This window comes from Balaenoptera physalus (assembly GCF_965194825.1).
Source record: "Balaenoptera physalus genome assembly, chromosome: 10".
Taxonomy (NCBI): Eukaryota; Metazoa; Chordata; class Mammalia; order Artiodactyla; family Balaenopteridae; genus Balaenoptera; species Balaenoptera physalus.
In genome coordinates this window covers 40,071,288-40,215,466 of record NC_138889.1, presented here as the reverse complement: position 1 = coordinate 40,215,466, position 144,179 = coordinate 40,071,288, and the positions used below count along the sequence as shown (strand labels likewise).

Here is a 144,179-nt window from a genome sequence, read left to right as displayed (position 1 = left end):
GTTTCCCTTGATTACACTCCTTTAACAGCTCTTCACTTTTACATGATAAAGCTCAAATTCCTTTTCTTAGCATGCAACACCCTACAAGATCTGGCACCTGCTTACCTCAACTCCCCAACTAACTCATCCTCTCTCTGTGTACCTTTTGTTTGGGTCATACTAAATTACTACAAATTCAGTAATATGTCAAGCTGTTTCTCATCTCCATTCCTTTTGAACATGTTTTTCCTTTTGTCCACAATTCTCCAACTCATTCTTCAAATCTTAGCTCACTTCCAACCCTCTTGAAAACCTAACACCACACTTGCATTTAAGTGTCTTCCTTTTATCCATTAACATCACACCCTGTGTAAATCGGTAGCACTACCTTTTCCACAGCTCCTACTGAGAATGGTCATCGGCCTTCTCTGGCTCCACCATAAGAAAGTACACTCCTTGAGGCTGGAGGATGACCATCACTGACATTGTATACCTAGTATCCACCACAGTGTCTGGCACCCATCAGTACCACAAGTATATTTTAATATATATATGTATACATGAATGAATTGTCCTTTATTCATTGCTTATTAAGAGCTGACCATATTTGAAAAATGATACCAACACAAAAATATTATTTTTGCCAGCCTGGTAATAATAATAATAGCTAACATTTACTATGGGCAGGGTACTATGCCACTTTACCTTTGTGATTTCATTTGCACCTTGAACATATTACATAAGAGATGTAAATACCATAGTCATCCTATATTTTAGGTGAGGAAACTGAGGCATAGGGAAGTCAAGTAATTTGCTCAAAATATATGAAACCAGGATTCAAAACCAGACCTCTCTGACCCTACTACACTAAACTGCCGACCATATAGTGAGCTGTATAAATGGCCTAGATTTTGAAATACTCTTTCCCATTGTCAGACAATGTACCAAATTCAAATTTTAGTTCAGAAAATTCAGTCACTGTATCTGTATACGGTGAATATATGAAAATGAAGCCATAATAAAAAATGAAGTCAATATTTTTTCTTTCTTTTTTTCCCCCCCAAAATTGATGTGCACACCTGGTCAAGTAAGCAAGTAGCTATCCTCATAGCTATTCTAACACATGTGTGTGTTCAAATAACTCACCATAAAGTAAGTTTCAGACTGACTATACGTATTTTGAAAAGTAGTCGTTTCTTTTAATCACACTTGGACTTATAAAATATTTTTAACTTTTTATTTTACGTTGGAGTATAGTTGATTAACAATGCTGTGATAGTTTCAGGTGTACAGCAAAGTGATTCAGTTATACATATACATGTATCTATTCTTTTTCAAATTCTTTTCCCATTTAGGTTGTTACATAATATTGAGCAGAGTTCCCTGTAGTATACAGTAGTGGACTCCTTTTTTTTTTTTATTTTATTTTATTTATTTATTTATGGCTGTGTTGGGTCTTCGTTTCTCTGTGAGGGCTTTCTCTAGTTGCGGCAAGTGGGGACCACTCTTCATCGCGGTGCGTGGGCCTCTCACTATCGTGGCCTCTCTTGTTGCGGAGCACAGGCTCCAGACGCACAGGCTCAGCAATTGTGGCTCACGGGTCTAGTCGCTCCAAGGCATGTGGGATCTTCCCAGACCAGGGCTCGAACCCGTGTCTCCTGCATTGGCAAGCAGATTCTCAACCACTGCGCCACCAGGGAAGCCCAAGTAGTGGACTTCTTATAAATTTTATAGCAGAATGTAACAAAACTCCTGGTACATAGAAGGGGTAGGATGAATTTGTCAAATGCTCTACAGAGCCCCATCTGTTCCTCAGTGATACAATGCAGGTGAAAGGAGGGGGGTTGGGAGGGGTGCTGAAGATTGATGAGCATTTAAGACTGAGATAATGCAAACTTTGCAGCTTCGCTTTCATTTATCTTGCTTAATAGACTTGTAAGACTTCATTTGGGAAAAAAAAATTTTACTTTAAATAAAGTTTGAAAAACATTCAGTTTATGAAAGTAAATTTTCTGTGACTCTGTGTTAGCGAATTTCCCCAGGAAACTTTCCTTTTGGGGAATTTCCTTTTGGATGCTGTTTGCACATCTTCTACTTGAAACAAATATTCCTCCTTTTGGTCAACAGATTCTCCTCTATCTTTGTTGAAGACTATAAGCCTGAAATATAAAATAGACTTATTCAGTTTGATTGTAATACAACAGTTTGAATTTAGGCACAAAAGTTACATTTGAATTGTACAAATAAGAGTCTCAGGTGTAATTCTCAGTTGCACTCCCTGGGTTCACATCCTAGTTCTGCTGCTTTCTAATTACATGACCTTAGACAAATCACTGAACTTCTCTGCACACCCATCTCCCTATCTGTAAAATGAAGTTAATAATAGGAGCTACTTCATAGTGCTGTGGTAAGGAATAAATGAGTTAACATATGTAAAGCTCCTCAAAGAGCCTGGTATATAGTATGAGCTCAATAATTGATCATTGTTATACTATTCTTATTATTTGAACTTGAGTATCTCAGTCCTTGAATACCCCATCATTTCCCATAAGGGCCAGCACTAATCTTGGCCAGATCCATAAAAATAAGGGCACTATGCTTTTCTCTTCAAGGAAGCCTAAAACAACACAGCGTCTATCTAGTTTTTTCCCCTATGAAGATGCATTGACAAGATTGCAAATTCTCACCTGACCAACCAATCAACAGAGGACCCAATTGCTTAGGAACCCAGAAGCTTACAGAATGATGCTCATTCATCTTCTCCACCATATGTGTGATACTCCCTGCTTGGGGGTATGAAATTGTAATACTTTATTGTCCTGTGAGATCTCCCCTGTCTTCCCCAGTGAACCAGGGATGGCTTGGAGATGTTCCTAAACCTTGCTTTTGTTTTATTTATATTAGAATGCAAAGTTGAATAAGACATATCCCCATGGTAGACTTTTAGTGTCAAATGAAAGACAGACCAGTGAACTTGTGATTACAGTACAATATAGGTGTTTGTGTAGCAGTAGATAATATTTCTGTAATATACTGATGGTTTCCTCTTTCACTCTTCCTTGCATGAGACTGTCCTCTACCAAACCAGATGCATAGTTACCTCTGGGAAGATTTTTTGTTATAACTAGAATGCAAAGAAAGAGCCACTGTTCAGCTTTTTGATTTGTAAGAGAGGATCTTGAAGTCCATGGCAAAATTGTAGTAATATAAGCCAGAGTTCGCTGAAAAATAAAGGTATTTCTAAAGTTCAATAGCTTGCCTTTTCGTAACAGGAACAAAAATTGGAAATGTTAAATATATAGTAGTATTATAAGCTCTAGATAAAGATAAATTTAGGGTTATAACTTAAGGGAAGTTACCATCCACCTAAGGAGTAGGAAGGGAAAAGAAAGAAAGCCTGACTTGAGGGACAGATGTCAGACAGGGAGATACAAAGGAGGTCAGAGGACAGAGAGGATGATCGTGGGTCCCGGAGTATATCCCTGGAACAGGGCCTACATATGCATGGAGACAGGAGGATTTTGTGACAGTAGAGTTTGCCACAAAAACCCCAGACATGTTGAGGGAGAAACTAAGAGCATCCATGCTAGTGCTCTGTTTTCCTAGGCTGTCCAAGCTGGCCTTGGAGTAGCAAAGCAACAAAGAGTGGAGGGGGTGTTTGCAGAGATGGGCCTGGTATGGCACACCTGACTCTCCCTTGGTGCTTATAGGATGTGGAAGGAATCCAGAAGCTCGTGGATGCCTCATGGAATGTGAACCATGCATGCTGGCTGTGACCTTGCTAGAGGCAAAGATAGGCCAAGCAGGATATGAGATGGAGTCACTGGGAATCTGAAGCGCCATGTGGCACCTGATCGGCAGGAGGTGATGGCTGAGCTCTTTGGGAGCAATCACCATGCATTGCCCATCTTGGAAGAACACACACTGAGTTCAAACAATCAGATGCTTGGTAGCAGCTTTAATGTGCGTGGAGGCTGCCTCCCAAATACCAGGTGAGATGAGCTTAACAGAGGTTCAGAAGGAAGCAAAGAAGGACAACATAGAAATCATTCACCTCTTCCTGGACACATCAGTCCATGCAAACATTGCCCTACTCAGATTCAAACTCCCTTGAGAAGGTGGTTAGAACATTTGCAGTGTCTGATTATCCAAAAGAGACAGAGTTACTTTGCAATGAGCAAGTTTAAAGATTCTGACATTCCAGAAATGAGAACTCTTGAGCAAGATAAAGTCAGTTACCACAAAATTAAAAAGTGTATACTTTTGCCCATCTGAGTTGTGGGTCTTCACTTTTGACCGCTCTGTACTATGTTTGAGTATGCATCGTGCTATGGAAACCTAGGAGGTCAATGTTTTCAGACTGTGAAATTAGAAAACTATTCGCAGAAGAGTAACATTTGAGGTGAATTTTGAAGGTCAAGCAGGAATTATCCAGCTATGAGGAGGCAGAAGTGTATTTCAGGAAATGCAAAAAACATGAGTCAGGGTACTTTGGTCAAACTAAGTACAGCATGTTCAAGGAAAGCAAAGTTGTCTGAGCTCAGGAGCAAAGGGAAATCAGGTTGAACAGGTAAACTGCAGGGCGGTTCTGTCAATGGTTGTGGAGGTTGTGACCTGCAAGGACCTTGGAGAGGTTGGGAGTTGAAAAACAGCGTGTGGTCTACTCTCCAAGGTCACTGTGTACCCTACAGCAGAGGGCATGCTCCCCGAGGATGTGACCACCCTTCATCCGGTGTTCACACAAAGGCTTGCTTCTCTTTGTAAGACTTATATCACCAGGCTTTCTGTGCCTCCAGGGGGTGCCTTCTCAATTTTGCACAAAGGCATCATGTAAATGAGCAGGGATCCTTTAAATTTGGTCAGATTATGGAACACCATGCAAGCTACTTTAAAGAATTTGGATTTTAAGGAAGAACAGTGAGGAGCCCCTGAAGGTTTTTGGACAGCGGTGTGATATGACAAAAAAATTATTCCACAGCAGCTGCATGCAGGGTAGATTGGAGCCAAGAGACTCAGGAAGTTACTGTAGTTGTCCAGGCATGAAGCAAAAAGGGAGATTCGATGGTATCCATGGTAACAGAAAGGGAAAGATATGGAAATTATTTTGAAGGCAGAAACAACAGGACTTGATTACTGATTGGATATGAGTGTATGAGAGAGGCAGCAATAATAAATGACTCAGGGATTTTGAGCTAAGGAAGGTATGAGAATAAATCTGAAATGGAGACGCTAATCAGGAGGGCTGCTTTGAGAGGGAAGACAGAGAGTTTGGCTTAAGGCGTGTTGAATTTCACATCATGATGGAATGTGTAAGTGGAAATGCTCTCCATAGATTTAAAAGGGCAAGACTAGGGCATACTTCCTTTTCTTTTCCCCTTCTTCCTCTTCCCCTTCCCCTTCCTCTTCTTCTTCTTCTTCTTCATCTTCATCTTCTTCTTCCTCTTCTTCCTATTTTTGTTCAGTCTCCATGATTTTGAGTGTATCTGAGGCTCTTTTTCCAAAGACTTTTGGGAATAAATTTACCACTTTCTTTACTTTTAGTAAACTGTGAAGAAGTTTGTCATCACTATCATCATCAACTTTGTCTTCAAGTTAACACAAAGTGTTATTCAACACAGTGTTTGTCACTTTTGTAGACACAATTCACAATAACAGATTCCATGCCCTTGAGACATTTCCACTCTATGACAGCCAATACTGATGGGATCAATACATAGAGAACACACAGGATAGAATAATAATCACTGAACAATACCTACGTAAGATTAAAAGTAGTACTGTATTTATGCTCTACAGGAGGAAATAAGGGAAGAGGAAGGGCACTGAGGTAGATAAGACCAGGTGGGAAACTGGTGGGGAGGTAAAAAAGAAAACTGGCTAGAATTTCTTTTCTGGACAAGGCTAATGTAAGTCATCATCTCCTTAGGGAATTAAGATGGATTTAGGATGCTGCTTTAGATGACACTTTAGATGATAATAATCATTATTTTCATTAATGCTTTGTACCCATTATTTCTTCCTCTCCATGGATTCCAGGACTCGTGCAAGACCAGCTCTTCCACAGGAAGCTGGGTCTCAAACTCAACAAATTTCCAGCCCAGCAGGTTGAACCACTTTAAGGATGATGAGAAAGACCACAGTATTTCATGAGGAAATTCAGCTACTTTCTAAAAATATCAGAATGTAAGAACCCAAAAACATTGCTGTTAAGGGCAGGTCCTTTGGCAAGCTCTCCTTCTCTGCCTTTTACAAACTGAGGCCCTTCTGCATGAAAGGTCCCGAGAGTTGGCTGCTCGTCTCTGGACCATTGGACCAGCACATCCCCTTCACTCAGACATCTCTGTTTGCCTCTGCTGCTATTCCTTGCCTGGAGCAGCTCCCTGCCATATTTTCTCCACTATCTTAGAGAGGAGGATCAACTTTAAACAAAAAGAAAGAGAAAAAAAGACATGTTTTCTCCCTTGTTTTTCTATTTTATTAGTTTCCATTACAGTTTAACACTGTGGGTCAAAATCTGGGCTTGGAGACAGGTGACTCGGTTCATGTTTTTGGTCCACTGATGGGCAAGTTATTTAACCTTTGTGCCAGTGTTTCTTCTGCTGTGAAAGAGATTTAGCAAAGCCATGGATGGCTGTTGAGAAGATTAAGAAGCTCAGTCAAAATGGTACCTTACAGACATAGGCACCCTTCAAAATCAAAGTCTGTTGGTGCTGGTGGAGTTCACATTCCCACCTTTAGAGAACTCTGGATTAATTTAAGTTTCTCTGTAAGTTATAACCATCAAACATTCACCTTTAACTTACATAACATGTTTTCTTCAAGTTTCCCTTAGATTTTTCACTCTACCAAAGTGAGGGACTTTCTAAAAAAGTATCTTTATCTTTCGCAGCAAGTTCAATATATGAAAGCTTGATTTCTTTGCTACCCACACAGTTTCCTCTGGGGCCTTAGCCGGTAAGGCTAAGTCATCATTCTATGACTCACAGCTTTACTTTTCATAAATAGATGCTAAATACTGTCCCTGATTCTATTGGAAATGGCAGATAAAAATACTCAAAGAAAAAGCTTAACTAATGCAGTTAGATTTGAAATATACAATAGACCCCCTCCCTCTCTCCTCTTTCCTCTGCTTCTCTTTCTCTTGTGTTTCTGCTCACCAGTCTGCTTGTCATAAACAGTGGTTATCAATCTCTGTCAGATAATTCTACTCTCTTTACTTCTCATTCCTCAAAATTCATAACCCTTTTATTGGGATGGGGTGGGGGGAGTCTTTAGTCCTCCTCCTTCTTTCTCTCTTATCTTTCATTTGTCCCTTCTCCCCTTCACTGTGTTTTCTCCTCTCCTATTCATTTTCTCCTCCTTCCCCATGCCTAGGCCAAGCAGGTGTCAGCACTGGTCCCAGAAAAAGTTCCTTCCTCCTGCCAGAGACCTAGTTGATTTGTCATCTTTCTTGATTGCAAAGATCCCCGGGAAACCTCAAGTGTTCAGAGTCAGCGAAAATAAAAATACCCGGCATAATTCCAAGCCCAGTTTGAGAGCAAAAACTGGAGGCAGTGAGAACCACTACATTCTGGGTAACATAATGGCTTAAAGATAGCAATGGAAAAGGGATGGAGAACCCACAATGGGCATAGACACCACGTTTTTTCAAGACAGTTTCTGCACTGGACTCTCATTTTTCTGCACATCTCATGAGCAGAGGCACTGACTTCCTTTGTTTTGGAGTAGCTTTTCAAGGATGCTTGCATGAAAAGCAGTCATGGAAGACAGAGCATTTCCCTCCGGAGCAAAGGGCAGGCCTACTCATTGATCATTGTAATGGATTTGGGTTCCCCAGCTGAGGGTTGAGCTCCTGTCATGCAACCCACTGCATGTGCAGGTGTCACCTGGACCTCTTTGCATCACCCTGTGGGAATTAGGACTCAAGGCATTGCCACAAGAAAATTCTGAGACCCTGTCTACTGCCATGTCTCTGAGTAATAGAGCCTTTTGTCTCTGACCCAGGATTCTTGTGTCTTCTGCCAGTATCTATGAAACTGTAGCAGACTCATGTTTTAAATTACAGGTAAGGTAAAACCTCAACCCTTTATAGTTCTTAATAATGTTCAGACTTTATATGATACTTTAGGCTGTCGGTAAGAATAGAAAGCAGGTAAAAATTTAGATGCTAATTTTTTCTCTATCAATATCTTGAAATAGTTAAATATACTTCCCCACCCCCTTTGGCTCCCACCTCCATCTAGTCTAATGTACCTTCTTAACGTTGATAATGATGGGCTTTAATGGACCATTTATTCAGTAGAGTGGATTTCTAAAAGCCATTTCCAGATTACAGTTCGTGTGCCAGGATTACATTTGTTTTCATTAATAGAGAGAGGAGTCGAGCAGCAGATTAGAGTTGACTTTACAATCACTTAATCAACAAATGCATCCTGAGTACCTTCTTACTACTGTGTTGAGAACTGCATAAAGCAGCCTCAGTTCTCAAAGCATGTTAACTTCCTTCACTCCAATAAAGAAACACTTCCCCATAAAAAGAATCCAAATGTTTAAGCCACTCATTCAACCAGGAGAAGCATTTTTATAAGAGGGCTTTTAAAAGTATTCTCCCTTGTCTATCCTGCTCCCAAACAGAAAAGCAATTTGAGGACTCAGGCTCCATACCCTTCTGATGTTGAAGAACCTCTGACCTTCAAGGAACTCAGACTAAAGAGTCCAGATCTATTAAGCCAACATTTTTCTGGTACTACTGATTTATAGTAATCATAAAATCAAACATTGGTATCTGTCATTTCCAGTTAATTCAATCCATAATGATGATTATTTGTTGGGGGAAAGAAAGCAGTGAGTCATGGTAAGGCTTTAAAAGTTGGGAAAGGAGCCATGTGAATAAACACACACACGCACACACGCACACACACAATTTTCAACTTTCACATCAGCTTGAATCGTAACATTTTCTAAACAATGGTGCTCAAATGATAAATGCATTTTACAGTTCAACAAAGACTTAAAGTCTATCCATTGAGAACAGACATGTGATTGCCCAGGTAGAGGGGAGGTGGGGGAGGAATGAAGTGGGAGTCTGGGATTAGTAGCTACAAACTATTATATATGGGGAATGGGTAAAGAAGAGGGTCCCACTGTACAGCACAGAGAACTATATTCAATATCCTGTGATAAACCATAATTGAAAAGAATATGAAAATATGTATAATTGAATCATTTTGCTATACAGCAGAAATTAACACAACATTGTAAATCAACTATACTTCAATAAAATAAATTTTTAAAAAACTTACAGTCTATCACCTGTCCTCAATCCTTCTCAGTCTCTGTGATCCCCAGTTCAGTCCAGAATTTAACCTCCAAACCATACAGCACTGATCACTTAGGTTTCTGCCACTGTCTTGAGAGAGAGAACATAGGAAAACTGGGTGCAGCTTGGCTACTGAAAACTCACCAGGTTCTACAACCAGGGCACCCAGCAACCAGCCGTTAAGGTAGTGAAGGGTTTATAAGGATAGGAGAGCCTTAGGACTTGCATTTTTTCTGTGGGAGTGAAGGAACCCCAAAGCTGTCCTCCTTCCTATGACCTGCCCCACCATTCACAGCTTGTTGCTTTTAGTAACATGGCGTGTTTTCTTTGTATTGGTTTCCCTGTGGAAGAAGGCTGCAGACATTCAGCGAAGTGTGCCACAGCCTGCACTGCTTGCTGTCTTGGCCTCAAGACAAGGATGAGGATGAGAACCTAAGTACCAGAAAAGATCCTTTCCAGGTTTTCATAACTGAATGGGCAAAAAAATGGTTAAAGACCTCCATGTATACCAAATTGATGGGGGAAGCAGCCTAAAGTTAATGACACTTTTATAATAGTCAAGACTTTTAGGTAGTAGCTGACTTGGAAGCTGTTCTCTTTTCAATTAAAAGCCAGTTATTTCTACAACTACTCACACCTCTTTCACTAAATAAGAGGGCTGGAAAAAAAAAAAAAAGAAGTGAGGCATAGGAGAGAGTTAGGTCATATCCAGGTGACTAGCACCGTACGTTGTTGGGGAAAAAAAGGAAAATCTCAAGAAGTTCCAGCATTACACAGACCCAGGCAGTAGTACTTTGGAAGAGGAGCCATTAGATCTCAAGAAACACAGCTGATAGAAACTCAAAGTGTAGGTTATGAGCAGCTGCAGACAGAGAGCCTCAGAATTCTATAGTAGTATAAGGGCTCTGATTCAAGAAATAATCACTCCAACACAGACGTATGAGGGATAAGGAATAGCATGGCACATAGCAGATAACAAAATCACATCCTAGAATTAGATGAAAATGGGGAGGGGAGGTGAAGACCTATACATGGACCGGGCATAGACATTTCCCTTGGGCATTCCTGACCAAACATTTTACCAGTTCTCTAATGAGTTAAGATGGGAAATCTTGCTATTGCTTGAATGTATAAGATTGGTAGTCTCATGTGTACATGTTGTGTATGTATATTTGCTTGTTAACTACTTAGTAAGTTGGACCTAGTACATTCTTGGGTATGGGCTTAATTATTCTCATTTAATTATAAGACCCAATGTGAAACTCCCCAGCAAATATCATGATGAGTAATTACCTGGACCGGATATGCCCAATGGACAATCATATCAGATTCTGGTGATTAGTGTAAGCAAACATTAGCAACAACCCTTCCAGAACGTTGCTCCAGCAGGATTATTCCTATCTGGATATGCCACACCACATACTGGCAAGGCACAAGGCTGCAGAAGAAGGGTCCCAAGTGATTTGGTTATGATATATAACTCTTCTCATAGAAGGTCTGATTTGACAGAACTTAATGATCTGCCTACCCCCAAACCATCTCCTTCTTCAGCCTGACACGTGCCTGAAATTCTTCTCTCCCTTTGTTAAAGCAAGCATGATGTTAACATGCAGTTGAGGGAAAGGGGTGATTGACACGCTTAGCTTCTACTCAGGCATTGCTAAAGCCATTTCTTCAGATTAACTAGCAAGGGGTCTCAAATGCAGTAAGCATATTTTACAAATCTAAAACTGGGTCAAGCGGTTGCAAAAGTAAAAGTGTAATTATGAACTTTAAAAATTTTTGAAATCACAGCAGTACTAGAAGAACTGAGCTATTAAGTTATCACAGGCATGAAACAGGGTCATTTTAATCTAGGGAGAGGACAGGGCAACAGAGCCAGGTGGGATGGAAGAGTGTGGGACCATCAGTGCCAGAGAGCATTACAGCATACACAAGAGGAATGGGAAGACAGCAAAAGAATGAGAATTAGCTGGTTCTGAAGAACAAAATGTCACAAGGCTGCCCTGGGTGGCCCTAATGTTTTCACTTAGCCCTCAAAATTTTTGCTGTAGTCTTCAGGGAAAGAAGTAAAAGAAAAGTGGACAAAGATAAGAGATCCTACTTTCGTGAACATAAAATATGGATAGAGTGAGTGCTCAATTCACTGTTTCCCAAGTCCCTACTCTATGCCAAGCCCTGATCCCAGCTCTCCTTCCACTGGGCCAAGGACCGGGCGGTAGAGTGCATGTTCCCATAGCGACACACCAGCGAAGACACCTCATGCCCCACTTATATTGAGCTTTTTATTCTAAATATTTCCAAGGTTTATCTCAAGCAGAAATAGGCTTTTCTTCACGCTTCTGAGAAAGGGCTGTAATGATTGATTATTTCTTTATTGCCATAAAGCTTAACAATAATATGCAAAAATTAAGAACTAGGAAAGAAACAAAATAGACCCTCAATGGGCAAGCAAGTTGTTTTAGTTTAAAAGATCATCATCTACCCGACATCTGGGCAGAATATCAACAGCCCTTAATGCAGCTCTCAATTCCATTTGCCAAAATGAGCTTTAATAACGTCTTTAAGAAATAAATTTCCCAGACCCCCCCACCTCAAAATATCGTGAAAGAGCTAAATAGTTAAAATTAAAGTGATGAGGGATACACTAAGCAAGGAATGGTAATTCGTTTACTGAGTAGGACAGCGACTCACTTCAGACTTAGGGGAGGGTAGAGCCTCAGTCAGACTTTGGCTAGTCAGTGTGGGCTCTTCCTGCCTTGGTTGGAGAGCACCACCTAGTGTATCTACCCCACTACACTTCTCACAAAGTTCCTTGGTCAGTTCCACACATCCCAAATGCCCAAGGCTTTGAAAACTCAGGGCCAACACTAATATTTATAAGCATCAATTGGACATACACGTCTTGGACTGTGGGATAAAGAAAGAGGAAGGAAGGGCCAGCTCTGAAGCTTGGAGAAAGGAGGAGCTTTGGAAGAAGGATTTTAGATTTCTTCTTAGCACCCAGACACCTGGTCTGACCCACTCTACACGAGCCCACTTTCTCGGCCTTATCTGCCACCAGTCCTTTGATCCAAGTCTGCACCAAACTGGACTCCTCACCATCTCTTATATTGTTTCTCATGATTTTGTTCATTCCATTCCCATTGCCTCAGCCTCACCACTGAGTCAAAACCTCCATATCTTTCAATTATCAGTGAAGAATTTTTTTTTCTTTCATGCAAGCTTTCTTTCCAGCCTTCATGAGTCTTCATACCACCCACGGTCAAGAACAATTATTTTACAATTAAACTGCATAGTGACATCTCTTGGAGGTTTTATTATTTAATTTTTGCCTGGTTCTCTAGGTAGTCATGTGCTTTAGGGTAACATCCCGACAGGTTTTTAAGCTGCTGGAGGGCAGCGGTGATGTGAGATATTAATTCATATCACACAGCACCCAGAACAGGGCTTTGGACATGACAGGCCCTTCCTTTTGATCTCATCACTTCTTCTTCAGAACATCTTTCATTGTGCTCTGCGTAATTCCTCATAGGAGCTTATCTTTGTGAGAGAGCTCTGAATTCAAGCAGTTCATTAATTCAGCTGAAGAGTGAATAATTTTTCTTTGCTTCTAGGGGTTCCTCACAACCCAATAAGTCAAGGGGCTTAATTTTAATTACCCAGCCATGCTATGGAGATTCTTGAAATCCTTGTTTTCCTTAATATTCAGAAACAGGTTAATGCATATAGCCTGCTATAAAGCGTAGTAGCTAAGATCATAAATTTTAGAAAAAGACAGTAAACTAGGTTCAATTTCTAACTCTATCCATTGTATCCTATGTAACCTTGGACATATTTCCTAATACCATTAAACTTGCTCTCCCCATATGTAAAAGAAGATAACATTCTCCTAATGGGATTTTTATGAGAATTAAATGAGCGATATGTATAAACCACTTATTGCAGTGTCTAATAGTAAGTGTTGGTGGTGGTGGTGGTGTTTATATTCACAAGGCCTAGCAAGAGCCTGGCCCACAGGAAGTACTCAACATACCACACACACACACACACACACACACACACACACGTGTTAAAGTAAAATAGAGTAGAGAAGAATAGATTCATTCTATCCCAGTTGCTATGAACGGATCTAGCCTGATCAAGCACTGGGTGGTACAAATCTGTAAAGATTCACTCTCGGCCCCATTATCAGCATCCAACACTTGTTCAAGCAGTTTATTAATTACAGTCTTCTCTTTCTGCTCTCATCTTCTCTGAATCTCTGAACTCTTCTCCCAATTTCTACTTCTGGCCCCTTCTGTGCTGATGATCAGTGGGGCATCCCCCCATAATCTGACCCATGTGTTCTTAGACCCAGTTGAGCAGCATAGTCTGGGTCCACATACTCTCTACTCAGTAAAGGTTGTTTCTGCTTCCATCCTTCCAGGGAATCCCTTCTGTTCTCGTCAAGGGAGGGAGACGGGCCACAATTATCCAAATGAATAACTAACAAAAGCAAAAATATCAGTTATCTACTTGAAAGATGAATACACTCTCAATTTTTTGATCATATTTTGACTGGTTGCAGGAAAATAACATATTCCACATTTTAACATTGTACATTAGCCTGTCCACTGTTAGAGACGAATGCTTACCATTGTTGATTTTTACAATAACCTATAAATATGTGTCCTGTAAATGTGATGTGCCAAAACCTCTTGCAGTAGGATGATTATTAAACACAGGTGGAGGACCAAAAATGTGTGAACTTGACAAACTTTGTCCTTGGTTTGTTTTAGCACCATTTCCTGGCAAATTGTGAGATTCACTGTTTTTCCTGTTATTTTGCTTTCAGCTAGTTGTCAATGAGTATCCCTCAGGTGTAGATTGACATTGCCTTAAGGTGTTTTAAGTGCAAAAATGTATAAGGCTTAAAATACAATACCTCCCAATGGTATTTACGCTTTTATATGGAACTCTTGAAGAGAGTCCCAAAAGAATGTCTCTCTCACTGTAAGATTTCAGATATCTTGACAAAGGTTGAAATTACATCTGTCCTGAAATTACATCATTTGTAGGCTCAGTTACTCCATCGTCCACTAATGTTAGAGCCCAGACAGAGCAGACAGTAAGCAATAAAAAAGGTAGAGATGAATATGCAAAATATAAGGCTCTCTTCTTTCATTTGATTTCTGAGGTTAGAAGCAGTCATCGTCTCACAGCTGCTCCAAGAAGAGTTTTAGAACAATCAAGCCCAGCTGTGAAAAATCCTCTCCTGGTTGGGCTCCTGACAGACAGCAGCTTTTCTATGAAAAGTAACAGCTCCTTTCACCTCAGGTAAAACCTGAAATGGCTGTGCTCTCTGTGAAATCCAAATTGGTCAAAGATTTTGAACGAATATCATTTTGATACTGAAACCACCAACATGGAGAGAAAGTAGAAATGCTCTTTTTAGCAGGCATTATAAGTCATAAAGACTGAAGATAAAGCTGTAGAATTCAACCTACTTGACATTATTTCCAGAGGGCTCGAGACACCTAAATTCAATGAGCTCCATGGCCCTAACCCTCTAATGTATTGTCCCTATGCCCAGTTCAACATCACAAAACTCCCCACTTTATTTTGCTAATAAATTGAAAAAAATTAATGTCTGGAGGAAAGTGTGAAGAAAGTCCAAGGCAACCAGTAAAAAACACAACAGAATATTAAGTATGGATGTAACTTGGCCAACATAGCAGAGTACCATAGAGGAAGGGAGGGGATTGTGTGCGATGCAGTGCATGGCTGGGATCGAGAACCTCAAGGGAGACTAGAGAAAGAAAGGGCCCTGTGTGTAGGGGGATAGTGAAAGGAATTAAACACCAATCCTGGAAGCATGTTAGGGAGCATTTGAGCTGTGAGCATCAGAGTGAGCTTAGATGGAATGATTCCTGTTACATTAAGGCATCATAGGCAAGGTCAAAGACTCTCACTAGATGAGAAATATACAGATGTGACAAAGCAGAGATTTCCAGCTTCATATAATAACCTCTGAATTGATGGGTTTTTTTCCTAATTAAACCTTAATATAGCTGTATGTTAAGAGTTTCTCGCCCCATATATTCCAATATATACTTCTGGGAGAAGGAAATATGTTAACCCAGAAGTATTCCATGAAACTTATTGCCTGGTAAATTTGTGCAAAGAAAAATTAATACAGGGTTATTAAACAAGAGGTCTGGAAGAAGTTCTATTCTAAAGTCAATAGACTAAAATCAAATCATTATGGTATAGAGCATGAGACAATGCAGAGAGTGTCAATCGAGGTGTGTGGTAGGGAAGTAGAATTATCTCTGGCATCTTTTCCAAACTACACACATCTACCCACACATAGATCCTGATAGGATCTCAAGGGAAAACTCCTACCTTCCCAGCCCATAGAGGAAAACTGCTATTGATGGGCAGGAATCATCAGGTTTGTTGACTGAGAAAAGGTTGGGAGTCATCAGCAAAATGAGAAAACCACTGGTCTAGAGTCAGATGGAACGAGAATTGAATTTGGGTTCCCACACATACTAAATACTTGTTTGGGTACTTATTATTTAACTTCTCCCTGCATCTGTTCCCTTGTCTTCAAAAAGGGTGCTGGGGGATAGTAAGAGCTACCTTACCAGTTTAATGTAAACATTAAATAAGATAATATATGTGATAATGATATTAAATAAATATTAGTGGACTCTGAATTATATCGTGCCATTCATAACTATCTATGATAGTTTATCAAATAAATATGTCAGATTCTACCCACTGTTTTCATTTTACCTTATTTTCATTTATATCAATTTTCCCCAGTTTGTACTAAAAGGATTTCCTGGATTGTATATTTTTAATCAGTTTGTGGGAAAGGAAGTTCTCAAAGGAAAGACTCTTTGCTCTATATCCGATGAAATCACTGGCATAGTATTTAGAAAGTTAAGAAAAAATAACTTGTTTACAATTATTTGATTCAACATGGAAATTTCCTTAAGTTTGGATTTCTTTTTGTTGATATCATTGGCATAAATTCAAACTGCTGAATATGAAGATATGAATCTAGTGTTTATGGAACAAAGCTGTGAAATACTATCAACTAACCTAAATTTTATTCTCATTGGTGTTATCAATTAATGTGAAGTTGGACAAATAATTTTCCCAGATTACAAGTTAGTCTATCCAAAATCTAAGGAATGTCACCCACTTGTTGAAATAAAGAAATAAATATGGCATAATTCCATTGTAGAATACGACCACATAACTAGGCTCCTGTAAGTCTAAACACTTAAGGATAAAGTCTTATTTACCTGTTTGTATTTATGTATCACTAATATTTATATATTACTAATATGTATGTCAGTCAACATTGGTGTATATACTGGTAACTCCACAATATTTGCAGTTTGGTGGATCAGATGAGAAGATTATGGTTAGACTGACATGCTCCTTTCTCCACCTAATGGTTTATCCACTTAACTGAAGGATACTATGCTCATTGGGAATCTGTAAGTGTTCTTGGTGAAACTGACAAAATAATTCATTTTCTTAGAATTTTGTGATGCAGTTAATATTCAGGTTGGAACCTTCAGCATTCCAGAAAAGAGTCAAGTGTAGAAAGGAACTCCAAAGAGTATTTAAGAAGTAATGGGGAGGAATTTTCCCCTTCCTCCTCATCACAAACCTCTAACCTCAATCCACCTAAAATTCTGAGAAATCAATAAAGTTAAATGAATATGTGTGAGTTTATCATTGTCTCTCTAAAAAGAATTGGGCCCAGGCTTTACAAGGTGCATTTCTGTAGCTTCCGTGCTGTCATAAACTGCAGTTTCATTTAGCTGAGCTTGAGAATATTAGGCAGTCAAGGTGAACATCTAGCAAACAGATTTGGAAACACTCCAGGGAGAAAGCTGAAGCCATTTGTCACCGGAACAACAAATGAAGTGGATTGTTCTAGAGTTTGCTCCTTCACCTCCTTCCCCCACCTCCACTTTCACTTTGGTAGCCAGTATTAAATACTGGTTCTACACTGTTCATGAAATAATACCAAAGGGAACAGAAACTCAACATTCACCTCCTTTCATCAGAAACCTAATCAAGAAAATATGACAAAGTTTCTAACACTTCCCCTAAAAGACGTTTTAAAATTAGCTAAATAAGATATATGAGAGTTTCTAAAAATCAGATTAGCAATAAAAAAAATCATTGTTAGTCTCAGAAATTTTGCCTAAACAGCTTCCTTCTCTGGAGTTCTGATAAAGCAGAATAAATACTCGTCATAAATATTCAATTGCAAAGGGTCATTTATAAAGCAACCATTTTACAAATGAAGAAACTAAGATTCAGGAAGTGCAAATGATTTGTCCTGTCATGGACCTAACTAATAGAAGAGCAAGGTGTTTCCTACACGTACTATCTTACTTTTCTGTTCATTATTTATGCAGAATTCCTGAGTATCTATTATATCTACAGTGCTGTATAAGGGCTGTGCAGGATACAAACCCAAACAAGTAATGCTTCCTGCTTCCAAATATATTATAATTAGATACTTGACACAGAGCAAAATGATAACCACTATTTATCAAATATTCATCATGTGAGAGAAACTAGGTCAATGTCAGGGTCACAGATATTTTCTTTCTTTCTTTCTTTCCTTTTCTTTTCTTTCTTCCTTCCTTCCTTCCTTCCTTCCTTCCTTCCTTCCTTCCTTCCTTCCTTCCTTCCTTCCTTCCTTCCTTCCTTCCTTCCTTCCTTCCTTCCTTCCTTCCTTCCTTCCTTCTTTCTTTCTTTCTTTCTTTCTTTCTTTCTTTCTTTCTTTCTTTCTTTCTTTCTTTCTTTCTTTCTTTCTTTCTTTCTTTCTTTTCATTATCTTCTTGACCTGAGTATTATTTTCTTCAGTTTACAGATGGGAAAACCAGGATACAAAATGGTCATGTAATTGTCTCAAATCACATAATTCATCTGAAGTAGAGGTCATATTGAAGCCAAGATCTGCCTGATTCCAAGACCTTAGCTCTTAACTACATCATAAGCTATGCTACCACTGAAACTTCACACTTATCCTCAGAGGCAATAGGAGATACTTGAGTTAAATGTAAAAGGCATTTTTTTTAAACATCTTTATTGGAGTATAACTGCTTTACAATGGTGTGTTACTTTCTGCTGTATAACAAAGTGAATCAGCTACACATATACATATATCCCCATATCTCCTCCCTCTTGCGTCTCCCTCCCACCCTCCCTATCCCACCCCTCTAGGTGGACACAAAGCACTGAGCTGATCTCAAAAGGCATTTTTTAAAACAAGTTTATTTAATCTGGAATAATATACCAAAGGAAACTACAGAATTTCATCCTCTCTAAGTGACTTGAAAATGAGAGGTTTCATTTAAAAGTGGGCCTATGTGATTGCCTAATAGGAAATGAAACCAAATGACAGCTCAGGCTTTCTTCCATCCTCTGACTCTAAAGGAAAACAATGACAACCAGAAAACAAAAACATCTACAAACAATAATGTCTTTCTCCTGTATTTTCCCTTGTGTTCACATGAGCTGAAAAGTGATAAATATATTGCAAAGAAAGTAGTTGTGCAGTGCTCTTGGGAAAAGAAGCATGGGCTATGAAGCTTTAAGATGTTTTCAAGGAGATTTTGCAGAGTCTGTCATAGTAAAGCCTGGTACTGAAGTTTGGGCAAAGGTGTGTGTCTGTGTGCCGTGATGAAGCCTATGTGTGGAGGAGGCAAACGTTGCAGATGGCTGAAAAAGATGCTAATGCTGGAAGGCCAGTGTGATGGCTGGCATCCTGAAAGAGAGATAGATGTTTCCTCAAAAGAAGAATTTTAGAACAAGTGGCTTGCGGTCCTATTCAGGTTTGGTTCTTTAGCTGTGTCTCAGGGTCATATACACATCGGAACAACTGTGCTCCTCCCTCTGTATCCCAAGAAAGAGACAGAGCACCAGGAAAGAGCCAGCTAGTTAATCGCAAGGACTTGGATAATAGTACCTTTCATTCGAAATGCTTTTTTTAGTTTTCAAGATGTTTTCATGTTCTCTAACACTTGCTTTAGAAATTTTGCCTTTGTTCACGTACTGTGACCCCCTGCAGTGCTCCCATAACACTCTGTACCTTCTTTTTCACAAAAACCAGCCCTCTAGTATTCACTTTTTAATACAATATCTCTTCTCTGCGAAGCTATATGCTCATTTTTGGCAAGGGGCATGACTGCCTATTAACTACAAAATCCCAAGGACCTAACACAATGCCAGACACATAGGAGGTGTTCAAAAACATTTTTTCTCTGCACTCCTGAGAATATCTTTAGATATTCTCAGATATTCCAGAGAGGCAGAGGCTGGATTGGCTCTTTCATTAGGCTGCTTGGGCAAGATCATTCATTCATTCATTTATTCAACAAATATTTTTGAGTTCACACTATGTGTCAGGCACTGTGCTGAGTGATTGGGTTTCTACAATGAAAAGAAGAAAAGAGACAAAAACTTTGTCCCCATGGAACTTGCATGTCAGCATAACTACATTTGAGCAAGAAATTTAAAAATCCAACTATCTGACTACAAAATCCTTTAGTTTGCAGATTGCATATAAGGCAAAGGATCTCACAAATTTTCTATCTTGATCAGGTGGGGATATATCTCCATAAAACCAGTAGAGTTTTAATTTGAGAAACATAACTTAAAGGTGTAGAAATCTATTGTAATGAACATATCAAAGCCAGTCACGGCCACCCTTCCGTGTGTAACATTAGAAGTGGCTTTAGCACGAATACACATGTCCTATTGTTTCCTGCCACCTATCAGGGTTCTAAGTAATGGGCTCTAGGTTCTGATGGGAATAGAAACTTGTGGAGTGTGGGAATATTTATCCAGAAAAGGAAGTTGAAACTAACATGTACCAAGCTGTTTGCAGGGACTAAGTTATGATTGACATTTCACATACTACATTATCTCATTTAATCTGGACAATAAACAAACAATAAATTAAATCATATGGGCTCCTTTTTATTTCCTATCAAATGAGGAAATAGGGTCAAAAGTAGAGCTGTGACTTTACATATCAATAGAGAGATTATAGATTTTGCAATGGCCAGAGCTCCTAAATCACTTATTAACTTCCCAACTAACAGATTTACAGACTTGCCTAAAGAGTGAATAAATGAATGGTCTCACCAGATACTAAGAAAATTTGTTGTTCATGACTCTGTGCCAAAAAAGAAATTGGAAATCATCAGACCAGAGAGAATGGCCATCTACTTTCTATTCAGCCAGGCAAGATTTTGTAGAAAAGATGCAAACTGGCTACAGTTGATGCTATTTAAAGAAATCCTGACTTTTAAAATTCTCCACTCCCTTTCTTAATGGCATTTTTTTTCTGTCCTTAAGGTCACAGGCTTTTCTCTAGCTGAAAACACAGCTGTCTCGCAGAAACACTGCATAAGAAAATTAATAACAATAAAACCCAGAGGAATCAGGGAAGTAGTGATAGGCTGCTTGATGCTTTTCCTTTATTCAACTGGGAACTTCCTTTGGGCCTCACTTGCTGAGTGCTAAGAGGCCAGGGGAGAATGCTGGGCACATGGAGAGAGAAAGGAGAAGGGGGAGGAGCAAAGAGAAGAGGGAGCAGAGGGGGTTTTACAAAGGAGAAAAGTCTCCAGCTGGGACTGGTCCAAGGAAAAATCGAAGGTCAGCAGAGGGGCTTTAACACAATCCTCTCTCTCTCTCTCTCTCTCTCTCTGTTCTCTACCCTGTTCTGATCGCCTTCCGTTCCCATTCCCTTCCCAGCTGCTCTGCTTTCCATCCCCTCAAACACCTGAAACAACAAATGCTCCAAATCAGGAGTTAGCTTTGTGTGTGCAGCGGAGTCTCATTTTGTCCAAATTTAACTTCTATTCTGGCTTTAGAACCTAGACTTGCAACTAATTATTTTTAATCTTCAACCACAACAAACCTATTAGCATGTATTAAGGTTACAGTGGCTCAATAGTAAAAACCAAAATGGAATATACCCTGCAGGCAAGCTTTAGAATTGACACTTATCTCCTATTCTCCTCCAGAGAGTTAATAGGTGCTTCAAAGGCAGAATGTTGTGAAGGGTCAGATATCAGAATATGTGTATTCTTTTTATTCCATCCTTAGTCTAGATCAATGGTAAGCGAATTTCAATACGCATAAGAATTACTGAAAAGCAAAATACCTCAAAACCATTTATACCATACGTCATAGATTAGTTCAGGGCTTTTCAAGCAAAATTTTGTCTCTAGTTTTGACATTTGAACATGCTCAGCTGCAAAAGTCACTTCCACTGTATGTACTTTTTTCTGGGGAGAAGGTCTATAGAGCTTGAAATATTCTCTAAGGAATCCAAAACCACCTAAGTTGAGAATCACTGCTCTTCCCATATCAAATCTCACCTGTCTCACATCCTCTTCCCTCAGAAATATCCTGTTCCCTTACTAAGTTACTATGGCTTAACTGATAAGTTAAACCGAGTTAAATTTTTCATGGTTCCTGCACCTACATAGCACCTGTACTTTACGAAAGACTCTAGCACCCAAACCCAGGGGATTAGATGATTTGGGGAAATTCCAAGAACTCTGGCAGAATCAGAAAGGGAAATGCTTGAGCAAAGGAGTCAAAAAGGGTTTTTAGAGCCTCTGAAACCACACCTTATAAGTAAGCACTTCCTCCTCCTTCAGGAACTTTCTTCTTGGCACTCTCTACCAACCCTACTTCAGCTCTCACACCACTGCTGGTGTGTGGCAATATCAATGTGACCCTAAATTGCCTGGGTCTGAAGATCTCTAGGAAAATAAAAGAGAAAAGGAAGCTGAAGAGAAAGGACCTGAGAATTTTGAAGCAGAGTGAGGTTTTTAGAGGAGAGACTCTTGATGCTCCTACTACTCCAATCCTCCATCTGTTGAAAGAGAATAGAATAAAATCAGAAAACCTTGTGGCCAAGTTTCTGAGATCCATCTCATGTCTTCAGGTCAGACAAGTACACAGAAATTACAGATCCCAACATGATTCAACACAGTTGGCATACTTTGCCTCTAAGAAATGTTGCCCTTACGAGGAGGCTGGCACACAGGGCCACCCCCCCAGCCACTTCTGGGTAGAGAGAAATGACACTGGGAGCCCCCATTCCAACTGCCACACCAGGAAATTACTAATGTCGACTTGGTCACTCTAAAGAATCCACAAATTGTCTGCCTTTGGGGAACATTTCAGGTCATCCCTACTTGAACAGCAGCTCTCTTTCCCTCCACAAAGCAAAAATCCATACCTTGGTCATCACAACAGCACAGATCAGAACATGCATGTGCAGAGCAATATGGAAAGCTGAATCCAGTATCTTACAGAGCTTTGATTGTAGCTAAGCAACTACATGAAAAAGATGCCTAGAGATAATAAACACATTTGCACTCCAAACACTGCATCTGAACTTTGGGCAATTGCAAATAGAAATACAGAAAATTCTATGTAATTAGATGTAAAACCCATGACGAAAGTAATCTATCTGCACATAGAGTCTGGGATATGAGTATGAGGCACAGCAGAATAGCAAGGTAGGCCCTGGATAATGAACTAAGACAGAAATGTTTTCCTTGGTCATGTCTGGCAGAGGGTTTCACCAGTTCCTTGGGATGAAGGAACCAGAATTACTGCCAGAACAGGATTTTTAGTTTGTGATATATTATTATTTTGCTCATATTAACTGTATAGTAAAGTTCATATAATTTTCATTTCATAGTATAGACTCACTAACCATACATTAATTCTTTTATTTCCTTAATAAAATTTAAGATAAAGAATTTCTTCAAATATTGTTATGTCAATACTTCTGTACTGGAATGAAACTTCACTGAATTTTGCATTCAAGATTCTCATATCCAGACAAAAATGCTAGGTAAGCAGCATATGTTCCTATTCCATCTTTTTGTTTTACAAACAGCAAATATAAGGGATGGCAGTATATATTTCCCCTTCCAGTGTCCCATAGATTTGCTCTAATCCTTGTAGGTTTTTAAAAAGATGCAGTCTCAGAGTCAGGAAGTAGAATTGTTCTTAGTACAAAGCTAAAAGGATTAGATATTCAATGACTTTCCACCTCAGCCTCAGAAACATGGCCCCATATCATCTGAGCTCCCATAATGCCTGGCACCAGGGATCTGCTCAGGCTCACAGTTCCTGTCTCTGTTTCTGAAGTCTCATAATTTCCTTAAAAACATCTCTTGCCATGGTGACTTCTCCAAATTCTACCCAACAAACCTAGATCTGTTATTGTAAAAGAGCAATGGTGTCTTTTGGGGGTTTTTTGTTTTGTTTTGTTTTGTTTTTTGAAAATGGTCCCACTAATGGCCTTGTTGTGATTTCTGTTCTACCAAATGCCACTGGGACTTTGCAAAGTAACTGGTTCTCAATTTGCTGAGTTGTAAAACAAGGGTTTGGTCCAGAAGATAATCTGTAAATTGTACATGTACAGGAAACATGAGTGAATGGTACCCTTTCCTGTGAAAAATTCATCAATTTAACAGCAAAGAGATACCACTACACACCTATTCAAATGGCTAAAATCCAACATACTGACAATATTAAGTGCAGACAAGTACATGAAGCCATAGGAACTCTCATTCATTGCTGGTGAGAATGCAAAATGGTACATCCACTTTGGAAGACAGTTGTTTATAAAACTAATAGTCTTACCAGCAGTTGTGCTCACAGGTGTTTACCCAACTGATTTGAAAATATCTGTTCACACAAAAACCTGCACAAAAATGTTTATAGCAGCTCTATTCATAACTGCCAAAAACTGGAAGCAAGCAAAATACCCTTCAGTAGACCAATGGGTAAACAAACCTTGCTACATTCACACAATGAAATATCATTTAGTGGTTAAAAAAAATTACTGTGTACTTCCAATTATGTGACATTCTAGAAAAGGCAAAACTATGGAGATGGTAAACAGATCAGTGGTTGCCAGATGTTCAGGTGGGAGGTGAGTAGGTAGGGTTGAATAGGTGAAGTGCAGGAGATTTTTAGGGTGATGAAACTATTCTGTATGATACTGTAATAGTGGATACATGACACTACACATTTGTCAAAGCCCACAGAATATTGCAGCACAAAGTGAAACCTTAATGTATGCAAATATTTAAAAAATCATTTTGGAGGTCAGAGGATCTCAGGATTGAATTCAGTATGTGACAAAGGAATACAAATATATTACAGATGTATGAAATAATCTCGATGATTGGGGTAGGAAATTAGGGTGCTGACCCAAATAACTTTGGAAATCAATGGAGTCTGTCAGTCTAAAGGCAAAAGGGACTCTACATGTTCTCTAGTTGATAAAGTTGTCTCCCATGAATTATGAGTTAACAATTCTAAAACCACTAATGGATATTGGAATTGAACCAGTAAGTAAATGGATAGCAGATGGTGGAAACCAGGTTTCTCACTATTGGAATGGGAGGTTACAGATAAGCAATGGGAAGAGTCTAGAATGATCCATGCAGTAACAAGTTAGAGTTGGAGACATCAGTATAAACTAATGTTTAGCTTAATATAGATACAGATGGTTGCATATAGAAGTGTTTATAGATATGTGTATAAATACTGGTAAGAATACACACATATATCTCCTTGCTTTGTCATCTGAAAGGACTTAGAAGCAATGACACCCTGGTAGCAATGAGCATATCTAGTGCCAATATCTTGGTTTCTAATACCATTCTCCAATAAAAGGAACTAGAACTCCTTGGAGAAGTAGCTGATTCTAGGACTTGGACATAAAATATACAAAATGAGCTTGGAGCGTCTTGCAGTGCCAGAAAATAAGAAAGTGCTCAAAACAAAACAAAACCCTGCACTGATGGGGGGAAGCCTACTGAAGAGTTCCCAATGGCAAAATTTGAAATAATTATAGAAAACAAAATGATGTAGCATTGGATTCTAACCCAAAGCATGAAGTAAGTATCCACGAGTTCACTCTGATGTAAATGATTGAATAAATAAATAAATGGAGAAGAAGAAACAAATTTCCTGTGCAGAAAAATTCCAAATAATTTATGTAGACACTCCACCTTAAAAAAGATGGCTCATAATCCCCACTACTTAAGTGTGGGCTGCACACAGTGACTTTCTTCCAAAGAGTACAATGGAAGGGGAGGAAAAAAAAGAGTAACTTTAGAGTGGAGAAATCTGACAAACACTACCTCAAGCCAGGTGATCAACAGTGATAAGTCATATTGATAGTATGTACTCTTGATATGATGTAGTGAGAATGACACTCTACCTCTGTGGTCATCCTCCCCAAAACACATTACCCAGTCTAACCATGAGAAAAAAACATCAGACAAATCCCAACTGAGGGACATTCAACTAAATATATGGCTAGTGCTCCACAAAACTGTCAGGTCCTCAAAACAAGGATGTCTGAGAAATTGTCACAGCCAAAAAGAGACATGACTACTAAGTGTAATGTTGTATCCTAGATGGGATTCTGGAAATGAAAAATGACATTAGATAAAAAACTAAAGAATTCACAGGATATCTGAATAAATTATGGAGTTTAGTTAATAATAAGGTACCAATATTGGTTCACTTATTGTGACAAATATTCCACACTAATGTAAGACATTAATAATAGGGGAAACTGAATGTGGGGTATTTGGGAAGGCTGTACCAACTTCACAATAATTCTGTACATCTGAAACTGTTCTAAAAAGAAAGCTTATTTTTTAAATTATCCATAATTGGATAATTTTAAATTTATCCAAATGTTGCTATGCTCCTGCATTGTACTGGGGTGCACTGCCTATAAAGCTGTGAGCAAAACAAACCTGCTTCACGCCCTCAGGAACTTATGGTTTAATTTGAGGCAATGACATTCAGCAAATACTAAGTAGAGAGAGAGAGAGAGCGAGACTATGCTGTGAAGATTTTATAATGTCTAATGACTATAGTTCTGTAAAGATGTCCTGAGACTGATCCCAAAGGGAGAAGCATCATACTCTGGCCCCACAGTCACAGGATGACTTTGAGCCCAGCCATCAAGCACTTTCTGTTGATGACAAAGAAGACTCTATGGAAGGTGGGGGTAGGCAGGACATGAATGGATCCATTAGAATCAGAAGACCTGGAATCAAATTCCTCATCCTGTCCCTTACCAGTCATTTCAATTCCCTGAGCTACAATTTCTTCACCAACAAAATTTAGATAATAATACCTACCTTTCAGAGTTGGTATGAAGATTAAATGTGATTGTAAATGCAGCCAGGCACACTTAATGTCTACTTTCGGGGGCTCAGCTAAAGCCTCACACAAGTCTGCTCCCTTAGTCCAGACCATGTTCTGTCCCAACTTGCTGTCTTCCCTTCTCTCACATAGATCACAAACCATAGGCTTGCTAGGAGTGGTTTCCCCTTTCTCCCCAAATATGCCTCTTTCTCCTTGAGAACGCTTGTTCCTCCACACCCGACTGCCTTATCTATAAAAGCCTGCTGTGCAGTGACACTATAACTCAACAGAGCTGCCCAAAATGGAAAAAATTATTTTCTAGTTGCTTTGCTTTCACACAAGGAAACAATTTATCTTGCAGAGGGCGAAAGGAAGCTTCATCCAATTTATTTCTAAAAGCAGGGAATATGTTACAGAGAAAGAGAAAAAACTAGAAATACAATTACACTTAAAATCTAGGAGAAGTTATCTCATTAATTTATATGCCACTAATTCAGAATTTTTGATAATTAAAAGAATCCATGTGTTTCTATTGAATAAAAATAAAGGCTAGCAGCTACAGTGCAATATGTTTAGTAGTATATTCTATTTAAATTAACTGACTTGATAGAAGCAAACCCATGTTAAATTATATTAATGGTATAGGAGCACACTTTTTTAGTAATTTTTTTATGTATTAGATAATTTAGTCACAATCAGTATAGATATGTGATGTTGTATTGTGTTAGTAATTCCAAGGATGCTGAAACTGAACCTCAAGAAACATACAATAGCTCTGTGTAAAATAATGCTGAAAAGGGTGTTGTTAGGGAGTGAAAGGAGAAAGCAATTGTTGGAACTTCAAATAAGAGGATATTCTTGGGTGAACAATCATCAGAAGTCCCAAATCCATTGCCTGGCCAATATTAATTTTTAATCTAATTCAGGGGATGATGTTCAGCACCTACTGAAGAAGTGGGTACATTTATATCTTCATCAGCCCTGAAGTAAACATAGGATTAAACTTTATCCCTGCCTCCCTTTTCCCCATCCTAAAATCTGACTGAGTTAGCAACTGTTTAGGTAGGTTCATTATAATACATCTAGAGAAGAAGATACCACCTGTATCAAACACTAAAAAGACTACAAAAAGATTCTGACAGAAACACATATTTTTATCTCATTCTAATGAATTCATAAATATATATTGTATACTGCCAAAAATATTTATTCTTTCAAATACGTCATTATTTCTTTACTAATTTTAGCTTGAATTCTATTTGAAATATTTTTCTTTTAGTACTTCCAAAAGTATTATGAAAAACATTCAAATAGGAAAAGTTGTACACATCTTCTACAGAAAAACTGAGAAACCACTCTCAATGTCTTTTGTTTACTATTTCTATTATTAATACCCTACACTTTGCCTTTTCACAACAATGCCCTTTTCATAACATCTGTCATCTGTCTGTTTTAAAGATGATGAAATAATTTCAGGGATACTAAATGCCTGAATTAAAGTCATACAGCAAATAAATGATGGACCCAGGACCAAATTACAGGTCTCCCAGCTTATAGCCAAGACTTTACAATACCTTCATAAGTTTATACAATTTTCAGTACTGCTGCACTGAGAGTTTTTTATCAAAAGAACATTTTCCAATTTAACTGTTTGCAAAACATAAATATATTAATGAGGTTGAGAATGTTAAACTTTGTAATATCAGAGGAAAATGAAATTACCCAACAATCTGTTCTGTTCATGGATACTGACAACAAATCACATGAGAAAAATGAATGAAGCCCTCAACATTAATTAATCTGAGAGAGCCTTACCTTGTAGGATATAACTAGTAATGGAGAGTTTGGGGATAATCTTGGGAATTCTGAAGAACTGGAAGGATTCAGAACAGAAAAAGTAACCATGTTCAGAGACAAACAGACCACACCTTTCTTCCACACTTGTTTCAGTTGCGATTCTTTTTGTTGAAAGTAAGAGACACTAACTTAATCCTGCTTAAGCAAAACATGGACATTTTTATTACAAGGACATGGTGCTGCATCAGAATCCAAGATCATGTGTCTGGGCTCATGATTCCCAAGGCTCTATTTTTAAGCGTTCTTTGCATGGAGGGAAGAGACTGGAGTATAGAAAATCAAGTCTAGAGAGGACTCAGTGGGTAGAAACATCTGAGCAGACTTGTTTCTGTGTGTACAGAGATGTTCTCGGATTCCCACACTTAAGAGACTCAGGCACAGGTGGGGACTAGTAAGTTACTGCAGTTGTTTAATAAATGAGGGCAAAGGAGCGAACACATTCTGGACATTATGCTAATGTAGCTTTATTTCTACCCACAGAGGAGAAGCCTGAGGACATGAGTTACACACATGCTAGGAGTGTTACACAGAAGAAGGAGAGAGGGATTCTCCACAGACCGGTGGAGAAAACAGCATGAGATTTCTGCACCAAAGCTCTCCCCATCAGTGGCTTTGGCACAATGAAATAGCTTCAGTACTGAAAAAAGTGGGGGGCAGGAGGTAGGAGGGAGCCAAGGCAAGAATCCTTGGCAGTGGCATCTGCTCTTTGGCCCTGGGATATTGGCAGCAGACCCTACCCTAGGCAGCAAAACTGTGGCTGGATAAAAGTAAAGTGATTGGGCTTGAGCCTGTCTGCTATGGTGAAACACTCTCTAAGGATGACTCAAAAGTAATCAGTAACAGTTTCAAAGGAGTCGAGTGAATGAGGCAGAGCCAAAGAAATAATATACTTGTACTGTTATTCTGATCCTCTTATTTTTACCTTTTACTTAGTGTGGCTTGGGAAACATGGTGTATAATACGTCACCAGAAATATGTGACTCTTTCACTCTATATCTATAGAAATCTCTGATTATTACCTTGGAACCATACTATTTCATGGGACTTGATGGTAGAAAAGTTGTTTTGTACATTTGTCTGCCCTTGCCTGAACACTATCTGACACACTGTAGGAACTTAATAAACCATTGCCGTTTATGACAATCCTGATACCTCACATATATGGGCTCATTTCAGTGTCACTTTTATTCTCTGAAAAGGATTCTACCCATGATATTAGTCAAGATGTCAGGAAATAAAACATATGGAATATGGCAACAAAGTTTTTTTTAAAACCCAGAACATATCTATTACATTCATTTTAAAGGACATGCCTCATAATATGTAATACTTACATTCCTGAAAACTCTTTGCAGTGAATTGCATATAAAAGCAAATGGTGTAGATAGCCTCATCCACCAGGGGGCAGACAGCAGAATCAAGAAGAACTACAATCCTGCAGCCTGTGGAACAAAAACCACATTCACAGAAAAATACACAAGATGAAAAGGCAGAGGGCTATGTACCAGATGAAGTAACAAGATAAAACCCTAGAAAAACAACTAAATGAAGTGGAGATAGGAAACCTTCCATAGAAAGAATTCAGAATGATAGTGAAGATGATCCAGGACCTCGGAAAAAGAATGGAAGCAAAGATCGAGAAGATGCAAGAAATTTTTAAGAAAGACCTAGAAGAATAAAAGAACAAACACCTAGAAGAATTAAAGAACAAACAAACAGAGATGAACAATGCAGTAATTGAAATGAAAAATACACTAGAAGGATTCAATAGCAGAATAACTGAGGCAGAAGAACGGATAAGTGACCTGGAAGACAGAATGGCGGAATTCACAGCCACGGAACAGAATAAAGAAAAATGAATTAAAAGAAATGAAGACTGCCTAAGAGACTTCTGGGACAACATTAAATGCAAAAACATTCGCATACAGGGTTCCCAGAAGGAGAAGAGAGAGAGAAAGGACCCAAGAAAATATTTAAAGAGATTATAGTCGAAAACTTCCCTAACATGGGAAAGGAAATAGCCAATCAACCCCAGGAAGCACAGAGAGTCCCATACAGGATAAACCCAAGGAGGAACATGCCAAGACACATAGTAATCAAATTGGCGAAAATTAAAGACAAAGAAAAATTATTAAAAGCATCAAGGGAAAAATGACAAATAACAAACAAAGGAACTCCCATAAGGTTAACAGCTGATTTCTCAGCAGAAACTCTACAAGCCAGAAAGGAGTGGCATGATATATTTAAAGTGATGAAAGGGAAGAACTTACAACCAAGATTACTCTACCCAGCAAGGATCTCATTCAGATTCGATGGAGAAATCAAAAACTTTACAGACAAGCAAAAGCTAAGAGAATTCAGCGCCACCAAACCAGCTCTACAACAAATGCTAAAGGAACTTCTCTAAGTGGGAAACACAAGAGAAGAAAAGGACCTACAAAAACAAACCCATAACAATTAAGAAAATGGTAATAGGAACATACATATCACCATATCAATAATTACCTTAAACGTGAATGGATTAAATGCTCCAACCAAAAGACACAGGTTTGATGAATGGATACAAAAACAACACCCATATATATGCTGTCTACGAGAGACCCACTTCAGATCTAGGGACACATACAGACTGAAAGTGAGGGGATGGAAAAAGATATTCCATGCAAATGGAAGTCAAAAGAAAGCTGGAGTAGCAATTCTCATATCAGAGAAAATAGACTTTAAATTAAAGACTATTACAAGAGACAAGGAAGGATGCTACATAATGATCAAGGGATCAATCCAAGAAGAAGATATAACAATTATAAATATATATGCACCCAACATAGGAGCACCTCAATACATAAGGTAACTGCTAACAGCTATAAAACAGGAAATCAACAGTAACACAATAATAGTGGGGGATTTTAACACCTCACTTACACCAATGGACAGATCATCCAAGCAGAAAATTAGTAAGGGAACTCAAGCTTTAAATGACACAATAGACCAGATAGATTTAATTGATATTTATAGGACATTCCATCCAAAAACAGCAGATTACACTTTCTTCTCAAGTGCACATGGAACATTCTCCAGGATAAATCACATCTTGGGTCACAAATCAAGCCTCAGTATATTGAAGAAAATTGAAATCATATCAAGCATCTTTTCAGACCACAATGCTATGAGATTAGAAATCAATTACTGGGGAAAAAAATGTAAAAAACACAAACACATGGAGGCTAAACAATACATTACAAAATAACCAAGAGATCACTGAAGAAATCAAAGAGGAAATGAAAAAGTACCTAGAGACAAATTACAACAAAAACATGACAATCCAAAACCTATGGGATGCAGCAAAAGCAGTTATAAGAGGGAAGTTTATAGCAATACAAGCCCACCACAAGAAACAAGAAAAATCTCAAATAAACAATCTAACCTTACACCTAAAGGAAATAGAGAAAGAAGAACAAACAAAACCCAAGGTTAGTAGAAGGAAAGAAGTCATAAAGATCAGAGCAGAAATAAATGAAATAGAAACAAAGAAAACAATAGCAAAGATCAATAAAACTAAAAGCTGGTTCTTTGAAAAGCTAAACAAAATTGATAAACCATTAGCCAGACTCATCAAGAAAAAGAGGGAGAAGTCTCAAATCAATAAAATTAAATATGAAAAAGAAGTTACAACAGACACCGCAGAAATACAAAGCATCCTAAGAGACTACTACAAGCAACACTGTGCCAATAAAATGGACAACCTGGAAGAGATGGACAAATTCTTAGAAAGGTATAACCTTCAAAGACTGAACCAGGAAGAAATAGAAAATATGAACAGACTAATCACAAGTAATGAAATTGAAACTGTGGTTAAAAATCTTCCAACAAACAAAACTCCAGGACCAGATGGCTACACAGGTGAATCCTATCAAACATTTAGAGAAGAGCTAACACCCATCCTTCTCAAACTCTTCCAAAAAATTGTAGAGGAAGGAACATTCCCAAACACATTCTATGAGGCCACCATCACCCTGATACCAAAACCAGATAAAGATACTACAAAAAAAGAAAATTACAGACCAATATCACTAATGAATATAGATGCAAAAATCCTCAACAAAATACTAGCAAACAGAATCCAACAACACATTAAAAGGATCATACACCATGATCAAGTGGAATTTATCCCAGGGATGCAAGGATTCTTCAATATATGCAAATCAATGAATGTGATACACCATATTAACAAATTGAAGAATAAAAACCATATGATCATCTCAATAGATGCAGAAAAAGCTTGTGACAAAATTCAATACCCATTTATGACAAAAACTCTAAAGAAAGTGGGCATAGAGGGAACCTACCTCAACATAATAAAGGCCATATATGACAAACCCACAGCCATCATCAGTCTCAATGGTGAAAAACTGAAAGCATTTCCTCTAAGATAAGGAGCAAGACAAGGATGTCCACTCTCACCACTGTTATTCAACATAGTTTTGGAAGTCCTAGCCACGGCAATCAGAGAAGAAAAAGAAATAAAAGAAATACAAATTGGAAAAGAAGAAGTAAAACTGTCACTGTTTGCAGATGACATGATACTATACTTAGAGAATCCTAAAGATGCCACCAGAAAACTACTAGAGTTAATGAATGAATTTAGTAAAGTTGCAGGATACAAAATTAATGCACAGAAATGTCTTGCATTCCTATACACTAAGGATGAAAAATCTGAAAGAGAAATTAAGGAAACACTCCCATTTACCATTGCAACAAAAACAATAAAATACCTAGGAATAAACCTACCTAGGGAGACAAAAGACCTGTATGCAGAAAACTATAAGACACTGATGAAAGAAATTAAAGATGATATAAACAGATGGAGAGACATACCATGTTCTTGGATTGGAAGAATCAATATTGTGAAAATGACTATACTACCCAAAGCAATCTCCAGATTCAGTGCAATCCCTATCAAATTACCAATGGCATTTTCTGCAGAACTAGAACAAAAAATCTTAAAATTTGTATGGAGACACAAAAGACCCCAAATAGCCAAAGCAATCTTGAGGGAAAAAAACGGAGCTGGAAGAATCAGACTCCCTGACTTCAGACTATATTACAAAGCTACAGTAATCAAGACAATATGGTACTGGCACAAAAACAGAAATATAGATCAGTGGAACAGAATAGAAAGCCCAGAGATAAACCCACGTACCTATCATCAACTAATCTATGACAAAGGAGGCAAGGATATACAATGGAGAAAAGAGAGTCTCTTCAATAAGTGGTGCTGGGAAAACTGGACAACTACATGTAAAAGATTGAAATTAGAACACTCCCTAACACCATACACAAAAATAAACTCAAAATGGATTAAAGACCCAAATGTAAGACTGGACACTATAAAACTCTTAGAGGAAAACATAGGAAGAACACTTTTTGACATAAATCACAGAAAGATCCTTTTTGATCCACCTCGTAAAGGAAATAAAAACAAAAATAAACAAATGGGACCTAATGAAACTTAAAAGCTTTTGCAAAGCAAAGGAAACCATAAACAAGATGAAAAGACAACCCTCAGATTAGGAGAAAATATTTACAAATGAATCAGTAGACAAAGGATTAATCTCCAAAATATATAAACAGCTCATGCAGCTCAATATTCAAAAAACAAACTACCCAATCAAAAAAATGAGCAGAAGACCTAAATAGACATTTCTCCAAAGGAGACATAAAGTTGGCCAAGAAGCACATGAAAAGCTGCTCAACATTACTAATTATTAGAGAAATGCAAATCAAAACTACAATGAGGTATCACCTCACACCAGTTAGAATGGGCATCATCAGAAAATCTACAAACAACAAATGCTGGAGAGGGTGTGGAGTAAAGGGAAATCTCTTGCACTGTTGGTGGGAATGTAAATTGATACAGCCAATATGGAGAAGGTATGGAGGTTCCTTAAAAAACTAAAAATAGAATTACCATATGACCCAGCAATCCCACTACTGGGCATATACCCAGAGAAAACCATAATTCAAAAAGACACATGCACTCTGATGTTCATTGCAGCACTATTTACAATAGCCAGGTCATGGAAGCAACCTAAATGCCCATCAACAGATGAATGGATAAAGAAGATGTGGTGCACATATACAATGGAATATTACTCAGCCATAAAAAGGAACAAAACTGTGTCATTTGTAGAGACATGGATGGATCTAGAGACTGTCATACAGAGTGAAGTAAGTAGGAAAGAGAAAAACAGATATCGTATATTAAAGGATATATGTGGAACCTAGAAAAATGGTATAGATGAACCAGTTTGCAGGGCAGAAATAGAGACACAGATGTAGAGAACACACGTATGGACACCAAGGGGGGAACGTGGTTGGGGGGATGTTATGAACTGGGAGATTGGGATTGACATGTATACACTAATATGTATAAAATGGGTAACTAATATGAACCTGTTGTATAAACAAATAAATAAAATTAAATTTAAAAAAATTTTAATGCAGTGGTTTGTTATCAATCATGTAAATTTTTCTGGTGATTAGGAACCAATGTTTTAAACAGTTTATATCATGATATGATAGTGTTACTGTGTAGTAGTTTTATTTTAGGAAATTGGTTGAGGATTTTCAGTAAAGTATATTGCACTGTAATTTTTTCCCATTTAAAGAACTGGAAATATTGCAGTTATTTCCAATATTGCAGTTAAATATTCTTGGTTAGGTCTTTTGCACAGAATATCTGATTTTCAGATATGGATTACTGATGTTAAATAGAAGGTGATTGTATCTCTTCAATGTCATACTCCTATACACATCCAAATGTAACAATTTTGGGAAATTCAGTTCTTTTGTATTCAATGTCTGAATAACGAACGTGTCAATGTAACATATACTGATAATTGTTTCTTTTAAAATATACTTAGGATCTGGTACCCTTTGTTTCCAAACTTTTTGTTTTTTAGTTTTGTAATTTATCCTTATAAATGAATTGCTTTTTGAAATAAAGAAAAAAATGTAGTTATAAAAAAAAAAAAAGCAAATGGTATTTTAAACACCGATCATTGAAAAAAACTCTAGAGTGAATTCATTTGTAAAGGAAATAATCACCTCACATTCATTTCTTTTGTAGATTTGTCTTGCCTCCATAGTAGGATTGCAGAAAGGGGATGGCACAGCAGAGTGAAAGGAACATGGGATTAAAATCAAATAGGCTAAAAATCAGTCTTTATCTGCCATTAACTAGCTGCATGACCGTAAACAAGTTTCTAAGATTTGTTGAGCCTCAGTTTTCTCATCTGTAAGTAAAGCTATTACTAATCTCACAACTTACTGTGAGGAACCATGTAAGGAATTTGTTCATAGTAGATGCTCATATAGTTGTATGTGACATGTTTTATATTTCTCTCTCTCTCTCTCTCTCTATATATATATATATATATACACACACATATACATATATACACACATATATACATATATAAAAATCTATACATATATAATACATATCTATACATATATAATATATATAATACCCACATTTTTGTTTCCAAAGAAAATAGCATTTCTAGAATTTTTAAAGTATATATACAGCAATAAAAGTTTAAAAACTAAAAAAAAAAAAAAAAAAAAGGTTAAAAACTATGCAAGACAGGCAAACCATCACAACTCCTCAATATTCTGCATAATTAAATTTATAATTTTTAACCGTATCTAATTTTACTGAAATTAGCATCTTAGCCTACTTTTTATTACTACTTAGATAAAGTTGAAAAAATCTCAAACCTCAGTTCCTACTAAATGAAAAAATTAATGATTGAGATGCACTTTTCCTTCATTGGATCCCTCCATCTCTATTAAAATCTCAATCAAGTGATCAGTCCATACCTGCCAAGGACACAAGACTGTACTGAGCATATCAGATCAGATATTAATTAAGCACCTTTTTTTCCACTGAAATGATACACCCAGCTTCCCCAAAATCTTATTTCTGGTAATTTTATCTATCCTCTAAATTTTAGGAAAAAGTTTTACTCAAAATAGCAGTGAATCCAAGAGTAAATTTCAGATGGCTTTTCTTCTTTTATAACATAGTCACCCAGATGCCATGTTTTATATGTTTTATAATACAGTCACTCAGATACCATGACCATTAGTTGCTGCTCAAGTTTCAATATTTGTATATTTGCAGTTGCAAAATGGGCCTCAAATATGCTCAAAAACCAATGTTTCAATTGCAAGGTTTTTCCCAAGAGGAAAATTAGAATAAATTTTATATGGTAAAATCACTGATTTGCATTCTATGACCTTAGCTAATTTCTACACTAGTGTGGTAGAATTACAGGAATCATTTCTGGAACACATCCGTCATTAATTTTGCTAGAAGATAGCTGTTTACGGGCTTAAAGAGGCCAAAACATGAGTTGGAAGAATATGTTCCTCAATGTTGGGAACACTTTGTGTCAAACAAATCTGTCAGTGTGTTTACCTCCACATAGGACATTAGTTCTTATTTTTAGATTCTCATTAAACCCAGTAAAGCAAGTGTCTGCGTAAACTGAAATTTCATTGATATGCTTGCTATGCATATGGATAGAAATTACATTGCTCCTTATTATTGGTAATGCTTGCCTTAAAAGCAGAATCTTAAGAGTATTTTAGTAACTGGATTGAAAAACTCTTTAGTTTCATTCTTACTTGAGTGGTCAAATCCTGTTATCACAAACGTAGTTTCAAAGAAAAAAAATCACTGTTAGTAAAATATTGGTTTCACACTAGTCAATGTGCTACCACTGACCTCAGGTGCTTCAAATCAAAGGATGGAATTTGAGATTTGGAAATGACCTTGGAGATTATCATATTTTCCAACCTACTTCTTTTATAGGTGAGTGAATTAAAGCCCATCACTGTCTCTCTTGTAGATCTCATAGTATCAGACACTGACATGCCCCAGTTTTGTGAGTAGTCTCTCACAGGTTGTGAACATTAAAAGGTTTTTTCCCTAATAAGTGGCGCTAGCTGTGTTCTCACCCTGTAACTGAGCAGGACCCTAAGGGAACTTCCCATCACAGACCCCCCCCAATGTCCTCCACCTGCCTCTTGGCTGTAGAAAAACTTTACCCTCCTAGGCCTTCCCCGAGTTCCAAAGAGTAAATTTAATCAGAGAAGAGAGAAAATGCAAAAAGAAAGGAAAACAGTCAAGCAAGACAAAATAATAATAGTTTAACCATTAAAAAAAGTCAAGGACATTTAGTTCCTCCTTGAAGGCTATAGATAATATTCGGAGCCATATCCTTCAAGCTGTTTTGCAGACACTGAAAACCCCACCAGGTGAAAGAAGTTAACTGCATGCCCACAAGTACATGGACCCCAGAAGGTTGATGATGTTGATTCCCGATTAGCTCACCACCAACCAATCAGAAGACTATTCACGAGATGATCACACACCCCACAGCCCCCCTCCCTCACCCTGTCTTTACAGCCTTACCCTGAAAGCCTTCAGGGAGTTCAGGCCTTTTAAGCACTAGCTACCTGGACTCCTTGTTTTGCGCCCTGAAATAAACGCTGCACTTCCCTTCCCCACAAGCCGGTGTCAGTAGCTTAGCTTTACTGCGTGAAGGCAAGTGGACCCAAATTTGGTTTGGTCACAGCCCCACACTGTTTTCCAGCCTGGGGAGCAGGCTCCCTTCAGGTATCTCATTCTGGCTCCATAACTTTGTAGCCACTTTCAGTTATTAAAACAGTCACATTTTGGATGTTTAAAATCAAGTGCTGATCATTTGACTTTAATCTCAAATTTGATCCTAGGTCCTCTTTCTCTCTGCCCTGGCACAGACTAAACTCATGACTCTAGAAACTTGGAGGAGAATGAGGAGCACATTGGTTGACTTCCCCCCTTTTCACCCCTCCTCTTCCTGCTTCCTGTCCTCCTCAGATGTTGAGTTAGGGAGGAGGGAAAGGGACAAGAGACCAAGACTCTTTTTCTGATCTGCTCATCACGAGGTTTCCATCTTCTTCCTATTGGTGGATTCTCCTTTCCTGCCTTACATGGGCAGGCCAGAAATCCATTCAGTATGGCTGACATTCAAATACCCTTGGACCTCCCCTTTTATTTATTCACACTTGCTTCATTGGTGATCTCACCCAGTCTGGTAGCTTTTAATAACTTCTATACACTAAAAACTCCCAACATCCAACTGCCTGATCCTCATCTCTACTTGGATGCTCAGTAGGCATCTCGATCTGAACATGCCCACAAAGCCCGCTCCACCTGCCATCTCCCCATCTCAGCTCACAGCAACTCCATCTTTCTAGTTGCACAAGCCAAAATTTGGAGTCACTTTTATTCCTTTCTTCTTCTCTTTCCCCACATTCAATCTTTCCACAAATTCCATCATCTCTCCTTCAAAATTATATCCAGAATCCAAACTCCTCTTACCACCTTCCATGCTGCCATCCTCATCCCAGTCATCACTGGCTCTCACCCAGATTATTGCAATGGACTTTTAATGTATCTGCCTTGCTTTCAACAGTCTTTCTCAACAGCAACCAGAGCAATCTTGTTAAAACGTATATCAGATCATATCACGTATGTAGAATCTTAAATATGACACAAATGAACATATCTATGAAACAGAAACAGACTCAAAGACATAGAGAACAGACTTGTGGTTGCCAAGGGGGGCTGGTGGAAGGATTGGGAGTTTGGGATTAGCAGATGCAAACTAGTATATATAGGATGGATAAACAACAAGGTCCTACTGTATAGCACAGGGAACTATATTCAATATCCTGTGATAAACCATAATGGAAAAGAACATGAAAAAATATATATATATATATCTGTATATATAAATATATATTTATATATATACATATGTATAAATCTGTGACTCAAAGTGATCTGAGTCACTTTGCAGTACAGCAGAAATTAACACAGCATTGTAAATCAACTACACTTCATTAAAAATAATTTTTTTTAAGTATATCAAATCATTTCACACCTCTGCTCAAAATCCTGCAAAGAGTCCCTATTTCATCCAGAATAAAAGCCAGAGGCCTTATGACAGCCTACCAGACATTCCATGATTCACTTCATCCCCTATTATGCTTTTGGACTCATATTCAGCCACATTCCTCCTTGCTCACTGCACACCTGCTTGTCTTCAACAAACACTCCAGGCACATATTTTTTCTTAATTGAATGGATGAATGAATAAAGAAGATGTGGTATCTGGAAAACATGAAAACTCTAATTTGAAAAGATACATGCACCCCAATGTTCATTGCTGCACTATTTACAATAGCCAAGACATGGAAACAACCCAAGTGCCCATCAACAGATGAATGGATAAAGATGTGGTATACATATACAATGGAATATTACTCAGCCATAAAAAAATAAGATATTGCCATCTGCAGCAGCATGGATGGGCTTAGAGAATAGCATACTAACTGAAGTAAGTCAGACAAAGACAAATATTATATTGTATCACTTATATGTGGAATCTAAAAAATAGTATAAATGAATCTATATACAAAACAGAAACAGACTCACAGACATAGGAAACACACTTGTGGTTGCAAAAGGGAAAGGAAGGAAGGGAGGGATAAGTCAGGAGTATGGGATTAATAGATATAAACTTCTATACATAAAATAGATAAGCAACAAGGATTTACTGTATAGCACAGGGAAATATATTCAAATATCTTATAATAACTATAATGGAAAATCATCTGAAATATATATATACATATATATTTATACATATATATGTATATATATATATATCACTGAATCACTTTGCTGTACCCCTGAAACTAACACAATACTGTAAATCAACTATACTTCAGTTAAAAGAAAAAAAGATGTGGTATATATATATATGCAATGGAATACTACTCAACCCTATATAAGAATGCAGTCTTAACATTTGTGATAACATAGATGGACCTTGAGGGTATTATGCTAACTGAAATAAGTCATACAGAGAAAGGCAAATACCATATGATTTTACTCATATGTGGAATCTTAAAAATGTAATAATAATAAAAAGTTAAAACGAATGAACAAATAAAACAAAAACTCATAGATACCAAGAACAGATACATGGTTTCCAGAGGGGAAGGGGGATGGGGGTGAGCAAGATAAGTAAAAAGGATCGATCTTATGGTGATGGATGGTAACTAGATTTTGGTGGTAGTGTACACAGATGCCAAATTATATTGTTGTACACCTGAAACTTATATAATGTTCTATATCAATTTTACCTCCATAAAAAATAATAACACAGAAGCATGCTTCTGAATTGCAAATTGTAAATGTTGAATTTTTTAAATGACATTTTTGTTATATTTATTGACTGTTTTCTTTTGAAAGCGGGGTGGGGGGATGTTGTCTGTTTTATTTATTAATGTATCACCACTGCCTAGAATAGTGCCTAACACTTAAGTAGACACTCATAAATAATTGTTAAATGGAAGCAAGGAAAGAAGGAAGATGTCAGAAGCACGAGGACAATGTCTAAGGTGTCTCTCAAGATACCAAGTCATCTCTATTCTATGTGACTCCCCAGGCCCCCCAAGCTGCTGACGCAGCGCCCCATTGTCCCCAGGGAATTTCAGTCATGGGACTCTGTCCCATCTGCCCTCTTCATGGACTTCCCAATCTTTCTCTCCAGCACATGCCAGGTGTTCACTTATGCAAAAAACCTCTACATCTTGAGATGGAGTTGCTAAAATGTTTCACTCATCAAGTGTTAACCTGCTTGGCTTCCCCCTTGCTGTGTCTTGATGTATCTATGCATTCTCCCTCCTCACCCCCCACCCCCCAGCATACCCCACCTAATTGTGAGGGGAGTCTCCAACTTCCTTCCCCTCTCCCATAAGCAGCACCCAACCTCAGCCCCACCCCTTCCTCCATTTCCTCCAACCCAGAAGGCACTCATATACTCCATGCCCAGAATTCCTTCAGCTGAAGAGACTGCTGGCTTGTATTTCTCTTCAGGGCACTCATACATACAAGTAGCTATTATCTGCTACATTACCTGGTGGGAAATTCTAGAAAGCTACATTTGTTTTGCCCTCTCAGTATCAGCCCTCACAAATAGAACAACAGGACTAGGATTGCTATTCATTTATTACATCTTCTTCATTTGAGAAAATAAAAAATGAAATGATGAGCATGTATGGGGATGGGGGTTATGGGAACTCACTGTACTTGCTGCTCAATTTCACTGTGAACCTAAAACTTCTCAAAAAATTAAGCTTATTAATTAAAAATAAAAGGATAGCTCTGCCTTACAAATAACAGTGGATTTACGTAAAAATCACTGCCCATTCATCTTCCTGTTAGTCCAGTAAAGTGAATGTGAACTCATTCAGACTTTAAGCAAATTCCCTCAATGTTTATTAATATTATTATTTATTAATTATTTTTATTTATGTTTATTATTTATTAATATTACAATATAACAAAGTTGTTTGTCTCAGTAATCTTAAAGTGATTATCAATGCCTATTTTGGTCAGGGTGTAACCAGAAAAACACAATTCACTTAAAGTATTTACAACAGAAGATACATAATGTTGAAAGTTGGTTCCACAGATAATGAAAAAACCTAGAAGCCAAATGAAATGGTGAGAGGGAATCTAGATATTAGCAACATCAGGGAACCACTACTATCCCTAGGCTGGAAAGATAAAGGGAGGAAGCAAAGTTACCAGAACCCAGGTGCCAGGGTCACTCAGCAGAGGCTGGCTTCATGGCAAGCCTGGCAGACAGGAGCTAGTGCCACGGATAATATATAGCTCTGCCTGAGACACCCACCAGAAAGAGATGAACAAAGAGAAATACCCTTGTTACCGAATGCAAGTTCGTGTGCCTGACGCACAGCGGCCAAACAAACCGAAACATGAGTTTGGAGCAGAGAAAGGTTTATTGCAAGTCCATGCAAGGAGATGGCTAGCTCATGCCCGAAAGACCCCAAACTCCTTGAAGGGTTTCAGCAAAGCACTTTTTATTTTATTTTATTTTTATTTATTTATTTATTTATTGCTGTGTTGGGTCTTCGTTTCTGTGCGAGGGCTTTCTCCAGTTGCGGCAAGTGGGGGCCACTCTTCATCGCGGTGCGCGGGCCTCTCACTATCGCAGCCTCTCTTGTTGCAGAGCACAGGCTCCAGACGCGCAGGCTCAGCAGTTGTGGCTCACGGGCCTAGTCGCTCCGCGGCATGTGGGATCTTCCCAGACCAGGGCTCGAACCCATGTGCCCTGCATTGGCAGGCACATTCCCAACCACTGCGCCACCAGGGAAGCCCCCAGCAAAGCACTTTTAAAGGCAAGATGAGGGAGGGGCAAAGTTGGTTGCTGCAAACTTCTTGGTGTCGGAATCCTTTGTTCTTGCAGCTGTCCACGTATGTCAGGTCGTGATGTTCCTGTAAACCTCCCACAAGACAAATGTTATTCCCTGTTCCGCAACTTTTTATCTCTATATAAATGGACTCTTAAAGGGCAGAGCCTTGAGAATAGGTTATCTTGTATATTTCAGGCTCTAGGCAACATTCTTTTACAAACGGGTACAGAGCCAGTATGACTAAGCACAGGCAACAGAGCACAAAAGTAAAAGTAAAATGAACAGATCTAATGTGGAGTTAGATTTGTTCTTCCCTATTACACCCCGACATCTCCATTTCTCTCACCCTCCCATTTCCTGCAGGGCTTCCCATCTACCACACTGAGCCAGAAGCCAGGTGAGACATGAACCTGGGAAACAGCCTAGAGGGATCAGCCCACTCAAGCAGGGGCAGGGTAAGGATTAGATCTGAGGGCAGCAATCAGCACTGCACCAAAGCTAGAATAAATATATGTAGTAGAATTGGAAAAACGTTCAATAATTTCTATCAGAGTAGATGCTATTTCAGAACATTTCAAAATGTGTGTTTTAACATAAGCAAGAGTAAATGGCTTATGCTCCCTTAGTTTCAAAAAAAGAAAGGAAGGAAGGAAAGAAAGAAAGGAAAGAAAGGAAGGAAAGGAGGAAAGAAAGAAAAACTACCTAATGGTGAAACATTATTAGAATAGGGACTTCCCTGGTGGCGCAGTGGTTAAGAATCCGCCTGCCAATGCAGGGGACACGGGCTGGGGACACGGGTTCGAGCCCTGGTCTGGGAAGATCCCACATGCTGTGGAGAAACTAAGCCCATGTGCCACAACTACTGTCTGCGCTGTAGACCCTGCTCGCCACGACTAGAGAAAGCCTGCACGCAGCAACAAAGACCCAACGCAGCCAAAAATAAATAAATGTTTTTTAAAAAGCATTATTAGAATAAATAAATACTCAAGCAAAGCTTGAAAATAGGTTCCTGTTGGATCCCAGCACACAATAATCCTATTCTCTTGGTCTTTATGGCATAAGAGAAGGTTAGAAGTTTCCATGTTATTTCTGGCTACTCCAGTTTCAGCATAGGAAAAAAAAACAGTAATGGCTCAGATCTTATCTTGATATTAACCTCAAAGGTTTGTATTTTTAGAGAAGTGAAACCAGTAAATAATATTTGAAGATTAAGTTTCTTTTTCTTCTTCTTGATGTTGTAAAGTTATTTCAATGATTAAAAAAATATTTGTCTGAAAAAAGATTGTGCCATAAAGTTCAAGGGTCCATAATCTATAATTTGCCAGGCAGAATGTTATGAGAAGACTAACAATCAGGCCATTATTTCATGAAGACTATGATAACTTAGGAACAGCAGAGACTGCCCAGGGATTTGAGTTCCAACACATGGGTCTGAGTGTCACCTGGAGTACCATCCTAGCTGTGTATTTTTAGATAAAGAACTTGACAACTCTGAGCCTCGGGTCATTGCAAATAATAGTACACTCATGGCACCACTTAGGGTCATGGTGATGATTTAAAGAAATAAAGCTGCTGACCATTATTGCACAAATGTTTGCTACTGTTGTTTTCCTTTTTATTTCAGGGACCCAAGAATGAGCCTTCCTTTTACCGCATGAAAAAACACGGAACACAAACATTATGTAGTCAGAAGCAACCTAAAATAGCCACTATATAATTAACCCAGTCTCCAGAAGAGAAAACAATTACAGGATTAGAGAAGGAAAAACACAGACAATTCTCTATGCCTTCTCCACTGCAGCAGCTAAATGAAGATCTTCAAGCTCACTGATGGCCCCCATCTATTTTACTGAATCTTTACAGCCCTAAATAGTCCAGATGTGTGGGGCTCACCTGGGTCTGGTAAGCCATGAAACAAGTTAACCAATGATTTCCCACAAAACGGTGGACTAAGTAATCAGAAGAAGAAATGAAGATCACCTGGACATCTTTGTCTTAAAATAACTGACACAGAGTAGGAAAAATTTTCTTTTGTTAAGTCCAAGTTTCTTGCATCAATTTTCTTATTTAAATACCTCCTGGCAAGCAGTTTGTCTAACCAAATCACCAAATTGGTTTCCACTTCATTACTTTGTCTTCCTCTCTAGTTCAGACCCTGAGAATGATCTATTGCAACCCACTCACTCTTCTTTTCAAACGATCTTTTTTTTTTTTTTTCATAAAAGTACTTTTTCTTTTTTTTCATAAAATTACCTCCAGTTTAGTCCCTTGGAGAAATTTGGCAAAGAATTCATCATACAACAAATAGTTAAAGACCTACAGTTGCCATGCACTCATCTAGGCTCTTGGGATACATTAAGGCATCAACAAAGGTCCATGCCTTTGTGGAGCTTATATTCTAGTGGGGTAGTCAGACAATAAGAAATATAATAAAGAAGTAAGCTGTATAATGTGTTAGGTGATAACACATTAGGTGATAAGTGTTATGAACGGTAGAGCAAAGTCAGCAGGATCAAAACTGCTGAGTTGGGTTTGGGGAGAGGGGCAGAAAGTTATCCCCTGTCCTCTCAACCGTTAGCATTTAAAGAGTGAGGATTCCGTAAAGACACACAGCCTTTCCTCTGGAACAACGTTTCATACGGGCAAGTAATAGCTTTGTTCCCTTTCAGTTCAAGCAAGTAATGGAAATTTTACATAGCTGTTTTCACTCTTTTAATTTCCAGATCTGATTTTATGGGATGACATATTAGGATACCCTAGTTTCTACCTCCATTATATTTCATTAGGGCTAATTTAGCTTCTCCATCTCCAAGTCCTCAACTTTCCATCTTCTCTTCACAAATAGAATAATTACCAGTTCACGTCCTTTGAGGTCAGAACAGTCCAATCAGTCAGTGTTTTACCAATTCAATTCTAAGACTTTCCCGGGACCTCATTTGAACTTCCATGGGTACAAGCCCATCTTAATAAAAGACGTACTTTTATTATGTGGCAAAATTGTGGAGCAAGTGAAAACTGAAAGGGAGACCCTCCACAACTCGTTTCTGAGGCTCTTCACCCATTCGTTACTGTACTTTCCTTCTCCCCCTCCCTTCCAAAATATAGTGCTCTGATGGCAGTCCCACCCTGCACTACAAATCTCCCCCACCACGCACCCAAGTTTACCCCCTGTGTGGCACTTCCCTGAGGACTTTCCACTTAACCTGTACACCAGTGGTTTGTAATAAGTTCATTCAGATTTACTTAATCCAAGTAAAGTAAAAATTTTTTAAAGTGGGGAGGGGTTTTTGGCCTCATCTTATTCAGCCTTGTATCTCCAGGCCTCAATGCATGTTAGTACTCAATGTATGTTTGATGAATGAATGAATGAATGATTAACACCAATACATGAAAATGTAATCCTGTCAGAGGGAAGGAACAATGTGAATTTTAAGTGGTTGAAATGAGGACCACATCTCTCCTATAATCTTCTGCTTTATCCCCTACTCATACATACTTTTATTTCATAATGTTTCACTTGTTTGTTTGTCTGCCTGTCTCTTCCACTGTACTCTGAGCTCCTTGAGAGATTCTACGTGTTTAGCTGTTTTATCTCCTGTCAGCAACATCCAGGATGGGAGAACCCTTCTTTCCCCGCTACTTGTTTCCAGCCAGAGAGGAGCAGGAATGTCTGTCTTCCTTCTCAGAAGAGAAAAATACAAGGGGATCTTCTAATGTCTCTCACAGCCCTCCCTCACTCCTGTCCAGGCTGCTCCCTTCATCAGGAAATGCAGGGGAAGAAATCACACGTGCTCGACTCAGCCCCATCTACCTCCCCTTTTGGGTTGACCTGCCCTCAGAACATCCATATTCTCTGTCACGGCCATGGAGTAAGCATATGGGGTAGGCTGGAGAGTGGGGGGCTGGTACTGTTCTTCCAGGCCTGGGTGAGTAAGCTGGCTTAATCCAGGAGTTAAGTCTTAGGTGGCCGACTGGGGATGCCATTTCTAAACCATGGTCTCTAGTCAGCCTTACCAACAAAGCCAGTTTTATATCTCTGTTAAATTCCCGCAGCTATGCCTGAATCCTCTGAATACCACAGCTGACACTGGGTCTGGCTTATCATATGCACTCCAGAATCAGAGAGTTTAATGAAATAATATTGTCGGGGTCTTTGTGACGCTTGTCCAGAAATGTGAAGGATGAGCTAGATAAACACAAGGCAATTCCAATGCTCAGGAAAATGGGGAGTCAGCTCTGTTTCCAAAGTCCAGGACTCATTCATTTATTTGGTACTTAGAGGAATAGGAGCAGGCTAGGGTGAGGTAAAAAAATGTCTAAACTTGGCTCTGTGTTTCCTTATTATTATATCATTATATCATTAATGTCTTGAGCCTGAGCTGGGGCAGGTCCCAGCAATACCTGATGTCTTTATCCTGGGAATGTCCTTCTAAAAGTGTGTTCTGTGGGATTCTGCTTGAGCAAAATACTCTTTGGAAAAATTAAAAAGGAAGAAAATAGAGCATTGTGGTCAAGACTGTGGGTTCTGCTGCCAAACGCTTGGGTTCAAATCACAACAAAGCCACTCGCTCATAATGTCCTAGGCAGTTATTGAAGCATTCCAGGCCTCAGGACCATCATTCCAAAAAACAAGGACATGTCATACAATAGTTATATGGATTAAATGGGGTAACCTATGTAAAGCATTTAATGTGGTAAACAGTACAGTGGTGCTCAGTAAATGCTGGCTTCCTTGCATACGTTTGATAAATTTATTACCTCCCTCTGTTAGAGATTCACAATTAGAAGTACACTCAGGGCTCTGAAATACCCTGCAATATGCCTTGACTTCCTAAGTGTATTTCACCATGAACTCTTTTTTTGTGGGTTTAAATTTTTCTCTTAACATCCATGCAAAAACTTTACGCAACACTGCCATAGGATTGTGAATATAGCTAAGGGCCACAAACACCCCTAGTGGCCCTCAAACCCTAAAAAAATTCAGACATATACCCCCATTTGGCTGGTGAGGCATCTCTGAGGTCAAACAGCGCTCAGCTTCCCTCACCATCTGCCTTTTCATGACCAGTGCTATGCACAGGCCTTAGTTAATTGAACATGCAAAGTGCCGCCCACAGGCAACGATCTCAGTTATCTATTTTGACTCATCATCCCACGAAATCAGAGATGAAAGCAACATCTAATGGCTGCGAATACATAAATAGCCATTTCCATTCACTTTCAATTACCCTGCAGAGGAATCTGGTCACAGATGAGCTCAGTAAATTCACAATATGTTAGCCTCAATAGCCATGCTGAGCAAAATCACCCAATTTGTTAGAACATTAATCCTCTAAAAGCGTGCCAACCCTAATCATTTTATGGCTTCAGATTGCTTAATGGTAAAGCTGAGACGACCCCCCCAGGGACACCCAGGTGTGACCTTCAGTTAGTCAAGTGCAGACAGTCTCCTGATAATGTGGACGCAAGTCTTGCTGCCTCGATACCTGCTTTTCAATAAGGTGGCAGGTGTTCCAAACTCTCATTTGCACTGTATGTCTTTCACCAACTCATCTTGGAGGAACGTCCAGTCCTTTGAAAGCAAGGATTACATATTATTTATTTCTGAATCGCCAGTGGTGGGCATAGTATCAGGCACATAGAGGTCACACGGAATACATTTGTTAAATGAAAACTCAAATAAGTGACAGTCATTTACACTTAGAAAAGAGGAGGGGAAAGAAAGAAAGAAGAAAGGGAAGGGAAGGGAAGGGAAGGGAAGGAAAGGAAAGGAAAGGAAAGGAAAAGAAAAGAAAGGAAAGGAAAGGAAAGGAGAGGAGAGGAGAGGAGAGGAGAGGAGAGGAGAGGGGAGGGGAAGGGAGGGGAGGGGAGGGGAGGGAAGAGAAGGGAAGGAAAGGAAAGGAAAGGAAGAGAAGGGAAGGGAAAGAAGGGGAAGGAATTAGAAAGGAAGGAAGGAGTGAGGGAAGAGAGAATGGCTTTTTTTTTTTTTACACTTCTCTGTCTGAAGGTAGAGGTGAAGGCTCTCTTTGCTTGAGTCTACCTGTGAATCTGAAATTCTGTACTGATAACTTCAGAGTAAAACTGGTAGAATAATGTAACAACTAAAAGTGGGCTGCACCGTACTATGTGGGTTAAAATTTTTGGATGTCTCTTAGTAGCTGTGTGACTTTGGGGGAGTTATTTAGCCTCTCTTTGTCTTAGTTTCTAAACTCTCAGATAGAGATGACAACATGAGGAGTAAATATAGTTTATATAATATCTATATCTATCTATCTGCCTATCTATATATGTAGAATGTCTGGTACGTGGTAAACACTATGTAAGCCTGAAGGACTAGGAGTAGAGCAGTAATGAGTTTATGAACCCTTGTTCCCATGTCAATTGCTCTCTCTTAACACGCTCTTCCCTTTTCTGCATCTCTTAGAATTCACTTCTCACAAGGCGGAGGCAGCATCAGGGGCCAAGATCCTAGCAAGGAACAGCATGTATATATTTGTCTGGCCTTGCCCTTTAGTCCGATCTCTCTAGTAGAAGTGGCATCTAGTCAAGGACACTATCTACCACATGGTAGACTTGTGCCCTCTGGACTTCCCTTTTCTCTATCCTGGGGGTCTCTCATTCACACCTTCCACCCCCGGAGACCATAATAAATTCTAGCCATGCAAAACTCCCACAGTCTCACCAGAAAAACTGTATTCACATCCTAGCTTGGATATTGAGTCAGTGTTACATGAATTCATACAACCAGTAGGATGACTGTTGCTGGCTGACCAGTGGTCATCTCAGGGACCCATGCTTCATAGTCACCTTCCTTTTTCTCAATGAAAAGTGCTTTTTTAAAAATCACCTTAACTGAGGTATAAATTATATGTAATAAAATGCGCCCATTTTATGTGTTCAGTTTAATGAGATTTGATAAATGTATACACCTGTGTAACTACTACCATCATTGATACATTTCCCTCCCCCTCCCCAAATTTCCCTTGTACCACTTGGTAGTCAATTATCCCCACACCAATCCCCAAGCAACCACTCATTTACCACTACTGATGAGTTTTGCCTTTGCTAGAATTTCATATAAATTCACTTTCGTGTATCCTCTTTTATTCAACATGTTTTCGAGAGTTATTCATGTTGTTACATATTTCAGTAGTTTGCTTCTTTTTATTGCTAAGTAGTATTCTAGTGTATGGATATATTATAATTTGTTTTATTCACCTGTTGATGGACATTTGAATTATTTGCAGTTTTTGGCTGTTACAAATAAAGCTTTCATGAACATTCATGTACAATTTTTGGTGTGGCATACACTTTTATTTCTCTTGTGTAGATTCCTAGGCGTGACTGCATGATTGCTAGTCCTATGGTAGTTGTGTGTTTAACTTTATAAGAATCTGACAGATTGTTTTCCAAAGTGTTTTACCATTTTATGTTCCCATAAGTAATTTACGAGTGTTACAGTTACTCCACATTCTTGTCAATTCTTGATATTATCAACCTTTTTAATTTTTAGTAATTCTAGTAGATATGCGATTATATCTTATTGTGTTTTAATTTTCATTCCCTAATGATTAGTGATGTTTGGCATCATGCTTACTGGCCATTTGTACATCTTCTTTGGTAGAGTATCTGTTCAACTCTTTTACCTATTTTCTACTTGGGTTTCTTTTGTCGTCTTACTATTGAAATCTAAGAGTTCTTTATATGTTCAGGATATAAGTGTTTTGCCAGATATATATTTTGAAAATACTTTTTCCTCTGTTTACTTTTTCATTTTCTTAACGGTGTCTTATCAAGGTCAGAAAATTTCGATTATGGTAAAGTTAAATTTTTCAATTTTTTCTTCACATTTCATGCTTTTTGTGTTCCTAAGAAATCTTTATGCCAACACAAGTTCACAAAGATTTTCTTATATTTTTCCTTTAACAATTTAATAGTTTTGGCATTTACATTTAGGTCTATGAATCATTTCAGGGTACTACATGAGAATGATGTAAAGTAAAGTACAATGTTCATTTTTTTCTAAGTGGACACCCGGTTGCTCCAGCATCATTTGTGAAAAAGATTTGCTGCAAAGTGAATTCAGTACACACACACACACACACACACACACACACACACACACTATCTTCTGTTGATCAGTGTGTCTATCCTTACATCAGTACCATGTTATCTTGATTATCGTCATTTTTGTTAATCTTGAAAGCAGGTAGTTAAGTTCTCCACTCTTGTTCTTCTTCAAAATTGTTTTGACCTTCTAAGTCCTTTGTATTTCCATATAAATTGTAGAATCAACTTGATAATTTCTCCCCACCCCCCAAAAAAAAGTCATGCTATGATTGAGGTAAAATTCTATGCAAGGAGAATTGATATCTTAACAATAAGGAGTCTTCCAATTCATGACTATGCTATATCTTACCACTTATTTAGGTGTTCCTTCATTTCTCTCAGCAAGGTTTTATAGTTTTCAACTCTCATAGTGTACAGTCTTAATATCTCTTGTTAAATTTATCCTTTATTATTATTATTATTTTTAAAGAACCATTTTGGGGTTTATTTATTTATTTATTTTTGACTGTGTTGGGTCTTCGTTTCTGTGCAAGGGCCCTCTCCAGTTGTGGCAAGCGGGGGCCACTCTTCATCGCGGTGCGCGGGCCTCTCATTATCGCGGCCTCTCTTGTTGCGGAGCACAGGCTCCAGACGCTCAGGCTCAGTAGGTGTGGCTCACGGGCCCAGCCGCTCCGCAGCATGCGGGATCCTCCCAGACCAGGGCTCGAACCCGTGTCCCCTGCATTGGCAGGCAGACTCTCAACCACTGCGCCACCAGGGAAGCCCTATCCTTTATTATTTTATATACTTTATTCTGTTCTAAATGGAATCACTTTTTTGTTGAACGGTCCAGTGATTCATTGCTAGTGTATAAAAATGCAATTTTTTTTTGTGTGCTACCTTTTATCTTATGACCTTGCTAAATCCACTTGTTAATTCTAGTAGCTTTCTTGTAGATTCTTTAGGGCTTTTATACATATATGATCATGTCATATGTGAATAAAGGCAGCTTTACTTCTTCCATTCTAATTTGTATGCTTTTTTTTTTTTTTTGGTCTGGCTTTATTGCACAGAGTAGGACCACGTACAAGGACAAATGCAGTGTTGAATAGAATTGATAAAAACAGACCTCCTTGTTATGCTCCCGATTTTACATTGAGTCTTTCACCATTAAGTATGATGTTAGCTGTGATTTTTTTGTTATGGTTTTTTGTAGATGTTCTTTATCAGATTGGAAAGTTTCCTTCTAGTCCTAATTTGCTGAGCTATTTTACCATGAATATGTGTTGAATTTTGTCCAATGTTTTTTCTGCATCTAATGATGCTTATATTGTTTTTCTTCTTTATTCTGTTGACATGGTGATTGATATTGATTCTTTTAATATAAACCAACTTTGCATTCCTCGGATGAATCTTATTTGTTAATTTTGTATTATTTCTTTCATGTATTGCTGGATTCCATTTGCTGATAATTTGTAGAGTAATTTTTTTTCAATATTCATGAAGGACATGGGTCAACAGTTTTCTTGTAATGCCTTAGTCTGGTTTTGTTTCAGGGTAAGGTGGCGTCATGAAACAAGTTAGGATGTATTTCCTCTTCCTCTGTTTTTCAAAAAAGTTTGTGTAGGATTTGTTATTTCTTCCATATATGTCTGATGGAATTCACCAGTGAAGCAATCTAGCAAATCTGTAGGTTTGTTTTTTTGTAGGAAATCTTTTCATTTTGAATGCAATATCTTCTATAGATATAGGACTATATAGATATTCTATTTTTACCTATGTCGGTTTTGATAATTTGTGCTTTTCAAGAAATGTTTATTTCATCTTAGTTGTCAATTTTTTGGCATAAAGTTGTTCATAATATTTCCTTATTTTCCTTTTAATGCTGCAGGATCTATAGTGATAAATCTTTTTATTCTTGATATTTGTAAGTTGTAGCTTTTTTTTTCCTGATCAGTCTGGCTAAAGGCTTATTTATTTTATTGATTTTTTTTCAAAGAATCAGCTTTTGGTTTTATTTATTTTCTCAGTTAGCCCACTTTCTATTTAATTACTTTTGTTCTTGTCTTTATTATTCCCTTCCTTCTGCTTATTTTGGGTTTCATTTCCTCTATTGTGTACAATATGCATCTTCTTAAGTGGAAGCCTAGATCATAATGCCCTTCTTTATCCTGATAATATTCCTTGTTCTGAGTCTACTTTATCTACTATTAATACAGCCATTCTTTCTTTTGATTAGTTTCTCCTTGGTATTCTTTTCCTTCTTTTACTTTTAACCTAGGTTTTGATATTTAAAAATAGGTTTCTTGCAGGTATCATGGAGTTGAGTATTGCTTTTTTTAATCCAATTTGACAATCTTGGTCTTTTATTTAGGGCCTTTAGTCCACTTACATTTCATGAATTATTGATATAGTTGAGTTTAAATCCATAATCTTGCCATGTGCTGTTTATGTTTGTCTGAATAAACCTTTTTCTCATTTATTTCTGAAGCATATTTTTGCTTAATATAGAATTTTAGGTTAAATGGTGCTTTTTGTTTTTTGTTTTTTTTTACTTTTGTCAGTACTTTAAATCTGTTTTTCCATTATGTATTGGCTTGTACTGTTTCTGACAGGAAGTCTGACATCATTGTTATCTTTGTTCTCTTTTATATAATACGATATTCTCATATCCTCTGGTCTTTTTTTTTTTAATATTTATTTATTTGGCTGCATCAGGTCTATTGCAGCATGCGGGATCTTTGTTGTGGCATGCAGGATTTTTCATTGTGGCACACAGGCTCTAGAGCTCGCAGGCTCAGTAGTTGCGGCATACGGGCTTAGTTGCCCCACAGCATGTGGGATCTTAGTTCCCCAACCAGGAATCAAACCCATGTCCCCTGCATTGGAAGGTGGATTCTTAACCACTGGGCCACCAGGGAAGTCCCCCTCTGGCTGTTTTAAGATCTTCTCTTTATCAATGATATTCAGCAATTTGATTAAGATATGACTTGATGGGTTTTTTTTGTTTGTTTATGTGATTGTTCATTTTGGTTGGGGTTTGTTGAATTTCTTGAGTGTAAAATGTTATGGTTTATATCAAATTTGGAATTTTTCTACTTTTTCTACCCCCTTCCTTTCTTCTTGGATTCCAATTATATGTATATAGAGTACTTGAAATTCTTGCAAAGATCACTGAGGCACCATTCATTTATTTTAGTCTTTTTTCTTTCTCTGCTTCCATTTGGATAGTTTCTATTCCTACATCTTCAACTTAACTGATCTGTTCTTCTACACAATCTAATCTTCTGTTATGTTCATCCTGTAACATGTTTATGTTAGATATTGATTTTTTTATTCCTAGAAGTTCCATTTGCTTTTTTTGAAATATATTTCTCTCCTCACTAACTTCATGTTTCTCTTTAAATCCTTGAGCATATTTGTCATAGCAATTTTAAAGCTGTTATATGTTAATTCCGTCTTCTTTGTCATTTCTAGGTTTACTGATTTACTTTTTCCTGGTTATGGGTCACATTTTCCAGCTTCTTTACACATCTAGTAATTTTTATTGGATGCTGGGAATTGTGATTGTTATACTTTGAATGCCTAGATTTTGTTGTTTTCCATTAAAGTGTATTTAAGTTTGTTTTGACAGGCAATTAAATTATTTGTGATCAGCTTGATCTTTTTGAGGTTTGTTTTCAAGTTTTTAGGAATGTCTAGAGTAGCCTTTACTCTAGGGTTAGTCTAGATCTAGTACTAAAGTGTGAACCTCCTAGGGTCCCCATTTATCATTCATTGAGGTCTCACTACTTTGGCTAGTAGGAACTCAAATAGCTTCCAGTCAAGTACGATCTCTGGAAATTGCTTATTTTACACCTCCCTAATTGTTCGTTGGTTGGCTTTGAGGAGTTGTCATCCTCTGCTTGCATAGCTTACAATTCATCAACAGACTCAAGTGGACCTCTATGCAGGTTTCTGGTTCCTGCACTGCCAGTTGTCCAAAGTCTGAAGACAGTTATTTAATGTATTTTTGTCTAATTTTCTAGTGTTTTTGGTGGGAGAGCAAGCCCAATCTGTTACATCATCATATCTGGAAGTGGAAGTCAAATGCTGTGTTTTGATTGTTGTTATACTTTAGGCAAAAATGGTTTTCTGATTTAAGTAAAGTTCACATTAATCTACAAAAGACTTAACCTTCCCCTTCAAAGATCACAGTAATCTCTTTTCATCATCGACAAGATTTGAGGAAGAGAAAAGAACAAATGGTCAAAGAAATCCTAAAATGGTTATGTTGTCAGGATTTCCATTTGAAAAGGGTATGTACCCACTTCACTTAGCAACAAACCTCTGCCTCACCACCTTTATTCATTTACATTCTTGGTTCTCGATTCCCCATGTAGTACACCGTGCTCCCCACTTTTTTCAAAGTGTCTCTCAACAGGATTTTCTGCCTAATTATCCAACTGTTCAGAGTCCAGCTTCCCATACAGGGACCATACACATGGGCCACACTTCAGTGGTGGTGGGAGACTAACTCAGGGTTTATTGCCTTTGACCAAGGTAATATCTGTTATTATCAGCAGACCCCTTCTGCAGAAACAGTTCTGCCTTTGTTGTTTAACCCAAAAGAGTACATTTAATCAATCCAGGAAGAACAAAGACCTCTTGGCCAGTCATTGGAAGTGAACATTTTAATTAGATCAGGTATTTAAATGTCTCCAGGTGGGCAGTTAATAAAACAAGAGAACTTTCAATGACATTTAACCAAAATATATTTCTCTCCTTCCAGGATGCAGAAGAGCAATCGAAGGAAACATTCAAAATGATTCCTACTTAATTGATCTCCAATGGATGATGCAGTTATACCCGGCAAGTATTTACAGGTCAGGTGTTTGTTGTTGTTTTGTTTTTGCTCTTTTAAGTAATTTGTTAAATGGCATTTTTATTTATTTATTAATTCAGAAACATTTACTTCACTCTTACTATGTGTCATGCTTTGTCCTAGCCATTCCCTAGTGGTGGCTGGAGATGGTGGCTCTTCCCAAGATTCTTAGAGTCTCGTAAAGGAGCAAGATGTGTAACTGGATCATTATAATATAGTGAACTCATTTTATGGAGATATGCTCAGAGAGCTGCAGGAGCACAGAAAAAGGAGTAATTCTCCATGCCTGGGAAGAGCAACCCAGAGGGGGTATCATTTCAGTAGTAGATTATGGTCAATATATCTGAACCTTTCAGAATTGAGGCAGTTTTGAACTGGGTACATTGTAAGAAATACAAGGGAAAGTAACACAAAAGGAGACAAAATTGTATAGTAACCGCCCATGTACTAGTTTCCATAATTATCAATATATAGCCAATCTTGTTTCACCTATACCCCCTTTTCTCACTGGACTATTAAAAACAAAATGATGGGGCTTCCCTGGTGGCGCAGTGGTTGAGAATCTACCTGCCAATGTAGGGGACGTGGGTTCGAGCCCTGGTCTGGGAGGATCCCACATGCTGCGGAGCGACTGGGCCCGTGAGCCATAATTGCTGAGCCTGCGCGTCTGGAGCCTGTGCTCCGCATCAAGAGAGACCGCGATAGTGAGAGGCCCGCGCACCGCGATGAGGAGTGGCCCCCACTTGCCGCAACTAGAGAAAGCCCTCGCACAGAGACGAAGACCCAACACAGCCATAAATAAATAAATTAATTAATTAAAAAAAAACAAAAACAAAAAACAAAAAAACAAAATGACATTACCATTTTTAACATAGCAGCAATATCATTATTACACCCCCAAAATGACAGTAGATACTCAGTATCCTCAATGTACAAATTTCCCTGAGTAAGAGTCCAAATTCCACCCTGAGCCTTTGGGTTGAGAGGGCTCCAGAAGTTTACTCCATACTGACCTGCCCAAACCCTCCTAGTTAGCGTCCTCAGTTCCCTTCCCCTGCAGCTCCTGAGCCCGAGCTGAACAGGCCAGGATTGCAGCAGCAGCGTTAACCACCAGCAGGTGGATCGGGAAATTATCTTTCTTGCCATAGCATTTATCAACTATAGCTGAGCCTGATTTTCCTTTGTGCTTCTGCTTTATTTCCCTGATAAGTTTCTGACCATTTGACTACTGCACTCATGACTATCTGTGGTGGTTTTAAAATCTGGCTACAAATTCTTTGACACCCCTTCTATTGAGAAATGATGCCTATGCCCCAGTTGAATTGGGATGAGTTTTAACTTCTTTGATCAACAGAGTATAGCAAAAGTGATACAATGTGACTAACAAGGCTGGGTCATAAATGGCCAGGGAGCTCCTGTCTTTTTTGCTGCACCAGTTCACCATACTGTGAGGAAGCACAACCCACATGGAGATGTCACATGTGGGCCTTCCAGTTGAGAATCCCGATTGAACCCAGTCTTTTCACCACCCCACCAGACACCATACCTGTGGTTGAAGAAGTTTCTAGCTGATTTCAGTCCATTATTATTTGAGTCATTCTAGATGTCTGAATCTTCCCAACTGAGACTTGAGGTATTATAAAGCAGAGACATGCCATCGCCACTTAATTTTTATTAGAGAGTGACCCATCTGAAATCCTTACGCACAGAATAATGGATTCAGCATAATAAAATGGCTAATGTTTTTTGCCACTAAATTTCATGGTAATTTGTTACATACAACATTAATAACCACCCTAGTTCCTGCATGTCTGTTTCCTTGGAGCACTAAATCCCCCCAAACTTCTGCCTCAGTTCAATCCACTGAATTACCATGATTTGGGAGACCAGCTAAAGAAATGGACTAAGAGATCTTACCATTCACTCTGCAGAATTTAATGTAATCCCCATTTCTAGTAAAGTGACTCACTCTGACCCCAGGCTGTATCTGTCATCATTAAGTCCAGAGTGTCTTGGTTCCATTTTTCTGGAGAATAAATATCCAGATGCCTGGCTTTATGGTTGTGGGAGAAGGGTTTAAATAGTCTGAATTTCAGTCAGTCTTCCTACATTAAGCCCATCTTCACCCTGCCTCCAATCCTTCCGTCTTTCCTGGGTCCTGCAGAGTCAAGCTTCACTGTTGGCATCTTCTTTGGAGGCACTTACATTTCCTCTGTTTTCACTTGGCTAAGTTGGACTCCACCAGCATTCTCTCTTCTACAGTATTTGTTGGCATAACACGTCTGCTGTGGTTTCCCACCCTCTTTTCTCTGTCCTTGTGTATTTGTATCTTCTTTTTTTCATTCTCAGGCTTCTGATCTCCTAGAAGCAGATCAGGGAAAGTGACTGGAGGGCTGGCCATGTTTTCTGGATGTGGACTCTCACTCAGTCCCTGCTTTCTGGCCTGTCTCTCACCCTAGTCCAACACGATGCCCAATACTGCTGAGTTCTAAGCTCAAGCTTTCTTCTGTGTGTTGCAGACTCTCAAACAATCTTATTCTCAGTCCTGTGCCTTGTTCCCAACTTCCACAGTACCTGACACCTCCAAGTTCTGAGCCTCGTATGGTCTCTGTGGAGTGGACAAGCTCACCACTTGTAAGTTTCCCCCTTTTCAGATGCTACTATGTCAGTCATCGCTTCTCTGTCCACTTTCTGTCTCTCAAAAATGTATCATTCCCCCCTGAAGTACCATTTTCTTCCTGGGTCTATAGCTTTTAAATTTCTTTAGGTCTTAGAAGGAAGAGGATATAAACCTCTGTGGTCAATATACTAAGTTTAATAAATTGAAAATTGTCAATATTTACTTAGAAAGTCACCAGTGAATAATAAAGGTTTGCTAAGACAAAAATCAGAAATCATATAGTAGTTGCTATTTTATATCATACTCACTGTCTAATGTACTTCTTTCTTTTTATTGGGTTGCAGAATATTGAGAGACTTCTATTTCATAGAGAAAAACAGTTGCAAACAATAATGTTTTTACCAGATTGCCCAGAAGTCTTCTGATACTCAATATAACTGATCCAAAAGCTTGAAAGAGGAGCTGCAAGATATGTTTTATCTACAAACAATAAATGCTGGAGAAGGTGTGGAGAAAAGGGAACCCTCCTACACTGTTGGTGGGAATATAAATTGGTATAGCCACTATGGAGAACAGTATGAAGGTTCCTTAAAAAACTAAAAGTAGAAATACCATATGACCCAGCAATCCCACTCCTGGGCATATATCTGGAGAAAACCATAATTTGAAAATATACATGCACCCCAATGTTCATTGCAGCACTATTTACAATAGCCAGGACATGGAAACAACCTAAATATCCATCGACAGAGGAATGGATAAAGAAGATGTGGTACATATATACAATGGAATATTACTCAGCCATAAAAAAAAAACAAAATAATGCCATTTGCAGCAACATGGATGGACCTAGAGATTGTCACACTGAGTGAAGTAAGTCAGACACAGAAAGACAAATATCATATGATATTGCTTATATGTGAAATCTTAAAAAAAAAAAGGGTACAAACGAACTTATTTACAAAACAGAAGTAGAGTCACGGATGTAGAAAACAAACTTATGGTTACCAGGGGATACGGGAAGGAGGGATAAACTAGGAGATTGGGATTGACATATACACACTACTATATATAAAACAGATAACTAATAAGAACCTGCTATATAGCACAGGGAACTCTACTCAATACTCTGTAATGACCTATATGGGAAAAGAATCTAAAAAAAAAAAAAAATGGATATATGTATAGTATAACTGATTCACTTTGCTATACACCTGAAACTAACACAACATTGTAAATTAACTATACTCCAATAAAATTTTTTTAAAAAAGATATCTTTTTTTTAAGTTGATGCACTAACAATACCTCACATTTTTCACATTTTGTCATCAGTAAGTATTCAGTTTGGAGAGAGTTGGTGGGACAATTTTTTGAAGAGCACATAATTGGGAACATAATGAGATATCCAATAATGTCTTTAAAAATCTCAGAAAGATTTCTGTTCAAGGTTGTAAATGAAGCACACACTTCCCTCCCCTTGTTCTTGAAAACCAATTGGAGTGACAATAAGCAAAGAAGAGGAGAAATTCCTACAAGGGCTGGAATTGGGAAGGGGGATATCAATGCAATTTACCAAAAGGCATTGGTAAATTTCCATAAGACAGAATCTAGGTGATGTGATTCCCATGGAGGAGGAAGAGTAGATGGCACTCCAGCTCTGAGCATGTCCCAGTGTGACTGAGGCAGAGGGCTGGTCAACTTTAGTAGTGATACACACCAGAGTCAGGAGTTGATAATTATCATACCTGAGTTTTGTTGAGCACTTACTACATGCCAAACAATGTATTTTTAAGCACCTTACTAGGTATTGTCCCATTTAATCCTGACAACAACCTTATTAAATCTATACTATATCCAGATGAAGAAACTGCGGCACAGAAAAGTTAATATCATGCCCAAGGTTCCTCCGCTAATAAGTGGTAAAGCTACATGTGGGACTAGGGCAGTTAACTCCAGAATCTTGTAACTGCTTTGCCAGACTGAGGCTGTTTCCAAACGGCTCTATTCATTTTGTTTTGCATATAGAATTCAAACTTTAAGGTTCACTTTTATTGATGATATTTCATCTGTATTTGCTTAAGCTAGAAAATACTGAGAGACTGCATTATAAAATTGAGCTTATTCAATTTATTAAAAGTCAGACAGAAAGCACCAAAAACTCACAAATGCTCAAGCTGTCATATAATTGGATCACAAGTTACCCATTCACATATCTTTTAAAACCGGCTGTTTCTCCATGAAAATGCCATGCATCCAGTGGAAGCATTTAAGTGTTGCCTAAGATTTAATTGAGCACAGCATACAGTAGCTCGTTATAATGTACTTTTCTATACAACTTTGTGAGGAGGCACATACAGCAAGCTGAATTCAAAAAAACACTGGGGTAGGATGACAAATCTATAGAATGCATTTTTTAAAGTACAAGTACAAAAGCTGTCAGAAAAATTTTATTCCGAAGTTTGCACAAAAGCTACTTAAACTAGGTATCACAAGTCAACACCTAGTTTGTGGCCCATATAGTAGACTTTGCAGAGGTGTCCTAGGGCCAGCACACACAGGAAGAGGCTCCTGGCAACCGTATTTATACTGCATGATTCTGTGCCCTTGGCCATGGTTGATTGGCTCTACAGTTGATACCTGGGTCAAGTTAGCCTGCTGGATCCTCTCTCCTAAGCATTTGGAATTGGTACTGAAAATTGAGTCAGTGTCTGTAGATACACAGACGCAGAGGGTGTGTAGTGGTGATATTTTTGGCTACAAGGCCTGAGGAGCACAGGAAGCATGTCTTGAGAGAAAAGAATGAAGAAACACACAGAGATGAGAAACAGCCCTGTTGACCTCTGGTACCTGGCTTAGGTTCCTTTGTGAGACCTGGCTGCCTTCCAGACCTTGGTCTAGGACAAAGTCCTGAGTCCTTCAAATAAAATACTCCATTTTGGCTTGAGCTAGTTAGGGTTGGTTTATATTACTTTAAATCATAATCCTAATTTATAGGATTAAAATTTAGTATCATGGGTTAAAATTTAGTATCAGCCCATGGGTGTGCTTTTTACTTTTTATGAGTTTTTGAAGTATGCAAAATGTCTTAAATGAATTTTTCCTATGTTTGCAACTCCTGCTACTTCTGTGGCACGCACAGCATGGAAACCTCTCATCTAAAGCTGCTGAACAATCTGCAGCCAGAATGAAGAGTTTGGCCAGCTGGAAGTGAAAACATCACACCATTGGCAAGATGTAAAAACTAAGCTGCCTCTCGATCAGATTAGTAAGAAGACTAGCCTTGCTGAAGATGCGTTCTTGTATCTGTTGGGTTATCTCTTGTTGCTTGGGGCCCAGTGGAACACAAACAGGAGCCCTGGAGATTCAAAGGCGCTCCCTGCTGCCTGAGGCTGTAGCCTCTGCACTTATTGTTGCTGCTCTTCCTGCCTCTGCCGTGGGAAAGCAGTTATTTGTTTGCACTGGTCTCTCCTTACTTGTTGTTCTTGTTGCTGGTGCAGCTCATTCTGTTCCAGGCCTCCCACTCCTCAGAGACCAGGCCCAGCTTGAAACAGGGCAGGACTCTATGGGGCCTTCCCAGGACAGACCCCACTCCATGTCCTCCACCTGCCTTTTTTCTGTAGAAAAACTTTAGCCAAAGAATAAGTTCAATTAAAGAAGTGAGAAAATACAGAAGCAAAGGAAAGCAATCAAACAAGACCAAATAATAATAGTTTAGCCATTAAACAAAGCCAAGGACCTTTAGTTCCTTCTCAAGGGCTATAGATAATATTCTGAGCCATATCCTGTGAGCTGTTTTGCAGATACTGAAACCCTCACCAGGTGGAAGAAGTTAACCACATGACGACCAGACTGTAGCCATGACATAAGCTGCCACAATTCTGAGAACTGGCCTCAAAGAAATGGGAACAAACCGACCCTGGAACTGAAGATTAACTGTACTTAAAACAATCAAGATGATGATGATCAAACAACCGCATGACCAATTTCAAGATGACTGTCAGAGCTGACTGTGCTGTTTCTGCATGTAGCCCCCTCCCTCTCCCTAGACATCCCTGAGACTCCCCTTTAAAAGCTCTTGTCCACTGATTGTCAGGGGGGGAATCAGCCTTTGGTTGCCAGCCTCCAAAATAAAGCAAACTTTCCTTTCCACCAACCTTGCCTCTCGAGTACTGGCTTTTGAGGGACTAGCGGCTGGACCCTACTTTCAGTAACAAACTGACACAGAGCACCAGAGAGGAGTCAAAGCCCTCCCCCCCTAGACCATGGTCCTCGCTTAACTCAGGTCATGACAATGGGAATATCCATTCCCTTCAAGGGAAATCCTTTCCTCACTACAAGGTGTCATGTGGTTTGCAGCCTCAACAAAATAATCTGGTACATAGTGGATCTTCCTAAATCTGAGATTTTCCAGTCATATTCATGATTATCTTTTCTCCATGCTCCATTTATTGAGTTGGATCTGTTGGCTGGCTGGTTGGGATATTAAAAGTGCAAAAAGCACTTTCTTTGCTCTTTGATGGCCAGGAAAGTCAGGCAACTCACTAGCATAGCAAAATTAAAACAAAACAAAGCAAGCAAAAATAACAAAACAGAAAATACTAGGGAGAAAGAAAAGAGGGAGAAAATCGAAAGACCGAAGAAGAGTCAGAGAGTAGCAAATGCTGGCAACCAAAGAAAACAGATATCGGGCTTCCCTGGTGGTGCAGTGGTTAAGAATCCGCCTGCCAATGCAGGGGACATGGGTTCGAGCCCTGGTCTGGGAAGATCCCACATGCCTCGGAGCAACTAAGCCCGTGCGCCACAACTACTGAGTCTGCACTCTAGAGCCCGCGAGCCACAACTACTGAGCCCACGTGCCACAACTACTGGAGCCCACGTGCCTAGAGCCCGTGCTCCACAACAAGAGAAACCACCGCAATGAGAAGCCCGCGAACCACAACGAAGAGTTGCCCCTCCTCCCTGCAACTAGAGAAAGCCTGCACACAGCAGTGAAGACCAAATGCAGCCAAAAATAAATAAATAAAATAAATAAATTTATTAAAAAAAGAAAGAAAGAAAGAAAACAGATGTCTTTGGACCTTACTGAGAACTTGTGGTTTAGAGGGATGTTCAGTGAAAGGGCAGCTAACTTATTAACCTTGGCAGCTCTGTAAGTAGAGCACAGCAGAACTCAGGCAGTGCCAAATGTAAGGTACCCCAGTGGGCTCAGCTCAGTTCAGCTGCCAGGGGAGCATTTGCTACTTGATCATTAATAACAACAACATTTATGGCAGTTTATGGAATTTATAGGAATTTTCATAATCGTGATCTTATTTGATCCTCATGGCCCTGGGAATTGACAAGTACAGCAGTATTATTGCAACACTTTAGAAGTGAGGAAACTAAAATGAAAAAAAGAAAAGGTTATTTTCTCAAGGTCTCCTGACTCCCCACCTCACGTTTCTTTCTATACATCACAACAGACTTTGATTCAATAATTAATTGAATAGAAACTCAGCTCTGGAAGTTATGCCATGGCAGAGATATCACTCCCCTTTATTTGGAAGAGACAAATAATTGAAAAGCAAGTGGCTATCAAGGACTTTTTCAAGTGAGCAAGTTCAAGTGTCTTAACCTATTCAGTCTTACATTTGTCTTTATAAGGAACAATAAGAGCCCATTTACTGAGCACTTAATGGGATCAGCATCTTAGATGCTTTATTTAAACTTGACAACAGCTATGTGATTGACCTTCATTTTAATGACAAAACTGAGTCTCAGAGAGGTTAAGTAACTCACCCAGTGTTGCACAGCCAGATAATGACAGAGTCTGAGTTTGAACCAGGATCTAACTCTAAAGCCTTGCTTGGTTCTTAACCACCACAACTTGTGGCCTGCGTAAGCAACACTGTGCTAAGTCTCAGGTGAGGTGTCTTGTCTTTGAGTTAAGGAAAAGGTAAACCAACACCTAAGAATGCCAGAAGTGTTATATATATATTAGCCAGGGGGCAGGGAGGAGGGTTCAGGGGAGGATCAAAATCTATTTTAAATTTTTTGACTTAATTAAACTTTAGTGGTCAGGAGAAATTACTTTCCTGAATTACATTTTTCCTTGCAGTTCAGGACACATGAGTCGTTATTCCACTTTTACTTTATATATCGTTGCCCAAGTTTATCTTTATTATTATTGTTTTGATTGCACTATTATCTTTATTTACATAAAGCAGAAGGATTTTTTCTAAAAATAAAAAATCTCTTGAGCAGTAGTTCATTTTTAAAAATACATACCCACCTAATTTTTTGTATATGAATAAATGTGATTCTCTTCATGCTACAGTCTTACAGCACAGTCCTATTCTTTGGGGCTTCCTCTTCTTTTGAACAATTCCACATTTCTTGTCACTTCTCCCTGTAGTTATGTTTTTAATGATATTTCCTTTTTGCCTTTTCATTATTTTTACTGGTGTGATCAAGCTGCTTTCAATCCAGTTTTTCTCCTGATATTTTGCAAGTTCTACCTCCCTTTCATTTCATTAATGGCTGCCTTCCCTTTCCTGTGCTCACAATCACGCTCATGTTTTCCTATTTTATTTGAAGAAAAATTGCCATCAGTTTCTCCCCTACCCCAGGAGTTCTATTATTTCATTTTCTCCTGATCCTAATAAGATTAAACTTTTAAAATATGCTCATTCCCCCTTCTCTTGCTGTTCTCGACTCCCTGCCTTGCTCACCATGAAACTTTGGTAATGGAATTATTTAGTCCTTTTTCCTATCTCCGATTGTTAGACTTTGCTGAGATAGTTAAAATCATTGGTTTCTCTTTTTGAGAGTTCATATTTATCACTTCCTAATATTAAAACATCCCAGGCTAATATTATCTATTTAGATTTAAAGTAAATATATCTTGCAAGCTTCATTGCTCACCACTGTTTCCTCTCCTTGACATCTCCATACTGAATTTTTTTTTCGTTCCTTTGTTTGGTGTCTTTTCTAGAATAGTTTCCTCATATGGAGAACACAGATGATAGAGTCTCTGATTACTAGCACAACCACAATTAAATTTCTTTCATCTTGACAGGAGAATGATCCTTGGTTAACGTAGGATTCCTAGGTTGCAGGCTTTTTTTTTTTTGTAAGTAGTTTGTGGGATGTTAGTTCTCTGTTGCTTCTAGTGTTACAACAGATGAGAAGTCTGATTCCTTGTCCTTTGCAGAAAACCTGTTTTTTTTCTGTCTGGAAGTGTGTAAGATTTTCTCTTTAGCCTTAGAATTCAGAAATTTTACCAAGACATGTCTTTAAAATTAAAAAATCAATACTACTAGAAATTCATTGATTCTTTCCAATATGCAGACTCAAGTCTTTCATAGTTCTGGGAAGTTTTCTACTATAACTTAATAAATGTTCTACTCCTGTCTCTTGTAAATTTTTTCTTCTAGAAGTCCTTTTAAAATTATTACTATTTAGCATGTCAGAACTCCTAAATCTATCTTACCAAAAAGTGATCTTTTCTCATCATTTCTACTGTGCATTTTGGGTATATCTCTTGTCATTATTCTTCTATGCCACTAATCCAATCTTAGCAAATGTTTGTTTGGGAAATCATCTTTTTAGGTAGAGGAAGTCTCTTTCCCCTCACATGCTGGCTGTTCTTCAAGTGTATTTTTATTGTTTTTCTGTTCAAATATTTGTCTCTCCCCATCTGCAGCTCTAGTTCATTGTGCTGTTATTTGTTCTGGCTGGCCTTCCCCATCTAAATGCTGGGCCCTGTTCACTGGGAGCAAGTCCTTTGTTAGCTCCCAGGAGCTCAGTTGGGTTACTGGGGGCTCCTAAGCAGTGGCTGGATCACTGAATCCTCTCATAATCCACTGCTTTAAGATTCTCATCCTGGAAGGAAGTGTCTGGGAAGGAATAGTTAGGGAGTTTGGGATCAACATGTACACACTGCTATATTTAAAATGGATAACCAACAAGGACCTACTGTATAGCACAGGGAACTCTGCTCAATATTATGTAACCACCTAATTGGGAAAAAAAAGTTTGAAAAAGAATAGATACATGTATATGTATAACTGAGTCACTTTGCCAAAGCAACCTTGAGAAAAAAAAACAGAGCAGGAGGAATCAGGCTCTCTGACTTCAGACTATACTACAAAGCTACAGTAATCAAGACAGTATGGTACTGGCACAAAAACAGAAATATAGATCAATAGTACAGGGTAGAAAGCCCAGAGATAAACCCATGCATATATGGTCACCTAATTTATGACAAAGAAGGCAAGAACATACAATGGAGAAAAGACAGCCTCTTCAATAAGTGGTGCTGGGAAAACTGGACAACTACATGTAAAAGAATGAAATTAGAGCACTCCTTAACACCATATACAAAAATAAACTCAAAATGGATTAAAGACCTAAATGTAAGACTGGACACTATAAAATTCTTAGAGGAAAACACTCTTTGACATAAATCACAGCAAGATCTTTTTTGACCCACCTCCTAGAGTAATGAAAATAAAAACAAAAGTAAACAAATGGGACCTAATTAAACTTAAAAGCTTTTGCACAGCAAAGGAAACCATAAACAAGACAAAAAGACAACCTTCAGAATGGGAAAAAATATTTGCAAATGAAGCAACGGACAAAGGATTAATCCTCAAAATATACAAATAGCCATGGAGCTCAATATCAAGAAAACAAACAACCCAATTAAAAAATGGGGGGAATAGGGAGGGTGGGAGGAAGGGAGATGCAAGAGGGAAGAGATATGGGGACATATGTGTATGTGTAACTGATTCACTTTGTTATAAAGCAGAAACTAACACACCATTGTAAAGCAATTACACTCCAATAAAGATGTAAAAGAAAAAAAAAATGGGGGGAAGACCTAAATAGACATTTCACCGAAGAAGACATACAGATGGCCAAGAGGCACATGAAAAGAGGCTCAGAATCACTAATTATTAGAGAAATGCAAATCAAAACTACAATGAGGTATCACCTCACACCGGTCAGAATGGCCATCATCAAAAAATCTACAAACAATAAATGCTGGAGAGGGTGTGGAGAAAAGGGAACCCTTTTGCACTGTTGGTGGGAATGTAAATTGATACAGCCACTGTGGAGAACAGTATAGAGTTTCCTTAAAAAACTAAAAATAGAACTACCATATGACCCAGCAATCCCACTACTGGGCATATATCCTGAGAAAACCATAATTCAAAAGGACACATGTACCCCAGTGTTCACTATTTACAATAGCCAGGACATGGAAACAACCTAAATGTCCAACGACAGATGAATGGATAAAGAAGGTGTCGTAAATATATACAATGGAATATTACTCAGCCATAAAAGGAGCAAAATTGGGTCATTTGTAGAGATGTGGATGGACCTAGAGTCTGTCATACAGAGTGAAGTAAGCCAGAAAGAGAAAAACAAACATCGTTTATTAACGCACATATGTGGAATCTAGAAAAATGGAATAGATGAACCTATTTGCAGGGCAGGAATAGAGACATAGACGTAGAGAACGGACATGTGGACACAGGGTGGGAAGGGGAGGGTGGGAAGAATTGGGAGATTAGGATTGACATATATACACTACCATGCATCAAATAGATAGCTAGCGGGAACATGCTGTGAAGCACAGGAAGCTCAGATCAGCGCTCTGCGATGACCTAGATGGGTGGGATTGCGGGGGGGGGGGGGTGGGAGGGAGGTCCCAGAGGGAGGGGGTATAGGTATACATATAGCTGATTCACTTCATTGTACAGCAGAAACTAACACAACATTGTAAAGCAATTATACTCCAATAAAAAAAAATTTGAAAAAGAATAGATACATATATATGTACAACTGAGTCACTTTGCTGCACACCTGAAACTAACACAACATTGTTAAATAACTATACTCCAATATAAAAAGTTAAAAAAAAAAAAGATTCTCATCCCTGAGGTGTGGGGTGTGGGAGGGGAAATAAAAGAAGTTTGAGATGAAGAAAGATTTAAGAGACATAATCAATGCAACATATAGACCTTATATAGATCTTAATTTTAATCCTATACATATCCTATTTTGATTTATGAGGAAAATTTGAACACTGATCATTATCTCATTATCAAATGAGATAATAGAATTAAATGTTAGGTTTTTAGAAAGAATCTTTTTCATGTAGAGATACATATTAAAATATTTATGGGTGCGATTATATGATGATTAGGATTTGCTTGAAGCGAATCAGGGGAGAGTGGGACAGCTCCTTTTCCTTTCTATCTAGTCTCGGACTTCTCCTCTCCATGTGGCCTTTCCATGTGGTCTCTTTAGCAGGAGATCTGGCCTTCTTGCATGAATGACCCCGAAAGCACAAAATTAGAAGTTGCCAGACCTTCTTAAAGGCTGAGGCTTAGAACTGACACAACATCACTTCCTTTGCATTATGTTGGTTAAAGGGAGACATAGGGTCATCCCAGAATCACTGGAGGAGGGGGCTACACCAGGGTGTGAATACTGGAAGGTGTGATTCATGGGGCTAAATTAATTCATCTACCACACCTACGTATTAATTAAAACTTTAAAATTATAACGTTGAGACGTCTTCTCCTCTCCAGCTGAGGACTGCTGTGGACCAGCCATTTCAGTGGGGAGAGAGGTCCTGAGCCTTCTCTACCCCATTTAGCGTTTGTTCTCTTCTGCCAGCCAGCCAACATCTCTGACCCAGCCAGCATCAAAGCAGGGAGATGCAAGAACAGTAAACAGAGTGGGAGTTTTTACTTTAATGATGTGTTTCTAAGATGGCTTCGCTCTTTGAATGTTTACAACTGATTTCTTCTCTTGCGACGGGACGGTGGCTGGGGCAGAGTTGGTGTTTCATGAGTTCTTTTGAGATCTCCCTCCAGGCCACGGGGAACTTTGTATTGTACTTTCCACAGCAGACAAGATACTTTCCTGTGACTCACTGGGCCCCTTAAAGCTCAGGTTTGTCTTCTGACTCTTCAATGAAGACCCTTTGCTGGGATCCCCTCTTTGCCCATCTCCAACTCACCCAAAGCAGTCCTCTTGGACAAAACTCGGACCAACTCCAAGTTGACTAGATCACATTTCCCACAGCTGGAAACACTACTCACATACCCTTGACTCAGTAATCTCTGAGAATGGAAACCAGTCTGGATGCAGGAACTTGTCCTTAGTTGGCACCATCAGAGAAGCTAGCTAAGCCAGCCATCTTTCCCAGATTTTAGATTTTCCAGGGAGAAGTCCATTTTATCGCCCCGGTGTCAGGGAACATATCAAGCTCTTCAAGTAAATTCACTGAAGATCCTCTCTTTTCATGGGGTTCACACCCCAAACCTACCTCCTTGGGTGGAGAGAAGGGCTTACAGATCTGCTCTCTCCAAACGAATCTTCTCCTAGGTACTGCTCTCAACCATTTAGACCCTCAGTGTTGGAGGGGCTTAAGAATTGTGTCCTGCATAGAAAACAGACTTGTGGTTGCCAAGGGAGCAGAGAGTGGGGGAGGGATGGATTGGGAGTCTGGGATTAGCAGATGCAGACTATTATATATAGAATGGATAAACAACAAGGTCCTGCTGTATAACACAGGGAACTATGTTCAATATCCTGTGATAAACCATAATGGAAAAGAATATGAAAAAGAATGTATATATATATATGTATAACTGGATCACTTTGCTGTACAGCAGAAATTAACACAACATTGTAAATCAACTATACTTCAATTAAAAAACAAAAAAATAATCGTGTCCTGGGTTTTCAGTTACCTCCTTTTCCCAAGTTCCCGAAGATGGCTCATCTCACTTTGGTATCTACTATCTATTGTGTCTTGGCATCTCAATCATGACTTTTAATCTCATATCCTAATACAAATGATCTGTATGTGCAAGCTGAATTCATAGCCCGATTCCTAATTCAAATGTTTGTTTTGAACTTCCATTCAAATGTTCCCAAAAGGTTTTCTTCCTTCAGTAGTACCTTGAGACGAGTGGATTGAGAACAGTTATTTAGAGAACACGGAGAATGCGTAGTGCTTTATATTTCAAAAATAATTTATATCACAACATCCTCAAATTTCTTTACCCGAAGGAGAGACTAAATACTGACAAGTTCCCTTTTCTTCTTCTACTCTGTACAGCTACACAGATATTCATAGTCTAGGAACCAGGCCACTTCACTGACATAGATGATCAGGAATCCAGGGCCCATCTTGGTAACCATAGGAGCAGGCAGCCAATGACATCAGAAGCCTACATCGTGGCTTCTGTTTGCTTAGTGCTGCTATGCTGAAGGAAATCACAAGGTGAGGCAAGGAAAACATTATATAAAAAGCCTTTCACTCCTTTTGAGAGGTACTTGGGAATGATTTCTAAAAGAAGTATCTGAATCCCTGCAGTCATTTTTAAACCTTCAGCTTGCATTAATAAAATTTACAGTAGAAAAGAACTTGACAATTTGAAAATGATGTAAAGTAATAAGAATGCAGATTCAAATATATCTATTTTTTTATCTTATATAAAATATATAAATACATTCTTTTTAAACCAATTGTTAGTTTTGGCTTTTAGTTTGACTATAAAGGCACCCAGCTGTAGGATGGTTATGCCATAACCCCAGACTAAGTCAGACATGTATAAAGTCATTTTAACATAAACAAAAGTTGGATGCAGCAATTATGCTGGCCTATGGTGTTTGTTGATTTCTACCTGAACTCCACTTTTCCTAATGCTCCATTTTCCTTCCAGCTACACTCTAGGCTTCTCATATTACCTCCTCATGCCTGTTCTACCCCATCATTATTGCCAGGTCCACTCATTCATTTTCAGGGAATCTCTAAAACTGTACTTGGAAATAACTTGCCACATGCCAGGTTTATTATTCACAAGGGTAATGCATGTAATATATTTGGCCTAGAGCCTCAAAAAAAATTAGTGATTTCATCCCACTAAGAAAATTCAGAAGCCCTATCCTGGTTAGAAGGAGCTAGCAGTTTGGTTGGTTGTTATATGGACAAGGGAGAAACGATTTTTCTAGCTGCATTGACAATTAAGACTATTAAAAAGAGGGGTTTTCAATAGAAGCTGAATGACCCAGTCCATATGAGTTCCTGATACCCTGGCAGACCTGTCCCATTACTAAGGAATAAGGGAGGCCTAATAACCCTCTCAAACAAAAATCCATGTCGCATGAAATGTGCAAAAATGAGCAAAACGCTACAAAGAAATGTCATTTAGGAACTGTTCAATACATTCATAGCTTGACTCAAACCATATCATTCCAGCCCCGCGGGTACACCCAGTCTCAGGTCACTGTTGACGGCTATATAAGCTGCGTGTCATACAACCCAGGACTCTGGCATTACTTTTGACATAGACCAGCTCAACAATGCAGTGGCCATGTCAACCCTCTCTGGGAGACATAACTTAGCTGGGGATGGAGGGCCTCTGACTTAGGACTGTTGATTCCCTGACCCATTATGTCACCCCTAAGTGTCTTGGATGCAGGAGCTCCCTCACAGGTAGGAGGAGGAAGGCCCAAACAAATGTCCCTAGTGCATCAGCAGGACTGGCTTAAGAGAAAGACATGTGCACAGAACGTCAAGACAGAAATCTTTAAAGCAACTCTTTTAAAAATAGCACTTCTGAATTCAAAAACAATTTGTCCCAAGACAAACATTTTAAACCTCATCTTTTGTGAGCTAATCGGTTGAGTGAATTGAAAAGGTGTATTTTGGAATTGTGCAAAACCAGTTCTTCTGCAATTTGCTTCTGCAAATGGGTTATCCCACTTATAACAATATATATCCTATATATGACAAAACTTTGTCACAAAGAGTAGCTGTGAGAATGCTTGCTCCTACCAGAGTGACTCCACCACAGCTGCACAGCCAACGAAGCTTGTGTAGTATTATTTAGCAGTAAAGCCCACCCCCTGGTGGACATGAGTAGAAATTTAAAATCAGTAAAACCTTTCAAATATATTTCATTCCTCTTTAACGTTTAAATCATAGAATTGAAAATGAAAAGGGGATAGCTGCTTCACTGGTGGGCAGATTTGGTAGAAAGATTTGTGTGTGTGTGTGTTTTAATATACATTTATTTATTTAATTTATTTATTTTTGGCTGTGTTGAGTCTTTGTTGCTGCGTGTGGGCTTTCTCTAGTTGTGGCGAGCGGGGGCTACTCCTCATTGCGGTGCACGGGTTTCTCATCGCGGTGGCATCTCTTGTTGCGGAGCACAAACTCTAGGCGCGTAGTTGTGGCTCGCGGGCTCTAGAGCACAGGCTCAGTAGTTGTGGCGCACGGGCTTAGTTGCTCCGTGGCATGTGGGATCTTCCCGGACCAGGGCTTGAACCTGTGTCCCCTGCGTTGGCAGGCGGATTTTTAACCACTGTGCCACCAGGGAAGCTCTGGTAGAAAGATTTATGTTAAAGTCAAGGCTTTTGAGGCCATAGTGAGGGCTGAGATGTAAAGCCATTTTAGGGTTTGGAGTGGGGCAGGGTCTCTCAGTCTTGGCACTGTTGACATTTGGGCCTGACAGTGTTTTGTTGTGCAGGGCTGTCCTGTGCATGTAAGACGGTTAGCAGCATCCCTCACCTCTAACAGGCTGATGTTTGCAGCACTAGACCACACGCGCACACACATTGCCAAATATCCCTGGAGGCGCTATAAATAACTCCCAGCTGAGAACCACTGGAGTAGAGGGATGACAGGATATGATATCATTTAATAAAATCATTCTCTGAGTGGCATGGACATATATACACTACCAAACGTAAAATAGATAGCTAGTGGGAAGCAGCCGCATAGCACAGGGAGATCAGCTCGGTGCTTTGTGACCACCTAGAGGAGTGGGATAGGGAGGGTGGGAGGGAGGGAGATGCAAGAGGGAAGACATATGGGAACATATGTATATGTATAACTGATTCACTTTGTTATAAAGCAGAAACTAACACACCATTGTAAAGCAATTATACTCCAATAAAGATGTTTAAAAAAAAAAAAAAAGATGTGGCACATATATACAATGGAATATTACTCAGCCATAAAAAGAAACGAAATTGAGTTATTTGTAATGAGGTGGATGGAGTTAGAGTCTGTCATACAGAGTGAAGTAAGTCAGAAAGAGAAAAACAAATACAGTATGCTAACACATATATATGGAATGTAAGAAAAAAAAAAAGAAAGGTCATGAAGAACCTAGTGGCAAGACGGCAATAAAGACACAGACCTACTAGTGAATGGACCTGAGGATACAGGGAGGGGGAAGAGTAAGATGTGACAAGGTGAGACAGTGGCATGGACATATATACGCTACCAAACATAAAATAGATAGCTAGTGGGAAACAGCCACATAGCACAGGGAGATCAGCTCGGTGCTTTGTGACCACTTGGAGGGGTGGGATAGGGAGGGTGGGAGGGAGGGAGATGCAAGAGAGAAGAGATATGGGAACATATGTATATGTATAACTGATTCACTTTGTTTTACAGCAGAAACTAACACACCATTGTAAAGCAATTATACTCCAATAAAGATGTTAAAAAAAAAAAAATCACTCTCTGCTTCTCTGTTGAGAATAGCCAGCAGGCAACAGAGAGACCAGTTATGAGTGGAGATGGTGAAAAGTGGTCAAATCCTGGATATATTCTGAAGTTAGAGCTGACAGAAATTTTGGAAGGACAGATATGGAGTGAGAGGGAAAAAGACTCAATGCTGCCACCAAAGATTTTGGCCTGAACAACTAGAATTGAGTCGCCGTTAACCGAGATGGGAAAACAGCATGAGGAGCTGGCTCTGGAGTTGTTTGGACTTGAGGGTCTAGATCAGGAGCACACAATTGTGGATGTTGGGTTTGAGAGCCATTTTAGACATTCAAATGGAGATGATAGACTGTCTGGAAATTAGGAGAGAGGTCCAGACTGCTGCCATAAGTTTGGGAGTCATTAGCTTACAGACAATATTATAGATAATATTTAATGAGCTTAACAAATGAAAAAAAATATGTATATATAGTATATATTTATTAAAAAGTAGATATATAGAAAGATAGAAGGACTGGGCCCTGAGCAACTCTAACCATTCGATGTAAGGGTATAAGAAATAACCAGCAAAAGAAACTGAGAAGCAGCAAGAAAAGTTAAACAGGCAAGTGTAATGTTCTGGAAGTCATGTGTCTTTGTATGTATTTTTTTTTTCGCTGCGTTGGGTCTTCGTTGCTGCATGTGGGTTTTCTCTAGTTGTGGCGAGCGGGGGCTACCGTTCGTTGCGGTGCGCGGGCTTCTCATTGTGGTGGCTTCTCTTGTTGCAGAGCATGGGCTCTAGGCACACAGGCTTCAGTAGTTGAGGCTCATGGGCTCTAGAGCGCAGGCTCAGTAGTTGTGGCGCACGGACTTCGTTGCTCCGCAGCATGTGGGATCTTCCCGGATCAGGGGTCAAACCCATATCCCCTGCACTGGCAGGCAGATTCTCAACCACTGCTCCACCAGGGAATTCCTAGTGGTTTTTTTTCTTTAAAAAAATGGTTTTATCTTAGTAACTCCCTTCTTAATGTTATCATTCGTGAATAACTGTAATTTATCATACTTTCTGAAATAACTTAATTACCTGGCTGTTTCTTCTAGATTGTGAGCTCCTGAGAATGAAGATCTATCTTTGCATCTTTGTAGCAACTGGCACAGGGACTGGCACGTAGTACATAATAGATGCTTTTAGTTTAATAGGAAATTCACTCCTCTGAAATGAAAACACCTGTACAATAAGGTGACAGTCATTGAGATTCCCAATTAGTTCAAAATCAGCAATAACTCAGATATAATTAAAAGAACTAAGATATTTAGATTATGTGGCATTATCAAGGACTCAGCCACCAACATCTGCTGTACTGAATCCTGCAATGAAAGGGACCCCATTCTTGCCTTGACTTCTACCAAAGTGTCTCAGCTTTTATTTGTTTTACATATTGGTACTCCTGATAAGATTTTATTTGATAAAAGAAAATTAGTTCCATGGTTAAAAACTATGAAGACATTAATCAACCCTAATAGTCTGTTGTCATCAGACTCATCAAAAGACATGCTTGAGGGCTTCCCTGGTGGTGCAGTGGTTGAGAGTCTGCCTGCCAATGCAGGGGACACGGGTTCGAGCCCTGGTCTGGGAAGATCCCACATGCCGTGGAGCAACTAGGCCCGTGAGCCACAACTACTGAGCCTGCGCGTCTGGAGCCTGTGCTCCGCAACAAGAGAGGCCGCGATAGTGGGAGGCCCGCGCACCGCGATGAAGAGTGGCTCCCACTTGCCGCAACTAGAGAGAGCCCTCGCACAGAAACGAAGACCCAACACAGCCAAGGATAAATAAATAAATAAATAAGTAAATAAAGGAGTTCCTTTAAAAAAAAAAAAAGTACCCCTTTATTAAAAAAAAAAAAAAGACATGCTTGAAAACTGAAAAGGCACAGTGAGCCTTCATGTTATCTTTAAAAATATTTAGTTGATTAAGTAAACAATTGCCTAGTCATATTGTATGTCTACCACGTGCCAGAGATTATGTAAAGTGCTTTGTATATTAATACTTTATCTTATTTAACTGTCAATAACAACCCTATAAATTGTGGCACAGATGAGGAAACTGAGACTCGGGGATATTCATAAATATACCCCCAAAACTTCCAGTTAATAAATGGCAGAGCTGGCTTTGAAACTAGATTTGACTCCAAAAAATAGTGGTCTTAAATATTAGGCTCTACTGCCTTACGTGTATGGCTATGAAAGTAAGGCTATGAAATTACTACAAATATTTTTTTTATAATGTAGGAGTTGCTTTTGTTATGGAGGTGAGGGGAGAACGGAAGGATGAAAACAGGAATCAAAATTACATTGTAACATGATTATAGCCCTTACTCACAGATAACGTTAGAAGAAAATGTACAAAACAGAAACACGAATGTCCCCAGGTGGTAGAATTGTGGGTGGGTTTTTTCCCCTTATTTCTACTCTTTATTGGTATTATCCTTAATTTTTTCAAAGAAGGTGTATTGTTTAAGATGAGCCATAAGTCAGCGGGGCTGGTGGTGGTATTTTTTATTATGAAAAAAAAACCTTAACTTACACTAAAGTTGAACTGAAGAGTATAATAAACTGCCATATACCAATTCCAGAACTCAATTCCGATAATTAACAACTACAGTCAATCCTGTTTTGTTTATATTCCCATCCACATCCCTCCCTATATTATTCTGAGTCAAATACCAAACATCATGTCATTTCACTGTAAGTATTTGAGTAGGTGTCTTAAACATAGCTGCAATAAAGCCATTATCACACCTAAAAGTTTAACAGTAATTCCTTGCTATTATTAAATAACCAGTCAATATTCAAATTTCCAGTTATGTCATAAATGCTAAAATGGTTTTTTTTTTCAATTTTTAAGTTTTTTTGATTCAAGATCCAAATCAGGTCCACCTATTGTGATTGGTTGATATCTTCTAAGTACCTCTCACCTTGTATGTTTCCCTCCAACTCCCCTCCATCACTTTTTTCTCCTTGCAAATTACTGAAGAAACAATTGCGCCAACTGCATCCCTTCGGTGTCATTCAGCATAATATGCTGTTCTCTTTCCTGTAAATTGGTAGATACTTGATCAGATTTAGGTATGATTCTTTTTGGCAAAACTACTCTATGGGTCATAGTGTGATCCTCCCTCAGAAAGCACATGATGCTAAGAGTGAGTCTCTTTGTTTACTTTTAGCAGCTGAACAATAGCATGGCCAATGCTTATTATCTCCATTAATTCATTGGAAGTTGCAAAGTGATGATACTGTAATTCCATCATTCCTTTTTCACTCATTAAATGGAACTTCTTTTTTTTTTAAGAAAAAGTATCCCTCATTTACTACTTGCCTCATTTACTACTGTCCAGAGGTACAGTGTGTATGGGAACTGCAGGAAATATTGAATTCTTTTCTGTTTATTTACCAGTTTTCAAAATATTGAGTCAGCTTGCTAGTATCCTCCAATGGTGATCAATTAGTGCTTTGGTTTTTGTATGGTGTCTCTTTATTTTGTATCATTTTGAACTCATGTATTTAAACATATTCAGTGTTTCCACCCACTACAGATATTATTTTCTATATTGATGTTCAAATTGTGCTATCTGCCAGCTGGCTCCTGAGTCTTTTGAGAGTGTACTAAATCATCCTTGATAGCTTCCTTGCTATCTGACCTGACAAGATATGCAGGCTCATTTTATACTTTTTCCAACTGAATATATCTATTTCTTCTTAAAGTAACTTGAGTTTACGCTGATAATTCTAATTAAAAACAGGGCTCTACAGATTTTCCTAAACTTATATCTCCTTTCTCTTTAGCCAAGAATCCTAGTCCTAAACATTGAATGGAATGATAGAATTAGAAAATCACATAATTATTCACTTGCCTTATTCACAATGTTTTATCCCACACAATAATTTCAGAATGCTGACACTGTCACCAATATGACTGTCAACAGTGTAAGATGATTTTGCAGTTCTTTTTTACTTTAGGACATATCCCACTAGGGAGGTACAAATTATTGCATTTTATAGCAATTAGCATAGGTATCTGTGTGGTTGTGGCACCAACTGGTTATATATTTAGGTACATTTGGTGTTTCTTTTTTTTTTTTTTTTTGATTATAACATTGTAAAAATATTTAAGTGATTCCAAAGTCAAATCAACAAAACATGGTATATTCCAAGAATTCTAGCTTCCAACATTGTCCCTTCCAACGTATTCCTCCTCCCACCCCCTTATTGGTAACCATTTTTTTAAAATTATGGTTAAACCTTCGATTTTTAAAAAATATAATCATATACTTGTGTGTATGCGTGCGGGTATAGAGCCCTATCCTTCTTAAATAGTAACATGCTACAACACACTTTCCTCTAGTTTGCTTCTCTCAATTAACAATGTATCCTAGAGAAGTAGCTGAGTTAGTTTTACAGCTACATAGTATCCATTATATGGACATATCATAGTTTTTTAACCAAGCCCTTGAAACTATTTTTTTTTTTTTAATTTTTTTCTTCTAAGTGTGTGTTCGGGATAGAATTTTAGAAATTGGATTGCTAGGGCAAAGCACAACTGCATGTGTAATTTTGCTGGTTATTAAAATTTACCTCCATAGGGACTGTTTTGCAATAACCAATAGGAATATAGGAAAGTGTTTCCCCACAACTTTGTCAACAAAGTATGCTGTCAGATTTGGAATAATGCAAACCTACAGGTGAGAAATTGTAACTCCATATACTTTTGATTTTCATTTTTCTTATTATGGGTGAAGTTGAGCATCTTTTCACATGGTTAGGAACCATGTACACTTTTCCTATGAACTGTCTATTCATTTCTCTTGCTTAGTTTGCTATAGGGTTGTCGGTCTCTTTCTTCTCTATTTTGGAAACGAGTCAATCATTTTAGTCAAGATACAGTTTCCAACCCTCTAATCATATAACTTTTCAGACTATGTGTTTCTTGAAAAGTGGTGACTAGCACTACATGTTCCAAATGCAATCATATCACATTAAACATGAGAGAAAGAACACTGGGCTTGAATCATCTACCATCTCCTTGTCAAATAAAAAACCAAATTCTGTGCCTTATATGTCAAGGCATAAGCTTGTTGCATCCAATTGACTTTTCTCACTATCCTCAACTTCTTAGCTATGTCTGATATGACTATACACATCCCTCCTTAAAACTTCATTTGTGTGGCAAACTGGCTAGGTACAAATCACTTAAACCAAGCTACCTTAAATTCTTTTTAGAAAATGTCAGGACATTAATAAAAGTCAATACTTAAGTCATTTGCCCTTTCTTGCTCCATTTCTTTGGCTATGAGATAAAGCAGTTGGAGAAAATGATTTCTACAGTCTTCTTAAAGTGTCAAATTATCTGGTCTTACATGACTTCCTTTTCAAAAATCTACTGGAGACTACCCAAACTGCTTTTAAAATACATCTCCAAAAACTTTTCCAAGTTTATTCTTCCCCAAATGTCTTCCACTCATTGTCTCTTAAACCTCATTCTTTTCTTTTTCTTCTTTTTTTTTAATTTCTATACTTCTTGGGCCAGAAGCATCAGCATTACCTGGGAGTTCTAAATGCAAATTTTGGGGCCCCATCCCAGAGCCATGGACTCAAGAAACTGGGGCTGAGGCACAGCAACACATGCTTAACAAGCCCCACACTCCCATTCCTGACTGATGCACGCTCAAGTTTGAGAAAACAATGATATAGACTAACCTTTCCCACAATCCTGCGAATGCCCTTGCTAAAAGCTATTAGCTTCTATTGCATTTTAATTAAGTTCCAGGTATTTTTTCATGTATATTGTCTCCCCAGCTAGGCTAGAAATTAAAGGCATGTCTTCAACTCTTATCCTATCAAACGATCCAGCATGGTTCTAGTCATGTTCCAACGTTTGCAAAAACCTCAACTACATATAGCTTGATTCACCTATTGTTGCTTTGAAATAGCACAATAAAAATTTATATAATTTCTTTTCAGGAAAATAACTATTTCATGAGAGCAGTCTTAACAGATAGGAAAATTAAACTTGTTTGGTCTGAGTCAACTCCTTCAAATCTATTGTTTTAGAAAAATGTAGGTGAATCTTACTGTAGGCTCAATAACGGTCCCCTGAGATGTCCAAGTCCTAATCCCTGGAACATATAAATATATAAATACTGTTACCTTACATGACAAAAGGGAGTATGCAGATGTAATTAAGGACCTGAGATAGGGAGACTATCCTGATCATCCAGGTGCGCCCGACAATGTCCTTATAAGGGGGAACAGAGAGAGACACTATGACCAAAGAGAGATCATATGACAACAGACACAGAGACACTTGAAGATGCTGTACTTTTGGCTTTGAAGATGGAGGAGGGGGCAAAGAGCCACAGAATGCAAGGAATGCAGCTCCAGAAGCTAGAAAAGGCAAGAAAACACTTACTTCCCAAGAGCCTCCAAAAGGAACCAGACCTGCCAACACCCTGACTTTAGCCCAGTGAAACTGATTTTGGACTTGTGGCCTCCAGAACTGTAAGAGAATTGATCTGTGCTATTTCAAGCCACTAAATTTGTGCTGAGTTGTTACAGCAGCAATAGGAAACCAATACAAAGCTTTTTGACAAGTTTTTATTGTGAAATATTGGATTTAGAAAAGAAGTACAAAATGTCAACAGTCAGATGTGTACAGGTACAGTATTTCAATAGTCTATACATGTGAACAGCTTAACAGGTTCACTGCAGAATGCATATTTAGACCAATACAATCTAAAAAGGACTGCAATATTCACAGGCTATTAATACATAAATAACTGGAGCCAAAATGACCCTCACTGGTAAATGCTAATCGATAGCTGAAAACAGGCTAGAAAGCACAATACGTCACACCATAGTATCTCCTTACAGGTCCACATTGAGAGGATATCAGGTCATTATGTCAATACACTACAGATTCAGGACTGGGACTCAGTTACTAGTTTATACAACTGCAAAATAATTAAGTTATAAAACCAGGTCATGGAATAAAGAGAGGGCATTTAATTAGGACTAAATACTGTGAAGCCCCTAAAAGGTTTTAGCCTTGGAATTTACAAAGCTTAAGTATTTAGACTCATTTGAATTTTTAATCTCTTACCTAAAAAACGGAGAAGGGGCATCTTTCTTTTGTAGCAGCTCCAACAAGGTATAAGAACTATTACACAGTTTAAAACCATAATGACCACTGTGGATTGACAAATGGCTATGAAACCAGAATACAAACATTATAAATTTTGAAGAAAGGTAATGACGGTATTATGAATTTAGCAAATCCTGAAAACATTAAAATCTGTGTTAAGGAGACAATTACCTATCATTGTTGAGAATACTAACTTTAGGAAGATTATTGCATGAAGATTTCATAAAAATAAACTGGTTTAATTCTTCCAAGTCTGACTGATTCAGTATTTTACTATCACTTGAAAATTACCCTAGATTATATGTTTTCAAATTGGACAAAGTATTATTTGATATGTTTATAATGAATCACTATAGGAATAATCTACTGAAACATGAATCATGTTAAAAACAATTATTACAATCATCCTGTGTTCTGCGGAAAGAGGATCTTTGATAGGACATTCATAATCAATGCTTCAAGACTGATAAATTTAATAACAGTTTACTTGAAACAAATTTACTTTGCCCATAAATTCCTAAGAGAAGGAGCCTTCTACTCTATACAGTATATCTAGCAATGCTTGACGCTTTAAAATTGAACTGAAACTCTGAACTGGCATTTACTAAGTAGGAGCTCAATTCTATTACAGGCTGAAAACCACTAGATTAGAACACAATTAGTCAATAACTTCTCCTAACCTATCCCACCCTACCTTTACCTTTTATAGACAATTTTAAAGACTCTGATATAATTTTCTTATAAATAGTGCCTGAATCTTGCAGTAGATTCCAATTTATTTAAAGATAACCACAGATTGATTTAAAAGATATTTAATTTTTTTCCAGATTTGCTTTAAACTTACAAATTAAGTATGGTGTACATAAATATTAACTTAGATAACCACATATTATAGGGAAAGCAGATATATGGACCACTGCAGAAAAATTATTAATTTTTAAAAATTTTAATAAAAGAAAAATAAAACATGTAACACAAAATATGAACATGAAGCCATATGACATAAAAAATAAAATTATTCCATCAGAAGTGATTTAAAATTAAATCTTTTGGGAAGTATTTTGACATAATTCAATGAATTCAATGACCAACAGCTTCCCATATCACACAGAAACAAACCACAAAATCATCTGAAGTCTAGATGCATTATCAGTTCTTAATACAACCTCAAACATTTTACTAGCAACTTTGATTTCCTTTCGAAATAGGCTTCTGTACATATGCATTTATATACAAACATTTATTAAACATGATTTTAAAACAAACTGTATGTACAAAAGATCAGCATTCCTATAAATAAAAACATTAGGTGGCAAAAAGGCACTTGTAAGTAAAAATCTACAGTCGTTTTTACAAAACAAACACATTTACCTTGGATACTGTACAATAAACATTAATTCCTATACCAATAATGAAAATACTAGTTTACTAACTAATGGTAACGATGTAACTTTAAAAAACATATTTACATATACTCTGAAGTCCATTTAATAAAAGCACCATGATTCTCTCCTAAAGTCATGTTCATGAAAAGTAAAAACACAATTACTAAAAAACCAGTGTTCACAATTTTTCTTGTTTAAAAGTTTCTGTATTTCTAAATTGAAAACTGTTTATATGAAATTAGCATAGTGTAAAACAAAAAAAAACAAAACAAAAAGCCCTGCTGCTCTGACTTCTGAAAACCATACCTACTCTATTATTGCATGTTGTATTTTATAAAGAGCACTACTCATGCACTCCCTTACAACTGTTTAATACTATTGCTGGCAAAAAAGTTCCTGGGTATCAAATAATTTAAAAGTTGCTTCAAACCAGTTGAAGTTTTATTTGAATGTTATACAACTTAAAAAATGCTGTATATCAGTTACAAAAGTGAATAGGAAACATGCCAATTCGTTTGGTGTGCAAAAATATTTTTCCACTACACAGAATTTAAGGGCTTCACAGAATTTTTTTCCAATTTTACATTTTCAGCAGAAACACTAATGAATAACCACTTCTCAAGGGGATGTTAATATGCTTCCACTTTTGTCAAACTTTTTACCCTTTGACAATGCTGCAACCTGTTTGAGTAGTTCTCTGTTTTTGGCCTGCGGAAGACAAAAACATTTACAATTAAAAATGTTTCAAACATTAAGTTCTGCTGAAGAATACTACTTCAAATATTTTATTGAAACACTAACAGAATAAATGAAAGAGTTGATATATTTAGGTTCATCTCTTTAATGTTGGATATGTAGAAGGAAAATCCTAGATTCGTTTATCAGCCCCCTTTGTAATGTCAATATTAAAGTAATTGTTGTCCAAAGATATAATTGGTTACACAAAAGGCAACTTAAAGTGAATCCCTTTAAAAGAGGGTCAAAATTTTAAATAGGGGAAAAATATTTTTGTTTTATCTTAAAAACATGAAACAGAAACTATGAATATAAGTACTGTTGTATAATTAATAAGATCAAATAACAAGTGATAATTTGAGAGGGCTATTTTCAGACAAACACTACAAAGTCTTTCATTTTGATGTTTACCTATTTATAGAGCAAGCATAACAGGTCCTTTTTGCAAAAATATTCAGACTTTATCACTTTACCAAAGGGACTACTCTCTTAACTTAATGATATTCAAAAGAAAACTTTTTGAAGCACCCATCACAACCACCCTTTCTGGTCTTTTTGTTGTTGTTGTTGTTCCTTTAATTGGCATAGAGTTATTTGGTATTGGCTTTGATGTAACTTGAGCAGTTACACATCATCACTGTTTTCAGTTTCATGAAAGGCTGAAATTTCTTTTCAAAGATTCAAGATTTCATTTTGCCATCAATCTGAACTGAATTTGCAAGTCATTCAAATGTTCCATCCACCACTGACAAACACACTGTCCTCAAGCCAATATGCTATGGCAGTCACTAGTGTTTAGTGAGGAGGAAAGTATAAATGGGGGCCTTCAGTGAATATTTTCAAACTTTGACTACATCCATCTCCCTGTGTAATCTCTTAACTGTGGCAATGTAGGTAATAAAGGACCCTCCATATATACAAATATGTTAATACACAAATGCTTTTGGAGTTTTTGAGCCAAAACAGGGAGAATGTTGACAACAGTTTGGAATCTGAGCACTGACAAAATTTCAGAAGATATCCTCTGGTTTATGTTTGAAAACCATTTTCCTGCACAGGTCTCAAGATTTTTTATTATCTACACTTTTTTAACCTCAGTGCTTTATCTTCTACTCTAATTTTAGCCTTTGTATGGCACTCTGCCTTTTCAGTATACCATCTTAAAGCAGTTTCGTAGAATCTAAACCTTTCCCAGGCTTTGTACTTCCACTCTTCAACCCTTCTCCAATCAAATTCTCCCTAATTAATAGGGAGACCTCCAAAATGCAAATATCCTAGCTATCTTACATTTGCAAGTCAAACCATTTTTTAATGTTCAACTGTATGATTAATAGCATTTCTCTATTCCACGATTATTAAATAATTAAGGTGGTAATTTCAAATTCAATTTCAAATTTGGAAAATCATCAAGAATTTAAAAGGATTTTTATTTTCCCTTTAAAACGAAATAGTTTGAGAAACTCAGACGACAAATCAGTGAGAATGCCTGGCAGTTAGTGGAAGTCAAGTGCACGCAACCATTATCAATTGGTGTATTACTCAGCTGACCAGTCCTAGTAAACACAGTAGTTGTAAGTTGTTTTCTTTTCATTGTTTGCTACATATTATTCAATATATAACTATAATAGACTCACTGGTTAAAAAAAGGAATCTTAAGAAACAGAAATTTTAAAATACAAATTAATGAAGGGCATAAAAAAAAGGAAAATGTCTGCAAACTTGCCTCAAAGAGATCTCTGTCAGATCTGTAAGTTATACAAAAGTGTTTACACTGACATAGCAAATCATTGAAGAGTTAATTTTCAAACTATCTTTTCTCATTCATCAAGAAAAAAACAAAAAAATCAATGAGTTTATAATTTTCATATTCTAAGTATGAAATACAAGAACTCAAACCTTAGGTATTGAAAGAAGTTTTTCCTTTTAATTCTTTAGCAGCTAATTTTCAATCTGCATGTATATATTCAGTGTCCTAATCACGTCACTAGTAAATTTTTTTGCTGATAAATTATGTAAGAAAAAAGCCTTTAAGAAAAATAAACAGTAAGTCAGTTGTTAAATGGGGACAAGTCCAAATCTGTCTTATTCTTATTTCGGTACATTTAAGATATACTTTATAGTAATATCTAATATATATGCATTAAAATATTCATCCTAATATTACTTCTTTATTATGCACCATGCAAAAATCAATTATTTAAGAACTCTTAAGCAAGTTAAGTTAAAAATGTTTAGAAATGCTGGCCTCAAGAAAAGAATATGTGGATTACGAATCACACAGATCCTGCTTTGAATCCTGGCTCTGACACTTATCTGCAATGTAACTTGGGAGTCTATTTTCTCATATGTAAAACAGAAACTTCACCATCTACCTCGACAGGAGTTGAAAGAGCTAATCAAATATACAAAACACTTAGCCTAACACAGTGGCTGGTATATGGTAGGCACTCAAATGTTAATTCCCTTTCCCCTTTTATCAACTTATCTCCTAAATGAAGGTATATTTTTTATTTGGCTTTCTTGATATTTTAAGACAATTTGGTTTTTGTTTGATTGGTTGGGATTTGTTGTGGGGTTTTTTTTTTTTTTTTTTTGGTATTTTGGACAATTTTTTTCTTGTGATTGATGCTCAGTGCTTATTTTTCAAGTTTGGTAGTTTCAAATGTTTTGAGAGTTATTAGAACAAGATAAATTTTCTGCTTCAGCATTCAGTTTCTTATCACAGAAAGATAAGAAAAACAGTTCACTGTGTTTACTCACTTAGGTGGAGAACCTTACTAGTACATGGTTGCTAAAGGGAGTGGGGTTAAAAGAGGATATGTAACTGTGACAGAATGTCACCAGTAATAATACAAATGATAAAGGGAAGTGGTCTGACAATAAGGATGAAGTAGAAAACCTGAGTAACCTGAGGTGGGAGTCAGTGCAGAACAGGAGAAAGTATAGTTAAATCTGAGTCAGAAGATATAGGTTTCTATGTCACTTCTGACTCTGTGACCACAGTGTCATCTGGATACCACATAACTTAAAGTTACTGTAAGGAGCAAATAAGACAGCCTATGTAAAATTATGTTGAAAATGTATACTTCTATATAGTTATTAGTTATTATTAAATTATATGAAACTTCAGCTACCAAGAAGAGGTAGGCTTAAGATACCAATCAGGCTAAGATGTCAAAGAGAGGTTCCCTTGTGCTTACAACTACAAAATGAAACAAACTGCTCTTTTGAACAGTGAGAAGTACTAAGTTTTATCATATTTAAGTACTGCTCACATGTTTTCTGTCATGTCATTCTGGATTTATTCATGTTTTGGCTAAATCACATTAAACCAGAGATCATCATGCAGAAGATTTTGTTTCCAGTAATCATTCAGCACTAATAACTGAATGAGTAAAGTAACATAAAACTACTGCTTGCTGGTGGATGAGAAACAATAATGTACAAGAAGCCTAATATATAAAATGGGCAATCTCTCAGAACAGAGGGCAGATGGGCATTTCCATAAATCGTCACTCATTCAACAAATTATTTGAATTCCTACTATGTGTCAGGTTCTACGAAAGTTTCTCTTCAGAATTCTCTGTAATAGTAAGATCAGCATTACGACTATGCAATCTCTACCCTGAATTTCAACAGGTTCCTAAATCCACTTTACAATCTTACTCAACTTAAGCTATTTTCAAAGTATGAAGAACACAAAACCAAAAGATAGGAAATAGCAAATATCCCTTGGTATTACAATGTTAAAAAAAAAAAAAAAATGCAGGGCAATATTAATTCCTTCCTTCCCAAGCTACACTCTCCCATCAAGAGCCTAAAGTCTGTGTGCTGCCATCTTCTATGCTTTTAAGACTTAATTCTACAAATGTCAGAATGTATAAATCTATAGAATATATAATTAACTTAGTGTAGTCTGATTTCTAAATTTATGAAACCTAGGTGAAAAAAGGCTTAAATAAGGAAATAACCTAAATCTCTGTTTGATGCTCTCCATCTCTGCATTCCAGACCTCAGAAACCACCCTCCTCGTCACTGTGGTGACTCTTGGCATCACCATTCAGTTGTTGTGTATATGGACACCCTACTGAGTATCCTCTGCAGTACTCTGAGGCTGGCCTACATCCTTAGAGGCTCCCTGCTGTGGATACAGCAGAACCCTATCTGGCACTTTAAAAATCACAGTACAGGGCTTCCCTGGTGGCGCAGTGGTTGAGAATCTGCCTGCCAATGCAGGGGACACGGGTTCGAGTCCTGGTCTGGGAAGATCCCACATGCCGCGGAGCAACTAGGCCCGTGAGCCACAACTACTGAGCCTGCGTGTCTGGAGCCTGTGCTCCGCAACAAGAGAGCCCGCACACCGCGATGAAGAGTGGCCCCCACTTGCCGCAACTAGAGAAAGCCCTCGCATAGAAACGAAGACCCAACACAGCCAAAAATAAATAAATAAATAATTTTTTTTAAAAAAACCATGATGGTTTAAAAAAAAAAAAAAATCACAGTACAGAGGTTAAAGTGCACTCTTTGGCCTTGCATCTCTGCATGCAGCATGAATTTCTTCCACTCGAGGTCCCGTAAATCAGTTTTGTACCCCCACTTCTCCTCCCGTTATCTGGGAGGAAACAGGAAGAATACACAATGTACTGAAGACCTTACTTTCACCTTAGTTTCATGAATCTGATTTTTAATTTTTTGCTTTTCACCTGATGATCAACTGAACATACTTCAGTGATATCCTCCTCTGAAAACCCCATCTGAACTTTAGGCAAAAGGTTTCAGAATTAATCTACTGAATCTCCTTATCAAGTGATTTCAGGCAATAACTTTTAATGGGAACAGGATTAATAGGTATTTTAAGTCAAAATCAAAGCTGAAAATGCTCTAGATATGCATAAAGTAGGGATACCAATACCAGTCTAAGAGAAAGAATACTATTAACCAAGTTTACTCCTCCTTGCCTAACAGTTTACATAAATAATCTCATTTACCTGGAGTTGTTCCACAGTTTCTTTGTGAGCTTTTTCCATACTGTTCATCTTTGTTCTCAAGTTTGACTCTTGGTACTGAAAGTCTGCCTTAAGTTCAGTTAACTGAAAGATTAAAGAAAAAAATATATATAGATATATATATATATATGTATATACATGTATATGCATATGCACAAACACATCATTGTTAAATATTTTTCACAATAAACTCACAATTCATTATAAAAGTGGAGAATGTTAACAGCAGTTTACTGAGTTTTTAAACTTATCTAGAATTTGTTTTGTGATATAATGAATTCTATCTAATTTACTACTTTAACACTAATACAATTTTAATGTTAAGATAATATTGAAACATCAGTATAACTTTTGAGAAGTTGCCTTTTGTGTTTCTTTTTAAAGGTGGTTTCACTGGACACAGAATTTGGCAACTGGTATGCCAACAGGAAAGCTTAACGGTTAATACCCTGGAAAATGCTTCAGTTAAAACATACTTCACATTATATATAAACAAAGTAAACAGTAAAACTGGTTTCAGGTTAAAATAATTTTTCAATGAAAAAAGAAAAAAGTTTCACACTGGGCAAGTACATAAAGGAACAAGTCCTATCAACCAAAAGCTATATTGCTTTTATTTTAAAATTTATGTCCAGAATTCCATATCCAATACCACTTTAGATTTGAGGTAAAAATGGAGAACAAAGCACAGAAATACAACTAACATGGAATAAGAAAGGAAAGGGGGCTACTTTAAAATTTGGGCTAAATTAGACAACGTAAGAAAAAAGATGGTGATTTGAGGAAGGAAAGACAGCTATATGACAATTTTTTTCATAAATATAAATGACATACATAAAGATACAAAATCTCATGACTTCATACTAAAAAATAAGTTGGTATTATATAATTTCAACATACGAACCAGGCAGAAGACAGCTTCTGCTTATTTTTAATTGGTTTTCATTACGTAAGCTTTAAAGGTTTGCAGGTTCTTTTCTGTAATTACCTGGTAGCCAGTAAACAAAGAAGTACACCAAAAAGAGAAAGGAAGTCACAGTGCCCTATATACTGATTTTCTGAATAAAAGCTCTCGCTTTTTGTCCAATTCAAAGAATAACTGAATCCTGCTTTCTACATTACAAAGGAATTCCCGTTCTGAAATGTCAGCTCACATCAGATAAGCTATGATATTTTCATCACTACACTGTGAGTTGCCTCCAGATTATGAATTTCTGGAAGATAAGAATCATGTCTTATTTCGTCTTTTTATCCTCATGATCTAGTACATGGCTGGCTCTAGAAGTCACTGAATAAAGTGAAATAAATTCTAGAAAATAACGTGGTTGTCTTACATTTACATTATTTTAAAAAGCTGTAAGTATGTAGCTATTTTAGGCTTACAATTATTTTCCTCATAGTACTGCTAATTTCCATCCCCATTAGTGTTTAAGAAAAAAGGAACAATAACAAAACCAGAAAACTTTCCACTAATTGCACTAACATAGAATAGTGATGCTTGAAAAAAAAAAAAATCTAAAAAGGCCAGAATTCCACAGTTCATTACCACGTAGTTTTGGAATCACTATTTTATAGTAAACTTCCCATTTTATTCAACTTTTATCTAGGTTAGTACAGATAGACCTGTCTTTGTGTAACAGAAATGTTTCTAATATTTTGTGTGTAAAACAAATTTCCATTAAAGCTAATTTAAAATATTCTATTAAGCAAAAAGAACCATAAAAAATAAAATACTCGTAACTATCCTATTTTTGTCTTATGTCAATCCTAAATTTCATATATCAAATTTGCTTAAGGTAAGGTACAAATGTATTACGATAAATTTAAATCCATTAACCATCAAGGTGTGGGAAAATGTAACATAAAAGTTACATTTTTTACATGAATGCCAGAAGTAAAAGCCAACTCAGACTCAAGCACTACTATGGAATCTCAGAGATAGCTACATACTACATATTCATAATCACATCTTGTTCATAATTTTAGAAGAACGTTTTTAATGTTCTCCTATTGCTATGGTATATTTGAAGTAGGTCAAACCAGACAGTCTAGGATCATAAAACAAGTACAGAAGTAGGTTCTACCCTCAAAGAAGACCAAACCCCAGTAATAGCAGCTATGAGCACTTATACATGCCAGAAGCTGTAAGTAAACACTTTACATTCTCTTTTAATCACAACCATCTTCCCATGAGATGGTGTTAATACTCTCATTTTTAAAATGAGAAAACTGAGGCCCAAACAGGTAAAATTCTGCTCAAGTGCACACAGAAAGTATTAGAACTTTTCACTAAACAGACAACATATTTGATATTCCTCTTTATCTAACTGATAAAGTCCCAATAAGTACACTTAATTCCTATCTTAGATACCTATTGTTAATCATTACCACATAGGAAATTCCCACAGCATTAATTTTTCTCCACTTATTTGATCTTAATCGAAATAAATATATAATTGGTATATTAGACTATATTCAATTACTTTCTTATACCAAAAGAATTGACATAATATTCCATTTACATCTCATTTTCAAATTAAGACATTAGATCTAATTTTAGATTACAGGCTTACTGAAAACTAATGTTCAGAAATTATTAGAATTCTAATCAGCTCTCAATTGATTCTTAGAACTAAAATTCTGAAGTACCACTTTTACATATCATAATTAGATGGCCTAGGTTCCAATTTGGGCTTCTGTGTCTTATAAGAATCATGTACAATAAACATGACCAAGTTATTAAAGAAAGTCTAACAAAATTTGCAATTATCAAGCAAGAGTCAAGATGTAAACCTTACCAGGCTTCAGTGAACCATGTACTTACCTTTTTATCTTTTTCTAAAATGGTCTGGTCTCTCTGTTGTAAGAGACGTTTAAGTGACATCACTTCTTCTTTCAGTTGACTTATAAGGACAAAATTGTCTGTTCCCCCACTATCTGCTGACTGATTTATAGAGCTACTAAAAAGAAAAAAGTAAAACACAGTTAAATGAAGTAGAAGGAAAATTAGCAGGTGTTCAAATTGCATAAATTAGACAATTCCACAAACATCCTTAAGGCTAATGCAAAAAAATATGTACCTGACAGAAATGGATGCAACTGGCAAATTACCTTACTAATGGCACACATTACATACACCTGCAGAAATATAATTCAGTATTAGCTTTTAGGGGGTCAATACTTCTAGTGTAAAGCAATAGGCAGCCAATTTGTACAGTAACATCAGCAAACTTTTGGCTAATGAACTAAAACAAAGTCACTCTCAAAATACTTTAAATCTAAAAACATTTTCCAAGCAGGTCAATTTCAAATATCACAATTAGTTTTGTGTTTCACTGAAGAATAATTAAGATAATGTTCTCTATTCAGATTTTTTTTCAAAACCCAAATTTATGCCCCAAATAGAACATCGTTCAGTGCCACTTTCTTATTGCTAAAATTAAGTTAAAAATTTTAACTGATTATGTTTACTCTTCTGGGTGACTCAAAGAAGTCAATGTAGAAGATACATGTTCTATTCTTTTACCGAGTAATAACTGGCAATCAGCCATAACTGTTCAACTAAGTTGAATTTTCACAGCACTAAAGGAATTCATTTTTACCTATCTCCATTAGATGGCTTAGATTCCAATTTGGGCTTTTTCTTTGGAGTTTCATTCTGAATTGCTGCAGAGGATTTATGGCTGAAACCAAACATTAATAAAAATAATTAGAGTAAGAAGGGCAGAGGCATCAAATGAAAAGTTATTCTTCTTCCCCTAAAGTTTTACTGAATATCAATTTTTTTAAAGCCTAAGTAACAAAGTTAAAGGAATATCACATCTTAAAAAATACATGTCAAAATACTTCAGAAAATATGTTTACATATTTACCTCTGTTTCCACAGTCCCTGCTCTTGTTCTGGACTCAGATTGCTGATTCTGAAAAATACACAGATGATATCTAATAACAACATTTATTTAACCCATCAACATTTTAACAGCATTCTTCCCAACGGAATCAAATGATATATGTGTATATTCTTTTGTTCTGAGAAAGGCATATTCAACTAAGTTTTCAGACTAAGCTAATATATATTGAATAAATCACATTCCAATAAGATAAATTCTAATCAAATGACTACTAGCCATCTTAAGTCGTTTAAGAAAGGTACGATGATAGGGACTGGATTTTCTTTTTAATCAGGACTTTCAATAATTCAATTTAATATCATACTAAGGCTTAGGGTTATTATAAGCATGAAAACCACCACAACAGGGTTCTATAATGACAAAGTCTGAAAACCATCATTCTTAGGCTACCCTTACTATTTCAGACAGATGTTTTATCTTAAAGTTAAGGCCTTCCTAATAATCCTACGTGGAGATTCCTTTGGAGTAACTCAAGTTGCTCACAATAGTGTGTCAAGTTGAACCAGGAAGTATCTGAATTTTTCTTTCTTTCCTAGTTTTCCTAAGAATCTTTTCCAAAGTTTCTTCTTTCATTAGGCTGTACTCTGGAGCAGTCACGCTGAAAATACTGGGAAATCTCATAGTAACTACTGATTTTACTTTTACTTATAATTACTACTACAGTACTACCTTTTTTCCACTATGCCACAATACTAGTAACCACTTTATAACTCACTATGAATTGTCCATACTTTTTTCCTGTACTTTCACATTGGCCAATCCTTCATTAACCTCTAGCTTATTCATTCAACACATGCAGAGCATCTCCTATGTACTGCACACCACGTAAACTGCTGACCCTTGAACAACATGGGTGTTTGGGGGTGCTGATCCTCTGTGCAGTTGAAAATCTGCACTTTACAGTCAACCCTCCATATAGGAGGTTCTGCATCCACAGATTCAATCAACCACAGATCATGTAGAACTGTAGTAAATATTTAGTAAAAAAAAAAAAAAAAAAAAAATCTGAGTATATAAGTGGATCTATGCAGTTCAAACCTGTTGTTCAAGGGTCCACTGTATATACAATATAAGAGATGTTAAGAAGACCTGGGCTGTGTGACCTTTTGCAAGTTCTTAAAATCCCTGAGCCTTAGTCACCTCATCTGTAAAATGGGTATACCTTATAGGGAAAATAAGGATTAAATGAGTTACCTATGTAAAGACACTTAGTACAGTGCTAGCATACACAAAATAGAAATATGTACATATGTTTGTGTGTGTATATAAAATTTACTATTCTTTTAGCTGTAGAAGCTTTTTAACCATGTTCTTAAGAATCAGCTATAAATAACAAGCTGGGGAAACAGCAGCTGTAATTCTCTCAACCTGAGTTATTCTCTACTTGTGGCAATGAACGGCAACCCTACTGAGGAATTCAGTTGCCGTTTTGTTTCTTTTACAAATTTCATTAAAAGCATTAGCAAGGTATATAATCACACATGAATTAATAGAACTATTCAGACCTCAAAATGAGAAAAATCACATTAATAATGACTTAACAGAAACAGAATCCCAGCTTTCTGAGGTGGGGTATTCTTGCATCCATATTAACCTGAGTTTCTTCCTTCCCCCATCACTATATATCACAATATGTAAGCTCTTCATAATCATCCTTATCCAATGAACTTAAGATAGGGCTCCACAAACTGGCTGCCTACTCATCAAATACAAAATAGTATTTGCATATCTTAAATAACCCAAAGGAAAATAAAAAGTCAATCCATTCTCTTTCCCTTTACTTCTGAAACATTAATTTCAAAAGATTAAGTTACTGTCACAAAATTTGATCTTTATAAACATAATCTGAGTGTGTCCTTTCACAGCATGCTAAAACAAGTAAAGGGCAAGGGAAAGGGACATTTCAGCTGAGTCTTACATCTGACAGTTACCATCATGGTAGTTATTTCCTCATATATTTTCCTAAAGCAAGAAGCAAAAACAAGGAAGGTTTACATTCCTTTGTTCCTTGGGATACACTGATATAGAGGCCACAAGATTTCTTCAAAGTAGCCAGATTAGAAGTCATTATGCAGTCTATCACTGTTACATCCAGAAAGCACTACAACACAGTGAGACAAATGGAAAAATTGCTAGAGAAGCAAACAATCTCAGTGCCTCAATAAACCCCCATAATCTAATATGTGCTTGCCTATAATTCAGAATCAAATGTTGTTAATTAGACAGAACTACATTACATTCCACAAATATCTTCATGTGTTCTTAACTGTGGCAGGCATCAGTTTTCTGTAAATGAAACTGTTTTAACTGTCTAGAACTTTAAAAAGGCTCAGAGAAATTTGTGAAAAAAAAATAAATTCTCCTGAAAATCAGTGTGTATCATGTCCCCTTCTTCTCTGTTTTAATTTTTGTATTTAATTTGCATTTCAATATTCTTGATTTGTCCATGAAGACTAAAACTACACTTTAAAAAAACTTTACACACAAAAAGAGTTAAGATACTACTACTATGGAACTTTTCTCCCTAAGGCAATTTAAAAATCAAGCAGTTGTTAATATTTGAATAGAGTTCCTGTTTTTTAAAAAAGCAAAGAAACATTAGTCAAAAAGATTACTTCTCACACTTTGTGAACCTTCAAGGTTTAGAATGCTTCCATCATGGTCACAAATGACAGTGTTACAATCTGTTCTCCAAAAAACATTTCCTAGTCACCGGTTTAAATTTGCTTTAACTAAAACAAGTTAATAGTAACTGAGGTAAATAAAATTTTTACAAGTAAAATCCTAACAATTCTTTGAACAAAAAAAGAATATTGAGGCTTTTGATAACATGAATCAATGAAGCATCAATTAACTCTGATGTACTTGTATTTTGACTTCATTATATGATCATAACTTTATATTGTAATTCTCTAAAAGTCTTATCTTTATATTTATGGTAAACAACTAAACACACTCATTATGTGTAATTCTGTACACTGAATAAAGTGGGGAAACAGCCCTAGAAGCTGTCATGGTTAACACTCAAGAAGCTTACTGTGTACAATGGAAACTAGACAAGCACATAGCTAGCATTTACAAAAAGTTAAACACCAAAATCTGGCATTAAAATGCCAGTGAGGACTTTGGAAAACACGATTTCAAAGTACTTACTTGTGATGGCTACTGCTGTGACGATGGTGATGGTGATGATGGTGGTGATGATGTTTTGAATGATGCTGGTCTTTCTCAGTAAGAGATGAAGAAGACGAATTTGAATGTGAGGATCCCAGGCTCTTCCTTTGTTCTTTTGTCTTCTGTAAAACTCTCTTGTACGATAAAGTACAGAGCCAGCATAATAACTTCCCATCAACCTTTTAAAAGAAAATACTTAGATTAGATTAAATGTACGTGTAACTGGCTATACGTGAAACCAGGTAAGGTAAACTGCTCAACTGCTGGTGTGCATGTGCGCGCTGTCTCTCTCTCACACACTCACACTCATACACACACACACACACACACACACACACACACACACAGTGACTTGCAAAATGGAAGTAAAAGTATACTTTTCTGAAACTTGGGGAAATGCTTATTTAGAGGATCATAAAATTAGAAAGGATGATATATGGACTTCCATTAGTTTTGAGGCATTTTTACATTTGGAGAGGAAAACTCATTTTCTTATTACTAGAAACTAAGCATAACTTGATGATATACTTCAAAGAAACCTTATCTAAGCACTATCATAAATTCTTAAATTACTGTGTAATTACTAAAACGACAAAGTATTTCCCATGACAGCAAAAATGTTAATTTACAGAAAAAAATGAGATTGAATGACATATAGAATCGACTCTCATTTGCAGATTTTGTATTGGCAAATTCACCACCTATCAGCTAAAATTTATCTGTCACCCCCTAAATCAATTTGTAGCACTTCTGTGATCATTCACCCACATGCACAGAGCAGCAAAAAAATTTGTGTACCTAGACCACAAATGTTCCCAGATGAGGTTAACAAGGTGATGCTCTGCTGCCTTTCTTCAGCCCTCATATTGTAAACAAGTATCCTTTTCACAGTCTACCTCCTATCACATTTTTCACATTTGTGCTTTTTATTGGTGATTTCACTGCCAAAATGGTCCCCAAAAGTAGTGCTAAAGTGATGTACAGTGTTCCTAAGCATAAGGCGGCTATGATGTACTTTATGTGGAAAATACCTGTGTTAGATAAGATTCATTCAGGCATAGTTATAGTGCTGTTTGCTATGAGTCCAATTTAATCAATCAACAATATATATTAAGGTGTCTTTAAACAGAAACATACACAAAACAAAACAAGATTAGGTACCGATCCACTGATTACCACGTTGTGACCAGAGGCAGGGACCTATCCTGTATTGTCCATAGGAGCAACAGTTCTATTCACTAACTCAGTGTTTGCAGCAATTTTATAAAACACAACTCTCACAGACAATGGGAGGCCAGTGTCTGCATGTCAACGGGGAGGAAAAGAGACTTCTTTCCAAAATTAAGACTAAAATTAAGTTCCTATCCTCTATTTGTTCAGACGAGAAGTGCTGGAGGAACATGTCTTACAACTACGGTACATATATTGCTGTGCAGGAACATGGCAGAGCCCCTCAAAGAGACAGTCATCCTCCAAATCAACTGAAACTGATAGTCATCAGGAGGCCTGTGTGAATGCTCAGCAGAGAAATGTCACACACATATAGATACCTTTTAAGTCACTGTAGGTAGAGAAAAACAAACAATGGTATAAAATATGAGCCCCAAATCGAAAGGCACATGACTAACTTTGAATCATATGTGTTAAAGTGTCAATCAGGTATATTTTCACACCAGCAACTTCAAGTAACCAGCAAAAAGGTAGGTAGCTGAAAAGATTTGAAAGCAGTTAGTAATTCTCCCACACCAAATACTGGATAACCAAATAGTACAGAATAGCTATCACAGAATGTTTTTTAAAGTATAGTAATCTCAACTGATCAACATGAATCTACATATCACGTCAGCAAGGAGAAAATGCACTGTTCCTGCACTTTCATCTAACCACCTGCTTTCAGGGACCCAAAGAATACATCAAGCTTCAGTAATATATTAATTATAATAATTTCCAACTTGTTTGTGTTTTATTTAATTTCCAGAAGATGTCATAAAATAAATAAAACATACCTTTCTTCTTCCTTCCTCCTTCCGATCAAAAGCACACTGTTGTTTGCACTGTTCACAAGTCTGAGGTGGTCCATATTTTTTTTCTGAATTTGTGCAACGCTGACACTTGGTACCAATAAATGCTGCAATTATGTTACAGTATTGACAAGGCTTAGGCTGAAAAACAGATATTTTCTTTAATTGAGACATTTTAAAATACTAAAATTTTGCTGCATAAAATATACCCAGTGAACAGGACATATTTTAGGAATTAATTAAGGAAACTAATAGGCAAAAAAGTTTTCTGTGAAGTATGTTGCCCTATCATAGTCAAAGACATTTATTATGTTTCTATTCATTTGCTAACATTTATTTCTAGACTCATTAAACTTTTCGTCAAATAGTTAAATAAGATCGTGAGAAATGTACTTATGACTTGCATAGTATGTTATATAATACAAAAGCTACATGTAAAGACGTTTCAATAAATGAAAACAAAGGTACACAGAAAAGTTTCATGTATCCAGTATTTGGGGGAGTGAACTTCTACTAACTTAATATCCTGTTAGCTTAATTACTATATCATTTATTCAAAACACATTTAACAACTTTTCATCATATATAGGTACAGATGGTGCAAGAAATGTGAGTTTTCAACTAAAAAAAACTGGCACAAGCATATTCAACGTAACTAAAACAAACATACCTTGATTTTCTTTGATATTCAAAAGACAACTGAAGATTTTAGAAACCCTTAAGGCCAGAAATTTGACTAATCATGAGTGTAATATACCAATAATAACTGTAATATACATATAAGAAAAGAACTTGTACTAGGATAACTTCTTGACTTTTGTGACTAAATGCCTGAACTGTGCCACTATACAAAAATTGTCAGAGGTTCTGAGGAAGAGGTAAAGTACAGTTATGCAAACTTTATAAGTAGGTTCTCTACAACCAGGAGTTTGTTTGCTATATTTGACTCTTTAAAGAATAAAATCCTAACTTCCCCACTGAAATTCAATATATATAAACATGCACATAATAAGACTGTTTTAAAATGTTATCTTCCCATCAGACTCTCTATAGAAAGTTTCTTTCCTGAAATATTTTGGTACTTGAAATATTTAAGAACATAGCAATACATATTTTTTAAAAGGTCCATCTTTGTGAAAACATTAATTGACCAGCAGCAATAAAATGAGATGAAAATATAAGATGTACTTACGGTGCCAAATTGCTTCACATTTTGAGCACACTTCTTACAAATCGTGTTAGTTTTGCTGCAAAGGAAATTGTATATAGATGATGAAACTTATGCAGCACAATGCCGAACTAAAGCAAGCAGTCCAAGTGTACTATTAGTAGAAGTGTACCATGTACTTCAGTGGTACTTAAAACTTACTCTAACACAGAGTAAGAATTTTCTAAAACTGCAAACGTGAGGATCTTTCTAGGGCTGTATATTATCCAAATTTGCTCCCCTTAATTAACTTAAGATAAATGTTTTCATACATTTTTATTGTGTATTTTAAATGGAAACAAAACAAAAAATCCTACTGTTTTCTATCTAGTTCCAAAACCCTCACACTTGCCACTATTTATGCACCGCACCGGTGCCTACCTAACCTTCCACTGGGTGCTCTCCACTATTGTGATGCTCACACCTACTTGTGAAGAAATTATTTGCTACTCTCTTAAGCTCTTGTGCATGCACTGAGGCTCTAACAGGAATCACTCCATTGAAAAATATGTGCTGTTCTTCCACTGGTAACAAGTCACTAGATTTCACCCTTGGAAGGTAGCTAGTAACACTATAGACCTTTTCTCCGGTCCATGTCAGCACTAACATTCTGCCATTTTTTAATAGCTTAACAATAACAGTTTATATTTGCACTTTTCGTTAGCAAGGCTGTACATTTTCCATGCAATAATTTATTTCTTATCTCCTCAGGTATAAAGTCTAGCTGTAAAATAGCCATTAATTTTTGGTCAGCATTCTCTCTCCTACCATGCAGAAAGGGCTTACAACTTAAAAGCTTGAGAAACTAAACCATTTTATTTAAAAAAAAAAAAAAAAAAACCGTAACATAAATATGGGATTACAACCCTCAAGTATTCCTTACAGACAATACTTTGTCTTTAACAACCAAAAACTGTTCAATATACAAACCTCTCTTGTTGAAATTCTGATCTGCAGTAAGTACATTTTACAATGGGATGCGCAATCCGACATTCCTGTAATAAGACAATATATTAGTCATTATCTATCTCAAGGCCCCCAAAATTTCACGTTTCTTGCGGAAAATTATTACCCAACCTAGTCAAATGCCTAAAACATCAATAAAATTTGTCCCCCAACGTAGAAAATTGAGTGATTTATCAAATAAGTAGCCAATTACAGCATAATTCCTTAGGGAAGGCTTAGGTGTCTTTGTCTTTATTAGATGAGGGGGGTACGCAACAGATAAATTAAAAAAAGCTGTCAGGGCCGATTCCAAGGATTGGTTAAATGTGAAACTACTTATTATTTTGCACCGTTGCTCACAGACAGCATCCCGGCTTTAATGGGATGGGAGGAGCTCCAAATCATAGAGCATTCTGTTCCCAAGCCAGACGCTTCGCTTTCCTGGACAGGGAAGAAGGATGCCATCAGCTTTGCGGCTTCAGGTTCCTAGCAAGAAAGTGCAAACACCGTCCTCTGCCTCCCGGTGGAAGGAGAGGACAGACTAGACAGAAAACCGAGATGAAAACATCTCCATCCCGGGGTCTCTGCGGCATAGACAGGTGGCTGCCTCACGCAGCCCCACCCCTGACACCCCTCAACGTTGCTGGGGCCCGGCCCCCTCCTGGGTCGCCTGGAAGAGGGCAGGGTTCCGTCCTCCTCTCAGGGGCTTTCCCAGCTGATGCCCAGGTCCTCGGATAACGGGGTCTCTGAGTGAGGAGGCGAGGGCTCCAAACCCCCAAGGCGCCGGCGAAGAGAGAGGGGCTGCAGTGCAGCGGGCACCCAGCTCCCTCGGGCTATGGACGAGGAAACCCCGCCCGCCCACCACCCAGCGCCCACGGACCTTGCAAAGCTGCTGGCCCTGGGAGAGCTCCTCGAAGGGATAGCGCTGGGTGCACTTGGTGCAGGCGTACAGGGCCGAGGCCGCCATCCTGCTCCTCAGTCTCCTCCTCCACCGCCGCCCGCTCCGAGGCGGGGCCCTACGGGGAACTCGGGCGCCGCCGCCACCGCCGCCCGGGCCGCGGGCTCCTCCTCCTCCTCCTCCCCCTCCCCCGCGCCCACCAGAGCCTCGACGCGAGAGACCAAGGTACTGCAGACGCAGCCGTCTCCCTCCGCCTCCACTTCCGCCCCAGCCCACCCAGTGACGCCGTCCCAGCAGCTCCCGCTTAGGCCCCGAGAGCGGCGGAGGGAGACGAAGCGGATAGTTCGCTGCGGTTTAGCTGCGCGGCGGCGGATCCGCTTCCTCCTCGGCCTCCCTTCCCCACCCCTGATTGGCTAGGGAGGCTACTGCGTCACTCGGTCGCTCCGCCCAACTTCTAACCCCCGCTACGCAGGGAGCTCCCACAAAGGGAGGAAGTCGCTGGCCAATAAAAGCCAGACGCTCTCAGCGCGCGAAAGCCGCTTTAAACTCACCCCGCCCAAAGGTCCCGGTCGCGGCTTTTCCTAGCAGCCAGTCCCAGGTTTGGATGGGAGCTTCCGAATCCAATTGGGCAGTTGTTTGCGGAGGTTTACTCTCTGCCCCTACTGTTTTTTTCCCCTTGACTTCTATTGGACCAAATCTTTAAGCTCCTCCTCATTCTATTTGTTATTGGCCGAAAGGTAAGTACCTCACGTGGAGAGGCGTCCCCGAGTCAAACTCACGCTGTCTCCGGCGATTAACGCAAGGGAAGTGATGGAGTGTTTTGAGCTTCGCATTCGCTTTTATTTTATTACAGTCATCCCATTCAATCGCCACTGGAGACAACACAACCCCTCGCCCACGCTTCCCCTTCGAGAATGCCCGCCCCTGTGCAGAACCCCTTCAAGAGCCGCCCGGCAGCCAGCCAGCCCGGTCCCCGCGGCGCGCTACCTTGTGACGTCACCGAGGGAAGAGGCGGATTCTCCTACCACCGGAAGACGTCTGATTTTTTGATTGGCTAGTCAGGACGTCCGTTAGGACGTGTTGCGCTTTTGGTGTGCACTCCGAGCGTGGGCGGCCCTGTGGGGGTGTGTGGCAGGGGTTTCCAGACCCGGGACCAACACCCCAGCCCCTTCCATCAGGGGTTCGGCTTAGGGTCGCCCCTGGCGGGCGGCTCTCGAATCTTGAAGAACAGCACGCGAACCCGGACCCTCCCGGGGCTGCGGAGGTCGGCAGGAAGATGGCGGCAGCGTCGGTCTCTGAGACTTCGGCTTCTCAGTTCTCGGTAAGAAGCGGTTGACGTTCTAATAGGCCCCGGGTCGGTCCAGGCGCCCCTTTGCTTTTTCTCCCTCTTCAGAGCGCTTTCGGCCCAGAGTCTCACTCCATCTTGGGGAGCGGCGGGGGGCGCCTAGGTCGCCCCTTGCTACCTCGGCGCCCACTGCTCCTGTGTCAAGGCTGCACCCTTCCATTGAGACAGGCCGGGCCCGTCACTCCCCACCTGCTGCTTTCGTCTTTCGGCCTAGCCGCCCAGATTGCCGAACGTTGCCTGGACTCGCAGGGATGACTACCTACACCTTGGCCTGCGAGGACAGGGCTCCTGGGTCTCGTGGGTGCAACGGCTCCTCTTGGAAATTCTCCGAGACCAGGTGGGCGCTCTAGTCGGCTTAATAGGCAGCTGTTGAATTGTACGCAGTCTCGAGTGCTTCTGCTGATTCCTCTGCCTGCAGTGCCTTCCCCTCCCATCCTCCCAGTAACTTCGATCTGTGCTCATCCTACCTCGAGCGCGCGCGCTTCCCGCCTTTCTCTATATTACGGTGACCTCAATGTGTAGTAAATGCCCTTTTAGAGAGGCGACAAGGGGAGCCAATCTTAAATATTGTATTGGCCTCTACAAGAGCCACCAGCCTATTCAGTCACTGGTATTTTGTGGAATTGGAGCGGGACCCGCCGCATTGGGAATAGATAGGCAGTAAATGTGAATGTGAAGCAGCTCAAGTTGGAGCCATTAGCTCTTCATCTAGCAAGTGCTGAGTGTCTGGCGTACTTTTAGGCTCTAGGATTACACAGATGAATAGGGGAGAACCCCTGCTCTGAAGGAGCAAAGCACTGAAGAGAAACTACACGTAATTAGGTTATTACACAGTGTATTTTGATAAATGCCACCCTGCTAGAATAATCTAGGCGAGAGTGATTAGCAGTGCTTGGGTAGAGAAGATGGAGCTAGCTGGGTGGTGAAGGAATCGGAAATGTTTGTCCCAGGAACAGAAAAGGAAGGAGAAAAACGCACCGCAGGCATTTTGGAATATGTGCCAAGACAAGAGATGTTTTCAGAAAACTTGTAAAAATTTGAATTGAGCAGAGGTAGTGTGGAGGTAGAGTTCGGTTAGATGAATTGTAAAAATAGGTTAAAATATGAAAAAAGAGGGATAGTGAGAGGAGAATATCAGGGTAAGGTTGTCAAAGAAGTTAACGGGGAAAAGCCTAGGGGGACAGTAAAAGCAGAGTCACCTTGGCGAAAACACACTTTTCCTCAGTTTCAGCTTTTGGTGACTGTTGCTTAAATTTGTGTTAATGAGGCCAGAAGTGATCTTCAGGGTTTCAGCACAGTGGGAGTAACAAGTTTGTAGAGAGGTCAGGGAAGATTAAGAGGAAGGAAGGAAGGAAACAATTGGAGTTACCCAGGAACTAGATCAGTGAAAGGGAAGATAAAAGACGAGCTATTAGACTATTAAGAAGTGTCAGTAAGTAGATGGATGAGATGATATAGGAGTTGTGATTAATTAAATTTAATCGGGAGAAAAAATAATTAAACATAATTAGGAAAGGAGGGCTTTTCACCACTCTCAAAATAGCACTTGGAGACTGAGCAAGGAAAATTCCTATAAATGTTGACTTGAGCTGAACTCTGCCAAGGCCACCTAGCTGAGAGTGGTTACTGGAGTGTGGTCAACCCTTAGTCTTTAAGGTACCCTGGACAGAAATCCTATAGAGTGTTTAATAGGAAAGCATATATATTTTTATATGCTAAGCTCAGCTTTAAGTGGATTCGAAATACTCAGAGTACACTAAGAATACCTTGGACCCTTTACAAGTCAAAGTATAACTTTCTTAACTTTACCTGCTAAATCAAAATGTCTAATTTGGAAGTCACTATGTCTCAAAACAAAAATGACTAAATTTAACTTATCAGTGTATAAGAAATGGCCCTGCTTAGATACTTTAACTGTCCTGTCAGAAATAAGGCTGGCATTTCCAACAGAATTTAAAAAGCACTCCGGCTTAACAGATAGCTGATCATAAAATAAGGCAACGAAAGAAGACCTTTTAAAACTACAACATGAACTCAGAAGGCTACTCATAATGAGATTTCAGGGTTGTGAACATTAACTTTTTATTGTATTTAACATTGATAAACCCAGTATAGGTATAGTAAATGGAAATGCTTTTAGGAGGCAAGGATTTTTATCAGATAGATTCACAAATAACAGTCTTTGGGAAGCAGGTGCAATGTAAATCTCAAATGTGAACAAGGAAGTAGGTGATACTTTTGAATTGTTCTTGTAAGCATTCTTTCTCTGCAACAACAGCAAGAAGAGTAACAACTAGCAGCTAACATTTATTGAAAGATTGCTGTGTATTAACCCACTAGTGGAGAACCTCAGGAAAATAAGTATGATCAGGCATAATGACAATGAAAGTACAGGCAGCCTAGTGTTGAAACAGAGTATCTTTCCTGTTTTTGTTTTAAATTTTCCCCGGTAACCATGGTCAACACTCTTAGGTCACTTTGGACTTAATTAATAAGCTAATCTCCTAATTGGTCTCCCTGGCTTTTTTGCCAGGCCTATTGACAAACCTGCTCTGTATTTCTCTTAAAAGTGATTTATGAATGTATCATAGATTTCATAACATTAAATATATGAAGGATTTATTTTTGAGAATAATAAAATGAATACCTTCATGCCCCTTAGTGCATCTTCCTGCTTCTCTTTTACTCTCTTACACACACACACACACACACACACACACACACACACATTTTGAGATTATAATAATATATAATACTAGTATAGTACTATCTGGCAGGCATTTTAAATACCTTTTATATATTAACTCATTTAATCCTCATAATAATCTTATGAGGTTAGCATTAGTATTTCCATTTTTGAATGAGCAAAATGAGGGACAAAGAGGTTAAGTCAAGGTTACACAACTAGTAAATGGCAGAGCCTCTTTTATATTTCTGTAGAGTATAGTATCTTGATGGGCTTTGGGGTTTTTAGGGTTTGTTCATTTGTTTGCCCGCTATTGTAAACAGTCCTGTTGTGATCATCTCTATATGTTTCACATGTGCAAAATTTTCTCTAGCATGGCAGTTCTCAAAGAGTGGTCTGAAGACCTTTGGGGGTCTACAGTGTCCTTCCTTATCCAGCCGCTTTGTGGGAGACCAGATTCTTCATGTACATCAACCAAAACAGAGAATGCAGAAGCAAATAAAATCTAGCAGCCTTCTTTAAGCCAAAAGTTAAAGAGATTTTTCCAAAAAATGTAAAACAGTGCCACTCTTTTCACTAAATTTTTTGGATGATATAGTTATTTTTCATTCAAAAATTATATTTATGATAACATCATGGGTTTAATATTTTTAAATTAGTAAATATCTTTAAATTTTCTCTGTTTTAATTTTTCATGTGATAAATATCAGTTGACATAACCCACATAAGCAAAAGCTTTTTGGGGTCTTCAGTAATTTTTAAGAGTGTAAGGGCGTCCTGAGACCAAGAAGTTTGAGGAGCAGCGATTTTTGAAACGCAGGTTTGGGCTGTGGGTTACAACTCAGTAATGGGTTGTAGTGTATGTTTAGAAACTTAGGACTGACTTTTTTTTTTTTTTGAGGAGAGAGAGAAAATAGTTCAGTGAAATGCTGGGTCATAGAGTGTGTGCATCTTTGGCTTTATTTGGTAATGCTGAATTGTTTCCCAAAGTGATTATACCAGTTTACATTCCCATCAGCAGTCCCCTTTAATCTATATCCTCTTTAACCGGTGGTGTTGTGTCAATTTTTTTTTCTTTTTTTTGCTGAGAGATGAGTGTGAAGTGGTGTCCTGTTCTTATTCTTATTTGTGTTCTCTGATCATTGATGAAGATACACTTTTTTTTTCATAATTTTACTAGTGTTTTGTGGGTTTTGTTCTTGTTCTGTGAAATGCCTCTTAGTACCTTTTGCTTGTTTTCAATTGGTTTGTCTTTTTTTTTTTTAACTGATTTATAGTCATTCTTTATTCTGGATGTTAATCAACTATTAGGAGTCTTCTAATGCGCTTTAGCTTGTCTTTTTATGATATGTTTTGATTAGCAAGAGTTCTTTATTTTAATGTAAAATTTATTCTTTCTTTTATGATTATTGCTTTTTGGCTAAATTCTTGCTTATAGCCAAGTCCTTAATGATATTCTTCTATATTTTTCTCTACAGATTTTAAAGTTGGGGCCTATTGTCTTTTATTTGCTTGAAATTAATTTGTGTGCTTATGAGGTAGGGATGTTTTATTTATGATACGCATTTCAGCATTACTTGTTTAAACTCGTCCTTTCCCCAGTGGTTTACAATTCCAGCTGTCAGTATATTAATTTCCATATGTGTATGGATGTGTTACTGGGCTCTTTGTTCCCCTGTTATATTTTTCTATACTCACTGTCTTAATGATTTCCTTTTTTTTTTTGGTCTGAGAGGCCAACTATCTTCCTTGTTCCTCAGAAGAAATGGTAGCTATTCTTGGTCCTCTGCTGTTCTTCAGTAGAAATTCTAGAATCTGGTATTGGAATTTTGATTGAAATTGAATTGAATTTCTAGTTCATTTTGGGAATAACTGATGTCTTCAGGATATTGAGCTATTTGAACATGTTATTCCAGTTTTCTGGAGTAACATTTATTTGAACATTTTTCAGTAAAGTTTTATAGTTTCAGGTCTTGTATATTTATTAAATTTATTTCTAGTTACTTTATTTTTTATATGTTTTCATAAGTTGCATTTTCTAACTAGTATATAGAATTATTATTGATTATTGCATATTAATTTTACTCAGCAACTTTCCTAAACTTGAGTTCTAATAATTGAGGGTTCTTGGTATTTTCTGTTGAGATAGTCATAATCAGTGAAGTTTGGATTCTTTCTTTACAGTTTTAACATCTGTTATTTCTTTTCATTATCTTAATGTGTAGGCTAGGAAATAACAGCACAACATTGACTAGAAGTTGTCGTGTAGATAATCTTTGCCTTGTTCCTGAATTTAAAAGGGATGTTTTAAATTTTGCACCATTAAATATGTTGCCATTTTTTTGGTAAATTTTCTAATTACCATAAGAAAAAAGTTATTTAATAATGGCTAGATATTAAATTTTATTGACTACTCTTTTGCATTTGTTGCCCATATGGATTTTCACTTTAATGGGATGGATTGCATCAAAAGATGTTCTAATGTTCACACAGTTTTAGATTCCTGGAATAACCCCGCCTTGGTCATACTGCTTTATGTTTTCTATGTATTTGTGTATGGTCTGCTAAATGGTATTTAAATTTTTATGTACCTGATTTTTATTTCTTCCAGCTGTGTTGCACATAACATTTGAAAAGAAGGCAAGTAATAATACATTTTTTATCATCCTTCACACTTAACACAGTGTCATACACAGAGATGTTTAATAAATATTTGAGGGTACTTCCCTGGTAGTCCAGTGGTGAAGAATCTGCCTTCCAATGCAGGGGACACGGGTTTGATCCCTGGTTGGGGAACTAAGATCCCACATGCCGTGGGGCAGCTGAGGCCACGCGCCACAACTACTGAGCTCACGTGCCTCAAGGAGAGCCTGCGTGCCGCAAACTATGGAGCCCACACACCCTGGAGCCCGTGCACCAAACTAGAGAGAGAAAAAGAGAAAACCCGCACGCCACAGCTAGAGAGAAGCCCAGGCACCACAGTGAAGAGCGCGCATGCCTCAATCAATCAATCAATAGTCTTTTTAAAATATAAGTAAATAAATAAATAATAAATAAATATTTGAGTTATAAGTGTTCCTAAGTAGGATGTTTGCCCTAACAACTAAAGCTACCAGGAAAGAAAGTGGTCAGGTTAAACATTTTGCCTTTAATCCTGAAAGTTTTTCCTAGAATCATATCATTTTAGTCGGAAAAATATTTGGAAAGAGGACTGGATTAGGAGCTGGACTTGGGCTCCTTAGTAGGTGTGAAACCTGAAGCAAATGGTTTATGTTTTCTTAGCCTCTTTTTTCACCTACAAAATGGGGACAGTAATATTTGCTATGCTTGCTTCATAGGGTTCTTGTGATAATTAAAAGAGAATATGAGTGTGCTTAGAGAAAAGTGTGCTAACAAATCTAAGATACCATGTTCATTGTTCTGAAAATAAATCCAAGTATATTTTCCTGAACTATAAAGTGGAGATACTTTCTTACTTGTCAGGAATGTTGTGAAGATCACCCCAGATAATGAAAGTGTAGGTTGTAAAGTGCAAGATGAGTTTGAGGTTTATGGGTTGTTTTTAGTATTAATATGAGAGAAGATAGCATAAACGGCATGCTTAAAGGATCCTTTGCCCTTCCATAGTTCTCAGGTACCATGATTGGATGCATATGGCATTGAAGACAGAAAAGAATTCTCTTGAAATCTTCCAGAATTCCAGATGACTTGTTATTTTTAGAAAGGGCTGTTTGCAAGGTTAGCTCTTCATTGGCATCTGTGAACTTGAGTGGTGAACAGTTTCCTACACAGATCTAGAACTTTAACCTAAATCAGGAAAGAGTGGCTTATTGTGCTTAAACTGTTTATGCAAACAATGTTGAACACCTGTTTTCCTTCTGGGAGTCAGGAGTATAACCAGCCTCAAATAAAAACCTTGGCCACTGAGTCTGAAGAGCTTCCTTCATAGACGCCACTTGACACAGCTGTCACTATTAGTTGCTCAAGGAATTAAGCACATGCTGTATGACTGTACCTGGAGAGGAATTTTCAAAGCTTGCGCCTGATCTCTTGTAGCTTTTCCCTTTTCTGATTTTGCTTTGTATCCTTTTGTTGTAAGAAATCATAGCCGTTAAGTATAACTCTGTGCCGAGTTTTGTCAGTTCTTCAAGCAAATCATTGAACCCGGGGCTGGTCTTGGGGACCCCTGACTCTAATGGTGACAATATTTGGAACCTTCCCAACATTCAAGTTCCAAAATACCAGCCAAGAACTAACCTTGCAGGCAGACCTCGAGTCTGCTATGTTAACTCTTTCTACACAGCCTCCCTATGACATTTGTGCTATTATTTGGTACAAAAGAAACCAAAAGCTTTTGTCTTCTAAGAGATTATAGTAACTTTATTGAATAGGATTATTCAGTTTTATAAGCATTATGCCGTTTTCCTGTTTTGTAAAATATTTATATAATTAATTCGTTCAACAGATTTATTAAACATATTTATTGAGTGTCTTTTTGGAACTTAAACCCATAATGGGGTGACTATATTTTTCCAACATGCAATTTTTCTATGCCAACTAGGTGTCCTACAATTCAGTTCTGACACTACCTGGAGATAGTGCAAACACCACAGGTTAAGACACTAGGTCCCACAAGACTGCCCCCATTTCAGTTGCCACCTGCAAGTCCCAGATGTCCCCAGAGAACCTGTACTTCTGTCAGCCAACTGTAGATTAAGTTCTGACTCTTCCCCTGTCACGTTCAATAATTTGCTACAGTGACTCACAGAACTCAGGAAAACACTACACTTATAATTAAAACCTTTTTTAAACTTTTTCTTATAAAGAATACAACTCCAGAACCACCAAATGGAAGAGACACACAGGGTAAGATGTAAAGGGACTTCCATGACCAATCTGGACACTCCTGGGACCTCACTGAACAAAGAGTTTTTTAGGGAGGTTTCATTATGTGGGTAGGATTGACTAAATCATTAGCCGTTGGTGAGTGAACTCAATCTCTAGCCCCTCTTCCTTCTCTTGAGGGCAGGGGGTGGGACTGAAATTTCTAACCCTCTAATCGCCTGGTAGGTTTTTCTGGCTATCTGCCCTCATCCTAAGCTATCCACGGCCCCCACTATTACCATAACAAAGACACTCCTATCACTTAAAAATGCTGAGAGTTTTTAAACCTCTTTCAGGGACAAAAACTAAATATATTTTTAATTTTTCCACAGGGCATAGAGATGATAAATATATCAGGTAGAAATAGTGTTTCTTAAAAGGGTAAGGAGATACAGTGACAAAAGGTGCTACTTTAGATAGGGTAGTCAGGGAAAACCTCACTGACAGACTTTTTAGTAGATAACTGAGTAGTGGGAGGAAGGGAGCTTTCCAGGCAGAGTAAATGTAGCAAATGAAAACTGTACTGTGCATTTTAGAAATCCCAAAGTTGGTCAGTATGGCTGGAAAATATGGGGGTGGGGTGGGATGGGATAGGTGGTGTGGAAAGAGACTGGTAAGGGATGAGGTCAGGGTTAGCCTGGGGTCAGTTAATGTGGGGAAAGGTAAGAATTTTGGATTTTATTCTGGGATGGAAAGCCATGGGAAGGTTTTGATTAGGGGCATTACTTGAATTATTTTCTTAAAGAATCATAGCACCTACTATTTGGAGAACAGACTGGGGGGACCTTGACAAAAGTGGTTAGGAGGCTATTATGGTAGTCCAGACAAAAAGATCACAGTGGTGTCAAGCAGGGAATTAGTAGTGGAATTGATGAGAAGTTGAAGACTTTCTGTATATATGGTAAAGACAGAGACCCAACCAGATATACTGAAAGATTGGATGTGAGATGTGTATGAAAAATGACTTGTGCAAGGGTTTCGGCCTGAGCAGCTGGGTAGGTGGTGGTGCCAATTATTGTGGTATGCAATACCATTTGAGGAGTTGGTTTGGGAAATAGATTCAAGAATTTGGTTATAGACATGTTAAGTTTGGAGTCCTCATATTGACATCCAAGTGGAGACAGCAAGTAGGAAGGTTGATTTGAATATAGAGTTTCAAGAGGGAGAGCTATATATTCCATATTTAAACTTGAAAGTTATCAGCAGATAGAGGCTTTTTAAAAGCCCTGAGAGTTGATGAGATCATCAGAGGTATCCATGTAGATGAAGACAAGAGGAGGAAGGACTAAGCTTTAGGGAAGCTCCAGCATTTAGAAAGAGGAAGGAGAGAGAGCCCAGGAGATTCTGAGGGAGACGCCTGGGTGTTAGAAGGAAAATCCGATTGTGGTGTTCCATCCACTGAAGGAAGTATTGGGATGAAGTGATCTGCTGTATCACATGCTTCTGGGAGGTCACTGAGTTCAGCACTGTAAAAGTCACTGATGAACTTGAAGAGCTGTTACTCTGAATTGGTGAGGATTGAAGTCTGGAGGGGATGAAAAGGGAAGGTGATTAAGAAGTGGCAGCAATTACAAACAAGTATTTTGAGGGACTTTGTTATAAAAGCTGAGAAATGAGACAGGAGCTGAAGAGGAGTCCTAAAGTTCAGAAAAGTCTGTCTCTCCTTCCTTCCTGCCCTCCCTCCACTTTCTCTGTTCCCTTCCTCCCTCCCTTCCTTTCCTTCCCTCCCTTCCTTTCCTTACAAATGGCAGTGTGCAAGGTCTAGTAGGGAGGGAGAAATAGATGGCATCTGGAGGGACACCATGTCCTTTAGAAAGGATAACCAAGACTTTGAGTAGGTAAGTGGAGATAGGTCCATTATACAAAGCTCATTCCCTGTGTTATGTGTGTGAGAACAGATGCAAGTAGGTTTGTGGATTCTCTTTTGAAAGCTAGTTAATTTTTCGGTTAATCACATAGAATGTGATTACCCTGATTCTACTGGAGGTCAGGTTGGTGTGACAACTCACTATTATTATCTTTAGTTGTTTACCTAGTAGTTTATCATCTTAACCATTTTTAAATGTACAGTTCAGTGGTATTAAACATATTCACATTGTTGTGAAACAGATCTCCAGAACTTTTTCATCTTGCAAAACGGAAACTCTGTATCTCTTAAACAACTCCCCTTTGCAACCTCCCCCAGCCCCTAGTAACCACCGTATTTCTACTTTGTTGCTATGAATTTAACTACTTTACCTCATGTAAATGGAATCATAAAATATTTGTCTTTTTGTGACAGGCTTATTTCACTAAGCATAATACCCTCAAGGTTCATCCATTATGTAGCACGTGATGGGATTTCCCTCCTTTTTAAGGCTGAATAATATCGTATGTAGGTACCACATTTTATCCTCTACAATTTTTAATAGACACTATGTGTACGTAATTGAGTTATCAGTTTCTTATTTCTTGGTTTAATTTTATTTCAAAATAGTTCTTGTAAATAATTTTTATAGAGCCATTTTGTTTTCTTCCTTTTGCTTTGGGTTGATTTATGTATTCTTCCTATTCTTTGCTTCAGACTTCTGGCAGCAAATGAGTACGTTGATCCAAAACATTCATAGTTAACAATGACTTTGATTGCTTAAACCCTGACATTCAAAATGAGGTGACTGACTTAGAAAATGGAATATATTTAGAATTACTATTCCAAAAAAAAGTCTCATTATAACTTGCATTTTTATATTAAGACTTTTCTTAATTTGTCAACTAACCCAAGCAGTATTTCGATGATGTATATGTAACAAATTTTGTTGAAAGACAAATATTGAACTGTTCATTTTACAAGAGCTAGCAGGCAATGAATTTAGCAAAGATGGTTTGTTCTCATTTCTTGATTGGATGTTTTATTTTTGTTTTGTTTTGGGTTTTGGTAAATTATTTATGCATAATCCTTCTGTTAATATCTGTGCAGTGTTTGGTAATACTAATACAATTCATTTTGAAAATCATAAGTGACTTGCTCATGGTTTGTGTTCATAGATATGTTAAATGCTTCCTAACCATTGATCTTTGAATGGTAGTTGTTAAATGATAGGATTCTAGTAGGTTGTATGGAGACATGAGGTACTCTGTGAAGAACAATATTTAAAGTTAAGCTATGTGATTGATTATGCATGGTGTTTTACAAGAGCTTTGGCAGTATTATATATTTTAATAATTGAAGAACACCCTATTTTCTAGCCACCTCCAAAACTTGATGTCAGTTTGCCCAAAAGTTGAAAAAATGCCAGCTATTAGTCCTTGTTGCATGTGAACACACGTTTCACAGTAGAGTAGCATGGATTTAAGTACTGCTTTTGAGACTTACCTCCTACCCTTTCCAAGCTCTTTGCCCTCTCTTTTAGTTTTCACAGCCATAGTGTATGTTTTGTATTTGCTTTCTTAAATCAACTGGAAAATTGCATGGTTTTTAACATGGAAATATAGTCTTCAATTTTTAATAAGATTTAGATACAATATGGTTTTTGATGGCCTTTTATTCCAGGAGGCAGTTTACTGTATTGTAAATATACATTGTTCCTTTTTACTTTTCTGGACACAGGTTATTCTGGTACTTTATAGTCATAGTTCCCCAAAGGTAAGAGTTGAGAACCTGGTTTACTGTGGCTATTTGAATAAGAAAAATGGATGTCTGAGAGTTTTGAGCAGCTAGCAGTCATATCTTCCACCTGAGCTTTTCCCACTCTTGGTCTTTCTACCAAAAGGAAGTCACCTACAAAAAGCAAAACAGTCAGCATCCCCTGCACTGAAAATTATCTGTGGAATGTAATCCCAAATTGAACGGTATGACAAATGCAGAATGGTATATGTGTGGAAATAAAGTTTTATATTTATGTGTTTGATGAGCTTTAATGTTTTCTAATGGCTTCTCCCTTTTTTCCCCCTAATTAAATGTAAAATTTTTGAGACAAGGAATATGCCTTATTTTCTTTCTATATACCCCAGAGTTTGGGACTTTTGATAGATACTCAGGAATTGTGTAGTTGATTGGGGGAAGATTAATTTAGTCATTTTCTAGCAGTTTCTGATACTGTAAAAAGATAATATTTACTTTTCTGAATATGTATCTTACAGTACATATTTTTAAAATAAACTATATTAATAAATTAAACTAATTAATTTATTTTATAATAAACTAACTAAACTATGCTCACAGTATGCATTGTGAGTACCATATTTAAGTATCTCTGCAGCATTTGTATTCAAGTTGTGTGAACATTATTTCCTTTTTATAGTATTTGGCATATGGCTACATTTAGACATATGAAACGCTTTAAAAGTTTTATTATTTTCAAGTAATGATTGAATTCTGTTGTGTTTGGTCAATGGACTTTAGCTTTTGTCTCCATCAGTGGAACATATGTATATATACATATGCTATTTGTGGTTTAAAATTTTGAAAGGTAATTTCTGTATTTTTATTTTTCAGAACATCTTAGCAGAACCATCAAAGTCTAATGGAAGTATGGTTCACGATTCCTCATCTCCATATGTAATATATCCACCTGATAAGCCTTTCCTTAATAGTGATCTGCGACGTTCCCCAAATAAGCCTACATTTGCCTATCCAGAAAGCAACAGCAGAGGTAATAGAGCCTAACAAAATGGAGGTTTCTTTTGTGTGTTTACTCACTGCTTATAAACTCTTAATTGTGTCTTCCATTTATTGCAAAATTAAAGGAGGAGAGTATACTTCCCCTTTCCTGTTTTTAACCTCCTCAAAATACAATGCCTTTCTTTTGTTCCTTGATTATTAGACATCATCATCCACCTGATCATCAAGACTATGTTACTTTGAGTCATCTAGGACTGCTCTGTCATTTCCAGCATCACTCAGGAACCAAGACTTGTATTTTGCTTCTGAAATATCCCCAAAACGTACAGGTTTTTCTGTCTCTTCATTCTCATTGGTTTGGTTCAGGCTCTCATCATCTATTGCATAGATAATTGTAATACACCTTTAACCAATTTCCCTGCCCTTGGTCTCCCTCTCATCCCCAGTTAACAGCATTGCTGCCATTTGCTGTCACTCATCATCTCTCCCACTGTAAAGAAAAGTTTCAGCACCTCTCCATGGCTTAAATAATGAAGTCTTAGATTTTTTTCTAACTTAGGCTCTACCTGCTTTACCAGCTTCATCCCTAGCCACTCTTCCATTCTTCCTTACCCACATATCCTTTGCTTTGGCTGCTTTGGAATATAGTTGTTCCTGAAACTTGCCATCTGTATTAGTTTTCTTGCTGCCTTAACAAATTACTACAAACTTAGCAGTCTTAAATAACCAAAATGTATTACCTGACAGTTTCTGTAGGACTAGCAGGGTACTCTATTTAGGCTGCTGAAATCACAGTGTTGACTGGACTGTGTTCCCTACTGGAGAGTCTAGGGAAGAACCTCTTGCTAGGTCATTCAGATTCTTGGCCAGATTCAGTTCCTTGTGGGTGTAGAACTGAGGTTCCATCGTCTTGCCGACCTTCAGTTAGCACCAGTCTTTGCTCCTAGAATCTGTCTGCGTTCTCATGCTTTTCTTATGGTCCCCTACAGGAATGGTGGGTCATGTCTCATGCTTCAAATTTCTCTGACTTCTCCCACTGCTTCTTTCTAATTTCAGCCAGAGAAAATTGTCAGCTTTTAAGGGTTCATGTATTTTAGTTAGATTGAGCCCAGTCACATAATCAGATATAATTTCCCTATCTGTAAGGTCCCTAGCTTTAATTACATCTCCCAAAGTCCTTTTTACCGTGTAACAGGTACTCAGGGATTCTAGGATTAGGACATAGGCATCTTTGAGCGTCTGTTTTGCCTACCACACCAGCCATGGTGAAAATTATACTCTTTTCTCTAAAGCCTGGATTGTATATTATTTCTTCATAGAAGTCTTCTTCTCTACCAGCTTCCTCAACACATACCTCTCTCTGCTGTCTTCAGATGTCTCTTCTGAACTCTCTTGGTCCTTTGGTCATACCTCATAGCCTTTACTTTTTTGTCTGGGGCGAGGGGTGGTGGTTTCTGTGTCTATCCATCCTATAGTGAAAGTAGGTATCATTGGATTGATACCAGAAACACTGTAAAAGTATAATGGATCATAATGATTATCTTGGGGCATTGCTACACAGTTCATAACACCATGTTCTGAAGGAATAAAAGAAGCTTATTTACTGTCTTCCACATTATTTTTTCTCGTTTACTTTCTTCTTCCTCTCCTTTTTTCTGCCCTTTCTCTCTCATTTTCCTGAAAACCACTAATTACTCACAGGCAGAATTTAGCTTTATTGCTAACACTAGGTTAAACACTTGCTAACCTTTGCTCTGTGAATAAATCTGCCCCATTTAATTTTTCTTATTCATGGATTCTTTAGTAATTTGCTTTTCTTTGAACTTTAAAAAAAAGTTTCTTTAGATTGACGTAAAGATCAACGTAAAGATCAAAACTAGATGAAATATCATGATAGGATTAGTATCTAATTCTTGGACCTTATGTTCCTGCTAGAACTCTTGCATGTTTTTGTGTGTGCTTATTTTTTTAAAAGAAATTATTACTAAAATTTAACTGATTTTTGCTCCACTGTGGGCTTCAGTTATTTGTGTTTTGCTTTTTTAACCTATGTTGTTTGAAAGTTACACAACTTTTGTTATTTTTCTAAATTGCCAGTCTTTAGCTGCTGTATTCTGATGAGTAGCACTTTATCAATTGTTTTATTAACCATTAAATTAATTAGTATTTTCTTTATCATCATCTTTGAGATACAGTATCTTATGAATAAGATGTTTCTAGTTAGTAAATTGAGTATCACCTATTGAAATTCTTAAAAGACACTTAAAAGAAATTCTTAAAGGCCTCGGGTTAAATTTGTTTCAGCAAACACTTTTAATGCCCCATTACAGGCTAGGATTTACATTGGTAACTATACTTAGATATTGTTACCTACCTAGTATTTTATTATACAGCCAGTACACAGTTTACAAACCAGTGTTATTCTGAGATTGATTTTTAAGATATTTGCAGTGCATTTCCCAATTGAAACAAAAGGGTTCCTAAACTAATTTACAAACAGCTGTTTAACCCATATGTGGCTAAAATATAACACTTCTTTTATCTAGAAAATCATTAGTAAATATAATTGCCACAGTACTGATTGAACACAACTTTAAAAAAAATGAAAGGAATGAAATGCAGTAACATTTCAGACATAGCAAATATATTTCATTTCATCCTTAGGAAAACTGTATAAGGTAGGTATATTCAAAATTAACTAATGAAGAAACATCTCAAAGATGATTATTTTAACATATGCAGTATCAAACCCATTTTCTCTTCCCACTTTTTCCCTGATTTGTTCAGTGAACCCTCAAATATTTACTGAATGAATGAAGGCTTATTTTGAATAGATACTTGCTATGATAAACTTTTTCTTTTATACTTAGTAAATGTTTCTTTCTCAGTAATACTTTAGGGGGAAAAACTTGTTATTTTTTAGTTTAGTTATGGTTTAACATTTTCATTGATAAATTACCATTTCACTTCACTATCTGAAAATCACTTTGAAAATATAATTTGACTAATGCCATGGAAAGAAATAAACTGTGCTTCCTGTAATTCTCATATTAATTTTGAACTTTAGTGAGAAAAGAAATGAACAAGAACTTTGAAATTATTACTGACATCAAAAAATGTACTAATGTTTTTAGGGAGTCCTTTAAAAAAATGGTAACATCACTCCAGAGATTTTCAGTATAACCCATAGCTCATGTCACTTGTTCAGTACATTTCAAATGATAGTAATGTGAAGAATGGCTTGGATGTTTGAAGCATGGTAAGTAGCTACAAGGTAGTTCTACTAGGCCAATGCTTTCCAACCTTTCACATACCATAGTACATATGGACAATAAAATGGTAATATATATACAGCACACTGAGATAAACTGGTGGGGTTGGTGGCAACTAATCTGGGGTCTTTTACTGTCCCAAGCTACTCTTGATCCCCCTAAGAACTGAGAGAAAAAACATCTTGGCGTATCTATTACAAATTTGTGTAGGAACACTCAGTGTTATTGGGACCAGTGATATAGTCAAGTTATAGCTATTGTGTTAGGTATTGGTAACAATTTACTGCCCATCTGTTCTTCTGAAGCATTGGTTCTCAATTTTTTTTGGTCCAGGAAACCCATTATATGTGTACATAAGTATTTCAATGAAGAATATTTTTCCAAATTTAAAAAACATACTATAAAGAGTAGCATTGTTTTATTTTACACTGTAAATCTCTTATTTCTGGCTTAATAGAAGACAGCTTAACTCTCATATCTACTTTTGCATTCCACTTGTGATGATAAATTGTTCTGATTGAAGTATGTGGGAAAGAAAATCTGGCCTTACACAGATATGCAGTTGGAAAACGAGTAAATTTTAATAGCCTTTCCAACAGTTTGTGGCTATTCTTCTTTGACACTACATCACAACTTGGCAAATACAGTTTCTTAAAATTAAGCTGCAGTGTGGATTATGGAAACATTACTGAGTTTTTCATACTCTGGGACCTCAGGACCACCTACGTGGTTGCATATTAACTAGAAGGATTTAAGATTCAGAAGCAGTTGTAATTACACCTGTGGTTTATTACAGTGGAATCTGGAGAAATCCAGATTCAGGCTTCCAAAGTTTTTTCTTGTGATCACATAAAACACACTTCTTCCTCCAGCAATAAACTGCATAACTAGGTTCAGAGACAAGGGCTTTTATTTGGAGTTGGTCACACAGACACTTTTTGCCTGCTCAGCCAGTCAAGATATTCAACATAAAACATATTGTTTACACAATCTAGGCAGACTTCTGCAGCAGGATTCAGTGCCCTAGTCATACAAAACAACCTTATCAGTTAGTAACATACAGAACATTCCCAAAGCCAATTCCCAGAAGTTAGTCAAGGTTCAAGCCTGTAAACCTTTTTTTTTTTTTTTTTTGAGTGCTATTCCACTGAAATTCATTGGTTTGTTTTGAACTTTGAATGGCTCTTTTACCCATGCATGACTTGTTAATTGTATTGACTTATACACACTTGTAAAATTTGACATTTCTTTATACAATATCAAAAAAATTACATTTGTTAATATCACTCAATCTCAATAGAAGAAAATCTTTATATTGGGAAACTAAAGCTCACAGAACAGAAAGCTTTTTTTTATTTAGAATTTTAACTTTCACTTGAATTTTATCATTGGCAGCAATTACTGTCAGCTCTTTGAAGGCCCATGTCATTTGAGAAATTCAGGACAAGCTCATTAGGAAAATGACTAAATACCTTAAGTCTGAATAGTTGTAGTCTAACAAAAGTTCTTTCAAATAAAAAGGGTGTTCCTTTGAAGGAAATGGTTTTTGTTCATTTCACAAGTCAAACATTTGTGCATCAAGACCATTGTCCTTTGTTACGTACTTTACAGATGTGTCCTTCCCATTTTGTCACACAGGATTAAGTAGATGTGTACTCGAGGCTAGAGATTTAATGATTTTTACTGCTTCATCGAGGACAACAAGCGGCTTTGTTTTTTCTTACTGGGAGTGTGTGGCTGTGATGAATACAATGCCAAAATTATTGTTTAGTGCCAGTGCTTTGATTTGTGCTAAAATTAGCAGTTGTACCCAACATTGCTCTTGCATCATCTTTGCAAATGTCAACACAGTGAAAAGAGTAAATAAAATCTTAGTAGTGTAATGAAAATAGTGTTGATCTCACAGACCCTGGTGATGAGCCCCACCTCCCCATGGGGCCATGCCCCATGCTTTGAGAACCAACACAGTAAAGACTCTGAGTACATACAGAGTCATGTTTTGTTTATGTAAATATTTTTCACCAGCTGTGGGAAGAGTAGATAGTAGCTTCTCTTTCCAGAAACTAGACAATAGCTCCTTGAAAGCAAGGACTATCTTAATTATTTTTATGTTCTCTTCTTCATCTTGCAGAGTGCCGTACACATCATATGTGCTCTATGAATGTTGAACTGAAATTTAGGTCAGAAATTAGTCTAAACTGAAGCAATGCCAGTTGGGATAGAGAACAGGAGACTGATTAAGGAGAGATTTATGCATATTTTGGTGGGCAGTGAAGAAGAAGTCCAAGATTTCTATTGTGGAGAACAGTAGTGTGATTAGGACAAATTACAGGAAAGCTAGAACATTTCAAGGAAAGATAATATAATTTTGGCTATATCAAATTTGAGATGCCTATGAGTTAGGTGGAGATGAAATAGTAAACAAATGAAGATAAAAGTGAAGTGTAAAAGAGAACTCTGCACTAATGAACTCAGGCATGAACAGGGATACGGTGGTAAATGAAGCTATATGTGTGTGGAGGGGTTTCTCTGGAAAGAAAGTAGAGGGGAAAGGGTTTTGGAAAATAGCACTGTTTAAATAGTGAGCTAAAATTAGTGGGAATAGTCAGAAGGGTAGAGAACTACCAAGACAGAAAAATACTAGGGAGATTGAAGGTGTGTACTAGTGATTTGGGTCCCCCCATGTCCCCCCCCTAATCTGCAGCAAACTTGTGCTGATAAATTAGTGATAGAAATATTCCAGAAAACAGGTAGACCCCACTTTGTTGTTAATGAGATGATACTGAGGTCTGCTAGGCTTAATGTACCCCAAATTCTGAATGACTGACAAGCTGGATTGAGAAGAGGAGGAAGTCTTTCATTCTTTTCGTGCTCTAGATGTTACTAGAAAGTTTTCAAACTTTGCACATTAGAATCACCTGAGGATCTTCTTGGACTCATGCCTTTCATTCGAAATATTCTGTGGTGGTTTTTGCTTGTTTGTTTGGGGGTTTTGGGGTTTTTTGTTTTTGTTTGTATGGGGTATGTTCTGGGCATTAGGATTTTTTAAAGCTCACCAAGTAGTACAGAAAATACAGTGAAGGTGGGGAGTCACTGATTGTCTTAGGGAAAGAATGAATTATAAATTACTAAGATGAGGTTTAATTTTGTTAGGTAAAGAGTTAGAGATTGCTGCCATGTCTTCTAATTGATATTTTAAATTAATAATCATGGAGACTTTCCTAGATATGTTTATTGAAACATCTACATACCAACTATGTGCCACACATAGTATGTAGCAGTAGCGTTTGAATTATGAATAATAGGTTGTCTCTTCCCTCTATGGAGTTCACATTTCAGAGATGACTGAAGTTTAAGGAAAACTCGTATCTATCTTTGACGCTAAGTTTTCCAGAGGCAATTTGCACTCTCCTACTCAACTAACCAAAATGTATTTAATTTTGAAATGTATGTTCAGGGATACTGTGGGTAAGGAAGATAAAAATTTTAAATCTAGTGTTTGCTGTGGAAGGTCTGTTTGTGAAAATAAAATATGTACAGTATTATTATATTTTAGTATGTCACTTTTTTTCCATCTTTCAGTGTTTGAATTTGCTTCTTGTTCTAGAAATATATTTCCCACTGTATACCTTCCCAATATATGAAGTTAAAAATCTCTCATTGTTCATTTCTACATAGACTATTTTTCACTCAAGGGAATTTCTAGGTAATGTGGTTATTTGAACATAAATGCAGTGGTGCATGACCTCATAGATGTGAGGGCAGTAGAAGGGAGAAAAAAGCAAGAGCTCACTCACATACTTTTCTAAGGAAAAACAAAAGACTTAAGATCCATCATTTCATCACCTAGAATGTTTTTTAACTCAATAAAGCAGGCATGTTTGTATGAAAACTAAATATAAAGGTGAGAAACTATGCCAAATATAACTCTTAAAGTGAAGATATAATGTACATGAACTTCCTTTCATACAAAATCTCATTCTTGACATAGAAAATGTATTCAGGGATGTGTGTGCATATGTACTTACGTGTGTATATATTTTTAAATATACATTAGCCATTGGTAGAATAAAGTCATTTTGCATCTTTATGGTATTGGATTTATTTAATAAAAACTTAGAAAAAGAGCAGTTAATAAAAACTTAGCTATAAGTGATAGACATTCCCAGTCTGAACTAGCTTTGGCAAAGAATCTTTTTGGTTTACAGACATGCAAGGGAGGATTGAACAACCAAGAACAGAAAGGCAGATACACGGGTGCACTTCAAGAACATTAGAAACCAGGGACTCAAACATGACCAACACTTTCTCCCCGTCTGTTTTTTAAATTCTTCTTCTAGCTAGCTTCATTCTCTCTAGCCACAGAACAGCTTTTCCACATATCAGGAAACATGGCTACTAAAAGCTTGAGTTTTAAGTTGAACTAATTCTGGCTTCAGCTTTTGGGGCCAGAGTCCAAAAATCCCAAGAAGAAAGCCATTGTCTGGGCTTCAGTTGGGTATCCCTGTGGGTCAGTCAGCTGTGGCCATATTTGTGAGAGGGTACTAAAGGAACACATCAGTTGTATTTTTAGCCATGTTGAGGTAAGAGGAAATTACCAGGAAAAGACATGTATAAGCCAGACAAACAGTTCCCAAGATGTATGCTATACTTCATACAGTAAAATATAATAAAAATCAAGGAAACAAAATTAGAAATCATAAAATACAATGAAAAAAATAGGGTGACATTTATCAGGTGTGATGACATTGATTATGTTAAAAAGAAAAAAAAAGAAAAACTCAAGAGTCAGTATATGCTTTTTAAGCCAAACAAAATGACACAGATTAAAAGTAAAAAGCTGGCAAAGACATGTTAGGAACATAACAAATAAAAAGGATGATGGCAATATTACTGTCAGAGTAATTGTCATAGACAAATATCAGCAGTTTCATATGATAATAAATAACAAATAAAACCCAGCTTTAAATTAAGAAAGGGAAATACCTAGGTGCCAGAAATAAAATGAATTTAAGGCCAAAAGCCTCAGGGGCACTATTAGGAGTCCTGGTATTAGATATAAGCCTTAGGTATTGGGGTACAGTAGGGGAGAAGTTGGGATTTTAAATCTAGGTAGCGACTGGAGACAGAAGCTTTAGGCCCAAGTGAAGTGGCTTCTGGAATAATGCTTCCTTTGCAAATCTAATTGGAGAAAAGGAACTGGAATCGCTCAGCCACCTGGCCTGGGAAAGAGGCCATGGTAGAAAAGTCACCTGAGGTAAATCAGCCTAGGCCTGTTCTGTGTGCTCTGTGAGGAGAATACGTGAAGACTTGAATAAATGGAGCTATGCAGTGTTCCTCAGTGGAAACTCTTAATATTGTGAATATCACTTAAAGAATGATGTGTGAGAGCTGCATTTTTTCTTTTAATAGAAGGCTTCACTCATATATAAAGGATGGCCTCACCATGTCAACCAATAACAGATTATAGAGCTATAAAAATAGGAAGTGTGGTTTGAGCCGGTTCAGAACTAGACATTAGTAGAACAGAAGGTTCCTAGACAAGTATGTATAAGGATGGAATTCTAGAAATGTATCTATAGATTGACATGGAGAAATAACTCATACTTGCATAAGTGTGATATCAACTAGCAAAGGGGTAATTTCACTAACTTATAAAAGCATAGGAAAATCCAAAAGGATTTCAACAAAATGTTTATAATTATTCTACTGAGATGATAGGATTGTGGGTATCTTGTTTTTCCTTTTCATTTCTGTTTTTTCCTAAATCCTGCTTAATGTGCATTTATTCAGATTTTTTGCAAAAGAAAACTGTTAAACATTACATACTTAAACTTACGGATTTGCAGTACTTGGAAGGAAATTCATATAATCTTAAATACTTTCCTTATCGAGCAAGAAAAGAATGAAAATAATTGTAGTTAACACTGCTGTATGATATATAGGAAAGTTGTCAAGACAGTAGATCCTAAGAGTTCTCATCACAAGGAGAAATTTCTTTTTATTTTTATTGTATGTATATGAGATATAGAAGTTAACTAAACTTAACGGTGTTAATTTCACAATACATATAAATCAACCCATCATGCTGGACACCTTAAACTTATACATTGATGTATGTCAAGGATTTGTCAGTGAAACTGGAAAAAAAAAAACTAAGCATTAATTCATGTTTGTTAAAGAACCAGTAGAGCTAAGAAAAGTGGGAGAAAGAATTAATGTTTGGCTTTTGTTTTGTTTTGAAATAAAAATGCTGAAGATTCCAAGGAACTTCTGAGAAAGATTCTAAAGAAATGCTAGGATTTTAAGGAAAGAACATAAATCAGTTATTCACAGAGTTAGAAATAAGGAGAATATGATAGATGACTGTAGGACTATTAAGTTCAGTTCTCTATTAATAAATGTGAGTGTCTTAATAAAATGTTTTTAAACATAGAAATGAGGGGGAGGGGGTTGACTAGAAAAAAATGTTTAAAACTGTCAAAGTCTCGGTAAGGTTCTAGCCCCAAGTAGTTTTAGGGAATAAGTTTTGAGAAATGTTTAAATAAACAATCTCTATGCTATATTAGCCATTTCAGAATGCAGTGAATGAAAGCATATACTTTTTGGGTCTTTTCGTTAATCCAGCATATCCCTGCAATATCATAGTGGTTGATGTATCAAACAACAATAGAGTGTTCCAGCCAATTGCAATAATAACTGTAAATGCAAAAATAAAATACTAGCAAAATCATTTACTGTTAGGTACAGTTTAATGAAGGAATGCAAGAAATGTTTGTTATTACAAGTTTAATAAATACTCAGTGGTTCAAAACAGGCAAAAAACCTCAAATGGCATGTATTAATTTTCTCTTTTTCTATTACATTTTTTATCTGATTATTCCAGGTGTATCAAAGAATTATTGTTCCTTTAAATACTAGTCTTATGTCTGGGCTCTTTTCCTATTCTCATAGTCTTCTCAGTTGATTTTTCAGGTTTCTGAGTGTGTATTCATGTTTCATATCTGTGTTCTTTCTAATTAGATTGTAGTCTCATTGCATACCAGCAAGAATAAGCTGGCTATATTATAAAATGTATCATTCTCCTATTTGGGGCCTGTCACATCTTAGGCACTGAAAAACTTGGTGAATTAATGCATTATGTTAATACATGGGAATGCGTGCCTTGTTTTGAGTGAGAAAGCTTGATTTTTAAAAGATGGTAGTTCTTCCTACTTATTGTATAGTTTACATGAAGTTTTATTTAAATCATTAGGCGAAATGATTCTGAATATTTAATTGGTAAGAATAATTTTGAAATGTTTTAAAGATTTATATACTGTGGGAGACTGGCAGAATTGATGTTTATATTATAAAGTTTTAGTAATGAAAATACTGGCATAATAATGAAACCAGAGTAAAAGAAAGTCCTGACACTGTCTTGGATATGTGTAAGTAATAATTATATCTGTATGTATAGATATATGTGTGAACTTGGTATATGATAAAGTTGCCATTTAAAGTTCTTCCTTCAATACAAAAATGTTTGTATTGACTTTTCTTTGACTTAAAGAATTAAATGTAAAAGTGTATGAAACTATAATAAAGGAAAATACAAAGTTTATCTAATCTTGAGGTTACAGAAGAACCTCTTAACAAAGAACTTGATGGGAAAGATTGTTAGATATAGCTATGAAAAATCAAAACATCTTCATATCAAAACTAGAATTAAAGACAATAAAATGGAACGGGGAGACTAATGAAAAATGGGCACAGAAATTCATAAAAGACGGCCAACAATATATAACAAAATATTTAAACTTTTAATAGAAATGCAAAATAAACTAACCAGAGTAGCATGGGTTTCTTAATCAGAGTGGTAGAGATATTGTAATTAGTGATGGTCTATATTGGCAAAGACATGTACTTCTGATGAAAGCATAAATTGATAAAACCCTTTTTGAAGGTACTTTGCTCTTTAAAGAGTCTTTAAAATATGAATATTCTGGGACTTCCCTGGTGGTCCAATGGTTAAGACTCTGCTCTCTCAATGCAGGGGGCCCGGGTTCAATCCCTGGTCAGGGAACTAGATCCCACATGCCGCAACTAAGAGCCCGCATGCCACAAGTAAAGATCCTGCATGCCGCAACGAAGATCCCGTGTGCCACAGCTAAGACCGGCTGTGGCCAAATAAATAAATACATTTAAAATAAAAATAAATAAATAAAATATGAATATTCTTTGATCCAGTAACTTAGTTTTTCAATTACTAATTGGTCACAAGGAAATAATCTTTTAAGTCTATCTGATTGCATGAGGGAATGCTCACAGTTCCATAATGCTAAGTGAAAAAACTTAGATCAATTTCGATCTCAATTTATGTTATACATATAGGAAAAGATTGAAAGAAATGACCAAAATTGATAGTCATTATCTCTTAGGATTATCAGTTCTTCTCTTTCTTGTATTTTCCTGTGCTTTCTACAGTGAATATATATTACTTTTATAATCAAAAGCTTTTTGAGGGGCAGAGTGCTTAGGTTTTTTTTGGAGATCAAAAAGGAATAGTCCTTTATGTGATTGACTATTTTTAGCTCTATAATTGGATTCTGCATGTGATCCTATTAGTAAAACAGAAAAGATTTATAGTTAATAATGTGCCTTGGGACAGTTTATGAATTTTGTATGATTAGCTAAATATTTTTACCATTTTATAAAATCTTTGAAATGTTTTTACCATGGCAGTATGCTTTTTACTTGAGTACCTAGCACATTTCAGAGACTCAGAAGATGTCTTTAAATGGAGTTTTTTAAACAGTTACCATGTGATGATAATTCCCAAAGTGATCCTCCATCAATTTTATTTTTTATTTAGATGAGTTTATTCTTTTTCAGTGAACTTTTTCCATATGTATTATAGTATCCATGTTTGTATTTGGCAGCTATATTTTCTGCTCTGAAGAATCTTCAAGATAAAATTCGACGTTTAGAACTTGAAAGGATTCAGGCAGAAGAAAGTGTGAAAACCTTGTCTAAAGAAACAATTGAATATAAGAAAGTACTGGATGAACAGATACAAGAAAGGGAGACTTCAAAGAATGAGGAATCAAAGCACAATCAAGGTTTGTTTAATTATGAAGGAAATGAAACACTATCAAAATAAGTATTATAAAATCACTCTAAAAGAAATTCCACATTAGTGTTTTCTAGTGCTTAGTGTCTTCGAGCACTACAAAATTACATTTATATTTGGGAGCATTTTGTGGAACAAGTGCTGATGTCCTGTATTATATTTACTGTCTGAATTCAAGGCAGATTACACTAACATACAGAAAGAGAATGACTTAGGTCATCTGAAAAGGCTTCTAGAGCTACTGGAAAATGTTTATTATACATACTGTAGATTCATGTTAAGCAGCTTGTTAAAACTAATACTTCTGCGAGTGAGCTAATTTCTGCTTTTCTTATGTATTCTTTTTAGAGCTGACATCTCAGCTGTTAGCTGCAGAAAATAAATGTAATCTTTTAGAAAAACAATTGGCATACATGCGTAACATGATAAAGCATGCAGAAATGGAGAGGACATCTGTATTAGAGAAACAGGTATGTTACTTCATAGAGTCACTCTCAAGAAGAGTTAGTTATAGAGAAAATTAAGTTGATATAAAGACCTTTTTTCTCAGTGAGGACTAATGGTGCTGTTACAAATCATCAATTCTCCGTCCATCTTAAAAGGTAATAGTACCAGTAGTTCATTTTGAAGAACTGCTAGTGGAAGCTTTGAGAAATATGTGGTTTGTTTTTTCAGCGAAGCTAAAAAGAGGAGTTTCCTTTTTGGATGACCCTCACACACACTGCCATGTCCTCTACACACAGCTTTGACAGCTTCTGCTTTGGAACAGTACAACAGCATAGGACTGAAATTACTTGGGATCAGTTATGGTGTCTGAAGATTTGATTGGTCTTCATTGTTCTTGCTGTATTTGGTAGAGTTCTACTTAAATTGGAAAAATACTGTACATTTAATTGTGTTTTCTTTCCAAGTCATGTTAACTTCTTTGTACATTATCAAAAGTATAAATAAGCATATTACATACCTCTCTGCCTCTTGAATTTTGTTTAAAGACTCAACTCAGGTAGCACATTTCAAGGTTCTTTATACTTTGAAAAACTTTTTTACAGTTGTTATTTTAACAAAAATATTTTGCTCTGTCACAACCAGAGGTATTTTAATTTCAGTAACCTATGCATTTACGAGAGGACATCTGCAACATCAGTCTTGAATGTATTTTTTTAAAACATACCTCCTTTTCCTATTATGAATATAGAATTTGAATTCATCATGAATACCACAGTTTCTGGGCATCTTAACTTTATTATGCAAAAGTTGAATGTCTATATGCTTAATAATTTGCTGGGTACTCTGCAGTGTGAAAGAAATTAAATGCTTTCCACCTTAGCTTTCGGTCATAGTTGGAGATATCAAAGAAAGATTTGATTGCACAGCAATATTTAAGAGGATGTTTCAGCAATTTTCATTTGTATTATAGGTCTCTTTACTATGCCATTGAGTTTATTTGTGACCATATTTTTTTGTTTCCAGTTGGGTCCTCTTCAGTCCACCTATTCTTGTTGTCATTTTAATGTACCATTACTTTGCTTTTTATTCCTTCATTTTATCTCTTTGAACACGATAAAAATTCCCAGTCTTTTTAAAATCATTTTTTTTCTTATGAGAACTGTATACGTATATGTATTTTTTTATGATAAACTCTTATTCTTTGGAGTTATCTTGGGAATTCCATACTTCTAAGTTGTGTAGGCAGCCTTATGAAATGGTTGTGGATTTGCCTTTGCTGGGGCTTGATGGGTTTCCCTGGTTCTGGTCTGCATTTATGATAGTTTGTTGGCTTTGGGCTCCTGCATCGTGCACATGGTACGTTGCCTGAGATTTATGTCACGTTCTTTGTGTATCTTGTACACCAAGGCTATAGTCTTGCCTCATGTAATATTTGGCTTCAATATTACTTGCTTTTGATTTATCTTTTTTGCACCTGAAGAGTTCCCTTTCTTCAAGCTTGCTATGCAATTATTATTATTTCTGTGTTTTCTCTGACACTTTTATGTGATGAATGGGGTCGGGAAAGGGATGGTGAGTTAAATCTGCCACATGATTGGAAATGGCAAAACATTATGTACAGTAATACGCAGTTCTCTTCATTGGCATATTTCCGTTCTCGGGTTAGAAAGCATTTATAAGACAACAGTGAGATGTCTTGACTAATATTGATATAGCTGTTAGACATATATATATGTCTTTGAATTAAGCCCTGTTTTCATCAGTAAAGTTTGATTAGTCCATTTTATAAGAGTGGTTCCAATACTGGAAGTGAAGTGTGATTTGTGCCAATATTTAACTTAATGTATTATTTCAAGGGCAGCAACTATCCACTAAGGTGGGTAGGAGGAAATTAGTAGTTCACACAAATTCCTGAGAAATGTATTGGTTTGTATTACTTTGTCATATTCAAATTTCTGTTAGTATGATACCTATTGCTATAGACTTGTATATGAAGATACACTGTTAACAAGTTCACATGCTTAATGTTTTGCTTTTTACCAGTAGACCTCAGTTTAGCATACTTCCACTTCTTATCCTAGTTTAATGGTTTATCCTGTGGCTGTCAGTCCTTAAATCTGATAGGTGGCAGTCTTTTCAAATCCTTGACCCTAAGCCTGAAAAAAAAAAAAAAATGATGGATGTTTTGCATAGAATTCAGAGGAAGTATAAATGATACATATCAAAACCCTGATTATTGCCTTAATTAAGAGATTATGTAAGAGAAGCAGACTAATTACAACTATTTGCATGTAGCCTATATGTCTAGTAAATACCTTCATTCAGAGAGTATTAACAAGTCTTAGTATAGAGAACCAAATGTTATAATAGTATATACTAAGAACAAGATTTCACTTGTATTTGTTAATTTTCCTCTGGTTTCATCTTAATATTGTTTTCCTGGAATTCCTCTGTAGTACCTAAGTAGTTGTATGAAAAGCCAGATAACATCCCTAGTACTTATTTTACTTGTAACTGGAAGTTTGTACTTTTTAATTTTTATTTTATATTGGAATGTGGTTGATTGACAACGTTGTGTTAGTTTCAGGTGTACAGCAGAGTGATTCAGTTATACATACACATGTATCTATTCTTTTTCAAATTATTTTCCCATTTAGGTTATTATAGAATATTCAGCAGAGTTTCGTATGCTATACAGTAGGTCCTTGTTGGTAATCTATTTTAAATATAGAAGTGTGTACATGTCAATCCCAAACTCCCAATTTATCCGTCCCCCCTCCCCCACCTTTCCCCTTTGGTGACCATAAGTTTGTTTTCTAAGTCTGTGAGTCTGAAGAAACTTAGTATTTTTTTGATTTTTCAAAGGACTGATTTGTAAAAGTCAGTTTTACAATTGTCTAGGTCATAGCCTACCTTTTCTCAAGTAAAGCTGGTTAGTCTCATTTTAGGTTATTGGTTTTTTTGCCTGGCTACGGTTCAAGGTTTTATATGGTGAAGGAATCTCAGATTCCTTTTAACTTTTTCAGGGAATTTAGATTATTTTTGATTAAGACCTGTAGATCAGATACTTAGGATAGAAGCATCATGAATGAAAAACTATTCATAGGAACACCTTTCTAAAAGTATTATTTTCACTTGTTCAACAAGTATTTATAGCCACTGTACTAGGCAAGTGGAGACCACAAAAATCAGAGACTACTGTGATTCTGTTTTATAGTCTTGTAATATAATAGCATATATGTAAGTATAAAATAGTACACTAAAAATACAAGAACTTTGAATAATCAAAAAAAAAAGAAAAGCCAGACAAGTAGCATACAACATAGTACTCTCAGTGTTAGTTTTTCAGTTTTTTGTCAAATTATTATGCTGTATTTAATATTGTTTCCCAGGTTTCCCTAGAAAGAGAACGACAACATGATCAGACGCATGTTCAAAACCAACTTGAAAAATTGGATCTTCTTGAACAGGAGTATAACAAGCTTACCACAATGCAGGCCCTTGCAGAAGTCAGTGAAAATCTTTTTTACTCATCAATGCATAATATTGGCTCTTATGTAAGATTGGTTATTTTATAATACTGGATATTTTATAGGAAAAAAAGTGACCTTGTAGCAAAGAAACATATAGGAATTTTTTTAAAGGAAGAAATGTAAATTTGGAGAGAAAGTTCACATTTTACCATCTTAGTGTACATAAGGAAGGAGTTCTTTTTGAAAATGTTGAAAGATGAAGTGTTTTTGAGTATCCTTAAGGCTTGTATCACTTCGTTTTTGTTCTCTGAACTAATTTTAGTTTTTTGTTTGTTTTAAATTCTTATTTATTTTTGGCTGCATTAGGTCTTTGTTGCTGTGCGCGGGCTTTCTCTAGTTGTGGTGAGCGGGGGCTACTCTTCGTTACCGTGCACGGGCTTCTCGTTGCAGTGTCTTCTCTTGTTGCAGAGCATGTGCACTAGGCACGCGGGCTTCAGTAGCTGCAGCACACAGACTCAGTAGTTGCAGCACACGGGCCCTAGAGCACACGGGCTTCAGTAGTTGTGGCATGTGGGCTCAGTAGTTGTGGCTCGCAGGCTCTAGAGCTCAGGCTCAGCAGTTGTGACGCATGGGCCTAGTTCCTCCGCAGCATGTGGGATCTTCCCAGACCAGGGATCAAACCCGTGTCCCCTGCCTTGGTAGGCGTATTCCCAACCACTGCGCCACCAGGGAAGTCCTAATTTTAGTCTTAATTGATTAATTTGGGAAGTATTTAATACCACTGAGACTATAAAGTTTCACATTCAGCTTCCATGTAGCCCAGGGGTCCCCAACTGATTAGGAACCGGGCCACACAGCAGGTGAGTGGTGGGTGAGCGAGCAAAGCTTCATCTGCTGCTCCCCATCGCTCACATTACCGCCTGAACCATCCCCCACCCACCTCACCCGCAGAAAAATTGTCTTCCATGAGAAACCGGTCCCTGGTGCCAAAAAGGTTGGGGACCGCTGATGTAGCCTATATGGCTTCATACAGAGGCTGTGTTCTTTGGCCGTGAATTTTACCCATAATTCTGTGGAATTGTAAAGGAGAGTCATGGATAAAAAGTTTACAAATAGACATGGAAACTCCTTTCACTGTTATCACTTTTAATATTTTTATCACTAGAAAAAAATGCAAGAGTTAGAAGCAAAACTGCATCAAGAAGAACAGGAAAGGAAACGTATGCAAGCTAAGGCAGCCCAGGTAAGTTGAAATGTGAGCAGGTAGGCTCCTCACATTTCATGCTACTCTTTATATATAAATAGATGTAAATGTGTGCTGCTTTGATTATTTATAATTTGGAATGGTCCAATATATAAATTTGCAGACTTAGCTTAATATGAAAACTATAAACGTATTTTTATAGGCAGAAAATAAAAGCTGAGCAATTCTTTAGGGTTTTTTTAATTGTGGGCTTTCGATCAGCTTTATTTTTTTTTTTAAATCAATAGACTAAAAAATATCGGCGACTGTATACATAATATAATACGTAATCATCTAAAACTTTTCACATTAGTCACTATTGGAAATGTTTGAAAGCCTCATTCAGTATCGTACTTGTAAGTGCTTCCCTTTTTTGGTGGCCTCGAGACACTAGGTCAGTAGCTGAAGTAGTGGGCTGCCCAACAGGTGGTGACCCATACTAATTTACAAAAGCCACCATATAAGGAAAATGAGCTCTGCTCATTCCTAGCCTTGAATTTTTATCCCATGCAGTGGCCACCAGGTAGAATAGGTGAGGCAGTGTGAATTCACGAATCATTGAGTTTATATATACCAACTAGAACTGCATTTCTAGAAGATACAGCAACATTTCTATATCCAACATCTTACAGGCTAAATAAAATACTTCTGTTTATAACTGAAGACTCTCCCCATGTGAGCTTATTAATTCAAATACCTCTCATTTATTGCCCCTCCCCTTCCAAAGTCTTTAAGTTTTGTAACATTTACATGTATCTTTTCTCATAATATTAACACAAGAAGCAGGTCCTGATTCCAAAACAATAGGAGAGGAGGCTCTGCAATTCAGGTTGTGGCCAGATGCCAGCGGTGTCCTGGGGTCACTTCATAAATGTGCTCGCAGGACTGTAAACATCTATTATCTCATCTTTGTTATCTTGTCTATTTTTTCCAGTGCTTCCCAGAATTCATTGACTTAACATATTCTCTTTCTATTAAACCCAATATATTTTCTTTCTCAGATATTTACCTTCTGATCAATTTGTATGTATTTTTTACCTCTCTGTGCTTTCTGAGTTATATAGTCATGTGGCTTTATTTTTGACCACCAACAAATTTTGAGATTACTTGGTTTCTCTCCCCTTTCCACACTTTAGGGTAGGTAGGCCACTTTACTGTGCCTCTGTTTCCTCACTCATAACATGCAAACTTTAAAGTTATGCTTTATATACATTGTGGTGGTGAGTTCTATTATACATGAAATACGGAATTAACAAGTTCATTATTTTATGAATTTAAAAAATTATTTTGTGGTAGTTTTGTTTTGTATTTAGCAGGCAAAAAGTTGGGACCAAATCAGTTATTACTGATAATATATCAGTAAAGGTTTGTGTTTTGTTTTGTTTTGTTTTTAATTTTTTATTTATTTATTTATTTATTTATTTAAATTTATTTATTTATTTATTTATTTATTTTTTGGCTGTGTTGGGTCTTCGTTTCTGTGTGAGGGCTTTCTCCAGTTGCGGAGAGCGGGAGCCACTCTTCATCACGGTGCGCAGGCCTCTCACTGTCGCGGCCTCTCCCGTTGCAGAGCGCAGGCTCAGTAGTTGTGGCTCACGGGCTTAGTTGCGGCTCACGGGCTTAGTTGCTCCATGGCATGTGGGATCTTCCCAGACCAGGGCTCGAACCCGTGTCCCCTGCATTGGCAGGCAGATTCTTAACCACTGCGCCAGCAGGGAATCCCTCCGTAAAGGTTTTGAGTTCTGATAGTGAACACTGTTGTCGTGGTAGAACAGGGTCTGGGGTTGATACGTGGTTCCAAGTCTAACCATAGTTTGTGTAGTCCTGGGCGAGATATGTAACCATTCAGAGCTTGGGATTTTACCACTGATACTGGTCTTTATTTACATCTTCTTAATGTTGGAGAGATCGAATGAGAGGAAAATATAATGAAAGCACTTAAAAATGTTAAAACTCTGCCACACAAATATATGACAGCTACTGGGAAGAACTTAAGAAGTTAAAATAGTTCACATTTTTTTTGTTTTGTATACTGTTCAAACTCATTGGCTTCATAGGTCTTCCAGAGTAGTAATTTCATGTTCATGGAATTATATCCATTCAGTTTACTATGTATAAAGCATCGTTAGAAGTGTGGGAATGTAGACACTCCTGAGAGTAGGAATCCCTGTGTTCCTTTGTTACTGAATAAATTCTGTCCCCAAAGAATGCAGTCATTGTGGGAAGCATTAGTAATGATCTCAGGATTTCTTTTAACTAATCCACTGGTTCTGGGTGTTTGAGCTCCATCATAATTTCCTGAAGAACTTTAAAATACTTTTAAAATATAAATTTCCCCAGCCTGGAATGTTTAAAATCATGACGTCTGGAGAGGCACCTGACAGTCTGAATTTTCTCATAAACTCCAGACAATTTTGATACATAGGCAGGTTTGAAAACCACTATTCTAGACAAATACACACAAACACAGGCACACACACACACACACACATACCTGTGTATAGGTATGTAATTATATGTTTTAAGGAAAGTTGAAAAGAGCAGTCCTTGTTTGAAATCCTTAGTAACTGTGGAATTTCTACCATATTAAATTAATGTAGTTACTAAGCTTCTAGAGAAAAGGGCTTGATAACATTCTCTGATATACCTTCCAGTTCTTTTGGACATAGATTTCCAGTTCCTTTTTCTTACATTGTTAAGTGTATGAGTTTTTAAAAGAGGAAGAAATTGTACTTTGTTCTCCAGCTGCTTTGTGTCTAGCGCTGTTGTATATGCCGTGCATGAAAAGAAGAAAATGTTGAAACGTTGGTTTGGAGTTAGAAATACTGCCTTTAACTCATTAGATATAATTTAAGGACCAACCTCAAATAAGGAGCTAAAAGTTTCCAGGCTAAGTGAAAGGACAAATTATAGGACAGCACTTTAAGTAAATTGAGAGAGTGGTATTGACTTAAAATATTGGATAAATGTTGACGGATTGATTCCAGATACAGCTACACAGCTATGATGGGTTTTTCATTCTATACTATATGATACTACTGTAGGTTTTTTACAGGCCTTTATGTGGCAGATCTCAAATTTGAATCATAGCTTTTATTTCTACAGTATTAACTTTAGGCTCTCATATTTTTCCTAGTTGCAGACTGGTCTAGAAACAAATAGACTTATCTTTGAAGATAAGGCAACCTCATGTGTTCCCAATGCAAAAAGAATTAAAAAAAAGAAGTCAAAACCACCAGAAAAGGTATGAAAAAAGAACCATTAAGTCAAAGTGCTGGTTATTACTTGGCATAGTTTATGTGAAAACACTTACAAACCATGTGGTACTTCAACCTTGGATGAGTAAATCTCTTTCATTCTCCGTTTCTTCATTGGGAAAATAGGGATAAGTAATATCTACTTCTAAATGTTCACCCTGACAGTGAGATAATATATATGAAAGTGTTAGAACTACATAGCACCGCACAGATGTTAGTTATTATTCAGTATCGCATTATCTTTTGCACTTAAAAGTTTATGTATATACATATGCACGTGTGCGTGCGCACGCACACACACACAGTTTCTCTACTGAGACTGTAACTGATGTTTTGTCAGGAACTATTTTTTCTTTCCTAGCCTTTCCTAGGCTAGGATATGTGTTGACGAGTATTATTAGGAGCTCCAGACCATAATGCCAATAGAGATAAAACAAGCAGTAGCCCAGCAGTAAGCTGAAGTTTCAGGTTAGTCCTATATAGCCAGCTTTTATCATCATGTGAGTAAAATTGCTCTTCTTTTTTCTTTTCCATGCAGAAAGGTTCTAGGAACTATTTTGCTGCACAACCACATTATAGATTATGCTTGGGTGATATGCCATTTGTAGCTGGAAAGGTGAGTTGGTCGAACTCTGGCTTTTTTTGTACAACTTAGATCTTTGAATTAAATCCACTCATCTGCCTGTATACCTATAAACGGCGGAAATATTTTTCAGCTTTTTTACCAATTGGATCATAGTGATGTGAGAATGAGATGAAGGAAAGTTTTATGGGACTGGGGGAGCAGAGAGGAGACTGGGGGGACACTTTAAAGCAGGTAGAGTATATGCAGAAGGGAAGTTATGAGCAAAAGCAGAGACTTTGGTTTGCAGAAGGTGTGGTTGCAGATAGGAAATAGTATGTTTGTAGCACTGGATTTTTAGTATCAGCCCTGTTGATTTGTATTTAGATATAGATATTTAAATGAAAAGAAGTCGCATCCTCTTTGTCCTCACATGCTTATTATAGGATTCATTCTCCAAGAAGCAGTCATACATAGACTTGAATCTTAAGTTCCTTTAGTGCTTAAAAATGTGGAGATGATAATTTTATCAAATATCAGCAAGTACTGGGTGATTTCTAAGAAGTGCTTAACATTGTGTTTATACCACTTTTTCATTGATGTTTGTGTTGCTGGTTGTTTCATGTATAGATGCCTTGAGTATCCAATTAGATTGTGAATTTGAGAAGCTTGAGGGGTAAATTTTAATTTTAGGTATTTATTTGTTTATTTTAACCCCACAGTAAATCCTCAGTGAAAGCTTAGGGAATTAACTATTTCCTAGCTTTTCCACTTGCCCTTTGTAGATGCGTGCGGCCAAATCACTTTTAAAAAGTTTTGTCGTTGGCTGTCCTTTACCCTAAATTTAACCTCTTCTTGGATTGCAGACCATCTTTTGACCTACCAAGGTCAAAAGGTTCATCTTTGAACCTTTGTTCCTAACCAAGGTTCTTCTACTTTGCCATAGAATCTTTGAGTTGGGCTGGAAACAGTTTCTCAAAGGATGACCAGCTGCATCAGAATCACTGACTATGCATCTGAAAAAGCAGATTACGAAGCCCCACCACAGTTCTACTAAATCAGAATTTTCTGGGTGTGGGACCTAGAAAGTATAGTCAGTTGTTCCCGAGTCTCAATCTAATGTTCATTTAGATTTGGGACCCACTTAGTACAGTTCCCTGTCCAATGTCTTCATTATGTAAACATCCAGAATAATAGTCATGTACTCTGTCCAAATACATCTACTGATGAGACCTCATTATACCCTCAAACAGCCCTTCACAGTTCTAGACAGCTTTATTTGAAAGTTCTTAAGTGCGATGAAATCTGTCACTATAAATTCTACTCATTGGTATTTTTTTCTGCTCTCAGGGATCCACATAGACCAAATGAACCCTTAACTATAGGAAAAATTTTAAAACTTTAGAAGATAGCTGTATCTTTTTTTTAACCTTATATTGATAATAGATTGAGAGGTTTTTTTGTTTTTGTTTTAATTAACTATTTTTTGGCTGTGTCGTGTCTTAGTTGCAGCATGTGGAATCTTTGTTGAGGCGTGCAGGATCTTTTGTTGCGGCACAAAGGCTCTCCATTGCAGTGTGCGGGCTTCTCTCTAGTTGTGGTGTGCCAGTTTTCTCTTCTCTAGTTGCAGCACGCAGGCTCCAGAGCACGTGGGCTCTGTAGTTTGCGGCCCGTGGGCTCTCTAGTTGAGGCGCCCGGGCTCAGTAGTTGTGGCGCGCAGTCTTAGTTGCCCCACAGCATGTGGGATCTTTGTTCCCAGACCAGGGATTGAACCCGTGTCCCCTGCATTGGAAGGCGGATTCTTTACCACTGGACCACCAGGGAAGTCCCAGATAGCTGTGTCTTTATTCTCATCTCCTTATTCTAGGTTATAAATAATTATTTTTCTTCAGCTATTCATCGTAAGATATGCTTTATGAGTTTCTTCACACCTCATCACTCCCTTCCTAAATCGAATATAGTCCTCTAAATGTGGTGTGACTAGCACAGGATAGAGAGTCTTTGTCATGTTCTGGATAGTCTGTTAACTCAGCCTAGCATCACACTAATGTCACGGGGAAGCCACAGCATCCCTTTCACTCATTAATTCTGGAGTCATCTGAAGTAATAGGTCTTCTGCTTAGTCCTACCATCAGCCTCTCTAGGTCCTATACTTGTGGAGTTGATTGTTTTATACAGAATTTTTAATCAAATGAAGCACTATAGGAATTGATTCACCCTATCCCACATTAGATTAGAATCTAGTTCAGTCTTCCGTTTTGTATGTGTTATCCCCAAATTTAATTTGCCTATCTTTGGTAATTCTCACTGAAGTCATTAATACTTGAACAGGACAGGTTCAAAGATAGGGCTTTTCTACCTGAGGTCTTCTTTTGAAGTTGTAATTTGTACTTTTTGTGAAATATTCAAACAGCTAAGAATGTGCTGTCATCTGAGCGTTTCCCAAACTATCTGTTGTGGGGGACCAGTTTTTATTTTTATTTATACATTGTCATAAACCAGTACATTTGTAAAGTGAAATAAAGGTGAATTACTAGAGAAAATGAAATTTAAAAGACAAAATACACGTTCCAATTTTTTAAATTACTGGATTCAAGACATAAAATTTCCTTAATAAATGGAGTCAGAAAAATAACAGGAAAAAGAACTTCAAGATTCTTTTAGCTCTTCTAGTTCCTTTGCCTTTCCATGTGAATTTTAGAAAAAACTTCTCTACCAAAGAAAAGGTCTTGCTGGAATTTTGATAGGAACTGTATTAATTTGGGAGGATTGACATCCTTGTTGAGTCTTTCAGCCCATGAGAATGGTACATCTCTTACTTATTTAGATCTTTGATTTCTTTCATCAGGATTTTCATCATATTAGTCCCATTCCTGTTTTATCAGATTTATATACAAATTTTTTGAGCAATTGTAAATTGTATTGTTTTAATTTCAGCTTTTACATGATCATTGTTAGTATATTTGGGTTTTTATGTTAATCTTATATTCTGTGACCTTGCTGAATTCACTTATTAGTCCTAGGAATTATTTTTTGGATGTACGTAAGCTTTTCTATGTGAAGAATCATGTCATTTGTAAATAAGGATAGTTTATTTCTTCCCTTTTAATTTGTGTGCCTTTTATTTCCTTTCTTGCCTTACTGCACTGGCTAGGATTTCCAGTATCATGTTGTAAGTAAGAGTGATGAGAGTGGATATCCTTGCCTTTTTGCTGATCTTCAGGGGAAGGCAGTCTTTCACCAATAAGTATGATATTAGCTGTAGGTTCTTTGTCTGTGCTCTTTGTCAGCTTGAGGAAATTTCTCTCTGTTCCTGCTTTGCTGAAAGTTTATACCCTTAATGGGTATTGGGATTTTTTCAAATGCTTTTCTTCATCAAATGATATGGTTATGTGATTTTTCTTCTTTACCTTGTTGATATGCTGGATTACATAGATTCATTTTCAAACATTGAAGTAGCCTTGCATTCCTGGAATAAACCCCACTTGGATGTGGTATATATATTACTAAATTCAATGTGCTACCTAACAACAAAAACTAGGATAAAAAGAGCATCTGTTTAGCTTAGCTGAGTGGTTTGCAAACCTGGCTGTTTAGAATCAACCGGCAGACTTTTAAATGTACATTTCTAAGCCGTGACCACACACTGATTGAGCTTGGCCTGCTACCTAGGACTATGCACTTTAAACCTGCTTATGGAGCCAAGCTGGTCCAACCATCTGTTTATAAATTGAAATTGCACATTGAGACTTGTTTAGTGTTCAAAACAAAAAGAAAAATTTTGAGAGGGCTACCAGGTTTTTCCCATTGCTTATGTGACAAACATGAACTTAATGCTTCCTACTAGAGGACAGAGAAATGAATACGGTAATAGTCCCTACCACCTGGAAGTGCTTACACTACTTAATAGTGAAAAAGACATGCAAACACAATTACAATATTTTGTGATAAATCCTGTGATCGAGATAAATGCCATAGGTGATCTGAGAATGGACCAATTAATTACCTGGATGTTTTAAGAAAGTCTTTACAAATCATGTATTTGAACTGGTTTTAAAAATGGTATAAAAATTGGCACACAAAAGAAATGACATGTGCAAATACAGTTCATTCAAATAGTGGAGAACAGGTAGGAGATAGTGGGACACGAGGCCAAGGTGTAGAAGTTGCAGCTTAGTGTTATAGGGCCTTGATTTCTGTGCTGAGGAGTTTGGACATTAGAGTCAGCAAGCTTAACATGAAAGGGTGTCAAATAGAAGAACGGGATCAGAATAATATTTTCGGAGGATAACTGATAGAACTATGGAGTTAGAGACTGAAGAGACTGGGAGCAGGGGACAGTTGGGGTGTTCGTCCATAGCTAATAGAGATGGGTGTGTAAACCGAGTGGGTAACACTAGGGTGGAGAGTAAGGGGAGACTGGAGATGCACTGTACACCAGGAGGTTTGTATCACAGGCTTTTCTGCGGAGGCGGAGAGGGTCTTTTTACCCAGGCTTAGGGTGGAAAGAGAAAACATTTTTCTAGAGGATGTGGCTTCAATTACTTCTCTTCATTTTTCTTCAGTCCACCAGCCCCAGCCATGCCGTGGTAGCCAATGTTCAGCATGTCTTACATCTAATGAAGCAACACAGTAAAGTCTTGTGCAATGATCGAGTAGTCAGCAGTGTTCCTTTGGCAAAGCAAGTGTCTTCACGAAGTGGGAAAAGCAAGAAGTCAGCAGTGCCTTCCCCCTCTAGCAGCATTAATGAAGAGCTGGCAGAAGTCTTAGAGACTTTACAAGATGAATTTGGGCAGATGAGCTTGTGAGTTTCAGTTTTTTCGTTTTTTAGTTGTATTTAGTTCTAAAACATCATTTAACTTCTTGGTGACTTTATTGTCTTTCATATTTCAATATTTTAAGAAATATTTGTTGAACACAGTCCTTGCACCAACCACTGAACAAGTTACTAGGACTTTAACCAATACAACTGTTCTGGGTGAAATCTCTCCTTTTTCTATAACTGTTAAATGTTTTGGAGACCAAGGTTTACATTTAAGTTTTATTTCCTTGTTTGGGAGCTTGATCTACATTGACTTTGGCTAAACGTAACTGATAAGTTAGGAAGTGAGTGTTTGAAGAACAAGATCCTTCTCTAGACTTTCCTTTTCTACATATGTAATGCTCTTGTGGGGGAGGCAGAGATATAAATAATTAGCGCTTTGAAATTAAGAATTCTTCTTGCATTTGCATCCAGTACCTTTTTTAAACTTTTACACTATCACTAATAATATGGAAAATTTTGCTCTATTTTAAAAAATTGGGTCTTTTTTTTTTTTTTAGGTTTTTTTGTTTGTTTTTTATGTGGACCATTTTTAAAGTCTTTATTGAATTTGTTACAGAATTGCTTCTGTTTTTTTATGTTTTGGTTTTTTGGCCGCGAGGCATGTGGGATCTTAGCTCCCCGACCAGGGATCGAACCTGCACCCCCTGCACTGGAAGGCGAAGTCTTAACCACTGGACCTCCAGGGAAGTCCCAAAATTGAGTCGTTTTTTAATGCGCAGAGCAGTGGTCCCATGGTGAGTGAGATGTAGTGGACTTAACCAGCTAACATAGGAAACTTAACCAAGCTCTCCTTCTGTTTTTTATACAGTGATCACCAGCAGCTTGCGAAACTTATCCAAGAATCACCAACCACTGAACTGAAAGACAACCTAGAGTGCGAAATGGAGGCGTTAGTGGGCAGGATGGAGGCAAAGGCCAATCAAATAACTAAAGTTCGAAAATATCAAGCCCAGGTAACTCTGTTTTCCTTAACTCGTTTCTAATGATTAAAAAACAAGAGTAAAACAGAACAAAACAACCCCTTTTCTTCAAATATGTTAATTGATGCCCTTGTAAGTGTATCATAGATAGAAAGCTACAGGAGGTATTTTTCACTGTAGACACTTATTAATTCATTGCATTAGTTATTAAGAATTGGTGTTAAGCAGGCTAAGAAAGAAGACACTGTCTTGAAGTCTCTTAGAGTAGATTTTATAATCTAAAATACATCTTCCAAGTACTGAATATATTTAATATTCTTATATGAACAAGCTTTACCTCTGTGATGAGTTTAAATGGTTCTAAGTTTACCCAAGTCTTTTTAAAAACACCTAGAAATTCTTAATTTCTAAAGGAATAAATCAGATGTAAATATGTGAAAAAGATCTTTAGTTCCATTTATGTTACTAATTATATTAATAAAACAACCATGTATTTAGTATCTACTAAGTGCAATGGGAAGTCACACTCCAGGGTCTCCATCCAGAGAGAAATGTAATGATTGGTGTATTTAAGAGATGACTGTGACTGCCAGGAGGGGGATAGAGGCAGGAGAGAGGCTGAGAGACCAACTGCGCCATTTAAGCTTATCTTGATCAGAGGTCACCGGTGACTGCAGTTGGGGAGAAGTAGACAGATTTGAGGTGAGTCTTGGAAATAGAATTATCAGGGCTGCTTGCTGCTGGATATCATGTGGAGGGAGAGGACGGTGGTACGGCTGACTGAAACGGAGAAGACTGGTAGCAGAACAGGTTGGCAGACATTTATTAATTGGCTGCTGTGTAATAGGCACAATGCTGAGTGCTCTATGTCATCTTATTTAATTTTCATCGAAGGCTTATGAGGTGAGTATTTCATTTTACAAATGAGGAAACTGGAGCCAAGGTCCTGGGAGGTGGGCATACCTCAAAATGAAATTATGTCACTTGCCCAAGGACATACTGGCTCACTTGTAAATGGCAGAGGTATGATGCAGACTGGGGTCTTTGCAACTCCAAAACCTAGCTTTTTAAGCATTTTTTTCCAAAGTTCACATACTAAAAATAAAAGAATAAATATAAGCAAATGATTCCTATAGGAGTAATTATCTAATTTGTTTCCTGTACATTAGATTTAACTTTATTCTAATGGAAAACCAGTGTGCCAGCAGCGATTTATTTCAGCCAGCAGCTAAAGTAAAAATAAAGCTCCCTATTTGAAATTAAATTATTCTAAAAGGTGAAATAATAAAATTAAAAATCCTTTTCATAGTATTAATACATTACCATTACATCCCTTCATCCATCTGCAACGTGCTTCTTTGTCTGTGCAGACTAGTTTCTAGGATGCCTTTCTCCTTCGTGTATTAAAATCCTGTCTTGCATTTCCCATGTCAGATTTTTTTGCCGCCTCCTTGAGACCTTCCCCCGAACTCCCTTGCTTCTCACTCACCCTGTGCTGCACTTTGGCAAGTCTTAACTTCTGATACAGCACCAGAATTGATGTGTTGACTCTTGTTTACAGGTTTTTATGTCACTATATATTTTAAACACTGTTAAATGACTAGTACAATAGATTTTTGAAGCCTTTAAAAATATAAACCCAGAATATATTATATGCGTTTTAGTTAGTATGAGAGTTAGAAATACCAGTTTTCAGAAAAATATGTTTTCATTAATTTCTCCTTTTTTCCCTGCCTTGGTTTTTTCATATAGCTGGAGAAACAGAAGTTGGAGAAGCAGAAGAGGGAATTAAGAACCACCAAAAAGACTCTTGATGAAGAAGGAAACAGCAGCGGCCGTTCTTCTGCAACCACAGGGACCACAAATAAGAAGGACTTTGCCAAACCGAGACCTGGAGAAAAAAGCAGGAAAAATCTTCAGTTGTTGAAGGACATGCAAACCATACAGAATTCTTTACAGAGCAATAGTCTGTGTTGGGATTACTGACTGGTACCAGGCCATAAATGTTATTCACATAATCCGTACCTCATCAGTCAGATGTTGACAGTTTACTTTCCAGGTCTCATACTCTTACGTTGGAATTAATTAATAGCAGGTATTAAGGGGCCCAAGCTTCATTACACAGGCTTCTTGTGTTACGTATCACAACTAAATGTTAAACCATCTAAATGGAAACCAGGGGAGTTTTAAAGGCCAAGAAGCCACACATACTCTGTTTCTTTGAGATGAATTTGCTGTACTGAGATACTGCACTTTGTAAACAAATAACCAATTTTTTACTTGTGGGTGTGATTTTTTTAAATAGTTCTATATATCTAAGTAAAATGAGGTTTAAAGTATCAAAGTGTGAGGCTGTCCCATAGGCGGTGTTTGAAAAGTCTCATTTTTAAATCTTCCCCTGGCGTGAATCGCCCACTTCTCCTTTTCAATGCAACCATTAAATGTACTGTGTTTCAACTATTGATGGAGGTTTTCTATATTTAAATATTTATACATATTTAAGAGGATTGTTTTCTTTTGCTCTTTGACACTTCAAACATTGATCAATGTTAAATACACCTTTATCGATGTTAATCCACCATTAAAATTATTTTGAAGACCGAAGCATTCATTTTAAATCAGTTAACTGTGAAGATTACAAAAGCATGTTTAAAACTATAAACAAATTGTAAATGAAGTAAATGAGGTTTTTAGAATGAAGAGAGAACGCGGGAGGTGTTGTAAAGCATGTATGTTTGTATTTTTAGATAATACCTGTTTGTAATCATGCTATTTATTTCAAGGCATTATGGTTTTTAATCTTAAAACTTAGAAGAACCCCTTGGCTATTTACTTTTATTGGTGTACAGTGTGAGTGCAGTATTAACTGTACACATGCAGTTGTCATTGTGTTAATAATGTAAATCATAATTTTGAATAGATCAAGACATGTTAACTTTTTATAAATTTGCCACTGAAATCAATAAAGCAGCTTTTTTAAGGAAACACTGAAATTTTCCTCAACAGCCTGTTAATAAAGGCTTTATTTGTTGCAGTCTCTAAAAAAAATACATTTTTAAATAGGACATTAACGTATTATGAGAAACAGTAAGAATATATGGTATTTAATACATAATTTACTTGCCTTTTTCATGCTTACATCAAAACTGGATTATCTCATGGTATATGTTAAGATACTCTTAAGAGTACTAATGAACATGTTAACTAGATATTAAAGCGATTCCTTTTTTGCCTCCCCTGGGATTGAAATGGAGTTCCAGGATTTTATGTAGACAAGAGCATGAAT

At 37.4% G+C, this 144,179-nt stretch overlaps 2 protein-coding genes across 13 annotated transcripts; one reads left to right on the top strand and one right to left on the bottom strand.

The window, feature by feature from the left end:
- Window positions 1–80,424: 80,424 nt before the first annotated feature.
- On the bottom strand, window positions 80,425–100,525 carry FAM76B (family with sequence similarity 76 member B). 7 transcript variants are annotated; one of them, XM_082410010.1, is made up of 11 exons: window positions 99,730–100,221; window positions 99,355–99,419; window positions 98,410–98,464; window positions 97,203–97,358; window positions 95,176–95,375; window positions 91,984–92,031; window positions 91,714–91,794; window positions 90,936–91,071; window positions 88,094–88,195; window positions 85,002–85,130; window positions 80,425–83,078 (listed from the first exon to the last, which is right to left on the bottom strand). In XM_082410010.1, the coding sequence occupies exons 1-10, from the start codon at window positions 99,832–99,834 to the stop codon at window positions 85,044–85,046; spliced, it is 1,035 nt and encodes a 344-aa protein (XP_082266136.1). In that variant the 5' UTR covers window positions 99,835–100,221; the 3' UTR covers window positions 80,425–83,078; window positions 85,002–85,043. The 7 variants fall into 7 exon arrangements, with proteins under 7 accessions (XP_082266136.1, XP_082266139.1, XP_082266138.1 ...); XM_082410013.1 differs by lacking the exons at window positions 85,002–85,130; window positions 99,730–100,221 and adding an exon at window positions 100,250–100,525 and having other exon boundaries at window positions 90,936–91,068; XM_082410012.1 differs by lacking the exons at window positions 85,002–85,130; window positions 99,730–100,221 and adding an exon at window positions 100,250–100,523.
- A 540-nt stretch (window positions 100,526–101,065) lies between these two features.
- On the top strand, window positions 101,066–143,878 carry CEP57 (centrosomal protein 57). 6 transcript variants are annotated; one of them, XR_014250111.1, is made up of 12 exons: window positions 101,066–101,588; window positions 113,657–113,813; window positions 125,976–126,155; window positions 126,515–126,636; window positions 130,006–130,122; window positions 131,252–131,329; window positions 134,466–134,573; window positions 135,125–135,202; window positions 139,714–139,952; window positions 140,782–140,926; window positions 141,468–141,595; window positions 142,646–142,774. XR_014250111.1 is itself a non-coding variant. In XM_082409985.1 (12 exons), the coding sequence occupies exons 3-12, from the start codon at window positions 113,693–113,695 to the stop codon at window positions 142,877–142,879; spliced, it is 1,422 nt and encodes a 473-aa protein (XP_082266111.1). In that variant the 5' UTR covers window positions 101,072–101,588; window positions 101,781–101,949; window positions 113,657–113,692; the 3' UTR covers window positions 142,880–143,878. The 6 variants fall into 6 exon arrangements, 5 of the variants coding, with proteins under 5 accessions (XP_082266112.1, XP_082266111.1, XP_082266109.1 ...); XM_082409985.1 differs by lacking the exon at window positions 141,468–141,595 and adding an exon at window positions 101,781–101,949 and having other exon boundaries at window positions 101,072–101,588; window positions 142,646–143,878; XM_082409983.1 differs by lacking the exon at window positions 141,468–141,595 and having other exon boundaries at window positions 101,073–101,588; window positions 142,646–143,878.
- The last annotated feature ends 301 nt before the right edge of the window (window positions 143,879–144,179 follow it).

What these genes read in the sequence shown, in the direction of transcription:
- FAM76B (XM_082410009.1), bottom strand. Translation starts at nt 99,834, where the DNA reads ATGGCATCCTTCTTCCCTGTCCAGGAAAGCGAAGCGTCTGGCTTGGGA. An exon ending in TCAGAATTTCAACAAGAGAG is followed by an intron (nt 98,465 to 99,354) that starts GTTTGTATATTG and finishes TTTCCTTTGCAG; the next exon opens with CAAAACTAACACGATTTGTA. An exon ending in TTTTAGAAAAAGATAAAAAG is followed by an intron (nt 88,196 to 90,935) that starts GTAAGTACATGG and finishes TTAATCTTTCAG; the next exon opens with TTAACTGAACTTAAGGCAGA.
- CEP57 (XM_082409983.1), top strand. Translation starts at nt 101,544, where the DNA reads ATGGCGGCAGCGTCGGTCTCTGAGACTTCGGCTTCTCAGTTCTCG. An exon ending in GGAATCAAAGCACAATCAAG is followed by an intron (nt 126,156 to 126,514) that starts GTTTGTTTAATT and finishes TATTCTTTTTAG; the next exon opens with AGCTGACATCTCAGCTGTTA. An exon ending in TGCAAGCTAAGGCAGCCCAG is followed by an intron (nt 131,330 to 134,465) that starts GTAAGTTGAAAT and finishes TATTTTTCCTAG; the next exon opens with TTGCAGACTGGTCTAGAAAC.